At 36.0% G+C, this 144,179-nt stretch overlaps 1 protein-coding gene across 19 annotated transcripts; it reads left to right on the forward strand.

The window, feature by feature from the left end:
* The first annotated feature begins 7,245 nt into the window (after positions 1–7,245).
* On the forward strand, positions 7,246–81,721 carry RBM26 (RNA binding motif protein 26). Of its 19 annotated transcripts, XM_064493035.1 has the most exons (25): positions 7,246–7,457; positions 31,133–31,251; positions 31,875–32,011; positions 34,972–35,060; positions 35,909–36,126; positions 37,849–38,109; positions 38,911–39,150; positions 39,571–39,741; positions 40,094–40,249; positions 43,959–44,070; positions 44,999–45,158; positions 47,518–47,682; positions 48,357–48,488; positions 49,700–49,771; positions 56,887–57,012; positions 57,366–57,440; positions 58,864–59,031; positions 60,453–60,557; positions 63,611–63,811; positions 66,477–66,563; positions 73,966–74,079; positions 75,722–76,886; positions 77,524–77,582; positions 78,612–78,732; positions 81,286–81,721. In XM_064493035.1, the coding sequence occupies exons 1-22, from the start codon at positions 7,387–7,389 to the stop codon at positions 75,809–75,811; spliced, it is 3,069 nt and encodes a 1,022-aa protein (XP_064349105.1). In that variant the 5' UTR covers positions 7,246–7,386; the 3' UTR covers positions 75,812–76,886; positions 77,524–77,582; positions 78,612–78,732; positions 81,286–81,721. The 19 variants fall into 19 exon arrangements, with proteins under 19 accessions (XP_064349105.1, XP_031322028.1, XP_031322031.1 ...); XM_031466168.2 differs by lacking the exon at positions 78,612–78,732; XM_031466171.2 differs by lacking the exon at positions 78,612–78,732 and having other exon boundaries at positions 81,289–81,721.
* The last annotated feature ends 62,458 nt before the right edge of the window (positions 81,722–144,179 follow it).

Here is a 144,179-nt window from a genome sequence, read left to right on the forward strand (position 1 = left end):
ACATTTACAAAGTCTCTATGAACTGCTACAGATGATGGCAGATAGACATAAATCTCAGTTCCGGAGGAATCAAATATGTAGTATTATTAAAATCATCTGAAGGTGAAATGATGTGATATCAATCTGCCAAAATAATTTGAAATGATGTAGGGAGCGAGGACGGAGTGTCAATGAAATAAGATTGACCATGACTCAACTTTTGTTGAGACAGGATAATAGGAAAGATTATACTTTTTTCTGCTTTTGCATACATTAAAATTTTTCCATAACAAAAAACATTTAAAATATATTAAGGCAGGGAGACTCAGAAATCAAAAAGAACCCTGGGAGGGCCTTATAGACTGGCTAGAATTCAAGCTCTGTGAGGGCAGAGGCCTTGCGGGTCTTGTCCACACCTGTACCTCCAGGCTTAGAACAGTTCACAGCCACACAGCAGTCTCTCAGTTTGTGTTCGTTGAAGGAATGAACACTGGGGAACAAAACTCAAAACCTGAGTTAGAGTCTGACAGCTTAGACTGAGAGCCAAGATTCCTGGGCCTCCTTTCATCTTTCATGCTACATATGATATCCCATTCGCTGCGTAAGGAAAAAGACCTCAAGAAAACCACCCTGAGAGAGCAAAGCAGATTCATAAACTTCACTTTGGAAATCCATGAGAAGAAGGTGTTTACATGCTTATATGCACATAATCCCTAGCAAGCCTCTGCAGGGACTCTGTCATATTTCATCTCACTGTTTTTTAAAAAACAAATATTTACTGTGGAGATGTCCTTTTCCTTTAAGCCGAGAATCAGAAGAAAACTATGTACACCCTCTCCCCTCTTCCCTCTTTTATACTATGGCTAAGAGAGGGGAGGAATAAACAGTCTTTTGAAGAAGGCTCACCTCTACATTTTGTTCTCATTTCCTTAGTAGCCTTAGAAAAAAAACTGTCCACTACAGAAGTAATGATGTAGAACCTTCAATTGGGGCTTTTGAAATTCAAGCCCACTTTTATTGGGGGCCAGAATCCGAGCAGGAAAAAAACCACCAATAGCACTGAAACAACAGACATCAGGCACAACTAAATTCCCACGTGAAGCACCCTCTAAAGTTTGAAACCTGCACTGACTGGGACAAGGGCCACCAGCAATGTGTGGCTATTGAGCATTTGTGATGCAGCTTGTTTGAGCTGAGATGTGCTTTTAAGTGTAAAACAAACACGATTTCAAAGACTCAGTAACAGCAACAACATAAAGTAAAATATCTCAATAATTTTTATATTAATTGTGCAATGAAACGATATTTTGGATAAATTGGGCAAAATATATTAATAAAGTTAATTCCATTTTTTTTAACTTAAAAAAATACGTGGCCACCAGGAAATTAAAAATTACATACATGGCTCACATTACATTTTTATTGGGACAGGTTTTTGTTTCTTTTTTTTAATGAAGTGTAAGGACTTTTCCTCTCCTTATGTGGAATGAAAAAAGCAGAAGAGCTCAGTGTATTACTAGCACACTCCCAGTCCACTTACTCCGTAGTTTCAGACCCCTTCTATAAAAGTGCTGCTATATGGAGTGACTGAAACCACTTACAGGTACCGATGGAGTGCCCACTGAAGAACTGCTGATTGTCCCACAAACTCTTTTTCCTTAGAAGTGCTCTGATCTTATTAAGGGGGAAATGATAGAATGTCCTCTGATCCCAGTTTACACTGTTAGAATTGCTGAAGTGTTTCTTCTTCAATTACCTAAGGATAAACCTCACAACAGCAAGCATTATTTTTCTTTTTCAAGTTATCAGTGCCTATTCTCAGATGAGAAAACTATATTCCCTTCATTAATATGCTTCTGATTCACTTCTAGGGAAATAAAAATCCTGGCATTATTATGTTAAGAGCGATTTGCCTCTCTTCTGTGATATTTAAAAATCCCCAATTTAAGCTTTCTCTTTGAGAAGAAGTATCTGTGTATGTGTATTCATGTTTTCAATTCATCCTGCCACAATGGAAAACTTTCAATGGCTGTGCATCATATTTTAAATAAAATCTAGTTCAAAAATTTTAACATGTCCCATGTTTACCTAGTTTAACCGACAGCCATGTTTCCCCCTACCTGGATATCCTCCCACCTTTCTGGCTTTCTTTAAGACCCTGGCTCTTCCTTACCTCAGAACATCCCATAAACTATTACGTCTGCCTTGAATGTTCCTGTCGGTCTTTTGTTTCACATGGCTAACTTCTCCTCATTACTCCCTTTCTTAACTTCTACTCGTTATTCCCTTTCTTAACCATTTAAGTATTACATCTCAGAGAAGCCATGCTTGAGCCTTTCCAGTCCAAATTGTTATAAAGGTTCATAATTCCTTTTATTTTCTTTCATAATACCTAATATAATTTGTAATTAAGTTTTTTCCTATATGATTTCCCATGAAATGTCTCTCCTCTAAATTAGGCTATAAGCTCCACAGGGCAGATATTATGTTTTCTTTGTCCACCACCATATTCTCGGCAAGTAGTAGTAGTATGTTCGAAACAGAGTAGACCTTCAGTAAACATTTGTTGAATGATGAATTGGAAAGACCTAATACAGTGCAGAGTTGAAAACAGGAGATAAGGAAGTAACTGATGAAACGAGGTGCTTAAGGAGGCCATAGGGGATAAAGTGTATGTATATTAAAAAATAAAATGATAGGTGCTAAATTAACAATGGCCAAAGAAAGTCAAAGGTTTGTTAGAATGTACACCTTGGGAGAGATCATATTAAACTGAGGTGGCTAGGGATGGTTCTAAAGAAGTAATTGGGGCAGAAGGCATGGTTAGGTTTTCTTGTTAACTGTGATTTCTAAAAAAATTAATAAGAATAGAATGAATAAGATGACTTGTGTCATAGATTGGATTTTTTGGAAAGCAGATGTTGAGATGGAGTTAGAAGTACAAAAGGTTTACTGGAGAATAACGTTTGTGGAAGGGAAAGGGAGGAATTGGGTAGGGGGAGCTATCAAGATTGCCATGCAGGTCGGACAAAGCCTCTGTCATCCTAACATGGCGAAGGTCCTTATATTATGCCTTATTCAGTCTTTAGCTAAGGATGGGTATGGGAAAGAGGGGTAGCCTTGACAATGGTATAACTTCAGCTTGGAAGCTGAGGTGAACTCAGAAAGAATGAACAACTGGAGGCTGTCAGCTAACTGCATGCCTTGCCGTTGGGCAGTGAGTCCTTTCTTGAAGGTAGCTCTGAGTGCACCTCTGTAACCGCCACACATTGTAGGATGCCAATTCAAGCCGAATTAATTTATAAACTCACTGAAGAATTTTTTTGCCAAGATCAACAATCTTGTTCTAAGAAGTATTTGGAAGACCAAAGGTTCACATTTAGCTGAGTCAAATCTGAAAGAGACGAGCAAAGGAGAGCATTTGCCCTATTATCTATTAAGATAGTCTGTAACACAATGGTAAATAACAACAACACATTTACTGGTGTAGTCACAAAGAGACCAGCTGAAGAGGTCAGAACCAGAGCCACATACAACTGGAAATATGAATAGACATAAAGCTGGTATCAAAAATCAATGGGGAAGGGAAAGACTGCTGAGCAAAATTATAGAGAAAAACTGGCTTGCTGTTTGGAGAAAAAGTAGACTAGATCCTCACCTTACACTAAATAAAGGAATGTGTTCCAGAGAGAATAAAGACCTAAACATGATTCTCTGGAGAGGGTAATGACTATAAAAGAAACAGAAGAAAAATATAGAATATGTTCGTGATGTTGAAATACAGGCTAAGTTTTTAATCAAGACCCCCAAAGCACCACTGAGAGTAATAAGATCGTCTCCATTAACTAGGAGGGAGAACTGGAAGAATCTAAGGAGGAGCTAAATACACCCTAGAGAATATTCCTAGGATCAGGGCAGCAAAGTAAGAAAAGGAGATCTATCGGGAGAGATATCATTATGACTTGCCTAGCGGAAATATTTCCCATGCCTCTACTTTCTTTTTATTTAAAATGAAGCACATATCCTTCAATAAACAAAGACATTTTTGAGTTCCAGACACAGTACTAAGTGCAGGAAGTACAAAAAAGAATATACTTGAGTTCTAATCCTTAAAAAGCTCATAATCTAGTTAGGGAAACAGATGAAAAAACTAAATGTTTTAACGTCTATTCTATAGGCAGGAACCAAGAAGCAACTATCTTTGCCTAGGGCATCTGGTATTTAAGCAACAAAAAGTGATTGCAGGCAAAAGTAACAGCACTAACAAAGCCACAGGGCTTTGAAAGAGTATGGTGTGTTGGAAAATGTTAAGTAGGTAACCTAATACTGGACATTCTGGAATGTTTGTTATTGAATAGAGAAAGTAGTCTATGGGGGTTGTTTTAGTCTTTTCTTAGTTGCCGTGCTTATCACAGTACCTAATCATCACCTTTGAAGACAAAGCCAAAGATGAAGCACTGAAGTGATGAGGGATAAGTGTTAAAGGTTAAGAAGAGAAGCATGCTAGGAAGTTGTGGAGTGATAATAAACACTGTAACCATGGATTTAGAAGAGGAAGAGACTGCTATCAGCTATACTGTTCAGGGAAGATTTCATGGAAGTGTCAGGGCTTCAGCTGATCACTCAAAAAATTGAGAGTTGAAAATTGACTGTATATATCAGGAGCCATGCATGGAGCTGGAGATTCAAAGCCATGAACAGTCTACTACTGAACAGATAATCAGATAATCACAAAAATAAAGCAATTAGCATTATTAGACCCAAGCACAGGCTGATGTGATAGAACCTCAGAGGGACTCTTGCTTTAGAGCAGGGAGGGCAAGGATGGGCACCTTCCCAAAGGTGATGTATGCACTGAATTTTGATGGATGAGTAGGATTCCATCAAGTGCAAGGAGGGAAACAATTTCCAATGGATCAGTTGAGTGAGAGAACACACCTCTTTCAAGGAACATAAAATAGTTCATCACGGCTGGAGCAAAGGTTCAGAGGCAGCGAAAAAAGTTTCTAAGGCAAATATAAATGTTTTGATTATAAAAGGCCTTTCATAGGTGGTAAAGAATTTAGATTTTTATCCAGAAGACAATGTGGAAGTTGCTGAAGATTTTAAGCAGGGAAGTGACGTGATTAGAGTCACGTTTACAATAATTGCTATTACAGGCAATGATGATAAAGGCAACTGAAGATGAACTGATATGGGGGTAGCTAAGAGGCAGAGAAATTAAAAGGCTGTTGCCATTGTTTTGGAAAAATATGAGCAGGCTTCCAAAATACAGTAGCAGTGGTATTGAGAGAGAAAGGTGAGCAAAGTTTTGAGTAGCCAGAGAAAGAAGTGGAAGCCTTCCCTATGGAAATGATGTGCATAAATGTTTGGAGGAGGGGAGGGTGAGCAGATCAGTTTACCTGGAGCATGCAGTATTTGATGGAAGAACGATGATTAGCTACAGTGGAGGACCAGAGTTACCCAACAGCTGGTGATGATATTGAAAACACTGGTGGAGTCCGCCTGTGGCAGGCTATTCAACAGAAAGGCTACACAATTAGGATTTTACATTTTTCCCTAGCAATGTTAAATATATAAATTATTTTTAATTGTGGTAAAATTTTACCATTTTAACCATTTTTAAGTGTACAGTTCACAACACTCACATTGATGCACAACCATCAAAGCCACCTATCTCTAAAACTTTTTCATCATTCCAAACTGAAATTTTTTACTCATTAAAAAAATAACTCCATATTCTCCCCCACCCCTCTGGCCTCCGGCAACTAACATTCTATTTTTCTGTCTCTAGTGGTTTGGCTACTCTAGATACCTCACTTAAGTGGAAATAACAGACTTTTTGCCTTTTTGTGTCCAGCTTATTTCACTTAGCTAAATCACTTTAATCAACACCCTGGTTATTCAGTAGTTGACTTCTAATTTAAGTGCTACTTTATATGCTATATCTTAAAACAAATGTCTAGCTTTTCTTACTTGATCAAATCTTTCCCACTTATTAAGGACACTTTACTCTAGCAAATTATAAACTCAGACAATTTAGTCTACCACTGTGTCTGCCATAAAGAGCTTTTTATTGGTCTATTTACTGTCTTTACACTATGAATTTTTTCATTTCATTATGGTTTATGGGCACTGGACCTTTTGCAAAATTCCACCTAGTACAATGGTAGTAAATAATAGCAAATAGAACAAGGGAAGCAGGAATCAAACTTATCTGACCACCCTGGAGAAAGGAAGTTATTTATTTAGGATGCTGATATGAAGCCTCTCTCTTCTGATACTATGTAATTTCCCTATCTGGGGCTGAATTGGCTGTAAATGGAGAAAATTTCTGGCTGGGGAAAAGTCAGAAAGTTTCAGATGATTGGAGACTACCTGAGAACTGTCAAGGGCTAGGGACATCCCTAGGTCACCAGTGCTCTGCCAATTAATCAATCGAATAATTTTGTACAAGACGCTAATCCGCTGGAGGTCTCAGTGCGTTAGATTCGACCAGCCCGTTCTTCCCTGTTTTGTCCACATCACAGCACAAACGGAACACAGTACTGCAGGACCCTGAGATTAACGGCAGAGGCAGTACAGCACAGCACACCTGTAGCCCCTGGCCGCCTCGCGTCCCGGCAAATCCGAGTGGACGCTCTCCCAGGAGAGCTCCAGTCCGCAGGTTCGTTCCAGCTGATGCGTCACGCCGTCTGTTACAGACGACAAGCTAGGGTTCCCGCTGTTTCTGAAGTCAGCAGCCTTTCGCTCCTTCTGAAAAAAAGAGAGCCTTCATTCCTTAAGAGGACCAAAGCGTGGAAAAGCACAAGGGCCACAAACCACGCAAATACGCAAAAGTCCAACTACCGCACTTCCCAGCGCGCGCTCTCCGCCCGTCTTACGTCTCTTCCCAGCAGGCTCCGGGAGTCACCGCGAGACTTCATCAATTCTCGCGAGGTTTATCGGCAGCCATCTTCTTGGGGGTGCTGGGAGCCGGGAAGACCCCCCGAATCGTTCCCATTCAGCTGTCCTTCGTCTTCGCTTTCTTCACTTTTGCCTCTTCTGCGTTGCCAACAAGCACCTGGTCCCAAGGCTGAGAGAAAGCCCGGGTCTAGGCGCGTGTCGCGCGCTCGGTCCGGGAAGATTCGCTGTGGTGGAGGGAAGGGGGAGGGCCCAGGCAAACCGTTGCTGCCTCAGCCCGGGTCGGGGTCCGGGGAGGGGGAGCGCCTGACACCCTGTGAACTCGCGGCCTGCGGCGGTCCCCGCGGAGCTGTTGCGGATCGGGGCTCGCGGGAACCTGCCACCGGCGCCTCCCACCGCGGCCCACGCGGGCGGCGCGCGGAGGAGGGGGCGGGGGCAGCGGCGGCTGTAGCGGCCGCGACCTGGGCGGGCTGAGGAGTGTGACGGGCCTCGGGGCCGCTGTGGATGGTTTCTAAAATGATCATTGAAAACTTCGAGGCACTCAAGTCCTGGCTCAGCAAGACTCTCGAGCCCATGTGAGTATCCGGGGGCTATTTCCTTGCAGGGATGGAAGTGGGAGATAGGTGGACACAACAGATGTGTGCAGTTTCCCCAGGTGCCTGCGGTGGAGGCCGAAGCGGTGAACGGAGGTCCCAGGGCTCTTGTGTTTTTTCCTCCTCTTCCACCCTCGCTCCAGGTTCAGGATACCCCTGGGAGCCCGAGCTGACCTTTATTTTATCGCTGAATTGGTCCTTAAACCAATGTCTCTTCCTCTTGTTTTACCGTTATATGTAGACCGACCCCAAACTACAACTCGAACTCGTATTTGCCGAGGGCCCTTAAATCTTTTTTTTTTTTTTTTTGAAGTGAATCCGACTGTAATTTCCTGTCCACAGACCATTTTGCTTTGTTTCTTTAAATGAAGTGAATAGCCCTTATTAGGGATTAGGACAGTTCTAGTCTAAGCTACTCACGGTTTACCTAAATAAAATCCCTGAAAGAAAGGCCGTGTCTCCCATGTGCTATCTGGCTCATCAGCACCTCTCTTCACTGATTGAAGATGTAACAGGTGCTACGGTGCCCAGTAAAATACCCTTTTCCCACCTACACGTTTGTTCGCTTCGAGGAAGAAAATACAGTCTGTCCATATGGAATATTTAGCAGTTTTAAGTAGGATTCTATAGGGGTGTGTGGGTGTTTTGATGGAGGGGGGTTCAGAGTGCTGAAATGTAATAGATGGGAAAAATTAAGGAGTGTTTTAAGGATTTATCTTTTAATACATACAAAATATATCATAGGCCAGGGGCTTTATCAAAATTGGTTGATTTACAGTAAACAGCTTAAAATGCAATGGGTAAAAATCCACTCACTTAAATTTATTAAGTGCCTACTATGTACTTCGGGAGGCGTTGGGGCTAGAGCTTTTAAATTTCAAAGCCAGGAAGACATAGTAAGCAAGTAAATAAGATAACTTCAGGTAGTAAGAGTAATGATGGTTGTATAATAGAAGATCATGCAAAAGAGTCGTTAGAATGTCACTCACTTCAGAGGAGGTGACATTTGAGCAACACCTAAGGAGAAGAAGGAACTATCTGTGTGAAAGTCTGGAGAAATAATGTTCCTTTTAGAAGGAACAGCAAGCAAGTGCAAAGGCCATGTAGCAGAAATGATCCTGGTGTGTTCCAGGAAGAGAAAGAAAACAGTTGTGGCTGCAGAGAAACCTTACCATGAGGGAGAGAATGGCAGGATATGAAGTTGGAGAAGTAGGCAGAGGCCTGTCATGCAGGATCTTCTAGGCCATGGTGAAGAGCTAGAATTTTGTTTGAAATATAATGGGAAGACATTAGATGATGTAAAGCAGACAAGGACTGATCTGTGATTTTGTTTTAACCCTGCCTGCTTTGTGGAGTTAAAAGGGGCAAGACTAGAAGTAAGGAGACCCATTTTGAAGGGTGTTATAGGCAGAGATGTAGATAGTTTGCATTAGGGTTATAGTGGAGATGGTACTAAATATGTTTTATAAGTAGATGGGCTGGAACTAGGTGATGGATTGGACATGGGAGATAAGGCTAAGGGAAATCAATGGCGATGACTAAGAAGTTGGCCTAAGCAGCTGGATCGGTGATGGTAGAGAAGGCTTGGAGAGAGCAGGTTGAAGGGAGGAGAGTAGGATGGTTGGTTTTGATGATTAAGGTGTTTTTTATACATCTAAGTGAGATATCAAATAGGTAGGTGGGTTTGAATTTAGAACTGAAGCCAAAACTAGAAATATTTGGAGTCATACAGTTAGCATTTAAAGCCTTGGAACTGGGGGAGATTTCTGAGGAAGAATGTAAATAGGGAAGAGAAGAGGGGTCGAGGTCTGAGGTAGGAAGAAGATTGGGATAGATGTCACTAAAGAAGCAAATGTATGACAAAAAAGGTGGATTGTCAGCTTGATGGGATGCTGTGTAGCGGATGAAACAGGCGGTGGCAGATAAGTGGCCCCTGTTTGGTAAAGTAAAAATCATTGGTGGATTTAGTAAAAAGTTTCACTGGAGAGGGGTGGTGCAGATAGAAGCCGTATTTCAGTGGACTGAAGCAGTGGATTGGGCAGCAGTGTAGTGTAGTGGTTTAGAGGGGGCCTCTGGAGCCAGAATGGCTGGCTTTGGATTCTACCTCTGCCACTTACCAGCTATATACTGGGTAAATTACTTAGCTCAGTGCCTCTGCTTCCTCATGTCTAAACAGGGGAGACAATAAATATGTATTGAGAAAATCTTTGAACACTGCCTGGTTTGTAATTAGCAATCAATAAGTATTAAGTGAACAGAAAACTTAAAAGAATGTTTTAAGTTAAAATAGCATTCCTTTTTTTAAGCCTTCAGTTTACAAATGACTTACCAGCTATATTACCACTTCCTTTTTTTCACTAACCTAAGAGAAAATTATTTATAGCTTCTTGGTGTGTTTGCTTGTAATTTTTCTTTAGTTTTAATGAAGCATACTCAGGTATCCTGTAGCCTACTCAGACGACTGTAGCACTGCAGTCATTATTGCTGGAATAAAGCACTGCTTGCAGAGCCTAGACAGTGTGGTAGGAATTGGTTCTTTTATAATGCACACTGCTGATGTAAAATTGAACCCTTATCCAAGTTTGTCCCTTTAATTGCACTTCAGGTGAATTCTTTTAGATGACTTTTAAAACTAATTCTAATTATTTAAGATCTGTGATTTCTTACCTTGGTTTTGTGAAACTTTAAGATGTGTTTGTTTAATCTAAAGAGTGTTTTTTCCTTTACTTTAAAACTGTAATTGCCCGATAGCACCTATTTGAGGCAGGACCATTTGAAGGACCAAGGGTAAGATGTAACTTGAAACCTGTGTAGAACTTTATAGCTGTTTGTTCTAGTAAAGTATCTCACGGTTTTTGACTTGCACCATAATTTGAATGTATTAATTCAGCAAATATTTATTGAGCACTTAATCTACTCTGTGCTAAACAATTTCTCTTTTTTAAAAACTTTTTTTTGGGGGGAGAGGTAATTAGGTTTATTTATTTTATTTATTTTTAGAGGAGGTACTGGGGATTGAACCCAGAACCTCCTGCATGTTAAGCATGCACTCTACCACTTGAGCTATACCCTCTCCAGCAATGTGTTAGTTGTTGGGGATAGTAGGAAACACAGCATGAGATGACTATCTTCGTATTGTTTACCATTTAGCAGGGAAGACAGATAATGAACAAGTAATTATAAGACTAATGAGTGTTATGAATTCAGAATGCTGTCAGAATATATGTGTAGGAGTTCAGGAAAGGCTTTCCTGGGTTGATAAAATTTCATCGCAGCCGGGAAGGATGAAGAACAGTTTGCTGGGGCAAAGGATGGAAATGGAGAGCTGGGAGAGCGTTATAGGTTTTGGAGAGCAGATGGTATAAAGGCCAATGAAACAAAAGAGGTGTCTTGGAGGAACTGAAAGAAATTGAAAAAAGAGTAAGGAAAGTATAGCAGTGAATAGCTTTAGAGAGAGCAGCCAGATCACACGAGACTGTTGAGTCATGTTAAGGATTCGGGATTTCATTGAAGGATAGTGGGAAGCCAGAGAAGGGCTTTAGAGGTTTTAGGGGAGGAGTTTTCAGATTAATATTAAAAAAAAAAAAAAAAACAAAAACCAGCCTGGTTGCACTTTAGCATGAGTTGATAAGTCTGTATTTCAGTTGCCTATAGTTGTCTATAGGTATATCAGGATTCAGAGTTTTCTTTTTCATAATTTACTGAAAGTATAAGTGTTAAGATTGTCATTTTTGAAATACTTAAGATTGATGTTTTGCTGTATCAAACTTTTGCTTAGTCTTACTTGCTAATAATAAAATAAAATTAGATGTTGATTGTTCTAATATTAGTTTCTTTTTTATAATGTGAAGTCCTGGAAAAAATTAAACTAACTCTTTGATGTCCAATTTTTCTGTTCGTGTTTTTTAAACAAAAGATTTTCTGTTGTATTTTAAAATTTTTTATGGGTTTACCCATCACTAAATGTAGTGGTTTAATAAAATTAGGTGGTTTTTTTTTTTTTGGTTTGTGTGTGTGTGTGTTTTGTTTTTATTTATTTTTTTTTTCTTTTCTTTTCAGTGGTGGTACTGGGGATTGTACCCAGAACCTGGTGCATGTTAATGTGAAGCACACACTTTACCACTGAGCTATTATCAGCCCTCCCCCAACCAATTATGGATTTTTTTTTTTTTTTTTAAGCTAAAGGGAAACCTCAAGATCTAATCAAACCCCTTGATTTTTCAGAAAATAAAATTGAAAGGCAGATAGATTTAATGACATGCTCAGATTTTGTTGAGTTTAGTAGTAAAGAACAGAATGCCTAGTTTTGTGTTCCTGCTGCTATGTAGTGCTGTGGAGGTAGTGTTGTATAGTGGGAAGGAAACATTTTGTGTCAAGGTAGACCGGTGTTCAAATCTTAGCTCTGCCACTTATTAACTGAGTAATCTAGGCAAATGAACTTCCCTTTTCCTTATAATAGGGAGAATTACACTTGTTTCTTTCTGTAGTTGAAAATATTGAATGAAACATACTTTTAAGAGCCTAGCCCTTCTCTCCTTTCTTAAATGCTGGTTGACTAAACACAAATAGATTACTTTACTATTATTGCTATTGTTAATGTTTATATGATTGTTATAAGTTTTTTATTACTTCCAATTCTATAAGGTAAATATTACCTCCATTTTGCAAGTGATGACACTGAGGCAGTGAAGCATGAGGTTAAGACACTTGGCCAGAGTCATAGCTCCTACATGTGACTAAACAGTGATTTAAACTCAGGTTGTTGACTCTGGAGCTATGTTCTTTATTTACTACTACACAATATGGTGTATTCTTTCCTATTACTGTATATACTTTTTTACTATTACATTTTCATGGTAGTAGCTATTGTTATAAAGGAATGAAGTTCTAAAGCATCATGGTCATCAGTGCTTTAGACTTTAAAAAAGAAACTTCAGTTTCTGTAATCTTTTCCATGTCAGTCATACTTGTTACTATACCTTTGTTGCCACATTAAAATTTATTTTTGTCCCTATTCTACTGGAAGAACTGAAAGGTGATCTTTTTATTCCTGAACTTTACTCCTATTTCCCTCCTTTGATCTTTCCTTTTCTATAGACTCCTTTGGCCAGAGAGAGTCAATCTCCCATTCCTTAAGAAAAACTCAGAACAATAGCAAAAAACAAAACAAAAAATGAAATCATACTTCATCACTTTCGTGGTAGCTTTCTTTTCCTGTCACTGTTAAATCTTAAAGTAGTCAGCCTTTAATTTTTCACTCATTTGCCCCCAACTATTTACTTCCTAATGCCTTACAATGTAGTTTCTTCCTATTTATAGTCCACCAGAATTGCTTACCTTAATGTTACCAGTAAATGTTTTTATTAAATATAAAGATTTTATATAAATTTTAATTCTTTGACCTCTGTGTATCACATTAGATAATGTTGATAGCTGCTTTTTTTTTTCTTTTTAAACATGTCATGTCTGGGATCCCTAATATTTTGGGTCTCTTTTCAAATCAGTCCTATCTCTTTAAGTTCTTTTTCTTGCCTTTGAATTGTATTTTTATTAGTTTTATTCCCATGACTTTTTTTCCTCAACCATTTCAACTCTTGACACCTTGTTCACGTTCATTGCTGTGGATAATTTCTGTTGTGATACGTGCCAGTGACTTTAAGTACTTTTTGTGTGTGTATTATAGATGCCTTGAAAGTTTGATTAAAGACTTTTTTTCCCTAGGATACTGCATATATGTATTTGCATTTGAATTTTAGAGCTTTTCCAAGAGCACCTCTATGCATTTATTTTTCACATAAGTTAGTTTAGACTTAACCATGCTTCAGAGCCTTAAGGTCTTAACCCCAATTGCCAGCTAAAATCCACCTGGTCCTTTCATCCAAACTTCAAACTATGTTTCTGAAAATAAAATGTTCCCTGAATTCACTTACTTCCATTTCATTTCTCCAAAAAACCTGGGTTTGAAATTTTATTTTTTGGCTTCTCCTCCCTTCATCTCTCCCCTCCCTCTCCATTCATTTAATCATTGGGTTCTCTCTCTTTCTTTTAATAATTCTTATAATGACAGTGCCCAGTAGGGAACTCTACACTCCTTATCCAAACCATTGCAGGTTGTCTCTTAACAAATCTCCGTATCTCCAGTCCTTTTCTCCCTTCCAGTTCTTCTGACCTATTCTTTTGTTTGATCAAAATCTTCACTCCTGGATAATTAATTGCATACTTTAAAACTTGGCTTTCAAAAGTCTAATGTCTTTCAAATTATCTTCCCAGTTTATATCTTCCTATTTTTTATATGTCTTAATTTCAATGAGGCTGAACTTTTTATTCTAATTCTCTGTCATATTGTTTATACTGTCCCTTTTACCCCAACTTTAAGTAGAAGGTAACATTCATTGAGGGCTCATTACATGCCAATCATTTACTGTATGTACCTTACTGTATGTGAGTTAGGTTCTGTTATCCCAGTTTTAAAGATGAGGAAATTGAGTCTTAGGAAGATTAATACACTTCATTCATAGCTAATAAATAATAGAGACGGGATTCAAGACAGGACATTTTGATTCCAGACTTTGTTGTGCACTATGATGTACTGCCTTTCTCCATTTCCTTTATATATGTTGAAATCAAAGATCAAGCCGATTCCTGTTCTTCCAGAAAGCCATTTATCATCTGTCCAGTTGGAAGCAGTGATTTATTTTTCCATGACTCTTCTCTGTTTGCATTGTTTATGATACTCATCACTTCCAAACTTGTTTACTAACTAATTCTTAAATTTTCCAGCATTATTATTAGAAGTTTAAGGTCCTTGAAAGTAAATTCCAAATAGAGGTTAAATGTCTTCCTGTTCTGTATAGCATCCAGCACAATGTCTTTTGTGTTGTATACACCTGAGTTTCAAGTGCCTTCGTTGAAATCCCTACTTTGTGCACTCATGACCTAAGGAAAGAGAAGCATTTGTGTAGAACTATTTTATTTTATAAAAGCAGGTATGTGAGCATTTTGAAGTTTTACTCATCTCTGGGTCCCTTTCCCTTTATTTTTACCTTATAGCACCTTCAGATTAGTTAAAACTTAAGTATTTTTAAGAGGGTAAAGACACTGAAGAGTATTAACATTTATTCATTAAAGTATTGGTAAATGCTTCTGTGTGCAAGATTGCTGGCTTTCATGGAGCTACACAAAAGAAATGTACTCTAATTCTAGTCTGATGAATTTTACAGTTGGTAGAAGAGTTTTCCTATAATTAATTAATGGCTAAAATATTTTTCATGACCTTCACCCTCTTAACTTAACTTGACCCATTACCGTGTTTTACTGCTGCAACCTTAGTTGGCTTTTCCATCTGAGTGATGGGTAGTTAAAATGATTTAGCATTTCCTACCTGTTTTAGCAGTTCCTTTTGTCTTACAGTACTTCTCAAATAAAATTATTTTATATGCATAGACCAAGATAAAAGAATTGTATTATGAGTAAAATGGAAAATAAGGTATTTCAGTGTTTGGTGTGTACATATGGAGAATGAGTAACTGAAACTTGAGCTAAATGGCTTCTAGTAATTTTCTTTCTTCCTCGTGCTTCATTAGTCCCAGAGAATTGAGAATGAATGAAAGAAATGAGTGGATAGTAAACCCTTCCTACCAGACTTACTCACTACCTCCCACTACCTTTTTTTTCTGTGGAAAAATCCTTTTCAGTTTACAAATAGTAACTTCTGAAATGGTAAAAGTTTATTTTAAACTTGATATTTAGTATTTTGCATGTGTATGAAACAGTGGAGTACACTTGATATGTTACTCATTGGTTCTTCCTGAGATATTTTGCCTTTGTACAAGCAAATATGTTTGTATATTTTTCTTACTCTTTTTTGACATAGTTGATATTATACGTGGAGGTTATTCCATATAATACTTAAGAAGCTTGCCCTCTCCACCTTTTTTTAAAGACTGCATAGTATTTTAATGTAATGGGTGTACTGTAATTTATTTAACCATCCTGTATCGAGTAACTGAACAAATAGTACTATGGTGTGTATATTTATGATGTGTGATTAACATAAACAGATTGGTTGCATAAGTTTTGACAGTTATATACACCAGAGTAATCCCATAAAACAAGCTCTAGAGTGTTCTCTGGAAAATTTTCTTGTGCTTCTTTCTAGGTTTTTCTTTCCTTCCTCAACAAATGCATCTACTTTCTAACTTTGGCATTATGAGTGTGGCTGCTATGAATATTCTTATTCAAGTCTTTGTGGAAAAAAAAATACATATATGTAAATACCTAGGAGGGTGTTTGCTAGGTCATAGGGTAGATTTATGTTTTCCATTATAAGAAACTGCTAAATTGTTTCTGAAGTGGTTGAACCATTTCACATTGTTATCTCCTATGTATGAGAGTTCCAGTTGCTCCATATCCTCAACAATATTTAGTATTGTCAAGGTTTTTATTTATTAATTTTTTTCCTTTTTTTAACCTTTATAGTGAGTATGAAATGGCATCTAACATTTTTTTGGACTAACAGTTTAATTCTCATTATGGTTTTAATTTGCATTTTCTTTATGACTAATGCTATTGAGGACCTTTTCATGTGCTTATTGACTATTAAATCTTTTGTAAAGTGTCTAAGTCTTGCTTATTTTTAAAACTGGGCTATCTTTTATTGTTGGTTTATAGGAGTTCTTTATTCATGTATAATGTACTGTAGATTTTTTTTCCCCACTCTGTAACTTGTATATGGTAGTCCCCCCTTATCTGTGGTTTTGCTTTCTGTGGTTTCAGTTACCCATGATCAGCTGAGGTTTGGAAATACTGAATGGAAAATTTCAGAAATAAGCAATTTAAAAGTTTTAAATTGTGTGCTTTTCTGAGTAGCATGATGAAAGCTCACACTGTCCCACGTGGGATGTGAATTATCCTTTGTCCAACATAGCCTTCCCATTAGTCACTTAGTAGCTGTCCTGGTTATCAGGTCATGGTATTACAGTGCCTGTGTTCAAGTAACGCTTATTTTACCTAATAATGGCCCCGAAGCATGAGAGTAGTAATGGTGGCAATTTGGATATGCCAGAAAGAAGCCATAAAGTGCTTTCTTTAAGTGTAATGGTGTTAGTTCTCAACTTAAGAAAAAATCCTATGCTGAGGTTGCTCAGATTTACAGTAATAAGAATGAAACTTTTACTTGTGAAATTGTGAAGAAGGAAAAAGAAATTCTAATTTTGCTGTTGCACTTTAAGCTGCAAAAGTTACAGCAACTGTGCGTGATAAGTATTTAAGGTGGAAAAGTCATTCAATTTGTACAATGAAGTATTTTGAAAGGAGAGAGAGATTACCTTTTATTCTCTTACCTTTTATTACAGTATATTGTTAGTATTATTTTTTATTATTGTTGTTAATCTCTTACTGTACCTAATTTATATACTAAACTTTGAGGTCTTACACTTCAGTATATGTGCTACCCAAGCGAGCAAGAGGTTTGTACACTTCAAATGAATTTTTAAAAATGCATATGAAATGAGATAGGGTTAATGGCTTCTTTTTTCTTTAATAAGTGTATTATTAATTTTTCCATAAATAATTCCTAAAAAGACTTTTCCTGTTTTCATTAGGTGACTTGCCTGTTGGTTGAAATCAGTTAGCTGTATAGTTGAGTCTATTTGTAGACTCTGTCTTGGTCCAATGATACTGTTCATTCTGATGCTCATACCACACTGTCTAAAGCCAACTAACTTTGTAATAAGTCTTGAAATCAGGTTATGTAAATCTTCCCAGTTTGTCCTTTTAAAGATTGTCTAGGTTATGCTGGATTTTTGTTATTTCCCTAGAAAGGTGAGAATCAACCTGTCAGTTTCTACAGGAAAACCTGTGTGATTATTGATAAGGATTGTGTTGAATGTAGAGATTGGTTTTAGAAGAAAGAGCATATTCATAATATTTAGTCTTCCGTTCATGAATGTGGTGTATCTATCTCTCCATTTATTTAAGTTTAATTTCTCCTAGCAACATTTTGTAGTTTTCTGTGCAGGGGTCATGTAAATCTTTTGTTAGATTTTTTTCCGTGGGTATGTGATGTTTTATAAAAGCTTTCAAAATTTAATTTTCCAATTTTTATTGTTACATATAAAAAAGTGATTGGTGTTTGCATATTGACTTTGTATTCTTCAACTTTCTAAGTGAACTTATTAGTTGTGGTCGCTTTGGAATTTTCTTCTACCTGTTATATCTGTGAATAATGACAGTTTTACTTTCTGATTTTTTTTTTTTTAATGCCTTCATTTTTTATTGTACTGGCTAGGAATGACAGTAAAAGTTAACTTAACATGGTAAGAGTTTCTTGTTCTCGGTCTTAGGAGAAAGAGACTTAATGTTTCAGTATTAACTGATGTTAGTGCTAGGTTTTTAATAACTACCTTTTACCAGATTGAGGAGATTTTCTTGTATTAATTTGCTGAGTGCTTTGCCATGAAAGGATGTTGAACTTGTCAAATTCTTTGTATTTGTTGAGATGATCATGTGGATTTTCTCTCTGTATTTATTGACATGATCATGTGGATTTTTCTCTCTTTTCCTATAAATATTGTGTATTATTATGGGGGTTGGTTTTCAAACATTAAACCAGCCTTGCACTCCTGAGAGAAATTCTACTTGGCCATGATGTTTTATCCTTTTTATACATATTGCTGGATTTGATTTGCTAATATTTTATTAAGAATTTTTGCTTTTGTTTATGAGGGCTATCTGAATTTTACTTTTTTCTCTAAGATGTCTGGTAAACTTCACTGGTGAAGCTATCAGAAACTAAAGTTTTTGTTGTAGGATGGATTTTTTTTAAATTACAAAATTGGTTTCTTTAATAGGTATAGGTCTATTTACATGTTTTTTCTTGTGTCACTTTTGACAGTTTATGTTTTTCAAGGATTTTTCTCTTAAGTTGCCAGATTTATTGACATAGAGTCTATGTGAGTTTATGTTGTTGCCTTACTAGTCATATGATTATAGAATCTATTGTAATGTTCCTCCTCCCCTTTTTAAAATTACACCTGATGTTGGTAATTTTACTCTTATTTTCTTGACTAATTTTTCTAGTAGTACAGTTTTATTCACTTTTCCCAAGAACATTATTAGCTTTATTGATTTTTTATGTTCTCTGTTTTAATATTTTACTTTTATTATCTCCTTTTTTCATACTTTGAGTTTAGTTTGTTGGCCTGTCCCTCTTTTTAAGGTGGAAACTTAGGTCATCAGTTTTACATCTTTCTTTTAGTTTCAAACATTAGAGGGTAAGGCACAGGATCTACTGCTGAGACTCTAGATCCTATGAAAGGGAAAATTCTGATTGTGCCCTCGAAATATTTAGAGCCATGGTGAACTGAATCAAAGTAAAGCTGCTTACAAAGCCCCAAGCTGCATCAGTTACAGAATGATTGACTCCACTCTACAGGCTAACAAAAGAAAAGACATGTCTTTTACTGAGGAGAAATCTGATTTACTTGTTTCCACCTTAGTGTTCTTTTACACAAAATGTTTAGAGTAAGATCAGATAATAAGGAACACAAAATAGTAAGAAAATGAGATCCACATGAGAAGAAATAGTCAATGGAAGCATACCCAGAGATGGCCCAAATAATAGAATTGTTAGATAAGTACTTTAAAATAACTGCTAAAAATGCTACAGAATCGGAACATGTGAATAGCATGCATAAAGATATGGGGAACTTAAGCTAATACACAGAAACTATTAAAAAGAGTCAAATGGAAAAACCTAGAAATGAAAACTATGATAACAGAAATAAAAAATTCTGCTTTAAAACAGAGTGGACACCATAGAGAAAAAATAGCAATGAACTTGAATATAGGAAAGTAGAAAATATCCAAACCAAAAGCAAAAGAATAAAAGTAATTTTAAAAGATATATCTGATATCTGTATAGTATCAAACAGTATAAAATACAAGTAACTGAAGTCTTGGAAAAAGGAAAGAAAAATATGACAGAAAAAACTGAGGCATAATGATCAAGGACTTTCCAAGACTGATGAAAGACATCAAAATACGTATCTAAGATGACAAAACCAAGCAGGATAAAAACACACATACATACACAGAGCCCTAAGCATATCATAGTCAAACTGCTGACCTGAATCTTAAAAGTATTCAAAGAGAGAAAAAACACAGATACATTACATACAGGAGAACAAAGACTCAAATGGTGGCTGACTTCTTGTCAGAATCAGTGGAGGACAGTGGCAATGGAACAATGTCATAAAACAGCTAACCACTCAACACTTACTAACTAAAAACACAGGAGTAGTTCTGGAAGCAGGGAAGGGGAACTAGAAGAGACCTGCCAGTGCACTAGCAAAGTCTGGGAGTGGAGCAGGAGGGCTTTGCAAAACTCTTAGGCTTCCAAGCCTTCACATAGAATTGGGTGGTTCCCCTACAAAAGACAAGGGAAAAAAGCAACACAACAATTGCTGTGCCTACATTCTCTAATTATTGATTTTCCATTGCTTACCGGCAGTTTAAAACAATATGGAAAAAACATTTATAAAAATCTTAAATGAAATCATTGTTGTAAATGAAAAACATTTGGATAATTTCAGATCCTACACATAAGCAATAATAAGCAGTTCAGCAATCATTTTTTGCTCTTTAATATAGTTTCAAATGTAACAAGTACTTTTAGACTTATAACTTAGAACCTTTTTAGGGCATATTTAAAAGAAATTATCAATGTGACCCTTCTTATTTTTATATTATTTTCTTAAAGATATATCCAGTATTTATTTTACTCTTTCAAAAAATTTAATTCTTTATAACAGGCAGACTGTGTGTGTAAGAGAGAGAGAGAGAGAGATCCCATTTTGAAAACTAGTTTATAAACTTGGAGTTACTAGTCTGTGAAGTTTCTCAAGCACTTTCTCAAATTGTAATGTTAAAGTTTTGAAGCTTCTGGTGACAGTGAGTACTCCCAAATTGGAAGAACAGTTGTATTCAGTGAGCAATTATGACTGTTCATTATGGTTAGGAAAAGGTTTTTGACTCCAGTTATCCTTTTTTGGTTTCAAATCAAGAAAAAGTTTTATTGCCATGCTGAAGTGTGTGAACATTTTGGGGACTAAGCTATGGGATAGTGGGGAAGATTAATAAAGCAGTGAAATAACTTGATCATGTCTCTTTTTAAGAATGAAAGTTTAATGTTTAGAGATTTGATTAGGTTATAGCATTTTGGAAACAAGAAAGTCTAAGTAGCAGTTTTTAATTCTGATTTTAAGAGTGGTTTGTAAAATGTCAGAATTTGGACTTTGGCAGGAGGTAGGAAGAGAGGTAATATTCTTAGAACATATGTACTGAATATATGTGAGGGCTGTCTCAGCAGTAAGGATATAGAGAAAAAGGCAACTAGGAAGGACTTGTCAGAATGCTTGGGGACTTTTTATTGAACTTTTTGGGTATCTGTGACAGCTTTTTGAACTTGTTTGTACACCTTTATATTTGTTATTATTGGGTTTGACCTAAACTGAGAGTTATTTTTTGTGAGTTTTGGTTGATTTGCCCCTAATTAAGTATACTGTTACATAGTGTGATAATTAGTAGATACTTCTTAAACATTGTGATTGGTTCTAGGAAAAAGGTAGACACAGTTACCTAGTCTGAAACAGATAAGCACACTAGTAGTAATATTTTAACAGTGGTAGAAATATGTATGCATCTTAAGGTCTGGCAATTGAGGAAGAATATATAAAATGTTTCTCCTTAGTAGAATTTAGTTATTCTTTGTCCTTCCCAGAGGCTCAAAATTTGCTCATGAGTGTTCAGGAAAGGGAATTCTATGGCTCTTGAAAAAGACCTAGAGGAAAAAAATTTAGAATTACATACTGAATGATTTTTAAGTTCAGTTAACTGAAAGTTCCTGGGAATGAGATTAGGGGAGGGAGTGCAATGATGGTGAAAGCTTAGCATCTTATTGTCAGATTTATAGTTCAGTGCCTTTGTTTTAAAACTGAGAAAACTGAAGCCTAGGGGAATAAAATGCTAACCTAGGATTACATAATTTGTGAATAAGGTAAGATAACACTAGACTAGGAATCTGAAAACCCCTGGATTTTTGGAATTCAGTCAGGTTTTTGTTTTTTTTTTTGTTTTTGTTTTTGTTTTTTTTTTTTTTGCAATACTGCACTGCTTCAAGGAAAAGCTGACAGTTTGGCTTAGAAGACAACATAGATTTGATAGGGAATAGTGCTTAAAATACAGTAACTAGATTTTAGCACTTATTCTGAAGATGGGGTGGGTGTAATAGACATCTTATAACTTTAAATTTTATTGTATTTTGTTCCTTAGTAATTTTTTTTTTTTGGTGTTGGTAGGTTAATAGTAATGCTCTCATATTTGTAATCATATTTATTTGTAATTATTTCTAATTTGGCAGAGCATCTGTTCTCTCATATAAGGAAACTGAAGTCTTTGGAAGCTAGAGCCCTTCCCTAGAGAATTCAGCCCTTCCTCAACTGAATTGGAATGTAAAACATATACTAAATGTGGAATTTTGTTGTGGGCTGCCATATCAGTATTTCTTCTGCAGTTCCACTTTTAAGAGAGTTCTGTGACATTGTTCTGTTAACCACACCTCTGTGCTCAGTTTGCTATTTGGGCTACTCCTTTTTGCACTGAACACTATAGAGTTTTGCAGTCTGATTATTGGGTCTTATCTTTGGGAGTATGTTGAATTAGACATTTAATGAACACTTTCTGAGTAACTTCTAAAGCAGTGATTCTCAAATGTAGTGTGAGGACTCCTGGGGTTTCCTGAGACCCTTTCATGGGGTCTTTTGAGGTTTCCTTGGTTTTCCAAGTGTATATCTATGTTGAGGACAGACTTTCTTCATATATTTCAACCCAAACAGCGTATCACAACAGAGTGAATGTGAAAGTAGGCTAAAGAATCAGTCTGTTATTTAGGCCAGATATTACTAGTATTTGCAAAAAAATGTGAAACATTGTCAGTCTTCTCACTACATTTTTATTTCATTGTGGAAATAAAACTTTTTTTTTTTCATAAAAAATATAGGGTACAGGTTTCCATCTGTCCAAAAGTAGAGTGTTCCTTTGAAACCTTTTAGAAGCCAAAATAGTGTTAAGTGAAGAAGCAGTTACCTTAGGACACATCTTGCTAATGGATGCACAAAATAAATCGAGATCAAACACATGCTTACAGATACAGTTCATAGCTATGGTGACTTGAATGCTGAGGATGCCCAATGTAGTTCCTGAGGAAGGAGCTTGGCAGTGCTACTCTTGCTGCTCACGATAGAGGGTACCTCAGTATGGCTCACTGCACAAAAAAAGAAAGAAAAAAAAGCTGGACACTATTTTTGCTTTTTGTCTTTTTATGTAAAAGCAAACATCCTTTTTGGATTTCTCATGGTTAGTGAAAACAGTTACTAATGTAGGTCTTTTGTAGAAGTTTTACAAAGTGGCATAAAGCAAATTTCAAGAAGTAGGAGATACCTGTGTTTAGTTTCAGGTGAGGCTATCAGTCATGGAGCTCTGCCCATCCTGCAGTGGGGATATGGCTCAAACTGGGGAAGATCAGTCATTTTCAAGGATCAATATGATGCTCTGAGAGAGAGGGCAGGCCCCTTTCTCTGGCTTCACTAGCTGTCAGAATAATGTGAGCTCGGAACTGATCAGTGCCATCTTTGTTGCAACTTGGAGAGCACCTGCAAATTCAAAGGAAAGCAAATGGAATGGGAGGATCCTGTTGACATCTTTTGAACTCCTGGATCCAGCTATGCCCTAAGTCAGCCCTACCATTGGATGTCCCGTTTACTTATACCAATAATTACTTCTCCTGCCCCCCCCCCCCACCAAGGTTATTTATGTTAAATTGTAATGGATATGTTGTTATTTTAAACTGAATAATTTAGAATTACATCAATTTTAATTCCTAATGTGGTAAATACTGGTAGATATAATCCATTTAAATGAAAGCTTTTTGTGTTCTCTTATAATTTTTAAAGTGTAAAAGGATTCTGAGACCTTGAGAACCACTGCTCTCAAGGGTAAGAAGAAATTTTTGCCATTATGTAGGGGTAATATAGGAGAATGAAGGAACTAACTGAATAGTTTTCAGTGTTATAATTATATGTTTTGTGGTAAGTTTCTTGCAGTGATAAATGGTTTGTGTGATGCTCATGGAAGATCATATTTAGATATGTTTATTTTGTGGTGGTTTTATTTTATTTTGTAGAATGAGTGGGAATGCAATAATTCTTAATTAGTAACCTTTGCTGTAACTGATTACTATGAAAAAATAATGTTTTTGCCTCTGAATTGAATGAAGCTGTATAAACTATGGCAACTGAATTTTTCAATTATATATTATGTTTGTTGTAATGGAATTTGAGTTTTTAAAAGAGTAATTCTTAGTACAGAGTAATTGTATGACTTTGTTGCAAATTAGGTATTTTTCTTGAATATAAAGTGAAAATTTGGTAGGAACAGATGTGGGTGTATATCCGTGTTCTAAAGTTACTGAGTTAACATATTTAAATTTAATTTTTAATTTCCACTGCCACCTCCAGCTCCTCCTTCTCAAGATTACTGAAAATGGAAGGTTGGGTTAAATTCCATCAGTTATCTTCCACTGAATTTCTAAACCCTCCAAACTTTTTGAAATATTTTTCTGGAATGACTGGAGTGTTAGCTTTTTAAATTTTATTTCCTTTTAATACTTTACAGTTTCATTACTATTTTGAAGCCCCTAAATTAATATGTAAATACTCGTATGATGAGTGTGTTAGGAGGATTAATTACAACCTTTATATCTAGGGATGATTTTTTTAAATTGAAGTATAGTTCATTTACAGTGTTGTGTTAGTTTCTAGTGTACAGCAGAGAGATTCAGATGTATACACACACACACACACATACACATACACATATTCTTTTCCATATTTTCCATTATGGTTTATTATAGGACATTGAATATAGTTCCCTATGCTATACAGTAGGGCCTTGTTGTTTATTTTACATATAGTAGTTTGTGTCTGCTAATCCTAAACTCCTACTTTATCCCTCTCCTGATCCCCATAAATTTGTTTTCTATGTCTATGAGTATGTTTTGTAAATAAGCTCATTTGTATCATATTTTAGGTTCCACATATAAGTGATGTCATGGTATTTGTCTTTCTGACTGACTTCACTTAGTATGGTAATCTCTGGGTCTATCCATGTTGCTGCAAATGGCGTTATTTCATTCTTTTTATGGCTGAATAGTATTCCTTTGTGTATAAATATCACATCTTTATCCATTCATCTGTAAATGGACATTTGGGTTGCTTCCATGTCTTGGCTATTGTAAATAGTGCTGCTATGAATATTGGGGTGCATGTGTCTTTTTGAATTAGAACTTCCTCTGGATATGTGCCCAAGAATGAGATTGCTGGATCATATGCTAACTCTATTTTTAGTTTTCTAAGGAACCTCCATAGTGCTTTCTATAGTGGCTGCACCAGTTTCCATTCCCACCAACAGTGTAGAAGGGTTCCCTTGTTCCACATCCTCTCCAGCATTTGTTACTTACAGACTTTTTAATGATGGACATTCTGACCAGTATGAGACTTTACCTCATAATAGTTTTGATTTGCATTTCGCTAGTAATTAGTGATGTTGAGCATCTTTTTATGTGCCAACTGGCCATCTGTATGTCTTTGGAGAAATGTCTATTTAGGTCTTCTGCCTATTTTTGGATTGAGTTGTTTTTTTTTTGTTGTTATTGAGTTGTATGAACTGTTTGTATAATTAAACCCTTGTTGGTCCCATTGTTTGCAAATATTTTCTCCCAGTTTGTAGGTTGTCTTTTTATGGTTTCCTTTGCTGTGCCAAAGCTTATAAGTTTGATTAGGTCCCATTTGCTTATTTTTGCTTTTATTTCTATTGCCTTGGGAGACTGACCTAAGAAAACGTTGGTATGATTTATGTCAGAATTTTTCATCTGTGGTCTCTTCTAGGAGTGTCATGGTGTCATGTATTATATTGAAGTCTTTAAGCCATTCTGAGTTTATTTTTGTGTATCGTGTGAAGGTGTGTTCTAACCTCATTGATTTACATGTGGCTGTTCAGCTTTCTCTAAGGGTGATTTTTGATTCATGCTATTTGAAATCTTTCTTAAGAAAATTAAGTTCTTTTGGGGGGAGACTTTATTAGAACGTTTGATTTTCTGCATTGCTTTGGCTTCTGTAACATACTTATTGTGTATGCTCCCCTCCGCAGTTGTAGCTGTAAGAGAATGACTCTCTTAGGTGTTCACCCCATGCCTTTTCAAGGGCAATACTGTTATTTGTATCCTTGACACAGTATATTCAGAGATTGATAAAGTTTTATTTTTATGCCTTTAAAATCATTGGTTTGAATGACTTCATAGTGGTTTAGATTTTTAATTTATCAGAAGTCATTGAAGCAGTTAATTTTAAATCCTTGCAGAGGTGAGAGTTTAGAAATTTAAATGTTCAGGAATGCTCACTATGCTCCATCCCACTGGACTCCTCTTCCTCGTGTCAAGTAGATCCTCACCTCAGGCCTTTTCTGTCAGGTTCCTTTGCCTGGGCTTTCCTTTTTCCAGATAGCCAAAAAGCTTGCTTTCATTGCATTCGGTTCCCTGTTTAAATATCACTTCATCAAAAGTCCTTTTCTGATGTTCTTAGCTAGGATCTACTCATTTATTCCTTCACCTCCCTTCCTTTTCTTCCTCTTTTTCTTCCCTTCATTCCTCTTCTTCTGTACTTTACCCCCTTACCTACCTCTTCAGAGCACTTTTCTACATGAAAACACCCTATATGTATGTATTGTCTGTCTCCTCCCTACACAACCAATGTAAACTCTGAAAACAGTGACTTTATTTTTTCTAGATCCTCAGAATCTAGAACAGTGCCTGACATTGTAGATACTTATTAAGTATTTGTCAGAAATGAATATGATATTTGGAAGATAATCAAACTATTTTTAAATTTTATTCTCAGAACCTTATGAAAATGGCAAAGAAAAGGTCCCTGACAAATGAGCTAATGAGAGTGAAATAGATTTGTACATATATTCTCTTTCTTTCTCTTTCAGTCTTCTGTCTCAGAGGCTCAAAGGTTACATATTTGAGTGAAAAATTCTATTTAAAAATTTTCATATATTTTTGATAAAATTATCTCATAATTTATATTTATCTATAGTTTTTGTGTAATTAAAAAATTTTGTTACTAATATTTATAGATCAATAACTGAAAGTACTGTAGCATTTTATATTTTGTATAATATCATAAACAAAATTAAACCTAAGGATTATACTCTTTGAGGTTTGTGAGGGATTTATTATCCAGTCTAGTACTTATCTGCCAGGGGCTGTTCAGTTTATGCTTGACACCATTCTAGTGATGGAGAACTCTTCCAGGCATTTTATTCAGCCTTTGGGAGGCTCTTATTATTAAAAAATTCAATTTCTATTTTAAGCCAAAATCTGTTGCTTCTACTTACTGGTTCTAACTATATCCCATGGAGGATATATTGAGTAAATGTAATCCTTCTTTCTAGTGATAGGCCTTCAATTATTTGAAAACCTACCAAGTTCACTCTGACAGTTCAATTTTCTAGGCCAAGAATCCCTAGCAAGCTGTCTGATAATGATATTCATTTACCATTCTGGCAATCTTCTTCTAAGAATATTTGAGTTTGTTTATTTATAAAAGGTGGCATCTAAAAATGAAAGCAGTGGTACTTCCTATTGCACAGGAGAGCTGCATTGTTTCCTCTCTAGTTCTCTGTTTTCTATTTTATTGCATCTTTATGATTTGTTTACCTTCAACAGCAGCCACACTTTCACACTTTATCTATGTGACTTTTGTTAGTTAAAATACTTAGTTGCTCCCCATTGACCCCATCTTCCACAGTGCTTTGTAAATCATGTGTTTCTTACTTTGTAGCTTCTGGTTTTCTTTGTGTTTTATCTGTCCCCCCCCCCCAAGGGTAATTGGAGTTGGAAAACTCTCTGGTCAGAGTCATAATTTATTGGCATATTTATGCTTTTGCTGGGCTAAGAAGTTCTTATGGAACATAGAATTAGTGCGAATTCAATTAGTGTTTTCTAAGGTAGGAATGAAGTATTCACTCTTTCAGTGTTATTTCTTTGTCCTTAACATTTTCAAAATCTTTTTTTCTCTCTTCATGATCTGAAAGGAGATTTTAGCCCCACTTTTCCTTCACATGTTTCCAAAATGCTAGCAGTATACCAGAGGGTAAAGTCTAGCTCTAACAAGATAATGTGCCATTCAGATCACAAACCTATCAGCAGTAGCAGCTGGTGTAGCACAGTACCTCATGAACAATCTGACTTGTCATGGAGACAGTTTTTTAAAATGACCACTTACTATCAAAATTTAATTTTCTTTTGATTTAGTGATTTGAACATTTTTATTTCATTAATTTTGCATAGCAGGTTATTAACTGCCAGATGTTCAGATGAAGTAGCATTGGTACTTTTAATTAGGACAAATAGAAAAGGGGATGCACATTTTGCCTTCTCTTCCTGATCCATAACATTTTGATATATTATTAAACTTCTGTGGTTCAAATTATTTTGTTTAGCTATAATTTGTAAGTACAGACCTTTTCTTGTTTTCAAAAATTTTGAAATAAAAATGAAATGAGTTCCTATAGGACTTCAGAAAAGTTACCTTCTAAATGCATATTTACCTGTTTTATTATTAAATGTGAAATTATAAACTGTGCTTCTATATAATTTTCAGTCTAACACATTTTAAAAAGTAATCTGCCTTTCAGACTATTTCAGGTATTTAGCATTTTTGTATATGGTAGTTGATTTGTTGTGGCTGCTGTGGCTTTTATTGGTTTTTGATTTGATTTGAATTGCTTCTAACAGAAGATGTTGAACAAAGATTGTTTAGGAATTCTGTATTGCTGTTTCGTTAAACTGCAGTCTGTACCATAATGATTACAAAACCACAAAGTTCTTTCACCACATATTTAGCTGCTAGTATTCGAATTCACTTTTAAAGTGCCCTATTTAAAAAAATACTGGAGGGAATGGAATAGATTTGGTGTTTGGCTAAGAGAGATGCAAAGTGACAGTTACCAGAATGGCCATTGTTAAACTGAAAATTTACCACAACCACCAAACCAATATTCAGTAAAATCATAGCATTTGGATTCAATGTGGAGACTCTGAATTTGCTTGTTAACAGCAGTTGCAATAAAACAGTATAACACATTGATAATATTATGTCTCTCAGTGATTTCCAGTAAACTGAAGTAGGTTTAGCTTGATACCTAGTTAGGTTAATGTTTAGTTGATTATGCTTATTCAGGTTGCCTAACATGAATAAGTATTGTTTCATGTGTCTCTCATGCAGTATTACCAGATTGTCAGTTATAAATGTATCTATAGATACGTCATGAGGTTATTGTCCCATTTCTTCATGCAGATCTAAGTACTTCCATGCTCATGATAAACATGAAAAATTAACCTATCATGAATCATTTTGTCTGCATTAAAAAGGTTGCTATAAGTAAGTATATTGAAATTAAACTTCAAAGAGAAAATGTTTAAAAATCTCATATACCATTGAAATGAATTTTCTTATTTAGGTTATAACTCACTTCAAGTCTTTGTAAAGAAATGAAAATAGGTCTATGAGAAAAGTTAGTTTATGATTACTAACAAATTACCCTGAAACTTAGTAGCACAGCAGACATTTGTCATCTCATGACATTTATCATTCCTGTGGGTCAGAAATTTGGAGTAGGTCAGTAGGTATTTCTGGCTCAGAGTCTGATGAGATTGCAATCAAACTGTTGGTCAGTGCTGCAGTCCTCTCAGGGACCCACTGGGTCTGTAGAATCGGCTTCCGTGCTCACTCACATGTGGCTATTGGCAAGAGACCTTAGTCCTCCCTGGAGCCCTCATTTCATAGCCACATGCTTTCCGTAAGGCTGCTTGAATGTCCTTGAAATGTAACAGCTGATTTCTCTAGAATAAATGATTCCAGAAAGAGAGAAAGGAAGATACCATGGTTTTATTACCTAGATGGTGTTCAGCCTTAGAAGTGAGACACCATCACTTCTGCCATATTCTATTTAGAAGCAAGGCACTAAATTGAGCCAACTCTCAAAGGGTAGAGAATTGGGCTCTACCTTTTGAAGGGAAGATTGAAAAGTTTGAAGACATATTTAGTCACCCCAAAGATGTATACTAAGGAGTGTTAATAGCATATGATAAATGCTATACTGATTCCTTAATAGAGTAATTTCTCAACTCTGGCAGTGTATCAGACTCATCTATGTGGCTTACAAAACAAAGCAAAATGCAGATGATTGAATTAGACCTGTTGATTCACTTAAAGTCACGTTTTCCATATGTGTTTCTGCTGTGCAACCAAAGCTATTCAGTATCTTTAAGATGTACTTTTTGTTTCAGTGGCATTGCATTGCTCTACTTTTGTAAAATTGTTACATTCTGGATATGTATAGGAATTAAGACTTTTTGGTGTTACCTATTACAGTATTTTCTAGCTTTAATGTATATACATTCCTTATTAATATCCTAGCATTTGAACTTTTGTTAGGACATGTGGAATCTCTGTTTTGTTTTTATTATTAAAATAATGTTTATTATCATTAGAGTCAGAATTGCTAACAGTTGTTATAATAAAGAGCAATAAAAATCAATTGAAGGATGTCATATATCGTGTGTATGTTTTTCCATAAATGAACTATTACATTATCCTACCTCCCCCCTCATTTGTAGTCTTCTCTCCCTACTGTAATTCCCTAATATATTTGTCTTTTTTTAAAGCCATGATTGGTAAGCCTTTTTGTGTCATCAGTGTCCTTTGAAAATATAATTTACTAAGCATCATTTATGTTATTAGCATGAAACTAAGCCAAGCTAGGAAAGTAAGTAAAGTGGGGCAGGGAAATGGATTCTAGGTAGGGATTTTACTTGGTGACATAGAAGATTAGTAGAAAGAAAGTGAAGCAAATGTGGCTGAGGAATTTAGAGGCTCTTTGAAATAATGAACTCTGAAAATTAACCTGAAAAGGGGAGAGTCCAGGGAGTAGTAAATTAGAGGGACTGTGCCTTGGATAGCAACTAAGGATATAGGGAGGCATTCTAGGGAGTTTTTTTTGTAGGAGTAATTGGATGGGTAGGGAGTTAGTGGCTGTAACTAGATGTTTATAGGAATAAGTAAATCGGAATTCTGGATTTTGGGCAGATCATTGTAAGAGGCAATCTGGTGTAGTGGTTAAGAGTGTGGACTTTGGAGTAAGAAATTTAGATTTAAATCTTGATTCTGTTAACTAACTACATGTAGTCTTGGGCAGTTGGCTTAGCTTTTTTCTGAACCTCAGTTTCATCAGTTAAATTGAGAACTAAGTACAGTATGTAAAATATGGAACACAGCTCATGGAACAAACTGGGGTTCAGTAGAGTATATTAATATAGGGAAGAAGAACTTACATTTCTTTATTACTTTCTATGAGCCAGATGCTTGTAACATGTATTAACTCACTTAACTATCATACTGACTTAGTTTGTAACTGGAATTTGTAGAATGTGCGATTATTTATGGCTAAATTTCCTTCAATATTGCTTTTTTCTTCAGCTGTGATGCAGATCCATCAGCCCTAGCAAAATACGTTCTCGCTTTGGTAAAGAAAGACAAAAGTGAAAAAGAGTTAAAGGCATTATGTATTGATCAACTGGATGTATTTCTTCAAAAAGGTAAGATCTTTACTTTAAAAGCACTACTTTAATAAGTTATTCGAAATAAGATTCAGAGAGTATTAAAGGAGCTCAGTAAGAGATAGGCTTTAACTGTAACAAAGTTGAACAAATAGTATTGTTACTAATTATATCCGTAGGTTATTTATAACAGAAGTCTTTTCTTTCATTAGCATCGTTATGCTTTTTTTTTTAAAGAATAATGACATTTTTTCTTAAAAGATCAGGACAGTGACTGAAAGATAATACTGCTTGGAAACCTACTTTGAATTTTGTCTAGCACAGCACTTCTCAGCTTTTTTCACTTTGCTAGTATATAGTTAATGATAATATTTCTGTTTGGCACACTGGGTAGGATACTTGGAAACTAGTCATGGCTGGGAACGACTGACCCAGAGGTTCTGTGTATTCTGGCTTTCACCACCCTGAGAACTGAATAGATCAGTATTACCGTGGGACTTGTGCCATGCCACACTGGTCAGGAAGTTACTGGTCTTAGTATAATTTTTAGATTTGTAAAGTGAAGGCATGTTTCATCATATTTAAGTCTGAGGTAGAGAAGTGGAGAATTAATATCTTAGGAAATGTTTTTTAATCTGTGGTATTTTTGGTTTTGTTTCTAGAGACGCAGATATTTGTGGAAAAACTTTTTGATGCTGTGAATACAAAGAGTTACCTACCTCCTCCAGAGCAGCCATCATCAGGAAGCTTGAAGGTAGAATTTTTTCAGCACCAAGAAAAAGATATAAAAAAAGAAGAGGTAAGAATCTGTGTTAAATTTTACATGTTCTTTAAAAACCTATTTGTAATAATTAAACTGAGTTTTATTTTCTGTATCTGTGTTGGGAGTCCTCAAGACCACCCCCAGGTGTGATGATTTCATTAGGAGCACTCACAGGACTCAGTGTATAGTCATACTCATGGCTATGATTTCTTACAGTGAAAGAATACAGAGCAAAATCAGCAAAGAGGGAAAAAGTGTATGGTGAAAAGTCTGGGGGAAAATAGGAACAGACTTCCAGAAGCCTCTCTCAGTGGAGTCAAATAGGGTGTGCTTAATGAGTAGTGACAACACATATGAACCAGGGAAGCTCATTAGAGATACAGTGCCAGGGTTTTTATTTAGGGATGGTAACATAGGCACCTTCAGTGTAGTATGTACCAGAATCCGAGACTCCAAGGAGGAAAGCAGATGTTTAGCATTAACCATATTGTTTATATAGACAGTTCAGGCATGGTGAGCTATGGTTATCAGGGAATGATGGGAACCTTCAGAAGTCAAAGTTTGCAGATGCCAGCCAAGGGCCTACATTGTCAGCATGACTTTCTAAAAATAATAGTCTCAGGCCTGCTTTTAACTCTTCTACACAGTATTTTATAGTTCTGGACTCTTACCTGTTCTGTGAGATTAGTTAGACTGACAGATCTGTTTGCTTCTGCCTACATGCATTTTGTAGGAGACTATTTTTAAGGTAGTCAAATAAAAGGACCTTCACAGGGCAGTGGAAATTACTTCATACTTTAAGAGGTTTTGAAGTTTTTTTATCTTTTTACAAGATTACCATTCCTGTTTAATAATCATATAATAATTCAAATATCCTCAAGTTGATGTTTAAAAATTATAATTTTAGCAAAGATAATTGTTGACAATTAAGTTATTATATTTCTGCAGATAGCCTAGTTTTAGGTCAGACATATCTTGGTTAAAATTTGCCTTTCCCAGCCATTGCTTTGTGACCTTGAAAATAATACTCTTCCAACCTTTAGTTTACACAGCTGTGAAATGGAAATATTTAGAGGGTTGTTGTGAGGAATAGGAAGCTAATACCTGTGATGCACATGGCAGAGTGTGTGGCACAAAGTAGGTTCTCAGTAAATGGCAGTTGCTATTGTTGAAAGACTGTTGTGTGATGGGTGATGTGGTTTTGGTTGTGATCTTTGGTTTTTTCACCTGATACTCTGGTTTTTTTCCACAATATATTTACGTATGTATTATATACCAATTCTCAAGTGTATTTTTATCTCTATATCTGAACATATTTACACATATGTATGTGTATATAGTTACACAGACACACATACACATAAAACACCATCAGCTGGGGAAGACCAGAAATAATTTTATGACTGCATATTTCGTATCTAAACAGTGTAAGGGTTCTGCCAGGAAAGACCAGAAATAATTTTATAACTGCGTGTTTTGTATCTAACAGTATAGGGGTTCTATTAGTAAGGAAGAATGGGATAGTAGATACTGTCTTGACATCTGCTTATGCTACATAGAGATATATAATAATTTATTTAAATTTTGCCCATTGATGGAAGTTTGGGTTTCAGATTTTTTTTCAGATACTTTGCTATTGCAAAGTATATATTAATTCTTAAAAAGTCTCTAGTAAATCATGGGCTATTGGTTTGAGAAGCAGTAAGAAGTTTTCCCACCAAATGAGTTAACGTTGAAGCGTTAGTCGTAACATCTGTTGATATAATATTTGACACCATTGTCTTGACTAGTTGTGAAGGATATTTGTCCTTCATCTTTCAGAATGGAAATGTCAGATGCCAATCTGGATTTAAAATGGCTGTGGATGTAGTAAGAGTTCCCAGTTGTGGAACTCATGGACATGTACTATGGAATATGATGATCTGTCAACATAAATTACTTGCAAGAGTACATGGAAGCAAATAGAAGGGAGGAAAGGCATCAAGAGGGTTTTATTTGCCTCCCCCCCTTTTTTTTTTTTGCAGGGGTGAGGTTTGAAATGGGTAGAAGAGTAGGACAAAAGTACTTACACACACACACACACAAAGGGAAACTGTTAAAAGAAGGCTTTTAAGCATTGTTTCTCAGAGTTTGGTCTGTTGATAGGACTTCCATTTAATTTATCATGCCATGTGGGACACTTGACAGCGAGAGGCTCTTGCCCAAAAGGATGCTGAAATAACTGACACAAACTGGGATGTGTTTGTAGTATCTGTAGACTGTCTGCATTAGAATATCTTAGAGTTTTTATTAAAAATGCAAAGTTTTGAGCCCTATCATATTTACAGAGGGTCATGTTCAGTATTTCCTGAATTTGTTTATTTTCTAAATCCTTTTTTTTTTCTTAATAGCACCTATTCATGTCCTGTGGAACCAGTTTTCTGGGCAGCATGGAAAATTCTGGCCTACAGAAAGTAGCACTGATCAAGGGAACTGATCCAGGACTGCTTTCTATTAGTTATATAATATGAATTGTAGGAAAGAGAAATATATATAGCTGTCATACTACTATAAGAAAACTACAGAACTAGTTTCACCTTATATATTGCTTTCTCAAATGTTTCCTTTTTCTATAACTTGGTTACTTTTAATGCATTCTCCTATATCCCCTATGTATTGTTTGGTGCCAGACGAAATCCATGGATCCAAAACTTGAATGGACTTTTGAAAGAAGAAATAAAATTGGCTTTCCACTAGTTATGTTAAAAACAAAGACATTTGCTTGAAATGTTCTCACTACTGTTACCTAAGATAAACATTTATGAATTTATTATTCACTTTAACTTTGAGCAAGCCTGTTTTTTACTGTTAAGTAATTGTATTTAGAAATTTATTTTGTTTGAATACTTTTGCAAGAGGTATTTTGCTCTTTTATTTTAATAGTTAAGTCATTGAAACAGTAGCATGGCAAGGAATAACTGTTATTAAACTTACACACATTTTTCTTTGTGTATCAGATCACAAAGGAGGAAGAGCGAGAGAAGAAGTTTTCTAGAAGGCTAAATCACAGTCCTCCCCAGTCAAGCTCCCGATACAGAGAAAATAGGTAATTGATTCTTAGAACTATGTTCAATGTTTAGACATTGGTTATCTTTTATATGAATATTTAGACTTGATTTTCTTTTACGTAGGGGAAAGTAATATCTACTGTTTTATTGGTCTAGGAAAGTGTAACTATCTTTTTCTACCAAGAATATCTGGGTGAGATTTGTAGGTCCTAGAGTGAGATTTAGAACAGTGATTGACATATGTTAGTTATTATTTCTATTTCTAACTTTAAATTCTAATGAAGTTTCTTTTTTTAATATTTTACTTATTTATTATTGTATTATTTAATTATTTTATTTTGGTGGTTTGGGGCAGTAATTAGGAAGTACTGGGGATTGAACCCAGGATCTCATGCATGCTAATCATGCACTCTACCACTTGAGCTATACCCACCCTGCTCCCAGTGAAATCTTAATGTGAGATCTTTTTTAGTACAAAGTTTCCCTTTACTGTGAGTAAATTATTTTTCCCATTAAGGCTTCAAAAGCATTTAGAGTGCAATACATGTGATATATACCTTTAAGTATGAGACTGTGTACAAGACAATATATATATATATACACACTATAGGATGTATGTACAGATGCTTTAATGTATAGATACCTTTGTGTATAAAACTAAGAATTAGTACTTCAAAAGAATTTTTTTTCCTTTAAAGAGATTTTAGAGTACTTAAATTGATGATGTTCAGTTTTTCAGTTGTTTGAGTTTCCTTTATTTGTATTCTGATGGTGGGGTAAAGAATCATAATGTTACAAGAATAAATAGGACTTTTGCATTTAATTGGAGTTTTTCTTGTATCCACTTAGAAATTATTTTCATACAAGTGATTGTATATCTTTTTAGAAGTCGTGATGAGAGGAAGAAAGATGATCGTTCTCGAAAAAGAGATTATGATCGAAACCCTCCTCGAAGAGATTCGTACAGAGACCGGTACAATAGAAGACGAGGGCGAAGTCGCAGTTATAGCAGGAGTCGGAGTCGAAGCTGGAGTAAAGAGAGGCTTCGTGACAGGGATAGGGATAGAAGCAGGACTAGAAGCAGAAGCAGGACACGAAGCAGGGGTAAATAATCCATATATACGTATGTTTTGGTTGGCATTTATTGTGAAAAAAATTTTGTATTTGAGAGTTTTAAAAATTTTTTTATATTGTCATTGTTATCTTCATTTTTTTCTGTTTTGATATATTTTGTGGTCCAGGCAAGTGATGATTTTTAAAAATTTCTTTAAAAGATTTTGTGTAAATTAAAACAACGAATTACCACTTCATACCCATCAGCTACCTAGAGTAGGTAAGGATGGAGATAAACTGGAACTTTTTGGAAAATACTTTGACAGTATCTTAAGAATGTTAGGCTACACTTACCAAATGGCCCTGCCATTCCATTCCTAGGTGTTTACCTAAGAGAAATGAAAGTGTATCTCCACAAAAAGACATACACAGATGATTGTGACAGCCTTATTTGTAATAGCCAAGACTAGAAATAACCCAGAGGTCCATCAATAGGTGAATGGAGAAACAAATTGTGGTATACCTGTAGAAAAGATAAAAAGGAGACTTTAATTCTTATTGATATATGCAACAAAATAAATAAACCTCAAAATAGTTATGCTGAGTGGAAGAAGTCACACAAAAGAGTGTGTGTGAGAGAGAGAGAGAAAACTTAGAAAATGCAAACTAGTCTGTGATGACAAAAAACAAATCAGTGGTTGCCTGGGATGGAGTTAAGGAGGGGTGGATCATAAAGGGGCACAAGGATATATTTTTTGGGGTGATGAGTATGCACAGTATGTACATTATTTTAATCATGTTTGGTTTCACAGGTGTATACATAGATCAAAATTCACTAAATTGTATATTTTAAATATGTTCAGTTTATTATATATCAGACCTCAAAACTGAAAACAATTAAAAATTTTCATTTCCAATATGTATAAACAATTAAAAATTTTCATTTTGGATGTGTATGTTTGCAAGAGTATGTCATTTCCAACATGTATAATTTTTCTTCTGATGTATTCCTGAGAGGAATACGTTGCAGGCAGTAAAACAACTAAAACTCCTTAGAGTAAAACACCTTTACTCAAGCTGAGATTTTTACTGCCTCGTGACCTTTATCGTATAGTTATCTTTAGTCTTTAGAAAATTTGTGGCCTTTGTATAAACCTTGTATTTCTCTGTTACTCTTTGCTTAGAGTTTTTTTCCCCTTTGATCTAGATACACTAGGTCTTTCTGCACATTGCTTCACTTACCTGATCTCCTTAATATCTTAGTTCTCTTCCCTTGGTAAATTCTCTTTCATTAGCCCACTTAATTTTTTCGTTCATGTTTATTACGAACTCCTTTTTCTTTCTCTTCCTTACTCATCCATTCTTGTCTTCAGTGAATAGTGTTCACTTAAAAAAGCCATGCTAGGACCTTTAGATGGATGACAGCTAAATGTTTATCACAGAAAAAGTAACCATACTTTACTGCATATTTTATTTTGTTGGCTGAAGTTACGCATACTAAGATTGCAATGAAGAAAATAAAAAGTCCCTTTTCTACAAATAAAACTCTAAGAAAAGTCTCATTAAGTACAGCAACTTTATGTGTGGTCTTTTAGGTCATATTGAAAAGAAATAGCTTGTCTTGGAATATGGTGTATTCATTGAATAATTTTTAAAAGAACAATTGTGTAAAATTTGACCTTTTTCTTTGTTTAGCAAAAATATCTATTTCTTAGATTTGAGACTTTTTAAAAACAGAGTATAGTTTTATAAGTCATTTATATTTTGTTGCAGAAAGGGACCTGGTAAAACCTAAATACGACCTGGATAGAGCAGATCCATTAGAAAACAATTATACTCCAGTCTCTTCGGTACCTAACATTTCATCTGGCCACTACCCTGTACCTACTTTGAGCAGCACTATTACAGTAATTGCTCCTACTCATCATGGTAATAACACTACCGAAAGTTGGTCTGAATTTCATGAAGACCAAGTGGACCATAACTCATATGTAAGACCACCAATGCCAAAGAAACGGTGTAGAGACTATGATGGTAAGCCTCTCAGCTACTTCATGAAGTCTTGAATTAATATTTCCAGCTGACTAAATTCTGTAAATTTAAGTTACACACAGTTACTCAGAGTTAACCTATTGAAAATAGTAGGAAATTAGTTTTAAGCACTTCATAATTCCTCAGTGTATTATTGAAGTCTGCATTGTCCCCACTGACTGTTAAATATCAATTTGAAGGTAGTCTTTCTTTGTGCTTAAGTCTTAATATATTTTTGGAATTTACCAAACAGGAGTAGTATCTACTGAGTTATTTATCAGGCAATTGGCTACTGAAACATTCTTGACAAAACTTACTTCTTTAGAAATCAGTAGTTATTGGCATGTCAGTAGAACATAGAAATGTGAATATCACCTTTGTAATACTTTTATTAATGAATTGAAGACTCTTGAGGTTTGCCTGTAAAAGTTTTGTAAATTGTGTTAAAATTGTAGTTGCAGTATTCTGAATGTTTAAGTGAGAGATTTAAATAAAGGAAATGTTTCTAATGGTAAAAATCTAACAAAAATTTTAGGTTTTATATCACCTTGAGAGCTAAGTATACTCATTTTAATTTGGTGATATGTTTTTTTAGTGTGTATGTTAGCTGTATTACCACTTGATAAGTATTTTATACTACTGGAAGTTAGAAGGTAGCTCTTGTGATATGGTTACTTACACTTGCCTAGTTTTCAAAAATTTTTCAAAAACATTCCTGTTTTTCAAATGTCTTAACTTTTGTTAACTTAGAGAAAATGTATATGTCTAACACTTTTCGTATTTCTTTCTAACTCTTCCTCACAGAAAAGGGCTTCTGTATGAGAGGAGACATGTGCCCCTTTGATCATGGCAGTGACCCGGTAGTTGTAGAAGACGTGAATCTTCCTGGTATGCTGCCTTTCCCCGCACAGCCTCCTGTTGTTGAAGGACCACCTCCTCCCGGACTCCCTCCCCCTCCACCAATTCTTACACCCCCACCTGTGAATCTGAGACCTCCAGTGCCACCACCAGGCCCCTTACCACCCAGTCTACCACCTGTCACAGGTAAGTAAATATGTTTGCCTCTACTTAATGTCTATCCATTCATAGTTTTTTATAGAAGTTAACAGTTTGATGCTTGCTTTTGTTAAAAGTATCTTAAGTTAACCTGTAGATGTCTGCTAGAAACTAAGAGCAAGATGCTCCCATTTGGAATATACCCCTACCTTGCAGGCTACGCCAGACCTATGGTTTACTGTGGTTTGGGGTGACGCTGAATTACACACTTCCCTAATGAATCCCAGCTGCCTGTAGTCCTTTATGGCTTAAAACAGACCTGTTTTGGAATACATTAAAAGAATATATTACCCTAGAAAACCAGTACAGTTGTAAGAGTTTGGTATTTGTAGGTATTACAGTTTGACTGATAAATGAGACTTACCATGTTTGGATATACAGTAACTTATTTTATTTGTTTGCTTTCAGATGATATTTCTTATTCTTTGGTTTTGACAGGACCACCACCTCCACTTCCTCCTTTGCAGCCATCCGGCATGGATGCTCCCCCAAACTCTGCAACCAGTTCTGTTCCTACTGTAGTAACAACTGGCATTCATCACCAGCCTCCTCCTGCTCCACCTTCTCTTTTTACTGCAGGTGCAGTTTTGGCCCTCTCTATATTAATAATGTTATATAATTTTAGAGAAGAGTTTTAGATGAGGAATTAAAAAATGTCTAGAGAATGAATCGCTCTATTAGGTCTTTTCCACTAAAATTATGTGGAATAAAATGTAGACATGGTGAATGTACATTAAATGTAAGTCATCAGTTATGATTTTTAAAAAACTAAGTTTTTACTTTTTAATAACATTTTATTTTTTTAAACTGATTTTTAATGTATATAGTAAAACATTAGTTATGAATTAGTAACATGTTATATGGTATACTTTTTCTCTTATCAATATAAAAAATTACCAAGTGGAGTTTTATAATTGTTTTTTAATTACAGTTTTTGTATTACCAGATACATATGACACAGATGGCTACAATCCTGAAGCCCCAAGCATAACAAATACTTCCAGACCTATGTATAGACACAGAGTGCATGCACAGAGGCCTAACTTGATAGGACTAACATCAGGAGATATGGATTTGCCACCCAGAGGTACTATGATAAATCTTATCTCCTTGTCATTTTCATAATCTCAAGAATGGAAAACATTTATAAAGAACAGTGAGTCCTGTGTTTATTGAAGTTGAATACAGAATAGTGGTATGTTTGTTCCTTGGATCCTGTGGTCTCAGTGAGAGAAGGTAATGTGCGGTACCCTATTTGTGCGCTAGTGACATTTTATTCTACCATCCAAGTGGAGAGGAATCTCCTAAAAGTACTTATTCTGTGGGTATATTCTATTGTTTACAGTCTTAATTGGTTAATTTATTGAACTCTTAAGAGTAATGCTTTAATTCCTAAAGACAGTTTCTTTTGTAGTTTAGATAATGAAATTAGCTCTGCAAGCTTAATGCTTGATACGTATTTTATTTTTGTTTACTTTTGACATGTTAGGATTTGATATTGGTTTGCTTATGTTTTATGCAAAAAAATTGTGTTTTAGAAAGTGACTCATTAGTTTTTAAACTTTTCTTAGAGGAGATAGACATTTTGATACAATTTTGAAATGGGAGAAGACAGAATTTAGACTGACACAAGCCAGGGCAGGAAAATTGCTACACAAAATGTGCAAAGTGGTATGAAGGTTCAGAGGAGGGAAAGTTCATAGTCATTTGAAAGATGGAGCATTTGCTACAGATAATATTTGTTATAGGGAAATGAGAGATTGTCAGACATTATATTGGCCAATAAAAAGAAATCTTTTCCCCTGACTACTTTAGCCAACTTTAAAATCCCATTTTTTCCCAATCTTTCCTTGCTATCTTTTTTTTCTAGTAAAAAATCATGCATTATCAATTGTGAATAAAAGTCCAACTTATTTAAATAACAGGCAATACCTAATGTGGTTTATTTAGTAAGCTTGTATCTACCTACACTTTGAACTTTGTTGTTGTTCATTAGAAACTTTCAGATTCTGAACATCTACCTTGAGTGTTCAGAGAACTTTTTGTGATGGATATGAGGAACATTTAAATTCATACCCAATTTAATTTATATCCTCTGAGACTACAGAACAACATTTCACATAGATGCCCCTTTTCCCCACACCTTTTAAATTCTCCTTGAGTCGTTCTAATAACTATCATTAACAACAACAACAACATCAGATAAAAAGTTTTTTAACAGTTTCTGTGGTAAGAGATAATATGATTGCTTGTAATTGAAAAGTAGCCACTTAAGATTGTGGCTGTTCATGGTGTTTACTTATCTCCTGAGCTCTCGCCTACCTGGCTGGTTCAGAGGAAACCCCTTCTTTCTTTGGGTCACTACTTAGCATTTATTTTCTTTTCATTATACCAGTACTCCTTGCTCTTACTGGAACCGTCAACATCAAATTATATCTCACCTTGCTGCTTTGGGTTGGCATAAATGTATGCCACTATAGATCATTATTTATTAGTCCCATCCCAATTCTAGGCCAGTTTTTTGTTGGTGATTGAGAAAAGGAAGGATCAAACACCTTGCATATGCATGTAGAAGTTGGAGTTATGGTAATTTCAGCTTCACATGCATGTATTTACAAGTTACAGGAAATGGCTTTGTTGAGAGATAAGTGTTTGGTATGCCTGCTTAGAAATTTGAATGCCTTTTCCCATAGAATCATTGTACATAGTGATTATTTTAGTACTGTTCTTTAGACAATGTATGCTGTTTTTGTAAGCTGGTTTAGGAATATATTCTCCATTAATAACATTGTTTTTACGTACCAGACAGCTGATTTAGCAAACCATTTAAATTGAGGATTACCTGTACTTTTATTTCCTTATCTTTTTCAGTTCTCCTCCCCCAAAATGTTCTTATCTTTTGCCCATTTGATTTGAAATTTACTGGTCTGGATTGTGACATATACATAATTAGAGGTTTATGATATTGTTATTATACATTTCTTATAGGCTCTAGATGGCCTAATTTAGATTTGTCATAGGCTACTAGTATGTGATAACTATATTTTTATGCTTCATACTTTAAACTTCATAGGGAATTATTGTTACTAAACAAATGAAAAAACTTTAGGCCTTTTTGTGCTTTGGAATTACTAATATAGAAGTGACCTAGAGGCTCTGATAATTGTTCTTTCTAGATTTCTAAACAGGTAGAGAAGTTGACAGATATTCCCTTGATTGGATTTAGGTAGGAAGAAGGGCTAAGTAGTTTTCCGCTTGCCATCAACAAAACCAGTGCTGAAAATTTTAAGCAGAAAAACAATTTATTAAAAGCATATCAGGGGGAAAAAACCAGTGTATATAACTAATAGACACATTTGTTAGTAGTATACCAAGAGGAACTTACTTCTGTGTGTTTTAACACTTCTGCTTTTAAATAAATAATAATGAAAGAGAATATGAATGAGAGAATATGAGTTGGAGTGAACCCATCACTGCCTGTCTTAGTAACCCTTCAGGTAAAGAACATATTTAAGTAAAAAAGGATACTGAATAGCTCAAAGGCTCTTTAGTGAACCAGACTTGAGATGCAGGAATAAGGTCAAAAATTCTTTTGCAGAACTGGTCCTGTGAAGATACCACTGGGCAGAGAGACTGTAACTGGCACTGTGAATATCTGCATTGCCAAATACTGGATGCTACCACCTGATCTGCTGTGGAGATTTAGCATAAGTCAGAATTAGCCAGAGAAAGAGGGTAGATAAAGCACATACACTCTGTGATACTTTTGAGAAACTGGAAGAACTTTTTGATTGGAACAGAGGGAGTAAGAGATGGTGAGGAGAGATCTGAGGCCAATTAAAGGCATTTGAAAAATTCTGGAAGAGAGATGATAGTAGCTGGTCTAGGTATTAAGAATGGGAAGTAAAAGATTTAAGTTTAGTGGAAAGAACTGACAACACTTGTAAGTTACCGAATTTGGGGACTTAGAATGGGGGTAATGGAGAGGGTAGAATGAATGATACCAGGTTTCTGCTCTGGATAATTGGGCAAATGATAATATCATTCACTGAGAGGAAGAACAGATTTGGTAGGAAAATCTGCGTGGAGGTTATAGTTATAGCCATGAAAGAGAGTGTGCTGAAACAGATCCTAAGTTCTTTTAGTTATGTGTTTAGAAATACTTAGGGTATGATTTATACAATCAATTAATCCATCTTTAAAAAAGGAATTTTAAAATACATTTTTCTGTGTGGACTAAGTTTAGCATGTTTTAAACTTTGGTGTCACTTGGGAATAACAGATAAAATGTAGTTCTATATTTGTGACACTCCATCTAAGTGTATGTAAAATGTTGAAAGGAGCAGATATTTTTTGCACTGCATTTCAGTCTTGAATCTTTACCTTTTTAAATTTAGCATGATTTTATTATATTAATATACTGATGTTTACATAAGCAACTCATTTCAGTCACAACTCTTAAGCTATCAGTTCTTAAAGGTCATTGGAATAGTGTTTAATTTTGAATCTTGTAGATTGTGCATTTGATTTCAAAACTATAAACTCAGCCCCAGGATGATTTATTTGTTATTAATTTGACATGTGAGAATTACTGATTCTTCTTCAATTGGGTGTGAAAGGAATTCAGTCTGAGTTAAAAATTTCTTAGATTACTATATTTAGATGTGTATTTCTCTTTCTTCCAAATTGTGTATTTGGATGGAAAGCCAGAAGTTTATTTTTAATCCAAAGTTAAGGAAGTGGCTATGATTAACAAAATATTAATCTATGCTTTTCTTTCTTTTTTTTTCAAACAGAAAAGCCTCCTAATAAAAGCAGTATGAGGATAGTAGTGGATTCAGAGTCAAGGAAAAGAACCATTGGTTCTGGGGAGCCTGGAGTTCCTACAAAGAAGACATGGTTTGATAAGTAAGCTGGCAGGGAAAATGGAAGAATTTTATTGTGCAGTGATTTTTTTAGGGTAGTTACAGTATTACTGTGACAGTTCTCTTTCAAAATAAAATTTGTTTTGTAGGCAGTCCCCAACTGAAATATATAGTAATTGTTTTCTAAAAATGTGTAAGTTAGTTGTCTGTACTTGGAAGGAGCTTTTTTACAGAAATGATGTGGTGGTTGAGCACACAATTTGTCCTATTTATACCTCCCTCCACCTCCAAAAAAAAAAAAACCGCACCCCTTAACTTAGAGATGTTGTCGAATACTAGCTATATAAAGGATAGTCATGAGCCCACTGTTAGGGAAGGAAGGATGGATCGGTTCTGGGAGGAGACTTTAGCACGTGGGCAATTACTATTTAAGAGTTAGAAAACAATCTTTTAATTCTCTGATTTAAAAGGCAGGCAGTGCAGCCTTCCTGGGCCACAATTGTGCCCCATTTTTCAAGTGTCAAATGTTTGGTCTATAGTTTCAACATTTTTTTTTTCCAAGTTGGAAAGAAGTTTGGACAGTCATTTCTTGCTTTTAATCAATGTTTTAAAATAGGAAGTATTTCAGTACCTAGCTTTTGCAAAAGCGGCCAAAGGTAATATACGCAAATTAACTGAAAAAGGGTGCGAAGACCTTTCCTGCTAAAAATTTTAAGTAGGAGTGGAATGGAAAGTGGAAAGGAACAAAAATGATATGCAAGAACCCTTCTCACATGGCTTCCATGAAAGATGTGAACATTACTAATTTGGAAACTTCATTTTTTGAGGAAAAAATTTAAATTTCCTTTATCAACTAGAAATTTCAGTTTTGAAAAAATATTGAACTTAAGTTGTAAAGCTTTATTCCTTTGTATTTGATAGAGATCAGGATTTATAAACGAATGTATTAATTAACTTGATTTTTGTTACAGACCAAATTTTAATAGAACAAACAGTCCAGGCTTCCAGAAAAAGGTTCAGTTTGGAAACGAAAATACCAAACTTGAACTTAGAAAAGTTCCTCCAGAGTTAAATAATATCAGCAAACTTAATGAGCATTTTAGTCGATTTGGAACCTTGGTTAATTTACAGGTAAGAGCTATGAAGTGGTTTCTGTTGTCTTTGCTTAATTATTTAGGGAGGGAACCTTAAACTGGCAAGAAAAATACTTTTGTAAAAAGAAATATTATGAAAAATTTGGTAATACTCTAAATCTGGAAAATTGGATATGAAATGGAACTTTATATTTTAGAAAAATGTGTGATTTTTGAATAACATTTTACTTTCAGAAGGCAATTTTGATTGGTCATATTATTATATGCTTTTTACCTAATAGAGGTTATCATAAAATTACAATGAAGTTAAATAACCACACTGGTAAAATCTAATCTTACAGTAGTTTTCATTTCCTCAGTTTCTTAAAAGCACTTTTGCAGAATGCTTCAGGCAGGTTTATTTTTGCCACCTTTATGATGGGACACATTTAACAGATACTTTCGGGGCCTGAATAACCATGTAATCCATAGTTTAAACATTTACATTTTCCTTTGCCACTTTTGAACTTCTTTCAAGGTAAATATCAGTGTAATTTGTATTTGATTTCACCTAAAATTAGACCTTGGCTTAAGAGTATGTTACTTGTGAGGTTATTTACTATTGAGTTTACATTATGTGATTTGTTGAAAGTGGCAAAATAATGTTAAGCTTCTTTTCCAGTTTGTATGACATTCTTTTCAATTGAAATAATTATTTCCCATAATCTGATAAAAACAAGAGTAAATGTTAGAGAGTACAGCTTAAGTTGATAGTTTGGAAAATTTTGTTCTTGCCATTTAAAAAATAATATTTTTAAAGTAATAGATGAAAAAATACATGCTTACTTGGGATGGAGTAATAGAGATTTATATAGAATTTAAAGGAAATGTTTTCAGCTTTATATCCCTCCCATTCTTCTCCCCATTTGTCCCCATGATATTATTACATGATTGTTAACAGTTTACCATGTGTTACTTTGGATTTTTTGTTTTTTATTTCTGTGAGCATGTATCTACCTATAAATCAGTATGCAGACGTAAAAATTTATATGTATTTAAAATTATATGGACCCCTAGTATTCATAGTAGTTTACTTTATCTTGAATATCTCTAAATATCCTTTTATGGCAGTTCAGTTTGATCTACCACATTTAGACCTAAACATTAAAAAATTCTCAGAATATTCTTTTCCTTTCACAATTAACTACACTGGTAATATTAATTTTTAAAAAAAATGTAAAGCTGAGAGTCAAAACATGTTATCTCACTATTGTTTCAGTTTGCATTTCTTCAGTTACTAGTGAGGTTGGTATCTTATCTGTTGTTCCTTTTTCCATATCTATATACTACCTGCATTATTATTTATAAAACATGTGTTTTAAAAAATTAGTTTAGAAAACCCTTTAGCTTTATTCTAATTAACCATATTGGTGAAATTGATGTTTTAAATTCCAATAAATGGATAATTATTAAAATGCTACCTAATATATAGTTATATCCTTATAGTTAATATTTATTAAATACTTACTATAAATATACATAAACACACATACACTCCATTTTCCCTGAATTTAATTCTTAACACGTACGGAATGGGTGTTGTTATCCCACTTATGGAAGAAGAAGTGTAGACTCAGAAAGAGTAAGTAATTTGCTCATGCTCCTGTGAGAGTAGCAGTCAGGGTTGGAGCCAGGTAGTTTGATTAGTGTCTATGTGCTTAACCTCTGTTTTGCATTGCTTCACACCACTAGAAGTTCAAATAATACACTTTGGAAAGTACTGCTGTTATTGAAAGAACAGGAAATTAAACACTGAACAGGCTTGTATCCTACAACTTATTCATTGTATGGGTCTACAGAATCACATACTCTTTGAGTCTCAGAGTTTCCTTATGTGTAAAATGTGATTCTTGCTGTTGTTATGTAGGTCTTTTTATCACCCCCTTTAAATTTTGTTGTAGTCTTGGGAATATTTTTGTGAGAATTACCAATTTGGATAATTTTACAGGTGGATTTTTCTGTAATTTTTATTTAGAGATGACCCCCTTTCAAAGTAGTTTACTGCCCTCTCCTGACCCTGGATGTTGGTCACATCACTCATTGACTTAGGGATTATTTCTCATAGTATTAATATTGGGGGTAAAAAGTGCAATATTTTTAATGCTTATATAAAGCATTTGTGCAGTGAGCATTCTCTACTAAGTGTTACATAGAGGAGGCTCCTTTTCCACTTTGAGTAGTCCTCAGTTGCCGTTTCTTCTAGAGTGAAAGTAGACTATGGTAATAATCTAGATATAAAGAAGTGTAAAGATATAATCTTACTTGGAAGGACCAGCATTTCATTTTGGGGGAAATTTTGCTGTGTGAATCAATAGATTTATTTGCAAATTCACTATTCTTAATATTTAAAATTTTAGGTTGCCTATAATGGTGATCCTGAAGGTGCCCTTATCCAATTTGCAACATATGAAGAAGCAAAGAAAGCAATATCAAGTACAGAAGCAGTGCTAAACAATCGCTTTATTAAGGTTTATTGGCACAGAGAAGGAAGCACCCAGCAGTTACAAACTACTTCTCCAAAGGTAAGAGAAATTTGTGTGAAATTAAATGCTTTTCTTAGAAAGCTCTTGGCATAGTGTTTCTTTTAAAAGCAGAGACCCTGCAGTCAGGAAGACTTGAGTTCAGATTCTGGCTCCACACCATTAACTGTATATATTGAGGAAGTCACATAACTTCTCTAACCTGTTCTCTCATTTTGTTATGACAGAAATTCCTAGTTTAGGTAATTGTAGGATGATATGTGTAAAGCACATAGAACAGTCCCTGGTGGGTGGGAGATAGTCCAGTACATGGTAGCTCTGCGTATTCCAGAAACTCAAGACTGTGGGTTCACCTTGGAAATCCTTCCCTCCCTCCCTCCTTCTCTTTTTCTTTCTCTTTCGATCAGTGAGTCAATCAATATGTAAAGTTAGATTGACTGTGTGCAGAGGTGTATTATAGCAATTTGTTTCTCAATTTAACTTTCTCCTGTTAAGTAAAAAAGAGAGAGACAAAAGATAGTGAAGGGTAGATTCTACTATTTCCTTTACTTTATCAGTGAGTATCTATATACGTAAGTGAAGGAATTTGGAAGGCAGTTAGGTTTTGATAATAAGCTGTACTTTTGAAACTTTCTTTGCATGGGCAACTTGGTAACAAAATACTTCCCATGCTCAAGAACTAATCAGCTTGTTTAACATATTTTTCTTGTTCTGAGGTAATGCAGCCTTTAGTCCAGCAGCCCATTTTGCCTGTAGTGAAGCAGTCAGTCAAAGAGCGGTTGGGTCCAGTACCTTCAAGTACTATTGAACCAGCAGAAGCCCAGAGTGCCAGTTCAGACCTTCCTCAGGTGAGTGAGAAAAAAGTCTCATTGTGTCTGGCACGTAGTAGGTTCTCCATAAATTAGTTTCCCTTGGTGATTTGAATTTCAGTTAATTGTGTGTGTGTGTGTGTATATATATATATTTTTTTTTTTTAATACAGAAATATGATGGTCTATATATATTTAAACCCCACCTGTAAATTTTTTTTTTACCATCACCATAATATATTCACAATCTACTTTTTCTGTAATATTTGAATCTTAAGTTCTTTTCTCTAGTTGATACTTATTTATGAGATAAGAGTTTTCTTTCACTTTATAGAAGAGATATTTTCCAGCAAAACTGCCTGAAAAGTATAGTACATTGAATCTTGTTTTTCCCATCATCTTTTACTTAAACTAGAATTCTGTTCCAGAGATAATTATGCGATAGACTGGACTAAAAAGCGTTTGGGAAGGGAAGGCTTAAACCTTCAAGTTACTTATGCAGCTCTCTCAGAAGTTTGCATCACTTATTCCTGACTCTCAAATTCTCTTCTCTATATGTCATTCCCTTCCCACTCCCTTCCACACTTGAGTGGCAATTTCTTGTTTCTACACCCTTAGTCTCTGAAACTTAGCTTTCCTTTGTCTACAGATGTTTCAATATTTGCTGTGTAAAATGGTTAGGATGTAGTATCCTACTTAGCTAATGGATGCCACCTTATTCTTGAAGAGTAAGTTACTGAGATTTTATAAAAACCTGCAGAATGTAAATTGGTAAATGGTTAGGTATTAAAAAAAATCTCCAATCCTACTATCCCAAATCATAACCAAATTCAGTATATTTGCCTAAAATATAAACATTCTTTAGAAAGGAATGGCCTTTAAGCTCAAAAAGCTAGCACATATTGTAACTACTCAAATCTAATATTTAGAATGTACAAATTTTCTGCTTGTCAAAATAGGATTCTAAGAATTTATGATTCTATATCAGTGGAGGGACTTAAGCAATCACCTGATTCAGACCTCTTATTTTACATCGTAATCTTTTGTGATTGAATAATGTTGCATACTGTTTGTTTTTCCAAGCACGTTTTCTTTCTGTCTCTGTCTTTGCAAAAAGGCCCAAGTTGTGTTATTAACATCAGTATACTCATAGAGTCAGTATATGTCAGTAGAATCAGAATGTTCAAAATCCCTACAGACTTAATATATGTTTGGGGAAACACTGAATATGTCCATTTTAATTTTTTTAGAATGTAACTAAGTTATCTGTGAAGGACAGGTTGGGTTTTGTATCAAAGCCATCTGTTTCAGCAACTGAAAAGGTAAGAAGAATAGCATGATGTGTGTGTCTTGGCTTCATAAATGTTTTCAGGTGGCATCTTAATTTTTTAATTTTTTTCATAGTTCCAGACTCTTGCTTCTTAATAGTATCTGTATTTTTTCCTACCTTTTTGCTCTCCATTTGCTGAAAAGAACGATATTTGCCTACTTCTTTTTACTTTTTGCATCAGCATTTTAATACTTGCCGCTCACTGTATTTCCTTGTGCCTCCATTCTTCTTGTTTTTTCTTTTTATTTACTATATTTTCGTTAGCAATATTGCACATTTTAACTTGAAAACTCTGACAGCCTAATAGTAAGGGCTATGATTAGGAATTTTGCCTGGGTTTGAGCTCTGGCTCTTCACTTACTAACCCGCATGACTTTGGGCAGTGCTCTTAGCCTTTCTGAACCCTTTTCTCATCAATAAAATGGTGATGGTAATATTTGTCTTACTCATGGGGTTTTATAAAGATTAAATGAAATTATTTAAGAGTATTTTGTAAAGTGAAAAGAATGATGTACATAAGCTTTTTATTTATTACTAACAGCTATTGTGTATAGCCTGGTAATACAGTTAGTCATTTCTTTTTTTAAATGAGAGGAGCATATTCTGATTAAATTAAGAACATTTATGGACTGATCTTATAGTTCTGTGTAAATGGTTTTTTTTTTTTTTTCTGTTTAAGTATGAGTGAATGCTCTGATCTTTAGTCTTATTTGAGGTATGTGGAATCACAGAATATTTGAACTAGATAATCTTTCTCATTTCTATATTCTTACCTTAAAGGAAAGTAAGGTCCAAATAGTTTTATGGTTGACCTATACACTATGAGTTAGTGAGCTCGGATTTATAGTCCATGGCTCTTTCCATTATAAAGATTACATAGGAAACTGACATTGTAGATAAATAAAGCATTCCATGAACTACCTGACCTACTGTCTTCACTGTTTGTTCAATGTATTAGTTTCCTTCTTTACTGTGTTAGACTTGGGCAGTTCTGGAAATTTGAATATTAATCTCATTCTGTATATCAGATTTTCCTCTTGGGCACCCCAGCATTACTTAAGGCATAACATGCCTAAAATGATACATTATTTCTCATGTAAATTTATTTATCTTCCTAGCCCCCGCATCTGGAAGTGTTGCCACCATTTTCCACATTGTGCAGTCTGGAAGCCTTAGAGTCATTTACTTGTGTTTGTAGTCCACTTCTCTTTTTCTACCGCCTTCAGTTCCTGGCCTCTGGGCTGGCATCCCCTTCCTCTAGTTTATACTGCCACCATCCTACTGTCAGACTTATTTTAATATTAATTCTTTACAGAAACTTTTATTTCTCAGCTAAATGGCTTTGCTTGATTCATAACTTACCATACCTCAGTTCTGGTTCTGTTACCTCTACTTTAGTTCTTCCTTTCTACCCTAAGGAGCCCTTTTCTGCTCATTGTCTCTTGCTGTTTCTGCCTCTTTTTTCTTTTTGGGTTGGGAGTTTTCTTGAAGTGCATGTCCCTCTACCTAACTGAGTTCTAGTCATTCTTTCAAAGATTGAAAGTGTCTCTAACCTCTACCATGAAACCTCCAAATTTTTTCATATATGCCCCCTCTTTCTCTGAATTTGTGTGGCTTAGTCTGTGCTACTAAATTTAACAGTACCTAAATATTTACTTTAATTAGATTTATTCTCCATAATAATAACTAAGGATTTAAAAAAAAACAATATAAGGGCTGTTATACTTAGTGTAGTACTGAGCAGTTCTGGAGAGGTCTAAAACCCTGATTATGTTTAGGATCTGTTTATGTCAAGATTTGGTCTCTGAAATTGAAGTATGCAAATTACAGCTTTTACAAAATTTTTCTAGTGTGTTTATTAGCTACTGGTTTCCTTATTTTTTTTAAAACATGTTTTATATAACTTTAGTTAAAAGGTGTAAGAGTTTGGAATTGACAGTATAAATTTGCTAACATAGTTACCACTAACTGAATTTGTGAAAAACCACTAATGTTAGTGGGCTATTTTTGAAAAAAAAAAAAATTGCTTGGTAAATATTGTAGAGAATCTTTTAAGAAAAGCAATTATTTATAAGTATGAAACTTTGTCATTTTCTCTGAACCTGTTTACAGAATAACATTCTGTTTTTACTTATTCTTGGTTATTTGTGTTCCTCTAATTCATAAAGGTTTTTGCTGCATAATCCTTAGAGGTCAGTGATTTAGAGAAGTCTTATTAGAAAGAATAGAAGAATGCTGCCCATCATTAAATTTTTTTTTTAAGTTGAAGTCAGGAAAAACTCATAACTAGTTTCAAAACAGTATCTTCTGTCATTGTTAAAGGAAATAAGAACACAAGTGTAAACTTTTATCCCCTTCCTCTAAACAACACCCAGTAAATCCTTTAGTGATTCTTCTTTATTCTAAGATTGCATTTTGTGAGAGGGCTGAGAGAGGAAACTTGAAACCTATTTGATACTGCTAAAGATTAAGTTAATGTAATAGCTATTAAATAGGTATTATTGCACTAGTGTGATCAGAGAAATAATGTTTGAGGGCCTCTGTTTACTATAGAGAGATTTATGAAGAATAAAAGTGGCATCTGCATATCCCATCCTGGTAAAAGATTTAGACTGTCCAGATTATCTCCCTAAAGCCCTTCTAAATTCTAAGGCAAACTGGTTAATCAGTTGAGTATTTGATGTGCTTATGTCATATCAGTTTTAGGTATGTCATACTTACAATATAAGATGTTATTGTTCCTTAGCAGTTTTTTTTTTCTTTCTTTCTTTTTTTGGCAATCTAAAAATATGTCTTGTTCCCCTTGCATGGAATTTTTAAAAGGAAAATTGTGTGGCATAATTGAAGGAACATTGCGTGTCATAGAGAATTCAGCTGTTGATATAGCAGCTGACATTTTGGATGATCTTGAACAGGTCTCTCTTCTATTTCATTAACTATAAAATGCAGTCATTTAATCCTTTGATTTTTAAAATTTGTATTTGTTGTGTAATTTTACTTCTTTATTATAAAGATTAAGAACATTTATGATAGTTTTTTTTTCATCACTTATTGACTAATTTTTTTTTTTAATGGATTGCACTCTGTTAGGATTCTTCCATGAATTACTCAGGATTATTATCAGGATTATTTTTCTTACAGAGAAGTATGATTTATATAAAATTATTTTCTATGCTGAATTTTCTGGGAAGCAACCTGTTGTAGCAGAAATTGATTACTGACTTACACCATTTTTCTTTGATACTAAAATATTTCTCTGCAAGATTTTCAATCCCTTTGTCTCTTTTAAGCTACTTGGTATTCTTGAAGGAAATCAAATTGTTAATCCCTGAAAATATTTGATGAGTTCAACTTTAAAGTAAACTCCTATTACTAAAATTCCCAGCTCTGTTTTGCCATAGAAAACACATCTATGTGCAGCTTTAAGAGAATAGCATAACTGAACATTGAGATTTATTGAAAGGCTGATTATTTACTTAATATAAAAATTGGCCATATGGTAATTATATATTAATAAGCTTCCTATACATAACTCCTCAGATTCTGTCTTTTTATTACATTTGAAAGAAAGCATTTCTGCTTTAGAAATCTGTGAGAGTTAGCTTATGTAAGTGTGGCTGTGAAGAATCCTAACTATGTTTCTTTTGTATTTGATTTTAACTTGGGTACTGGTTATTAAAAAGTAATACTTGGGTGACTTAATTTGTAATAACCTTTTATACTAAGTAATTTTTACAAAATACTTTCTTTCCTTCCATTCTTACCCATGAGAAAAATCTGTTTTTCTTTTTGTTTTTCTTTTTTTTTTGCAAGTACTAATAGTCATGGAGGGTAATATTTTATATAGGAAATAAGATAAGGAGGTGTTAATGGATTATAACCTCTGTTTTTTGAGGGTATTACTGGCTTTTACCTTGGGAAGTAAGAGGTATTAGTGATATATATTTTAACAACAAATCATGTGATACTTTTTAACTCATATGAATTCAACAAAATCAGTTTAATTCACCATATTAACAAAATAAAGGGGGGGGGGGGTAGGTGTTGGAGAGAGGTGGGAGGACCCCATATGATTATTTGAGTAGAAAAAAACATGATAAAATTCTTTAGTCACATTATACATTCTGCAAACTAGGAACAGAAAGATCATTCCTTAATTTTGACACAGTATTAGCTGCAAAAAAACCCCTACAGCCAGCATATTCAATGGTAGAATACTGAATAATTTCACCCTGAGATCAGGAAGAAGAAAGGATACCCACACTTGTCATTTTTTTTTCCAGTAGTGTAGGGTTTAATCATTACAATAAGGCAGTAAAATAAAATAACATTGAAAAGGGAGAAATAAAAATATACTTATTCACAGATGATAAGATTGTATATGTAGGGAAGTCCAAAAGAATTCATGAACAATTGGAGTTAATAAGTGAGTGGAGTAAGATCACTGGAAATTAGGTCAGTATGTGAAAACAGAGCACATGCAGAAACCCTTTTGGAAAATAGAGAAGTTGTGGTGGTTTGAAAAGGCCGTTGCCAATGTTTTGATTGTGTGCTTAGAATTGTAGCATCATGTTTTCTGTTTGGTTTGTTACTTCCCTCCACTGGTTTCATTTTTAACAGATTTTCTTCTCTGAACTACTGTATCCTTATCTTTTGAAAATACAGTTATTTCTTGCTATTCATGCTCTTACTGTCTAAACTATGGAACCAAGTAGTGGTGGTGAGCAATATTTGTAATCATAGTTTACTGTTTCTATTTTCACATTTTTACACCTCTGAAATTGGTATAGTTGTTGGTGTTTATGGTTATAATTAACAACCTTTTTCTTTAGTAGGGTTATATTAAATGATCTTTTCTCCTAGTCAGTGACATGTGTTAGATGATGTTCTGTTTTTAGAGAAGGAAATTCCTGAGTAAAACAAGGAAGGTGACATGCTTCTAGGAATAAAGGATTCTTCTCATTGTTGTCAGATACTTCTGTTCACCTTGAAACAGCACTCCTTAGTCTGATATTTGATGTAATAAACAGTACTTTGAAAGAGAGTGTTCCCTACTCACTGAAATTGGAGAAATGCTAAATTAAATAAATTATATGAATGTCTTTACTTCTGGCTTTCTCACAGCTCTTATGATTATATACATTTGTAAACTAGAAAATCGGGTTATAATATTGTTTCCAACTTTGAGTATAGAAGTTCTTTTGGTCACACCTTTTCAACTTGTTATGGAACCCTCATGACGAAAACAGTTACGAAACACTCAAACTCTTCAGAATATCTTGTGTTTCTCTCTTTAATAAAGCTACGCTCTCATCCTTATATTATCATAGAGTTTGACATTATGTGGTGTGATAAGGTAGCCACACGTGGAAACACATGTGAAAGAAATTTTTCTCTAGAATTACAGAGACTTGTGACAGGTTAGACTGTGAACTAAATCTGTGTCTGCTCTGTATTTTACTGAATGCAACCATTTCATATTAGTGATGGCTTGAGTATTTTCATTGTTGAGGAAAATTATCAAATTTTGGTACACATCAACGGTTGTAAAGAACCTTTATTTTTAAACATCAGTTGCACTGTATGGAACTAGTAAAATTGCAGTATTCTAGATTTTTATTTCATTAGAGGCTAAGACATTCTTAAATACTTACAGTAGTGATGAGTTGCCTAAAGTTTTGTGATGTTCCCTAGTCTAACTTTGTGATAAAAGATTAAAAAATAATGTCCAGATTGCTACTTCTCTGTTATGTCCTGTTGTTTACATTTAGTAGCTAGAAAGTAGGACTCTTTTTTGTTTTTTTTCAGTGATACTCTTTTGCTTATGTAGTTCTTTTAAGCTCTTTTAGGTCATGAACTCCTTTAAGACTTTGGAAGCTATGTTTTTTCCTCTGGAAAGTTACACTGTTCAGACACACGGTTTCATGTTTAGATTTTAGAGCATTTATAGTTCTCCCTGAAGGGACCTCTGGACTCCTTTTTAAGAACCAGTAACCAACCACTCTGTAGAATCTACAACTTTTTTGCTTTTTGAGGATGAAAAAGGCAGCCAGTACACTTATTTTCTCAGATTAACCTTTGTACAGAAAATGTTGTCCACTCTAATCTATCGTCATTTCATTCTCATTTAGTACAAAGGTACATTTATTGAGTATTTACTATGGGCCCTGGCCCTGCTCTAGGCATTGAAGATACAGCAGTGAAACCAAGCAAAAAAACCTACCCTCATGCAATGAATTTTTGGGTTTGTATGGACATTAGACACCATCAAGTTGAACTATTCTTATTGTATGAGCAAACTGAAGCCCCGAAAGCTGCCTGAACTTACCCAGGGCCTCATAATTAGTTGGTAGCAAGGTTTAGGTACTGGAAGAAGCAGAAAGAGGAAAAAGACATAGTTTTTGTTTCAAGGCTCTTATGGTATAGACAGAAAGATAAAAATTAATTAATCATCAGATCGTTTTTTACTAAGTATTTTAGTAGGAATAGAATTTCATTGAAAGACCTAGGTAGAAGAAATAAATGATTAGGCCTTTGCAGATGTCTTGAATGGTTGTACTGAACCTGAACTCGGTTTAAGGGAATAAGGTCATTTAAAGTAGAAGGAACAGTGCTAGCGAAGGAGTGGAGAGAGAAAGCAAAAAGGTTAATTTCAGAACTGTAAATTGCTGATAATCACTTTAAATTGTTTGCAGGACAGTGTCTTATTTCCTTCTGTGCCAAGTACCTGTGTTCAGTTTTTGCTTTAGTCACTAGGAATACTAGTAATGTATTCAGGAACTAGTATTTTCTCAGTGATACAGTAATGGCAGTTTCTTTATTGATTTGAAGTTTTTGTATGTTTGTTCTTGCTTTTTTCTATAGGTATATGGTGTTAATTTAAAATTTTTAATTTAAAAGTATTTTTCATTTTATAATTTTTCCCTCATTCGTACTCCTCCTTTCAAATCACTAAATGTGATTTAGTTATTATAAATATATGATACTTTTAGTTCAGTGTGCTAAAATTTGACAGAAGTGCTTTAAAGTGTAGATTTGAAGAAAACAGGACTTAGGAGATCATGAATGTTTGATACATTTTTTGAGAAATTGAATTTGTATTGGTAGGTGTTGTCTACATCTACTGGCCTAACAAAAACGGTGTATAATCCAGCTGCTTTGAAGGCTGCACAAAAAACCTTACTTGTTTCCACCTCTGCAGTTGATAATAATGAAGCACAGAAAAAAAAACAGGTAAGTACAGTGAGTAGTGTACAAAATTTGCATGTAGAAAAGCTTTTCTGCATGTATGTCTTTTCCAATGCTTATAAAATAGAACTAAAAGAAAGATATATGTTGGCTGCCACTAAACTTTCATTTTCCAAAGTATATTAGTAAATATTAATTTTCTTCTTGGAATGAAAAGTTCTCCTGATTGATCTTTGATTTGCATACATATTTAAGTTTTACATAGGGAAACTTTGCATTTAATTTTTATTGCCAGGCTTCTTCAGTTTTAATTATAATTATTTCTGTCTTCTTGAATAATTCTGTTTATCAGAAAAGTAGATCGTAAATATTCTGATATTTTTGTTCCCTTTCTCTAGGAGGCACTGAAACTTCAACAGGATGTAAGGAAAAGGAAACAAGAAATTTTAGAAAAGCACATTGAAACACAGAAGGTAAAATATTAAAGTTAGATTTGGCAAGATATATTTATGTGTCATTATTTTTAGTGAATTTAATCTTACACTATATGGATAGTCCTGAGAAACAAATTTACTATCACTGATAATGGTAAACCCGAAATATTTATCAATAATATATTTATTTATTGATAATATATTGAGGATGAAGTGGACTGGGAATTAGATTAGTTTAAATGGAGCTATGGTTATTAACTTGAAATGAAAATATTTATCCAGATATGTTGCCGCACAGTAGTTAGTTCAGTAGATAGCGAAATGAAACCTTTTTTTTTCAGTGTTGAGATATGTACCTTTCTTTAACTGGCGTGGGATTCCCTAGTCCTTTATTATCCAGTACAATAGCTAAGAGCCACATCTGACTATCGAGTACGTGAAATGTGTCCAGTCCAAATTGAGATGTGCTGTAAGTATAAAACACACACCAGATTTTGAACACATAAAGAAAAAAGATAAAGCATTGCAATAATTTTTATTGAAATGTTACATTTGAAAAATTTCATTAAATAGAATATATTTAGTTAATTTTAATGTATCTCATCTTTTTAAGGTGACTGCTAGAAAATTAAAAAAATTTCTTTTGTTGCTTACAGTATATCTTGTATACGGTGTTGCTCTAGTTTATCACATTTAATTAGTGTCAGTTCTCTATTGTGTCTGGTAATAAAGGTTATGACATTTCAAAATATTGAAAATACACTAACTTTTTACCTTTTGGTTTAAAATGTGTATGTCTTTTCTAATTTAAATTTGTTTATACTTGATAAAGAGACATCACAATGCTTTATACCAAAAACTGCAATCATCTTGACTCAGAGAACCTTAATACTGTATGGTGTCTTCTATTCTGTAGTACCATGTGTATCTTCTTATTTCCTATCCATATTGGGCATATCATTCTAAGGCTAGCCAGCTACTGTTCCCTCTGACAAAGAAAGTAGGTAATTAAACATTCCGTTTTTCCAATATTTCATATGAAGGGAAACTGTAAAGCTTTTTCTCTGATTCTTTCTGGGTCGCAGACTACATTTGGAGTGGGAATACTTAAAAACAGTAATATCAACAAATGGATAAGAAAGTAAAATGGTTGCTATTTCAAATTGACAACTTTTTTCAGGGATCAAATTAAATTTTTTACGGTTGTGTTCTGTGAACTTATAGAAATTCTTAGAGACTTAAATAGTAATATAGTTCTTCACAAAGTAAACCAAGATTAAGACTTCGATTGAGATAGTTAGCATCACTAGTCTGCTCTTCTATTATCTTAGTGGTTGTAAGCCTTGTCATGAATACATAAACAAAAAGTAGTAGTTATTTATATTTTTATTTATTTTGCTGTTTGCTTTTTTAATAATAGTAGGAATAAGTGTCTTAGATTTTTTTCCTAAAAATTTGGCAGATGTTAATTTCAAAACTGGAGAAAAACAAAGCAATGAAGTCTGAAGATAAAGCAGAGATAATGAAAACTTTAGAAGTTTTGACAAAAAATATTACCAAATTGAAAGATGAGGTCAAAGCTGCTTCTCCTGGACGCTGTCTTCCCAAAAGTATAAAAACCAAGACTCAGGTATATTAATTTGTGTTGTTATTCATATTACTACTTAAAAACACTAGAACACTACATTATTTAAAACTCAGTTTTCCTTTTAGCTAATCTTCTTTGCTCAAAATATTATTACATACTACCATTGTCCCCATTCTCCATTGATTAATAAGTAAATAAATACAAACAAACAGTCTCTCCTTATCTTTTGAATCCTGTACATTGTAGTTAGAAAGTCAATAATTGGGAGAATAGTTATGGATAATCTTAAAAAGGTGGCTTGAGGGCAAAATAATACAGGTACTTGAATGCTTGACTGAGGAGTTTGATATAAGTAGTTGGTGATATAAAACGCTAATGAACAGAGAAGTAATATTCTCATATCATTGAAATGAATTGATTAAGCAGGAGAAAATTCAGGTAGATTAACCCATTAGATAAAAATAAGCCAGCAAGTTAATTTCAGATGGCCATAAGTGATTTAAAAAAAACCCCCACAGTTATACAGTACTTAGAGTAGGGGGGGTGTGTGTGTGTATGTGTGTGTATGTGTATAAAATCATGAGTTCGTATTGATATTTCTGTTTCTAATCCAGCACCACAGTATTCTTCCTTTCCTTCTCTTATACCATGTTTTTTCTCCCTGTTCCCATAACAACTTGGTTCCCACTGACATCAATATAGTACTCATTTGCACAGTCCTATAATACATTCCAAATAGTTTCAGAATTGCTACAACAATACCACTTCCAACTAACTAAATATAAAAATCAGAATTTGTTTGCATTCTTTACAACCTCACAATATACTCCACTGAGTATAGAGTTAAAACTGTGGGTGTAGGATTACTTTTTTCCTTTTGTGTGGTTATGTTTTTAATTTGATAAAGTTAGGTCTGCTTCTGTATGTATTCAGTTTTGGATTCCTCACCCTCTCATTCTTGTCGATTTAACTTTATTTTTTGAGTAAGTAAAACATTAACATGATTCAAAAGTTATACTGTATAAAAAAGTATGTAGAGACAGCCTTTCCCCTCTTATTCTTGACACTGTTCCCTACTCTTCCCTCCCTCTTGGTGTGTGTGTATGTATTCTTCCCTACATAATAGTATACTGTGGATTGCTCATTAACACCTTGATGTTTTGTCTTTCTTTTCACGGTCATTTCCTGAAAATTACTCCGTATCAGTCAATAGAAATCTCACTCTGACTTCTGTATGGAAAATGAATTATAGGGAAGTCAGTGGAAGTAGGAACAAGTTAGGAAGCTCTTGCAGTAGTGTAGACCAGAGATGACTGATGGCTTGAACTAGGATGGTAGTACTGGAGATAGAGAAGAAAAGTATGGATTAAATGAAAATGTGTAAAAAATTCTTTGTAAAAAGTTTTGCATAAATGCAGGATATTAATTATTGTCACCTAAAAATATTAATTACTATTTTCTAGATGCAGAAAGAATTGCTTGACACAGAACTAGATTTATATAAGAAGATGCAAGCTGGAGAAGAAGTCACTGAACTTAGGAGAAAGTATACAGAATTACAGCTGGAGGTATATTTCATCACAACTACACAGTACGCTAAAAAGGAGCAGTTTTACTGATAGGAAATAGGAAAAGGGGGAAAGAGGTTAACACATTTTTCAGAACTAATAGAGAAAATCTATGTAGTGAGGGATGGTGGAAGTTCTGCCTTTATATCCAAGTCCCTTTGCTTCCAGTGAATTTTGTTCCTTTTCTGTTTTTGATTTTTCTTCTGGGGACCAAAATCTATTAAAGACTTTTCAGGTATTCTTACGTAAATATTCTGTGCATATATAGACATGTTACATTGAGTTACTCTAAGGATCAGATTGTTAGTGGTAGAAATATATTAAAGAACATGCTTAAGTTTTGCCTATAGGTGGTGCTGTGGATGTTTATAAAAGTGAAAATAAACTAGTTTCTTATAATTTAGTTATATGATTATTTATATTAAAAAACTCCTAGTGAAATTATCTCTATCTATACGAATCTTTAATATTTAGTTAGTGAAAAGGTGTTTAAAAATCAGAATAACATTTTGAAGTACAGAGACATTTATGCCATTAATGTAGTTGGTACTTGTCTATAGTCATCGTTTGATGGCGCGATTTTAATTTTTTGTATCTTAGCTTATCACTTTTGCTTAATTTAAAAATAATGCTTTTCCCCAAATTTGTTAGCAACTTGATTATCTTTTTCCAACATACTACAAATCTATATTGAGTACTGGCATTCAGGTATTAAAGACTTGACATTTAGCAGCCCCTGTGTTTGTCCTGAGGCTCTATCTTGTTTAACTGTTACAGGAAGCCATAGGATGGTTTCCTAAACCTGCATACGTTTTGCATTCTCTGGGAAGTTGATATGGTTGTTTGTGGGTTCTACCCAAGATAACGAGTTTTGGAAAAGATACATTTCTTCTATGTTAATATAGAAATTGTGTTTCACCATTTCATGCTTGTGTTAGTGCAACTTTAAGAAACATTTAAAAAAATTTTGGCCCATAATTTTAGTAAATAAATAATAGCATTACTAATTATATTATAGACTGATAATATAAGGATTACTAATCTTTATTAGTCTATTTTCATTCTTTATCATGATACAGCTAAACACTGAATGACATCTTATTTTTCTTTTATGATGGCCAAACTTGCCAAACTTTAGTTTGCAGTTAATATTAGTATATACAGTAATGCAGTTTCCCAGAGTGTGTTCATTCACTACACCAATTCCATATTGTGTTATTAGATATTAGTGAAAAAAGCTTTAGAGGCCAAATAAATTTGGAAAAGGTTATATTAAGCATGCTTTTTGTATATGGTTTCCTATAGGCTTGTAACTTGTAAATCTCCAAAAATGTATATTAAATACTCAGTATTATTTATCTTACTTGTCCATGAACCTCCTTTTTTAAGGAGCATTTTGAGACATTAAAGTTCCTCAGCATAGTTTTGTATATGCTGCACTATTATTAACATTAATCCTTCACCTTTGAAGTTTATTACTTGGATTTTAGATAACTATTTTAGCTAAGGTTAAAATTAACTCTTGAGATGAAGAAAGTGAAATATTTATACTTGCAGAGATTTTGGCCGTGCCTGCTTGGCATTTCAACTTGGATGTCTCACATCCTCAGATTCAGCACATTCAGAATTGTATTTATTTTGTCCCTAGGCTCATCTACACAATTATCCAAAGTAGAAATTGGGGAGTCTTCATTGATTCCTCCTTTTCCTTCAGTGTTCATACCCATTTAATCGCCAAGTTTTATACATGTTACTCCTCAATATGTCTTAAATATTTTAATTTTACTTCTCTGTATCTCCATTGCCACCACGATAGGCTAAGCTTCTATCTTCAGCTGTTGGAGCTACTGTACTAGCCAAGTGACTGGTTTCCACCTTGTTCTCTTTTTCTTCTTCCAGAATAACATTTTAAACACTGATTTGATTACGTCACTCTTGATTTTTATGGCTCTTGGGATAAAAATCAAAATCCTTAACATGGTCCTTAAAGTTATTCATGATCTGGCTCTGCCTATCTCTCCAGCCTCATATCTCCATCCCATGTGGTCCATCTGCATTGGATTTTATTCCTTCTTTTTGAAGTACTGTGTTCCTTTCAGTCTTGGTTCCTTTGTTCATGCTGTAACCCCCACACCTCACCCTTGCCTTGCTTGTTCTTTGTTCCTTCTTTGATTCATTGAACAAATACTAAATTTCTGCAATCTGCCAGCTACTATTGTAGGTGCTGGGGGTAAAGTAGAGAATAAAACGGAAAAAATTCTTCATAGAACTTTCATTCTAGTTCTAGTTCTATTCTAGCCGTTGCAAGTCTTTAATGTTCTATTCAAATCTTTAAGTAAAGCATTTCCTCATTTTTTTGAGTCACTTCTCATTAATATAATTAAATAACTTGGTTTCTTAATGTCTCTACCCCTCCAGGATTTGAGTTTACGAGGGGAAAAGACTTGCACACAAGAAGTGCTCATTAAATACTGGTGGAATGAGGGAATGGTGTGCTATTCATATAGAGTGATATAGTAGATTATAAGTTACTGTGCTACATTGGTTATATAATGGTGTTACTGTAAGTGATCAAAATGATGAATTTGAAATAACTCTAGCTTCTAGAGTCAACAGGCAAACAAACAGAAATGCTGTATTTGAAAGTCATAACTGGAAAAAATGCCCATATATATAGGTATTTTGTGTCTGTGTATTAAACTGACTTTGTGACATTTAACACTGCACTATTTGGAGATCAAGAATTGCTGGTCTTTCGTGATATAGTCTGATGTCTTGGAGAGGAAGGACTTAGTAGAAAAGGCACATTTAATAATTTCAAAACATTACTTAAATGTTGTTTTGTTGTCTCAATTCGTTAGCTACTTAAATTTTCTTTCACTTCAAAAGCTAAAACCCTAGTTTAAATTATGAGATCCTTTTGTAGGATATTATTTGAATATGATGTCAAATTGTATAACCTATGTCATATTGTGTGACTCATCTGACCAGCTAGAACACTTAGCTTGTGTTAATAATTGTGATGTTCAACCTATGTGTCTAATCTCTTCTAGGCTGCAAAACGAGGGATTCTTTCATCTGGTCGCGGTAGAGGAATTCATTCAAGAGGTCGAGGTGCAGCTCATGGCCGAGGCAGGGGTCGAGGTCGAGGTCGAGGTGTGCCTGGTCATGCTGTGGTGGATCACCGTCCCAGGGCATTGGAGATTTCTGCATTTACAGAGAGTGATAGAGAAGATCTGCTTCCTCATTTTGCGGTACTTTCTTACTGTCCAACAAAACAAATACTAATAATCATTGTTGAGGATAATGAGTATTAAAGGGGAAAGTATGAAAATGGAATGGATAATTTTCAATCTATGAATCTCACCAAAGGATTTGATTAACTTATAATAATCTTTTAATGAATTATTTAAAAAACAATCTAGGGATTTTTTGTTTATTATTTAGAAGAAATGTTGCTATTCTTACACTTAGTAGGCCTTCAGATATTGTGAAATGAATGATATAAACTATCGTTTCAGAGAGGGGAAGTCCTATAGTCTAGTTTTACTTGATACTTTTAGGAAAAATTTAACATTGCATGGGCCACCCATGTATTTTTTAAGTTAAGATGGAATTTTATTTGTTAATATTGTGTTCTTGATGTAGCTGACCTAGAAATGAAACAGGACAAAATTTTGGTATATGAGCTTAAAGTTGCCTTAGTCAGTGCCAGGGTATAGTTAAAGGGAGTCAGTCTAATGGTAATAGACCAATGTATGAGGAAGGAGAATGAGGCTCTCTAGTTCTTGCTAATCCATTATTTAATTTACTTAATTCCTGGGATCTGTTGAGCTCATGTGCAGAATGGAAATTCTGTCTGCCTAAAGGCCTTTCCAACTTCAGTGTTGTGGTTCTTAGTGGTGTCGCAAAGGTTAGTTACTAAGGAGCAGTCTTGCCTTCAGCATTACAGTAATTGCTCTGGAGATATGAAGTAAATAACCACTACTTTACCTTCAAGGATGTTACATACATCAATTTAGCAGAGACTGGTTAAACTACAAAACAATTTATAATCAAGTTAAATTTATTAAAAACTACAAATACTTCAGTAACTTAGAGAAATATCTTTCACACAGGCAAATGATAGTAAAAGAACAGTAGAGGAAAGTTTCATGAGGTAGTAAAACTGGAGCTTAGGTCTTGAAGAGCAGATAAACTTGCAGATAGCTACACAAATAATACAGCCTTTTGAATATTCAGATTTAAATGTTTGACAATTATATTCCAGACTGTGAACAGCAGTTACATAGGTGAAACTATACGTTGTCAGGGCGTAGGGAGGTATTGAAAAAAATGGTACACGTTTAAGAAATAACTAAAATGATTAATATTTAAGGATCATGAGTCTGGAAAGTCTTGAGCTTGATGGCTTCAAAGAGAGAAAGAAAAGAATCAGAAAACTAGAAAGAAGCTTGGAGATAATCTAGCCCAGTTCTTCCCTGCCATATACCCCACTTTCACAGCTTCCCAGAAGGGAGAAGATCCAGATAACTTAGGTGTATTTTCATATAGTTTTATAGCTAATCAGGAAGTTAGCAAAGAAAATGCCAAAATAATCCAAACAAACAAGGTGAGTCTATGAATGTATTTAGGTGAGACTGAGGTGGTTTTGATTTTAGAAATATTCAGAGCCTATAAATGAAGATTCCTGCATGCATTTGGAGATACTCCATTTAAAGTTAGTAATAGTCATGCACATTTAAAAATTATCAGTCTTTAAGGTAGTTTCTCTATCTCAGCCTATGATTTGAACATATGACAGGTATCAAAAACCCATATTGTTAAAGGATCGTTGACTGTTACAAATTGTGATTAATAAAATGCTTTCTTTAATTTATCCACTGGAGCCAACAGTAGAAATGTTACAGCTAAAACTTACAGAGCACTTATTTTGTGGCAGGTATTATTCTGAATACCTTATATAACTCATTTTAGAGTTATTTTGACAACTCTGTGAAGTACTTACCTCTATTATGCCTGTTTCAGAGGTGAGGAAAATGAAGCATGAAGAGATTAAGTAACTTGTTCAGGTATACTCACAGAGCTGGGATCTGACTGATTCTACAGTCCATTTTCTTTACTATGCCCTGCAGAATTTTTCTTTGGAGTGTGTGTATTTAATGAGATGATGGTTATAATTATATTTGGGGATAAGAAAGAAGGAAGGTATTAGCAATGACATATAAAGGACTAGAGTTTTACGTGATAAAATTTGCTATTGGCAGAAAAATTCTCCTACATGTGGAAAAAATAAAATGCAGCACACCCAAAACAAGCATAATTGAATATGTTTAGCTTCTAAATGTCCTAAAAGAGTATGATCTAGAGGAGTAAATAGTAATAGTAAAAGCAGGGTCAGTTAGTGTTAAACATTTGAATTGAAAGACTTGGGACTCTCATCCTGGTAATTAACTTAGTTACTTTAGAAATATTATTTAAATTCTCTGAATCTTTTGCCCTTTGTCTTTAAATTGAAAGTGATACCAAAAACTCATAGAATATACTGAGGATTAAATATTCTGCTTTAGAAATAATTAAGCATATTCTGAGATTAGAATGACGAATGTAAAAAGAATGAGAATAAGGAAGCTCAGTCTTTGACCATTGTTTTCTTTATTTAAAGAATAGTTCAGTCAAGTATAAGATTCCCTAATTCTAGAAACTGTAGAATTATAAATAATATTGGAAGATAGGACTACCCTTTATCTTACAATATCAAGTATTAAAATGAACTATTCCTAATTTTTTTCTGCTAATCACCCTGAATTGTTATGTATTCTGGGTTATATTTATTAGTATTTTAATATTTTAAAAACCATTAGGATTTTGGATGTTGCAAAATATTTATTTGGAGGAAATACTTTTTTTAATTTAAAGCAATATGGTGAAATTGAAGATTGTCAGATTGATGACTCTTCACTTCATGCGGTAATTACATTCAAGACGCGAGCAGAAGCTGAAGCAGTAAGTATTATAAGTCTAATTTATTGAAATTCAGATTTAAATGTCTTATAAATATTGCCTCTTAAGTTTTAATAGGAATGAATCTTTTTAAACTTACTAAATAACTAAACTTTGACAGTAGATAAAACATATGAAGTGGAATTCATGGCCACTAAGAATGTCTTAGAGGCAGTTTTATATATAACATGAATATTTAGAATATATAGTTAGTCACCAAGTTGAATGTCAAGTTTATTGTCTTGAGACATCAGGAATTCTCCTTCTGTTCTCTTTAACAGGAGATAGGGCCACTCCACTTTTCCATTTTTCTCTTTTCTCAGCTGGCCCAGAACAAGTCTACTTTGGCAGAATGAGTGGTGAAGGATAAGGTAGAAGCTGAGATACAATCCTGATGGCTGCTCTTCTTAACCATCCCTCATCTGCTGCTTCCTAGTCCCAGTTGGCTGAACCCTAAAGAAGTGTCCCTGGCTCAGCATACCCTCAGCTGGGCCTCTACAGTTTTTTGTCCAAGACATGATATATTGTGCTAGCTTTTAGAGTTCTTTTCATATAGTTGTCTTAATATGTGTATCTTGAATTGTCTTTCCAAAGAACGACCAGAAGTATTTGCAGTCTTGTCTGTCTTCTGGGTTTAAAGGATTGAAAGAAGGGAAACTGTGTGTAAGGTATAGGGGATTCATAGGAACCTTTTTAGCCCTTTGTGTTCTTTCTTTGGGATTGTAGAGAAATAGAGGTACCATCTGACCTCGGGAAAATGTATTAAGTGTTCTAAACAGTTAACCTAATGTGAATAGAAGAGTTGAATGTTTTTCAGAAATTTTAAGTTGAGTGTGGTCTAAATAAGTTTCGAAAATCTTCAGAATTGATTTATCCTCTTTGTAGCAAATACTCCCTGCCAACACACGATACATTGCTTGTGCTTACCTGGTAGGAGTTGCTTTTGGAGCATTGTAACCTGTGAAAGACTCGGGGTCTGATAAGTCTCAGAGAAGTGTTGAGCTGGGCCCTGGAATAACACGGTTTCTAGGTCAGGCGGGTGGGTAGTGGATAGTTTTATAGAATAGGATTTCCTCATCCCAGAGTTTTATTTTATTAAATCTAGTTTGTAGTAATCTTTTATTCAAAGTTCTTTTGTGAAAATAAAAGGTAATTTATAATTGATGAGAGTTTAAAACTTTCTTATAAATTTTTGTATGTATATATGTTATTGAAAGAATAGATCTTTGATCAAATTTTCTCTCGGAGGTGTTGTTGAGTACAAGTTAACAATAAACTTCCCTTAACCGATGGCTTCAGTGTCAGTTTTCAGTGTAATGTTGGATAGGTAGTTTGAGTACCATCTTTTTATGTTGTGTATTTTCTAGGAAGTAGTCGTATTATAAAACAATGGCAGTTGTTATGTTCAAATGGTTACAATATTACCAAGTTGTGAATTTAGTAAATACTTTAAAAATGTATAAACTACTTCTCCCTGCCTACATAAATGGGTGAGAGGGGAAAAAAAAAAGAAAAAAAAATCTTTGCCTCTTACATAATTTTTGGATGTTTTGCTTTTGGTAAGTAAGACCTATTGACATATGCCTTCCTTCTGGGGTTTTGCTTTTTCTACCTCATTGTAAATTTTTTAATATATGTTTTTATACTGTGCATATATTTTCCAAAGGAATAGTAATCTCTTTTGAGACCAGGATTAATGTATAAAAAATACTTTAACAATGAATTATATGAAGGTTGAATAAGTGGCAAAATAACTTAGGTTAAATTAAATCTGATGAGAGTTAGCTTTTCAAGGTAAATACCATTTTAGTTGGATTACTTAACAGACTAAAAGGAACAACTACCATTGCTATGATAAACACTTGGAATTCAGTTATAGAAGTTGTTAAAACATGAACATTTCCTTAAGCCTAAAAATTTTCTTAAAATTTTGTTAACACTCTGCTTTAGAACAGAAAATTAACTTGAAGCTTATACTTTACAAGCAGAATATAGGCTAAAGCAGTGGTTTTCACACTTCCAGATTTCAAGGAACATTAAGGTTTAGGAATTTAAAAATTAGTATGTTTGACATTGGGGTGCCAGTTGTTAATTTTGTCAAGGAAGAATGCTCAAAAAGTACAAAAAAAGGGTTGCTTGTATCATCATCATTATATAAAACAAAGAAAAATGTAATACCAAAATGTAGGAGGATATAAACTCCAAGAAAAAGAATAGGCCTTCCCAAGAAAAGAAAATTATCAACCTTTGCTAATGTTTATTTCCAAATATGTCATTGTTCATAGTTTCTGAACCATTGTATTAGATGGTTGAATGTGTGTATCAGTATTTTCTAAAGTCAGTAGATGCATAATATTTCAAAGTGAAAGTATTGGAATAAGATAATTGAGACATTTGAATATGACTGAAAAGAGAGAAATTTTCCCCAGGAAAGAGGTTGAAATATTTTAAGGAGTAATGATATAACAGAACCATTTTCGCTTTAGATTAAGATGATTAAGGTTTGACTCTGGTTAGTTAAAAGATGGATCCTACTGCTTTATTTTCTAATTTCCGGTTTGTCTGTCACCACCCCAATGTCCTAAAGTTGAATAAGTACCCAAACAGGACAGGAAAAAATAACCTCTTCCCATGACTGGTTAGAATGTTATTTTTCCCACCCTGAATTATTCCTATACTTTTATAAGAAACCAGGATCCAGTTTTAGAATAGGAATAAAGTTCTTATTTTATAAGAATCAGTTCCAAAGATAAAACTACAGACCCAAAGTCAAAGAGGTGTATAACTTTTTGTATTGAAAGGAATCTTGTTCTATTTGTGCATTTTTGACACTCATGCCTCAGCTCCTAGTAGTTATGAGGATTCATTGATTAAAAACTTGTAAGGTATACTTAGAACAGTGCCTGGAACATAATAAACCCTGTTAACATTAGCTAATATTAATATTATTGTTTGTGTTGTGTGTGTGTGTGTGTGTGTGTGTGTGTGTGTGTGTGTGTAAGTGTAAGTGTAAGAATGAGGATTGACTGGTAAATCAGTGAAACCAAAAAGAAACAAGATGGAGTAAATGATTTCAAGACTCTGATTTTGACCTGAAGTTAGAAGTGCAAAATTGGATTCATAAGGAATAGTGCAGCATCAGCAGTTGAAGGTGATGGGGCTGACTGAGTCAATACTAAATTTATAGCAAGCACAAAATGTGTAAGTGGATTCAATCAAACAAATCAAATCATGTGTAAAACAGACACTTTATGTGTGTGTTCTTACTGACTGACAATAGTTGCAAAGAACTGCTATGTGATGGGCACTGTGCTATGAGAATTAGTAAATCTAAATCTGAAGCTTGTGAGAAAGTGGCTAGGCAGCTTGAACTCAAGAGCTAAAGGAATAGAAATCTTTCCCTATAAAAGTTCTAAAATTTAGATTTTACATTTTTTTTTTGGTGGCTGTTTAATGTAACTCCTGCTAAACATCATACACTGTGGTTATTACAAACATTAGTAAACTTGGTTTTAACCTACTTTTATAGATTAGATTTATCATTATGGTTACTAAAACTGTAAGGTACACTAGGATTGCAGCTTTAGCTCTTCTGACCTTGTTCAGTTTTCCCCACAGTGTTTTTATAGGACACTGGTTCTGTAAGAGCTCCCCTAACAAAGGATTCTCTTGTCAGATAAGTTTGTGAAGAGCTACATTTTGTATATTCAATTTAGATTTATCATCTAAATGACTTGAAAAGGCAAAAGACAAACATTCCTGTTTAATTTTGTTTAATTCAACTTTTTCCAAATGTTAATTGTTTCCAGAATTATTTTCCTTGTAAGATTTGGAATCTGCCTCATAACTGCTTTTTATACTTTTCCCCACTTTCTTCATTTGTCTGATCTTCAACTTTTTTTCCTTCTGTTGTGTGTATTCATGCTTTTTTTCCTTCCTAATTTGCCTCAAACTTTGAATGACTGTGCAAAAAAAATTAGGAAAAGTTCTAGAGTGAGCCTATGAATAAAATACTTCAGCTTTTAAACAGACTTTTTGTTTACACTTCATAACACAGAAATTAGAATTGTAAAATGAACCTCCACATGCTCATCATCAAGCTTCAGCAATTATCTACTTATGATCAGTCTTATTTTGTCATATCCCACCCACTGCAACCCTCTACCTCTTTATTTTGGAGCCATTCCCAGTCATCGTGTCATTTTATCTGTAAGCATTTCAGTATGTCTTTCTCAATATTAGAGTCTTTAAAAAAAAATATAATTACCACACCTAAATATTTCCTCAGTGTTATCAAATACCCAGAGTTTACACTTCCCCAGTTTTTTTTAAAAATATATTTCTTAGTTTATTTAAGGATCCAGAGTAAGTTTCATATTTTAAGTGATTGGTATACACAATTATGAATTCATGAATTTAAACATTTCATGGGTATTGATCCGTTGTTCTCAGTTACTGATGTATTGTTCCATCTTTGGCTAGTGGCCAGATACAGGTTTGTTCCTGAGTTCTTTTGACAGGACTCTAGTGGGTTATGATACTTTCTTTGCTTTCTGATATAAAAAGGTGTTCTGAGTTCATCTTATACATTTTCTCTTCCAGACCAGGAACTGGCCATTTCTCTAAGGAGCTCTGATTCTTTTTACTGGGAAAGGTATTTAGAGACCACAATCTGAGTCCTAGGGGTGCTCACTACTACTAAGTATGTTACTGTAACTAATATTTTTCAGTGGTCAGAGCTTAGAGTGAAAAAAATTACATTCATACATATAAATATATACATACATGGTTATATTCACATGTATAAAGAAAATTGAAAGCACCTACTGGTATTTCCCATTTAATTCTGGGCTCTGGTTTTATACACACATGTATCCAGGCATACCTTGTTTTATTGTGCTTTGCTTTATTTCAATTTGCAGGGGTTTTTTGTTTTTTGTTTTTGTTTTTTTTAACAAATTGAAGGCTTGTGGCAGCCCTGCTTCTAGCAAATCTGTCAGTGCCCTTTTTCCAGCAGCATTTGCTCACTATATGGCTCTGTCACATTTTGGTGATATTCACAATATTCCGAACTTTTTCATTATTATTACATTTATTATGATGATCTGTGGTGATTTGGGGGAACCATGAACCATGCCCAAATACAACGGTAAACTTAATTGATAAATGTATGTGTTCTGACTGCTCCATTGACCAGTTATTCCCCATCTTTCTCCCTCTCCTCAGGCCTCCCTGTTCCCTGAGATACAACAATATTGAAATTAGGCCAGTTGATAACCCTCCAGTGGCCTCTAAGTTTTCAAATGAAGGGAAGAATTGTACATCTCTCACTTTAATAAATCAAAAGCTGGAAATGATTATACTTAGTGGGAAATGCACATCAAAAGCTGAGATAGGATGAAAGCTAGGCCTCTTTCTCCCAATAGTCAGCCAGGTTGTGAGTGCAAAGGAGAAGTTCTTGAAGGGAACTGAAAGTGCTACTCCAGTGAGCACATGAACGATGAGAAAGTGAAACAGCCTTGTTGCTGTTATGGGGAAGGTTAGTGATCTGGATAAAAGATCAAGCCAGTCACAACATCCCCTTAAACCACGGCCTAATCCAGAGCAAGGCTCTAACTAATTCTGTGAAGGCTGAGAGAGGTAAAGGAACTGCAGAAGAAAAATTTGAAGCTAGCCAAGGTTGGTTCATGAGGTTTAAGGAAAAACGCCATCTCCATAATACGAAAATGCAAATTGAAACAGCAAGTGCCGATGTAGAAGCTGCAACGAGTTATTCAGAAGATCTAGCTCAGATAATTAATGAAGATGTCTACCCTAAACAGATTTTCAGTGTAGGTGAAACAGCCTTATATTGGAAGAAGATGCCATCCAGCTTTTTCATAGGTAGAGTGGAAAAGTCGGTGTCTGGCTTCAAAGGTCAGGTTGACTCTCCTATTAGGTCAGTGCAACTGTTGACTTGAAATTGAAGCCATTTGTCATTTACCATGCCGAAAATCCCAGGGCCCTTAGATTTATGCTAAATCTACTCTGCCTATGCTTTATAAATGGAACAGCAAAGCCTGGATGATGGCATCCAGTAAATAATTTTTAAGTTAAAACTTCAGAGAGTTGTAGGTTCACCTTATAAATTTGAAGAAGTGTGTGCTGAATATAGAGATTTACAAAATTAAGTCATAAGAAATTTTTGAAGAACTTACTATGGAAAATCTCTAACACTTTTTGCTTTTTTGGTTGGATAAAACATGAGTTTAAAGTGTAGACATTTTGCATGAGACAATTGGAATTCCTTACAGGAATATATTTTTATGTAATAGTTATAGCTTGAAAAAATTACAGTTTGTTTCTGAACTTATGTATAAGTACTTAAAATTTTTTTTAGTTATATGACATGAGGGGGCCATGGACTTAAAACTCTTGAGCTGCATTTTAATAGGCACGAAATCTTTTAAATTTATTATAAATTTCTATGTGCAGATTTAAAATTTATACCTGGGGACTTTAATATCACACAACTCATGGTCAAATGTCATTGAACATGTAATTGTTTCTACATTTCACATTATGCTGTATTTTGAGATTGTGCAATAAATCTTTTGTGACTATGAGTTATTTCGGTATGTTGCTAACATTGATTTATGTTAGTTCACATTGCTTGAATTTGAAAGAACTGTTTCCAAAGCAGCCACTAAATGTGGCAAGTACTTAGACTCAGTTTTATTATACGCAGTTCTGAAAGCTAAGTTCAGAGTTTTTTTTTCTTCATTGAGATAGTCGTATTTTGTAAAAAAGTGATGCAGCAAACATTTTATGGTATTTGTGATTATTTGATGTAATTTAAAAATAAGTACTTCACACATGCAAAATTATTCTTGTATTTATTAAAGATTTCTAGTTTATAGTTACTTCATGAGCCATTTGTAAATTAATAAGAATTAAAATGCAATAAGATACATTTAGCCTATTGATTCTAATTTAGACTTTTTTTTTTTTTTCGAATTTAGACTTTGATTCAGAATCTACAGCCAGGATCTTGGAAGTTCTTCGAGATTATTGCTTTGAATAGCAATTCTCATTGTACTATAATAGAAATGTAGACATAGTTCTTCTAATGAGATATTGGCCAGTAGTGAAATAGCTGTACTCAATTTGAGAAATTATTCTTGTTTTCTTTTTAAAGGAATTTACAGTCACTAGCCTGATTTTAGAAGTAAATAACCATAAAAAGTAAGTTGTAAATTGCAGTAATAAATAGTAAATAGAGAAGTAAATAACCACAAAGCAAAAATAGACAACTGTCTTCACTTGTGCTTAGCTAGTTTAATTTAAATATTAGGTGCTGTAACATTTCCTTTTTTCCTTCAGAAATTATTAATGGTTTATATTCCAATGTTCTTAATTGTTTTAGGCTGCAGTTCATGGAGCTCGTTTCAAAGGGCAGGATCTAAAACTGGCCTGGAATAAACCAATAGCTAATATTTCAGCTGTTGAAACAGAAGAAGTTGAACCTGATGAAGAGGAAGTATGTTTTCCACTTGTTTTTACCCTTAAATGTTAATGTTTTTATATAAAATGTGATTTTTATGACTGTGATTTTAACATAAAGCTTTTATTCCTGAGCCATTTTCCAGGCAGGGGATATCATATAAATGCAGACAACTTTAAATTTTCTGTATTAATGAGAACTGTGGATTGCTAATCCAAAGAGAATATATGAAAATCATATATATATATAATCAGTTTCATTTACTCTAAGAAGACAATAATTATTCATTAGATTTTTATCCACAGGAAATCTTGTAATATTTTGAGTTTTAGAGTATATATCCTACTCAATTGCCTTATTAACATTTCAGGTTTCATTTTAATTCATATCATTTTAGTTCATTAGAATGAATGCCTGCTACATGATAGATATTGTGATAGGCACAAAAATGAATAAGACACGGTCCCTCTCATCAAGGAGCTTATAATCTGGAAAAGAGGGGTGGTGACAGACACATAAGAAACTAATTATTAATAAAAGGCAGACTGATAATGCTGAATAAAGATTTGAACAATATGCTGTGGGAACCCAGAGGAAGGAGTGATTGTTTCTTTCCAGAAGAATCTTGAAGGAGGTGGTGACAGTGAAACTGAACCCTGAGTGATAAAAAAGCTTTTTATAACCCAAGAGCTGGGTCTGGGAATATTGTTGAGAGAGGCATTTTAGACAGAGGTATAGGTGTGGAAGAGTACATTTTTCTTGGGTAACAGCAGTTAGTCTGATGGCTTGAGAGGTGGGAGCATAAAGAACAGTGAAGTGGGAGAGCCCTTTGAAACCAAAAACCTAAAAATAACTGTTTTGTTTAGTCATGAAATAAGCTGTAGGGAAAAGTTGAGTAAGCTAAGAAATTAAGGTAAGGTGGAGAAGCTAAATGATTCCGTGTTTTACCTTGGTTAGGTTTTCATAATGGCACTTCATTTTGTTTGAAGAGCATTCAAGGCTGTTATACATATCCATAGTCAAATGCAAGAATAAAAATGTGTATTTTGAAACTCATATACATGATTTGTCATTTTATATTTTAGATTATACCTTTGTCCTTCCATGAGTTTGAATTCAATGGGGAGAAAAGCAGGAGAGCTCCTGGTATTAGGTATTTTGAAAAGTTTGAAAAGTAGTCTGAGAAGCTTTCATGAAGGGAATGGGGAAAAGAATATACTGCTGCAAAAGAAAATGTTTGTTCCATACAGTAGAAAAGAAATACAAATATTGATAGGCTTTTATTCAAGTTATTGGTTGATTTAGTGTCCATGGTAGACAGAGTAAGTTAGAGAAGACTTCATGATGTATTCTTTAAAAAAAAAAAAAGGTATTGAGTAGTGTTTCGTAGGTATAGAAGATGGCATACTTGGATAAACAGAAGCAGAAGAAACGGCATGTACAGAGGCTAACTTTGGTATTTCTTTAGGCCTATTTGATGCAAGCAATAGAATAGATAGTACTGAGAAGCCATTGAGTGGATGAGGTTGCTTTTCTCTGTTTCTTAAATGTTCTAGCTATAGAAATACCTTTTGTATTCGACTCTGTTGAGAGTAATCAGTATTTAAAAGTGTCACCTTTTTTCTTTTCTTTTTTCTTTTTTTTTTGGGTAAATTCCTAAATGCATTTTAACCTAAAGTTTCAGGAAGAGTCTTTGGTGGATGACTCATTACTTCAAGATGATGATGAAGAAGAAGAGGACAATGAATCTCGTTCTTGGAGAAGATGATTTGACTGATCATTGATCTGCATATGCTAGAACTCTACCTGTGTTTCATTAGTATTATCTAATGTACTTTTACATATTTGTAAAAACAATTTTTGGTAAAATGTGATGAAGATGGATTTCACAAATAGACAAAAGAGAAGAAAACTACCTTCTGATCCTGTATTTTGAAAGATTGATGTTTGCATTTTATTTCAGTAAACAATTGCTAAAGACATCACACTAGAAACATATGCAATGTTTTTATTACATACTTCTACTGAACATTACAGAATTCTTTGGGTTCTTTGTAATTTAATGAATAGGTCTGAAGACTTAATGACCAATACTTGTTATAACTTAAAGGATTTTGTTTTACTCCAAATAAGGAATGAATTTGCATTTAAAATCTTAATGAATGTTTTCAAAAATGAATAGATAACATAGTACTCTAACTAAAGTCTCCAAGTTATGTATTCATAATATTACATAGTAGTATGCTTAGGCTTTACTATGTATTAGCCTTTTGTTGGACTTGTGTATGTATTTTACCATATGGGTTTTAATGATAACGGTGTATGACTGCTTTGCATTTGAGTCCTTATGCATTCAGATGTTAAAAATAAAGTGGAATGGTCTCTTGAAAAGAAAAGAAAAGAAAAAGCAATGACAAAAAAAAAAAACAAACAAACAAGACAATGTTCCTTGATTTAAAAAAAAAAAAAAAGAGAAAAAAAAAGTTAAAATAAATAGACCATTCCAGATGGTGATCTGCCCTTCCCCCAATTATCACAAAAGGAGCTATAATCACTAATTTATTCTTAATGATAATGATTACTGGTACCTTTACAATAATGTACAATCCATTGTTTAAAATTTATACCACTTCAATTTGATTTGATCCTATAAGCTTTCAACAGATGTCTTAAAATTTAAAAGCAGGCTGATTAGTTTGGAACCAGACTTCAAGTAGAGCTAACATTTGGTGAATAAGAAAACATCACATTACATTTTGGATGTATGAAAGAAAACTTGACCAATTGAAGATGTATGAATAAAGAAATGTACTATAGATACTACTTTAGGAAAACACTGTTTGGTAAGTGTTCCAGTCTGATATTTTAAGTGTGCATTTCCTATACTTGTATAAAAATCTTTGACATTTGCAACAATATTGTGATTTTTAAGTGGATTTCTCTGGCAAATGAACACGATCATTGAAAGTTGATACAGCAGTTTCCAGGAAATAAATGCATTCTTTGTAGAATGGAGGGTGGAAGATTACATATTTATCTTTTAAGATTCATCCTTTTGGTTGCCAGTGTTTCTACCCCTCCTGAGATTATAGTAATTATATTAAAAGTCATATGAAAAAATCACTTTCTTCCCATACTGGGGTCCTCACAATCACAAACTGTAATTCCACCGTCACAGTCTTCTGCCAGTGGAGCAACTAGCGGATGCTGTTCTTCTTTTTCTTTTCTTCCCACACTTAGGGTTAAAGTTGTATATATGTTTTGATAGTAATACTGTTTCATAGGAATGTTTTGATTTGAAGTTGGTACATAGTTCTATTTTAAAAATATAGAATCAGCTTTCAAAGTCAAAATAGTGGCTTTACTCAAAATTTCTTTACTTAGATTTATGAAATATTTTTATGTAATCTTGTAATCTCTTGTATGTTGACTGTGTGCTATTCTGATTCATTAGGTAAGTTTGTTTTCTTTTCTTTTTAGTAGTCGTGAAAGATGCCAAATTGGCAGAGGCTCACGTTTCTTCTCTTTACACCAAACAGGTATTATAAAGAAAGAAAATCTTTCAAAGGCCAGTTAAATCTCCATGCTGATTCTTGGCTTTATAATTTGTTTAGTAAATTTTAGCATGATATTTTACAATTATTGTAAAATTTCTTTATAATGTTACTGAAATCACATACTATTTGTTTAAATTCGTAAATAACTAATCACTTTCCCTAGTCTTAAATTCTGTAGTAACCTAAAATTAAAATGTTTTACACCATGTTGCTTTGAATGAATCAGAAGACAAGTATGTTTTGATCAGGTCCTGAAGTATAGGGATTAAATATTAGCAACATTTATTAGATCATAATTATGTTTTTATTATCATTAATATGATTTTAACCATAAATATTACTTAGTATTAAATTGCTATTAGATTTTTTGAATTAATGAGTATGTTTATAAATACTAGTACTCTACATGTACTTTCATGTGTTCTCATTTAAAACTTAAGGTATCCCTTTGAAATACTTGTTAATTCCATTTTACAGATAAGGAAACTTAGGCTAATAAAGATGGAATGACTTGCCCAAAATGACAGCTAGTAAGTGGAAGAACTAGACTTGAATGCAGGCATTTTGATTTCAGTGCCAACTTAAAAAAAAAAAATCCTACATTGCTACCTTCTTCCTAATTACTGATTGGGCATGAGATTGTGTTTGCAGTAAATGTGGTAGTTGTTACACAAAATTAGTAGACTTCTTGGTTATTAGTCAGTTCATACCTTTACCCTCCCTTTTAATACAGCACTTTGTTCATCTCTGTTACAGTACTTATGTTGTAATATAATTTATCTGGTTTATATGTCTGTCTTCCCCACTAGATTACAAGCTCCTCTAGGAAGGGGACCATGTCTTATTCATCTTTTTATCTCTAGTGATTATCACAAAGCCTGGCTCATAGTGGGCATTCAGATGTTTGTTGAATGAATTAATGAATGATTGCAATTTAAATCTCCAATAATGGAGTGACAATTACCTCCCTTGTTAATTCTTATCAATTTTCCAAAAAAATCTCTCTTGAAGGTCTTCTCAGTCACTGGGACCGTCTTACTAAACAGTTGATAACAGTTAAGTATTGCACCAGTGGGGTTACAAATACTGATGGAGGAATGCACGTGTAGTTCTAGTGGAATTTCCATATAAAGTAAGCTACTAAAATTTTGGAGTATTAAATGTTGTAGTCCATTTCAGAAGTAAAATAGCCTTTTGGTTTCTATCAGTGTGTAAGAATAGAAATATCAAGAGCCACTAATCTAGTCCATCCCACTAATGTTTTATATCCAAAGATGAGCTAGTGTAGAATACTGGACAAAGGTTAAGAGATTTAGCTTTCGGTCCCCAGCTCTGTAACTAACTCTCTGGCCTTAGACAAGTCTCTTAACTTATCCAGGGTTGTTTCCTTGTCTGTAAAATGAAAGGGGTTGGACTAGATAATCTCTAAGGTCCCTTTCCCATCTTGATTTTCCCTGGTGTTAGTGTTTGATCTAAAATAATTTAATGTATCTATGCCAGTTTTCCCTACCTGTTGTTGCTGTTGTTTCTATCATCTTATTGGTGGAAACAACTTAAATTTGGTTATGATAATTTGTATAATGTGTCTTGGTACAATTTTGTATATAGAGTTCCTGAATGTTTGCCTTTGCTACACAAATTCCATTTAACCTATAAAGTATAAATTAACTTCTGTACTCACTAGCACTTTCCCTTAGTACTCATAACTTTTCTTTCACTTCTAAATTCAAAGTGTAAAACTCTTATTACAATATGCTACCTAAAACTTGAAACACATTTTTCAAATTCTGCAGTTCTCCTAGCAAGTTCTTTACTTTAGTGCAGATCTGGGCTGCAGTGGGATTTAAAAAAAAAAAGGAATTAAGATGTAGGTAGCTACTTTTTACAGGAAAAATTGAAAGGCAATCATTATTATTGGTTAAAAGATTGATTAGGATTACCTCAAGGGATGGTTGTCATTTTACATATTTCACTCAATATTTTATGTCTCTACTTAAGCAGTGTTGTTTTAAATGTTATTGGATAATTGTAACATTTAAAAAATTAATTTTAGTATTTAACCAGTACCCAAGCATTTAATGAAATCACTTTGCATGAATGGGAGAATTTTTCATAGCTCTTGTTTTATTTTGTTATATGATTGAATGTATCAAACAGTAGTTTACTATGAGGATAAGACTTCACTGTTTTAGCTGATTACCTGCAGAAAGTATGGCTGAGCTTAATTGAAGGAAATTTCTTGTTATTAGGACTTTTATTGGGACTATTTCCAGTCTTATTTGGAACACTAATCATTGGCTGTAAGGGTTACAAAAAGAAAGCAAACAGTTGCTTGTTTGGTATGTTAAAAATATCATTGGATACTTTAGAGTATTATACAAACTTTATCGATCTATATTTTCTTTCTTTTTTCCCGTTACCTATAATGTGAACTAATTATAGAAAATTAGTTTTAGTCCTTCTAGACTTAGAATTTATATAAATATTTATAAGCTTTTTTCCCCTCCCCCTTTAAGAAAATCTTCTAGCCTTTTAAAACAAAAATGCCCTGTGTAAAGTTCTAGCTAGATAGGTTATTTCACTTTTTGGTCTCAGGGCTTTTCTCATTCTTCTGAAACCTTGTACTTAAAAGTACACAGTATTTGTAAGGCAGAAAGAAAACTTCCTTTTCCCAGATGTCAGGAACTGCTTTGTTCTTGTTAACTTCTTGAACTGGCTAGTTGCTCTAAGGTATGTATACAGGCTTTTAGAGGAGAGTAGTTTTGGGGTTTTTTTCTCTCTGTTCATTGTATAGCTATGAAATGACAACAGATAATCTTCCAAAATAGCTACCTAAAAGTCCTAAGAAAGAAGAAACCTTGGTGAACATGACTGCCATGCTCAGAAATTTTTAATGAAAACATCATACTAGTTTAGTAGAAAAATTCCTAATTTGGTAAATAACTTTCTTGTAATTTATCTATATTATGTAGTCATTACTTAGTGTAATTGAAAGCACTTTTTTTTATTTTGTATTTTTGTACCAATTTACTATACTTGCTTCTTCTAATCCCTCCCTCCCTCTTACTTTATTTCATCTATTCTCTTATCTTCCAATCATGCAAGTTAGTCTTCCTTTGTATACCAAATACCGTCTCATTTTGATGTGTTCCTTTTTATTTATCTTTGTGGTTAATCATTGTGCTTAGTATTTTATGTCATTTAGTGTGATTAAAAAATGAAATGGTTTTCATATGGAATTTAAGGAGATTATATATACTTCACAATTATTTTGAAATCCTTGGGAAACTTAAGACAATTGTTCTTGGTTTTATTTTTATATATATAGTACCTTGGAATTTGTTCATGATTTCTTAAAATTACTACTTTGCCAACCCACACCTCTATAAAAATTTACTATGTGATCAGTTATGACATTTCCTAACCTAACATTTAGATCATAGCCGTGTTGTGGAGCTGTGATCTTTGTAGCTTAATGTTTCAGTAAAGCATGATGCAGAGGGGTTTCGTTAAATCGTTTTAACCCAAAGGTAATCTTTTGTGAAATTTGTCTGCAACTTTTAATTTAATTCCCATCTCAGATTATAATATAATGTTTAAAAAAGTAGAATCGTTGTATGTACAATTCAAGTTTTAGATTTATTTACTACTTTCAGTTTTTTTTAATAGTCTTCTCTTTTTCCAGCAGAGAGAGATCATCATTGCCTGAATTTAGCTTTGTGACTACAGCAGCAAGACCTGTTCCTGTCCGGAGACGACTGTTAAAATAATATCATCCTATCATTTTATGTTTGCCCTTTATCAGTTTGAGTAGATGTTTACATGTACTATAATTAGCATTTTATCTTTACAGTTCTTCTAGGGTACATCTGAGTCCAGAAGTAAATCTGAGTGTGTGCTTTGTCTGACCTTATTCTTGAATATTTTCTCCCCTTTATAGCCGTTTATTTTTAAACACCTTAAGAAGGAAAAAAACCCCCCAAACTTCTTGGTTTCCTAACATGAGATAAGTTTTCAGTCTCAGCCAAGTTGACATTGTGTCTAGGAAATACATAAAGCCATGATACTGTGTTCATTAGCATGAACAATTTAAAATGATGAAAAATGATTAAAAAGTTAAACCTGGGTTTGGCTTTAATTTTTCTGGGTTTTAGGATACATTTCTGGGGTTAGGATAGTCACTTAAAATAATTTTGAACAAATGGTAAAATACTTCTTTCACATGGTGATAACTTGTTTCTTCTAAATATATTTTCTGAAGTCATTGCCAAGGCCACTTACCCAAATAATTTTTTTTTAAAATTCTGAACACTTCAGAACCAACAAGGAGAATAATTTTCTTTCTTTTCAAGTTGTACAGGATGATCTGTGGATTATAAATATTGAGAAATATCTATTAAATGTCTAATTTACTCAGTTTTTCCTTATTTTCCTCACTTGCAACCAGGACATCAAAGACAATCTTAAAAGCAAGGGAAATAGTGTTGTGTGTCTAACTTGTTAAAGACCATACTTTTCCTGTCTTAAAAGGTTTATGCCCATACTTATAAGCAATATGGCTTGGAATTATTTATGAAGAATGTGATTAAATCTTACTCTTAAGTATTATTCATCCAAAATGCCCTCTTTATAATGGGCACCATAAAGTTTTCAGAAAATTAATTTCTTGGTATTCCTTTGTAGGTTATGTTAATGTTAATGAACATTTGTGAAATCAGAAGTTACACTTGATAGCAACTCTTTATTTTAAAAAGTCCAAATTATACCTGATTCTATTCACCCTTGTTGCTTTTTTTTTTTAGTTCCATTCAGCCATGCTCATATTGTCACCTTTTTGTGCAAAGTTGACTATTCTGGAAGCACTTTTTCTTAAGTATGCATTGCATTTGTCTTCATGAAGAAAAGAATGAACACATCAAACATAATGTAAACTATTTTGATCCACATTAGTTGGAGACAATATGGTTAATGTAGGCTTGGTTTAAAGGAAAAGTACAAATTTTGGAAGATCTTAACATAAATATGACCTACAAGGCATTCTAAAATTAGACTTTTGTTTTAGTTCACATTTACGGATTAATGTATAGTTGAAGGAAGATCATAAATATTTTCCCAGATTAGTTCAGGGGATTTTGGGGGGGGGGGTTGTTTATTTTTCCAAGGAAAGAATCTCTGCTCATGTAATAGAATAGTTCTAACCTACTAGGTTAAAAACCCAAAGAACATTGTCTGAAGAGACCATACTAGCTGTTGACAGTTTTGGTTGGTTAATAGATGTGGATCACATACCACTACTTTTAAGTTTACTCTGTCATCTTCCACCCCACACACACTTTTAAATTCAAAACAAAATAGAGCAAAACAAAATTGAAGGTGCCATTGGGAATCAGAAGTTGATTGAGATGATTTGATTCTCATTAAGATCATTGCACTTTTTGAAAATTGCTGAGAGATCTAGTAGGTCAGTTACCTATTTAAATTCTCATGTTGATTAAGAATTTTCATTATTTCGTTTTCCTAAAGAGGATTCTCATAGAACTATGTGTAGATTAGTGTACAGAATCACTTGTGTAATTGAATGGAGCAGCTTACCTCTGCATGATTGCATTATGGAAGTCTTTTTTTATATCTTTATATTTTTCAATATATTTAGATTTTACACTATTAGCTGCCCTGGTCATGCTATATTTGGTTTTTTAATAGAGTTTATAAATATTTGTGCTCAAAATACAGATCAATTGAATATTTTTGGTCTTGTTTACAAGATTAATAATACTTTAAAGTGATGCAGCCCCTCAAGTGTCTTCGGAAAAAGTCATTGGTGCTACACAACCTTTCAATATCATTTTGGAACCTGTTACCTAACTTTGCTAGGCTTCAATCTATGATTGCTTGTGATTTATTCTAATCTAGCAGCATAATTATAAAAGTGAGGCAGGTAAAGAGCCCAGCCCGTTAGAAACACCCCATAATTTAAAGATACGATGCAGAATGACAGTATACTAATTTGTGCCCAGACTCCCAAAAAAGAAAATGGTTTCTTCAGATTGTCATTAGGTCTTTTGAGAAGAGGAATGGTGTTAATCTGGCTAGAATGAAAAAATGATACATTCAGCATGGCTCAGTTTCCCCACATTTCAAATGGAAAACTTCCCTATTCCTAAAATATGGTGTAATCCTGCTTTGCTTTAAATTCGCATCTGTCTTTTACTCAACAGGAGGCAGGGTAATTCTTAAATATTTATAGAGCATTTGATGAGTTGTAAAGAGATGTATTATTTACATTGTACTAGTTTTGTGTTGATGTGCAGATTGTTTTCTACATCTGCAGGAGTTCATTCCAGCACCTTAGTGAATGTTCTTAAGATACAGTTTTTAAGTATCAGCAAAGCATTCATAGATGTTTACTTTTGATTCTCAGAGTCCTGAACCTGTTTTGGGTATAATATTACTTCAGAACATGTCTGGCACAAGATTTCCTTTAATAAGTGATTTAGTTTCACTCAATTTCTGTGGATTGTTGAACCTAAAAACACCAAAGGAGTCCTTTCTTTGTCTGGAGACTGGATTGTTCCAGTTTTTAATACCTGTGCCCATAAGTATCCCATTTCACGAATGTGTGTTGGCATGGGGGAAAAATTCCCTGCTCTTTGAGTGGAGCAAAAGTAATTGGTTAAGCTGTAGCAGCTTTTTTTGTTTATTTTTTAAAGTGATAATAAAACTTGAACTGAAAATGGTAAAACTTGAACCAGAAAACTACTCTTGTATGCTTAGAATGTTTATAGTATTACGTGTTTATGTGGGGTTGTCAACATTTTTATTATTTATAGTTGAATTATGTTTTGTTTGTTAAATATCCATAATGTTTATTATTTTTATATTTAAAAAATTTTTTAAATAAAGTAGTCTTACTAAAAGCAGTTGTTAACTTTTTAAAATTGTCCTGCATTTTGCATCAATTATATTAATATAGAATAGAAAGGAAAATTTGCAGCCCTCGAGCATTACACAATTGAAAATTCTGAAAATGTTTATATGAAGAAATGGCTCCATGTTGCCTCTTCCCCTCTTTACCTCTATTCTCACTTTAAATTGTTCTAAGTCACCTTTGATACCAAAGTTTTCTTGGCCTAATGATTCCTTTTCCCACACATAAACAAATTCCTGCATATCCTTTTTCTCCCTAATTCCTGCCTCTTTACTGCTGGGAATTTTGTCTTTGTTTCCTTTGGGGACCAAAAAATTTCTCCTTATCATGAGGGATAAGTATAAAAATATTACTGTGCTGTCAAAGAAGGACTGCCATAGATTCTGAAGTGAAATTAGAGACATATAGCACTTACTCCTGTCAACCTCCAGAGCCACTGAAAATTTTCAGAACGTCTACGTAATTTTCAGTTTTCATCTGAACATTTCTTCTGATCTAATTTGATATGCTTTTCCAGCATTCAGCATGTTCATTTCATATTTTATTTTATTGAATGATAAATATTGCAGTATTTGTTCTTTTGTTCTTTTATTGCAGATATTCCTTCTGTCATCTGTAACATGGGTTAAATAAGCTTGGTAATAGCCTGTCTTCCACTTGTGATACTGCTGCTACAAGAAGATACATTATCATCTCAAAGTGTATAAATCTTGATGAAAATCTAGTTAAAGAGATTTGGTTAGGAAATAGTAGAAGACTGGCTTGAAATAATAGAGGACTTTGGTTAATAAATAATGATACCCTCGGTAAAACTATGAAAAATAATTACATATTTTTTATCTGTATATAGCCAGTCCCTGTGGAGTATTTGCAGAATGAGCATGTTGTCAACCTTCACTTAACCCAGAAAATATTTCTGTATGAAGTATGAGTGGATTTGGTCTTCTTTAATCCTTTAGAAAATCCCATATAATCTATGTTATTGTCAAAAAACTAGAAATTCAAAATAAAAAGACGAGGTAGGATGATAGAAAGCCTGACATCTACAAATGATGAATAGGCATTTTTAAATAGGATTACATGATGTATACTGTTTTGTAGTCTTCATTTATGATAGCAGGTTTACACCATTTTTAGAGACCCTGCACTTGTAGATGAATCATGGTGTATTGATTCTTCTCATTTGGGGCACTTAGAATTTTTCCATTTTTATTTTCATATAAATGATACCATACCCTTGAGCATCTTTGATCATTTCTTCAAGATACAGTCTCAGAACTGCTGGGTCAAAGTACGCTTATTAAAATGATACATTTTGAGTTTGATCTTTTATAAAGCATATATGTATTAATACCTAGGTACTTTGGTAATTTAGCTGTTGAAGAACAGCATACGTTCACTTTTCTTTGCAAATGTGTTAGAATTTATTCTATGTTCATTTTATAACAAACCAAGTTATGCCTAACACAGTAGTCAAGCTCCGATGCAGTAGTGGCACTTACTATTTTGCATTGTGTTTCGCTGCCAGGACTTTGTATACATACCACAGCAAGTTCTCTCCTTGGAGCTGCAGACTTTTATACTTTTGTTAATGGCATTTTATAAATTTCCAAGAACTTCTGTAGTCTTGCAACTAATCTGTATTGAATGGTAGGGCAAGTAATCTTTACCTTTATTAAATAAGAAAATAAATGACAGAATAAGGACTGGAATTCCCATGTCTTAATACCATATCCACTATAAGAACAAAGAGGTACCAAATAATTTACAGCAACAAAAAAAAACTCCCCATATTTTTCATCTCAACTCTCCAAACTGCTTTTTTTCCAGAAAAATGTTATTTATTTTCCCCATGAAGTTTATGAACATTTGTTACTGAAGTACACAAAGCATGAAATAGACTATGAAAGAAGAAAATTACATAGAAATAGAAGATAGTGGTCCAGTAAATTTTCCTTATATGTCATGAACAGAAAAGGGCACTTTTGAAGTGAGACTTCATTTTACTGGGAAGAATAAGATTCCTTGCAAACCATGAACATTTTCCTGAGCTATCAATGGTTGTGTTTTATCTAATATTTAATACATAATATTCTATGACAATTACAGTATTTAAGGACTGACGGTATTATGGCAAAGTTGTGAGAGTTTTTCACTTTTTGTAAATCTAAAATGTGTATTATTGAAGTATTATGCAAGAATACGCTTTGTATTCAGTTCTGTGAGAATCATTCTGATTATCTGAAATACAACATGCAGTGCATTTGTGTTGAAAATTTTGAATTTAGGACATGGAGTTAGTGAAAAGACCAAATTTCATAATTCTTAATTCAAGGAGGGTAAAGTACAGATTACACACACAAAAAGTAAGCCTTTAAAGTCTTTCACGTTTTGAAACATTTTCAACGTTAGAATGTTACTTGTCCAAAGCATCTCGTTTAAATTAAAAGTTTTAGGGACATTACCAACCTACTTTTTAAAAAAGTAGCATCTATGATTTAAGACTTCATGGACATCCTGTGTGTTTTATTAGAAGTCAGGGTTAGGAAGAAATACTCAGAAATTATAGATGTCTGCAGGTTAGGAGTTAGAAGTGGATATCTTTCATGTTTGTACCAGATTTACTACAGTATTTGTTTAGTTTTTTTTTGTGATAAGTAACTCATGGATAATATGATGCCAGTTTTACATTTTTTTTCTTATCAAGTTAATATTCAGAGTTAACAGATTAAAGAATGATAAAGAGGAAGATCTCTGACACTTAGCAGTTGTGGTGTCTGAATGAGGTAAGAAATAAATATCAAACAGGTAACTCCTGAACAAAGTACTGTGTACTGAGCTGATTTTAGTCGTAACAGCCCTCATACATGTCATATTTATAATACTAAATGGATGAAAACTGCATATTAAAAATTAATACATGTCCTAGCCATTTTTTGACCAACCTAAAGGAGTAGGTTTTTAAAGTTTTGTCAAGGTCTCCAGTGGAAAAGCGAGAACCCCCAGATTGGGAGTGCTCACGAAAGAATAGAGCCATCTAAGGTGCTGAGGATGGGAACAGGAGGATGGGTTACGTATCTAGTCCTGCATTTGTGAAACTTCGGATTGAAAGCCTGGAAGGAAGTAGTCCATTTTTTAATTTTTATTTTTGTTTTTTTCTCTTCAACTGATAAGCTTTGTGGAGCAAAATTTCGTAGAAAAACATGCATCCAAGAGCACAGCACATCTCTGCAAGGTCCCTCTTGTGTTCCTCATGCGGAAGCACTCAAGGTAGACACAATGATAGCAACCTGAGTGAGTTCCAGTGTCCCTGCCAAAAAAGAACCTGTTTATCTGCCACAAGAGCGCCTCAGCGTAACTTACCACATAAAGCCATAAGCCACACCATTCAGACCTAATGTCCAGATTCAGTGTCCCAGGATTTTTGCTGTACTATGTATGCAGCCTACCAGTGATTGCTCTTGTCCACTTGGACCTGGAAACTTTCCAAATGTGAACACTTAGGAATTCCTGTGTGCAATTCTAACTATGACTTACCACAAACCACATACATACAAATATCAATTGCATTTCTATATACCAGCTTTGAACAGTTGGAAGCTGAGATTAAACATACAATGCCAAATATAGTCACAGAAAAAAATGATATACTTAGGTGTAAATCTCACAGTCTACAGGACTTGTATGCTGGAAAGTGCAAAATGCTGATTAAAAAAATCAGATCTAAGTAACTAGACACATTCATGGGTCAGAAAACCCAGTGTTATAAATGTGTCAATTCTCCCCAGATTGATATACAGGTTTGACATAATACCAAAATCAGTTAAGATTTTTTTTTTTGTGGATACTTGTATCATCCTAAAATTTATATGGAAAGGCGAAAGAACTAGAATAAGAATTTTTTTTAAAGAATAAAGACAAATCAGTCTATCCAATGTCAAAATTTACTTCATAGCTACAGTAATCAAGACTGTTGATGGGAAGGACAGACACAGATCATTGGAACAGCATAGGGATCTCAGACGTAGACCACATGAGTATGCCCAACTGATTTTTAACAAAGTGCAAAAGTAATCGAATGGAGGAAATACAGACTTTTCAACAAATTATCCTGGAGCAATTGGAGGCCCATTGGCAAAAATTTTTTAAATGAACCCTGACTTAAATGTCACACCTTAATTCAAAATGGATCATGGGCTTAAATGTGACTTTCAGGAAAGGCGGGGGGGGGGGGTGTGTGTGTGGAATCTTTGGGACCTAGGGCTAGGCAAAAAAATTCTTAAGGCTTGATACCCAAAGTTTAACCCATAAAAGCATGATAGATTGGACTTCATCAAAATTTAAAACTTTTACTCTGTGAAAGAATCTGTTAAAAGGACATAAAGGAACACTGCAAAGTGGAAGGAGATACTTGCAAACCACATTTCTAGTATGTGCCAGGACTGGTGTCAAGATTATATAAATAACTCAGCTCAACAATAAAAAAGCAAACAATCTGATTAGAACGTAGGCAAAAGACTCAGAGACATTTCCCTGAAGAGGACTTTCAGGTGGCAAATAAGCACATAAGAAAATATTCAGCATTCTTTGCCATAAGGGCAATGGAAATTAAAACCACAATGTGGTATCACTACATACTTCTCAGAATGGCCAAAGGAAAACGTGACAACACTAAATGCTGTCAAGTGTGCAGAGAAACTGGATCACAAATACGTTGCTGGTGGCAATTATACAGCCACTCTGGAAAACTGTGGCAGTTTATTATTAAATAGCTAAACATGCAACTATCATATGAACAAGCAGTTATAGTCCTGGGCATTTACCTCATTTTCACACAAATACCTGAACACACATTTTCCTAAAAGCTTTATTCATAATTGTAAAAAAAACTGGCAGCAATCATATTATGGATGAATCATTGATGATATACCCATTCCATGAAAATACTGCTCAGCAGTGTAAAAAGGAACTACTGATACATGCCACTCCTGGATGAATCCCCAGAGAGTATGCAGAGTGAAATAAGCTGCCCCAAGAGACAACTATGTGATCCCATTTATATAACATTCTTGAAAAGACCAAATTATAGAGACGCGGAACAGATCAAAGTTGCCAGAGGTTACAGAGATGGTGGAGGTGGGAAGGAAATGGGTGTGATTATAAATGGGCAACATGAGGGGTCCTTATGGTGATAGAAATGTTCTGTATCTTGACTGTCAATGTTAGTATGCCAGTTGAGATAACTGTACTATGGTTTTGCATGATGTTACCATTGGTTTAGGGGAAGTTTGGTAAAGAGTAATGGGATCTTTCTCCATTATTTCTCACAACTGCATATGAATTTTAATTATCTCAAAAGTTTAATTTGAAAAAAGTAAAGGCAGAGTAACACCTAGTCCCATTTTAGGGTGCAATCGGGAGAAATGTCTTGGCTGTATTCTCCTCATAAAGAAAGAGGTCTTGAGAGCACATATTTGAGATATATAAAAGGAGTAAATTGAGTTCGCACACATGAGAATTTTTGGAATTACTACAGACTTATTTCTCCCATTGGTTACACTACAACCAGTGTCGGAAAATGAAGTAGCCCTATATGTATGTTGACTCTTTTAATTCTTCCCATCAGCATTGCTGCCTGAAAGGGACTTCAGCCTGGGAAATGGCAGAGCTCACCTACCTATGAAAGGGTGGGTGAGGATTAAAATGACCGATGCTTACCTCGTTCTTCCTGCTCTTTACCATAGCTCAGGAGTGCTGAATCATCCAAAAGGGGAAGGAAACAGAGAACAAAAGCAAAATTATAAATTAAATGCCCTAAAGGAAAGGAACAGAGTTTTATGAAACTATAAAGCAAATGGACCTGACTTAGGATGTCAGGAGAGTCTTCCCCAAAAAAGTGGTCTTTCATTTGAGATCTGAGAGATGAGCAGGAGTTTACTGTGGGGGAGTATATATCCTCAAGGGAATGAACAGTTTTGTGCAAAAGTACTATAAAGGGATCAAATATGGTGCATTAAAAAAAAAATCAGAGAAGCCCAGAGTGGCTATAACGCAGAGATACACAACTTGAGAATTTAAATAATACAGAAATCTGAATTTAATCTATGGGTGAAGATGAAATTCCTAGAGATCAAGTACAGAGTGAGGAACTCTACTTTTAACCCAGATAATGTAGCTAGATTCTGCAAACGGAGAATTAGCAGGGGCAGCCACTGAGATAGAAAGAAAACTAGGAAGGGGAGATATAGAGGACAAATGAAAACAAACAAAAACCCCCAAACTTTGTTTTAGGAATAAGGAAGTGATAAACAGTTTCAGACATTGCAAAGTAAAGTAAGATGAAATGTGAAAATGTCCATTGGATTTTAGGAAAAGGAAGTCATTGATAACCCTGGAACGTCTTTTTGTCTTTTGTGTGTGTGTGTGTGTGTGTGCTTATTTGTCTTTTATTGACAGATATTGGAGACAAAATGGCTAGGCTAAGGAGTAAAAGGAGGGTAGGGCTATGGAGACAAAGTATAGACAGGTTTTTTGAGGATATTTTTAAGGATGGAAGAGATAGGTTAGTAGTTTGCAAGGCACATGGGGTAAAGGGATGCCAGAGACTTAAAAAGTTTAGGTCTCTACAGAAAGGAGTCCCAGTAAGAAGAGCAGACAATGACGATAGTTTCAGGTGCCCCAAAAGATGGGATGAGAAAAGGTCCAGAGCACAGTTAGAAGGACTGCCCTTAGGTAGTAATAGAGACAACTGGAGGCAAGGAGAGAAAGAAAATTTCAAATTTGATTTTAGATTTGGTACTGAAACTAAGAGTTCCCATCAAATGACTTCAGGTTTCTTTGCAACCAGTAGGAATGTCATTTTCTGCAAAGCTCCCACCTGTGTAACTGCAGAATACCATCCTCCTTTTACCATCTTTCCCAGTCATACCTGAGACTCTCATCTGAAGTATCTAGTCTTGACTATTCCCTTCACATTCTTCCTTACCATAATCATCTTGCCCCTTCACCACAGCCTCTACTGCCAGTGGCCGCTGTTAAAATGCTGGAAACCCTGACAGTGTTCCTCTCCCCTTCCCAGGACGACAAAGCTGCGCTGTGCTATGAGAAAGTCAGTGACCCTTCTCCAACTCTGTTGATCTTTGTTCCTGGGATCCACTGCATAGCCTCTGCTCAGAGCCTGTCTTTTTTGAACACAGCTCCTTTTATATCCTGCCCCAAACCTCTCAAGCCAGTGGGTAAACAAACATCTTACTATCCCACCATCCTTTTCTGCTCTATCTACTCTCTTTCTTGATATTTAGGGGAAAAAAATCATTTCCATAAGTATTAATTAATGAAAATAACTACTCGGAGGAATGACAAAGGGCATGAAATTAGCATTATTATTAGAATGTAAAGGGTTTTTAAGGAGATTAGAAGCTGGGATATAAGGATTCTGAAAAGAAACAAAGTTCAGAGCATGGTAAGAACTTTGGACATCATCCTGAGGTGCTGGGGAGGCCACTGAGGGCTTTGGAAGTTTCGAAGAAAGAAGGGAATGGAATGGAAGGAAGACAGGGATGCAGGTAGGGGAGTGTTAAATGATTATATTTGCAGCTTTGAAATATCATTTTTGCAATGATGAGGAGGATGGAAGCATAACTGAGCATAACATGGGCAGAGATTGCAGGTTTCTGGGCTAAGCAGCAAACCTGATGATTGTGTCATACCCTGAGATAGGGCATGTGGGGTTGGGAGCAAATTTATAAAACAAGAAAAGGAGTTGAATTCATTTCTGACATGTTGAGCCTCAGGGCCTTGTGAGATATCAAAATGGAAATATCCTGTGGGCAGATGTCTGCTCTCTGAAGCCCAGGAGAGAAGAATGGGATGTAGATCCAGGTCTGGAAATCATAGATATGAATGAGATTCCCCAGTGAGGATATGTAGCATGCAAACAGGGATGATGAAGGATGGTGAACTCCAACATTTGCAAGGACCAGAGGAGGTGGTAACCATGAAGTAGATGAAACACTTGCTAGAAGAAAACAAGACCTAACTGAGGTGGTGTCACAAAAACCAATGAAGGAGACAAGTTCACAAATGGGGGCTTGATTAAATAAGAAGTCAAGTGAGGTCAAGATGGATTTGCCAGCTCATAAGTTCACATGTAAGTTAATGGAAGGAAAAGACATACTGATGTGAAATGAAGAGGAGCTGGGATGTTAGATGGAGACAATGTAGAAAACTCAAAGTGGAAGGCAAAATTTAGTGTGGTAGCTTGAAGACTGCTGGATAAAGACAGGTGGTGATTTTGTTTGTTTGTTTGTTTTTAAGAATAGTAGACATGTGAGGATGTTTTATAGAGTGAGGGAAAAGAATCAGTGGGAAGGAGGAGATTAAGAATGTAAGGAAATTTTAAAACTATTGTTAAGACAATTATTTGTTAAGACTAAAAAGTCTCAGATTACACCATGGACAGGAATGACAGAGGAGCTGTGAGAACAGTGGTGAGAGTATGTGAAAACGTGGTCACCACAGCCCAAGTGCGATATGGCAGATGGAAATGCATGAAGATAGCAAAATTCTGTATTTCAAAGCAGGTTTGACAGTTATTTTGGTTATTAGTGAGGCTGGTGTCAGATGCTAGGGGATGCTGATTGTCATTTGCAGCCAATCCCTACAAATTTTAACATAACTAGAATGTTAATGATTGCCTCATTACAAAGTCTAAGTATCTGGCTCCTAATAAGCATTTGAAATATTTGTAAAAATAAATGGATCAGGCTGCTCTGAATTTTTCTGGGAAAAGGGAGAAGGGAAATTATGAACAATAAAGGTGTAGGAAGGGGTATTGAGGAGAGGGAGACTCTTAGGGAAGAAAGATGAAATAGCAAAGCCTGGCACCAGAATGAAAAACACCCTGTGCAAGAAAAAAATGTTTGTCTATGCTTGCCATGAATAAAAGACAGAAAATTTGGGTTTTTTCTTTTCTTGTGGTTTTGTTGTTGTTGTTGGGATTTTTTGTTGTTGTTGTTTTGTTTCTTTGTTCTGAACTATTCATTTCTTTCAAACTATATCCTGATGCCTGAAGTACTGAAAGTCTTCCCAGGGCGGGAGTTGGTGCTTTTTGGTCCTGACACTGCTTCCTGAAAACAAGCAGCATAAGGTAGCTAGAACAGAGACGAAAAAACTGGGTTTAGTCATTGTGCGACCTCGAGCTAACGGCTTAGAGTGTAAATCTGTCTCATCATATGTAAAGTGGAGCTAAAAATAGCACCTTTCCCACTGAACTATTGAGAAAATCAGACGAAACTACATAAATATTTATCTGGGACATGATAATGACTCGATGGATTAGTAATGATTTATAAAGTCTCAGGGCATGGAAAACACCACCTATGAGCTCCTTGTGTTGAGGAAAGGGGAAAACCCAGAGGGTCACAGTGAGACTGGATGCAGCGTGGTTCTACCGTTCTCTCCCAGGGCCTCCTCGTCTGGGAAGGTGAATGGCATTTATCCTCTGATCTGGTTCAGTTTCGTTGCAGGAAATGCTGTGAGAAGTCTCAGTATTTCCCCTGTTTCACTCCAATGGCTTCTAAATACTTTGGAGCCCTAACCTAAAAAGGCACGGAGCCTGTGGAATAGTGATCGCTGAGCTTTTTGTCTTGCAAAGGGCTCAGGCCGCTTCCAGACCCCTCTGTGAGCGAGCTCTGTTTCTTGGGAGAAGGCTGGCTTGAGAGGTGTATGTGGCTAGGAATTCCAAAATTATTCAAGGTTGAAGCCACTCTGTGCCTCTTTTTCCATAGCGAATCAGCCTTCTCTGTTTCTTCTCCATTCTGCTCTGTGTTCTAAAGCATACATTTTTTTTTTGGAGGAGGGGGGATTCTAATTGGCTAAATGCATACTGTTGTTCTGTATTAATCAGCTATTGCCAGAGTGAGAGAGAAAGACTGAGAGACAGGTGTGTAATGAAACATCCTCCAATCCAGTGGCTTAGACTAAGCCTTCATTCTCCTGCATGTCTGCGGGTTGATGGTGATTCAGCTGATCTGGAACTGGGGTCCACTGGGAAGATTTGCTCCAGGCTGTGGGTTGGCTTCAGGTCAGTTCCGCTGGGGCCTAGGCTGAAGGAGGAGCAGCTTTCTGGGCATTTTCTTCTCATGGCAAATAATCAAACAAGTCATGTCTCTTGAGACTTCAGTCTGACAGTTGCCACGTCCATCTGTATTTCATTAGCTCAAACCAGTCGCTTGGCCAAGCCACCAGTATGGCAGTAAGTATCCTCTTCTTGTTCTAATGAAACAATGTCCATGGGTAAGGGCATGGATTTGGAATTCTAAAACAGGGAGCTGTGAAGAATTAACACTGATTCAACCTCTGTGCCAGGCAACTATGATCTATGTGTGCATCAGGTGCCCACTCTCATCTCGTCATCGGCTGCACTTATGCAAAAGTTGCTGAGTAGAGCAGCCCATGGTGAGAAATGGGTCAATGGGCCCAACTCACCATGACTCACCTACCTAGTGTGTGAATGCCAGGGAAGGTGTAAACAGCATGAGGAAATAGAAAATAGAAGGGCCCCTCATTGTTCGTAACATTTTACCATGAATTTTTTTTTTTTAAAGTCAAGTCTGTTTGGAGGTACATTTGTTGAAACAGATGACGAGTTATGATTCAAAAGGAATGAAGTTTTGAACCCCCAAATAGTTGAGTCATCACAAATAACTATTAGCAGTCCTTGCTTTAGACCATTTGGATGTGCAAGAATTTCAGTTACAAGTTAAATAACACCGGTCTCCAAACGGCATGCTTCAAAATCAGTCACCACCGTATATTAACTCCGATTCATTGCATAAAGTACAAACCTCACCGTTAGCTCTTCCATCTACACATCACTGTGTAGAGAAGATGTGCGTCACGACCAGAGGACAATCAGGTTGCTTCTTTCAAAATCTGTCGCTTATCCAGTTCACGCACATATAGCAAAACATAGTTGTGTTGCCTTCTTGTCTCCCAGTGATAGACTCGGGTAACAGTTTACAAAGATGGATAATGAAGTGTTTAGATACAACAGCTTTAAAGTGATGGAGAGGGTTGTTGCTCTCTCAAGAGCAAAGACTAGAGGGAACAGAGAGCTGCCATGCAAGAGGACTTGGACTTCTGAGGGGATCACACACAGCTGACTCTGAAAGTGATAAAAGATGCTGGAAGGAGACACAAAAGAACTGGATGTGGGAGCATCTTTTCTTCCTTTCTTCTCTTTGGTAATCTCCCAGCAGTGCTTCCCACTGGCAGTTAGTCTGGGAACTGTAGTTTGCAGTTACAGAGTCAAATATAGAGGGTCAGGTGGGGTCTGAGAGGCAGTAGGTAGATGACAGTAAGAGCTGCCATCACCATTTCTCCCAGGGATTGTCGGGAAAATAAGATTGCCGACGCCTTGCTTTGATACCCCAGGTCTTTGAAGAGGCGTGTCCGCAAGGCCACTGTCGTAAGTTTGCTGCACTTGTAAGTCATGCATTGGAATAACTGGACACATGTTGCACAAATATCAATGAGAGGTCAGTGAAGATGACTTTTTCTAGGTCCACACAGATCAGACTTTTTTTCCCCAAAGGCTATCCCTGTTGTTTGGTAATGGTTGATTTCATTTCTTATCCCCATATGGCTAACCTTTGTGTGATTCCATGCCCAAGGATTTCACTTGCCTGCTTTTATCTACTCTCAGGCTCTGGGGTTGCTTTTTCTTTACTGCCTTTCTCATTTGCCTCTCTATTTCTGGTAATGAGGTATCCTGGGTGTTGACTCTTTGAGAGGATTTTTCAGTATGCAACTCAAAGAAAAAGATGCTAAAGAACCTGAGATTTTAACTTATTTCAACTTTCTTTGTTTCTTTCTTATACCCCTCCTGATCCACTGGGAAGAAATAAGTCTATCCCTTTAGAGAATTTTGAGCTTATGCTCTGGAAAAGAAAACAGAAGCTTGCACATACTTCTTAATATGTTTTTTGTTTTTGTTTTACATACATTCATTTACACATAAGCATTTGTGTCTGATAAAGATAGATACCTACAACATTTGAGCAGTTTAAAAAAATCCTATTAAGACAGTTCTGGGATCCTACCTGATACCCACTTGTCCTGGTGGCAGCGACGCCAGGATGAAAGAGCATGATGTACATACACCGAGAAAGTTACTGAAAATTACTAAATGAACAATCAGTGGCAACAATAATGTAGACGACAAGTCTTGCTTATATTCTAATTTCCATAGCTCTTTTTTTCAAATACATCTGTGATATGCTAAGAAGCTGTAAGAAGGTTACCAAACAGTTAAACTAATCAGCACTTTTTTTCATTGTATTCTTTTATGTTTTACTACTTTTTATGGCAAATTTTAGAGGCACCTCATTTTTGACTTAAAAAAAAAACGGTATATTTGTCCTAGAGGACTAGGCCAAGCTGCAATCAGTTTTTGGAAAATTGTATCTCCCTGGCTTAAAGGGAGGACTACCTTGATAGGACACACCAAGGAGGTCTTTACGACATGTTGGCTTGCTAATAACATCATTGGTTGAGAAGTGGTAAGTGAAGGTTCTAAACTAGTATGTATCATATATAATATGCCCATATATGTGTGTGTGCATATATATATAAATAAAACAAAACTAACATGTTCTATGAAGTATTCATTCTTATTAACCAGCTGTAGAAATAGAAAGTGCATTCTAGTGGAAAGAGCCTTAGGTGACCAGGATTTCAGTTCAGGCTCTACTACTAATTAGCTCTGTGACCTAGGCAAAGTCACTTAACCTCTCTGGACCTGACTTTGCCTATCTGTAATAAAAGAAACTGAACTACACCAGGAATGACAAGAAGGATACATCTTGACTACTAACTCCAGAAAGTAGCCTGCTAAAGGGCTGAGTTGAAAATTCTAAGACTGAGTCTGGGCTTAATGAGAAGGAGTGCCGTGATCGATTAGTGCTGTCTGCTATGGGTGCAGGAGGTGAAGAGCAGCACTGTGGGTGCCATATATTAGCTGTCTCCCTAGACTAGATTACCTCCAAGGTCACTTGTGCTATGCCATTTAATTCAAGTTATTCATCACTTAAATTTAAATTTATAAACATTTAAAACAAACTGGAAAAACAAACCTTGAGGTTCCTTGACCTAAGTATGGATTTTGGAAAGACACATTTTCCTTTGGAAGTTGGAATGAAAAAAAAGTTTCTGCCAGAACTTTTTTGAAAGAGTTTTAAAAATAATGTAAATTTATCTCCTTTCACTCTTTTTTTCTCACATGAAATATTTATTAAGTACCAACTTTGAAATTGACAGAGTGCTACGTGTTGAATATTTGCTGAATTGAATTGAATTGGGGGAAAAAAAGATGAATAGACACAGCCTTTGCTCTTGTAGAGTTCATGACCCAGTGGGGAAAACAGACGTCCTAGCAGGTAATTCCAATACAATATGTTAAAAGCTATAATGATTTTGTGAAGCTGAAAAAATGAAATGATTAACTTTGTCTCAAGGAGTTGCTACAGGTTCCACACAGGAGATGACATCCAAGCTGAGTGTTAAAATGTGAATAAAAATCTGGTTGATGGAGAAGGATCGCTTAGGTATTTTGGCACTATTGAAAAAGAATTTCTTCTCACAAGTTATTTGTATCTTGGCGGTTGTTTTGGTTAAGGTAGAGCCTAGAAAACTGAAGTATAATTGTTAATGATTATTCTGATGTTTGTTTAAGAAACTATGATCAAATGATGTAGGCCTAGAAATGCAATTTGAACTACCTGGGAGAGGAGGAATGAAGCATTTGAGATGAAAGTTTAAATACCTCTGGATGACAACACCAGGGAACAGCTTGGAAGGAGAGATGACCGAATTGTGCTGATGAAAACTGGAGACTCAAAGAGAAAGGAAGAGAGCACACTGGCTGAGAAGGGGCTGGGGGTTGACAGGGAATTTGCATAAGGATTTGTAAAGGAATGGCCCTGCACCAAGAGCCTGCCAGGAAAGGACCTAACTTCTCCAGGAATATAGAGATGGAAACAGTAGTTCATCCTGGAGTATGACAGTGAAATATAGCATTAAGTTATGAGAATGACTATTTAGAGTCAGGTGAACAGCAGCAGTCAGGCAAGAGAGAGAAATAAAAGGGATCCAAATTGGAAAAGAAGAGGTAAAAGTGTCACTATATGCAGATGACATGATACTATACATAGAAAACCCTAAAAGGTCCACACAAAAACTACTAGAAATAATCAAAGAATTCAGTAAGATAGCAGGTTACAAGATTGACGTTCAAAAATCAGTTGCATTTCTCTACACTAACGATGAATCAACAGAAAAAGAAAATAAAGAAACAATCCCCTTTAAAATAGCACCCAAAGTAATAAAATACCTAGGAGTAAATCTAACCAAGGAGGTGAAAGACTTACACACGAATAACTATAAAACACTGATTAAGGAAATTAAAGAAGACTTAAAAAAAATGGAAAGATATCCTATACTCCTGGATTGGAAGAGTCAATATTGTTAAAATGGTCATACTGCCCAAGGCAATCTACAGATTTAATGCAATCCCTATCAAATTACCCAGGACATATTTCACAGAACTAGAACAAATCATAATAAAATTTATATGGAACCACAAAAGACCTAGAATTGCCAAAGCATTACTGAAGAAAAAGAAAAAGGCTGGAGGAATAATTCTCCCAGACTTCAGACAATACTACAGAGCTACAGTGATCAAAACAGCATGGTATTGGTACAAAAACAGACATATGGACCAATGGAACAGAATAGAGAGCCCAGAAGTGAACCAACAAACGTTTGGTCAACTAATCTTCAACAAAGGAGGCAAGAATATACAATGGAATAGAGACAGTCTCTTCAGCAAATGGTGCTGGGAAAACTGGACAGCAGCATGTAAATCAATAAAGCTAGAACACTCCCTTACACCATACACAAAAATAAACTCAAAATGGATCAAAGACTTAAACATAAGACAAGAGACAATAAACCTCCTAGAAGAAACTATACGCAAAACATTATCTGACATACATCTCAAAAATGCTCTCCTAGGGCAGCCTACCCACACAATAGGAATAAAAGCAAGAATAAACAAATGGGACCTAATGAAACTTACAAGCTTCTGCACAGCAAAGGAAACCAGAAGTAAAACAAAACGACAACCTACGGAATGAGAGAAAATTTTTGCAAGTGAAACCGACAAAGGCTTGATCTCCAGAATATATAAGCAGCTCATACAACTTAGTAAGAAAAAAGCAAACATCCCAATCCAAAAATGGGCAGAAGACTTAAACAAGCAATTCTCCAAGGAAGACATACAAATGATCAATAGGCACATGAAAAAATGCTCAATATCACTAACTATCAGAGAAATGAAAGTCAGAACTATGGATGAGGTATCACCTCACACCAGTCAGAATGGCCATCATTCAAAAGTCCACAAATGACAAATGCTGGAGAGGCTGTGGGGAAAAGGGAACCCTCCTACACTGCTGGGGGAATGCAGTTTGGTGCAGCCACTGTGGAAAACAGTACGGAGATTCCTCAAAAGACTAGGAATAGACTTACCATAGGACCCAGGAATCCCGCTCCTGGGCATACATCCAGAAGGAACCCTACTTCAAAATGACACCTGCACCCTAATGTTCATAGCAGCACTATTTACAATAGCCAAGACATGGAAACAGCCTAAATGTCCATCAACAGATGACTGGATAAAGAAGTAGTGGTATATTTATACAATGGAATACTATTCAGCCATAAAAACCGACAACATAACACCATTTGCAGCAACATGAATATTCCTGGAGAATGTCATTCTAAGTGAAGTAATCCAGAAAAAAAAGAAAGAAAAATACTATATGAGATCGCTCATATGTGGAATCTAAAAAAAAAAGTACAAAAGAGAAACAGACTCATAGACATAGAATACAAACTTGTGGTAGCCAGGGGAACAGGGTGGGGAAAGGTACTGGGATTTCAAAATGTAGAATAGATAAACAAGATTGTACTGTGTAGCATGGGGAAATATATGCAGGATCTTGTGGTGGCTCACGGCGAAAGAGAATGTGACAATGAATGTATGTATGTTCATGTATAAATGAAAAATTGTGCTCTACACTGGAATTTTACACAACATTGTAAAATGACTATAACTCAATAAAAAAAAAAAAAAGAGTTTAAAAAAATAAGAGTCAGGTGAACCAGAGGAGTCAGTCACTGGAAAAAAAATTATGTAGCACCCATGGAGGGACGAGCTGATTTTGTACTAGTGGGTGAAGACTTCATTAAAAAAAATTTTTTTTAATTGAAGTATAGTTGATTTACAATGTGTTTGTTTCTGTTGTATAGTAAAGTGATTCAGTTATACACATATATATTCTTTTTCAGGTAATTTTACATAATAGGTTATTATAAGATATTGAATATAATTCCCTGTGCTATGCAGTAGGATCATGTTGTTTTATCTATTTTATATATAGTACTTTGTATCTGTTAATCCCAAGCTCCTAATTTATCCCCTTCCTTCCCGCCCAGTAACCATAAATTTGTTTTCTGTCTGTGAGTCTGTTTCTGTTTTGTAAATAAGTTCATTTGTATAATTTTAAAAAATTCCACACATAAGTGATATCATATGATATTTGTCTTTCTCTTTCTGAGTTACTTCACTTAGTATGGCAACCTCTAGGTCCCTCCATGTTGCTGCAACTGGCATTATTTCATTCCTTTTTATGGCTGAGTAGTATTCCTTTGTACTTATATCACATCTTTTTTATACATTCATCTGTCAGTGGACACTTAGGTTTCTTCCATGTCTTGGCTATTGTAAATAGTGTGAACACTGGGGTACATGTATCTTTTTGAAGTGGAGTTTTCTCTGGATATATGTCCAGGAGTGGGATTGCTGGATCATATAGTAACTCTACTTTTAATTTTTTGAGGAATCTCCAAACTGTTATCCATAGTGGATGCACCAATTTACACTCCCACCAACAGTGTAGGAGGACTTCTTTTTCCCCACACCCTCTCCAGCATTTGTTATTTGTAGAATTTTTGATGACAGCCATTCTGACTGGTGTGAGGTTGTACCTCACTGTAGTTTGGATTAGCATTTCTCTAATAATTAGCAGTGTTGAGCATCTTTTCATGTGCCTGTTGGTTATCTATATGAAAGACTTCATTTTGAATATATGCAAGAAACAATAGAAAAAACTAACTCTGTAGATTGTGATGGTTTCTGGGGTAAAATGGTGGAAATTCTTAGACCAGAGGCCGCCTTAGCAGGAAGAGGTCCAGTTCTCAGCTCCCTCACCCTTAGAGCAACTGAAAACTGTTGGGAAAAAGTGAGAGTAGACCAGACAGTAAATTTACCTGAAATAAACTTACATGTTGCTCAGAGGGTTTGGTTGCTGATGTTTTGAGTCGGGACTGTGTGTTGGCATGCCTGGTAGGTACAGTTAGTGCTTGGATTTGCTTCTTAAGCTCTGTGTACCCATGTGGACAGCAGAGGAGCTTATTAGCACAATGCTTGGCTAATACCATCATCTAGGCCCTCTTCTGTGTAAGGCTAGCTGTGAGGCTGGGCAGCAAGGACTCTGTCCATTTATCCACTGAAAAAGCACATTTATAGATTGAAAGTGCAACAGGACTTTTGTTGCTCTAAAAGAATAAAATCATATGTGTTAGATGAATAAAAATATGGCTTATATTCTGAACGACATAGAGTGGGTCCTTGTGTCTGCCACACAGAACTGAAATTTGTGGGCAGATATATCTAACTTAAGTCACATAGTACACTTTTGGGAAGTCACTCAACAAACTGATCCTTTTCCAGTTCATTTATTTTATTTTATTATTATTTTATTTATTTATTATTAAATTTTTTTTTTTTTTGGCAGGGATGGGGAGGTAATTAGGTTTTATTTATTTTTGGAGGAGGTACTAAGGATTGAACCCAGGACCTTGTGCATGCTAGGCATGTACTGAACTACTTGAGCTATACTCTCCCCCCTTTTCCAGTTCATTTAATGAACTCAAGCAGACTGCATTAGTCATCAGCTATGATGGCAACTCCTTTCTTTTCACAGCAAGGCCTATACAACAGAGGCAGGGCTCTGTGTTTCAATTTAGGCATGTTATTTTCTGGCTGAGAATTGTGTGTGTGGCATGTGTAATTAATTTTAGCTGATTTTTTTCTTGCCTTTTTTTTTTTTTTTTTTGATAACCTAAGAGAAAATTTCACAGGGCACAGTGAGATACACTTACTAAACAAAAAGTGCTTTTTCCCACTTTAAAAAACTGTTAGACAGGATTTACTAAAGCTATAGGGTCTATTAAAATATATGTGTCCATCCAATAACCCAGCAATCCCACTCATAGGTATAAAGTCCATAGACATGATGTACATAGATACACACCAAAGTAAATGTACAAAAATGTTCCTAGCAGCAGATTAAACGTTCATCATGTTAAGAACCTGCTGGGCATACAATGGAATATTATACAACGAGAAAGTATAACATGTTACACAGCAACACAGATAAGTGTCACAAATACAATACTGAGTAAGGACGTCAGACACTCCCATCTGCCCTCCAAAGAAGTCAGACAACAAACAGTAAACTTTGTAAGATTCAGTTTATATGAATTTCAAAAGCAGGTAAAACCAAGCTGTGCTGACGGAATTTGGAAGACTGGTTGTACTTGAAGGGGTTGATGACTGAGAAGAGACACAGCCCGGGCTTCTGCGGCATTGGTAATGCAGCATTTCTTGATCTGAATGGTGGTTACTTTATTAAATGCCAGTGATATATACACTTATGATTTGTGCCCCTTTCTGCGTATATATTTTTACTTCTATAAAAAATTTAAAAAGCAGTTTTATTGACAAACACTTTATTTGTAATATTCTAGTCTTGTAAAGATAGACAATTATTTCTTTCTTATTAGCATAGTAGGGTCAAGTCTTTTGCACAGGAATCAGTACGTTTATATATTTTGATCTTTTGTTAAGTACATATGTGTACCAATTAGTATTTTCTAAATTGTGTGACATTCTCTATAGTAGTTAATCCTGTGGTAGATAATGATGAATTTTAAGAGATGGACTAAGGTAACAAATTATATCAAACTTTCTTGTACAGCAAAAGATTTCTATTAGCTAGTAATATCAATTGACTGTGACAAATTGTATTTTAACATTTGTGTATTTATTTTCTTGTATATAAGGACTATGTAGCTCATTTAAACATGGCTTGCCTCTGTTACCACCTTTACTTTCTATATTTCTTCATAATGTATTATGTCATTTGCTATCTTCCCTTTTAATAAAAAGAATTTAAAATTACATTATATATATATATATATATATATAATCTCCATAGAGTAAGTATGTGTAGGCTTTTTCTGCATTTCTGTCTAAAATCATTGGTGTCTTCCCAGAAAGGGGTGTGTGTATGTGTGTGTGTGTGTGTATGTGTGTGTAGAGATGATAGAGAAATTGTAAAGTCAGATGTTGAAAGGAACCAAGGACAATAGTTCATATCGCCATTTTCAGACAAGAGATCCTACCCTCTGAGAAATTTGGTATTGTAAGACATTCTGTTCAGGGCTTGTAAGTAACATATAATGGAAAAGAATCTGAAAAGAAAAAATACACATGTATGTATATGTATAACTGATTCACTTTGAGGTACACCTGAAACTAACATTGTAAATCAACTATACTTCAATGAAAATTTTAAAAAGAAAAGAACTTGTAGAGACAATAGAATCATAAGACCTTGGAGAAGCAAACTAGACAACAAGCTCTAGTGTTTTTCAAGCCTTCTGGCTTCATAGAATCCTAAACTGTTGGTGCTGATTGGAATGGAGTGTAGACACCCTACAAACTTGCGGAAATGGTCCCTTAGAGTCTCCCAGGTGCTGGCGATTATGCACCAAGGCCCCAGGCACAAAGGAAATGCTACCCTAAACCTGAACCTTTTTGCAGAGACACACTGGAAGGTGAACTGACTGTGCTAACTTTGCAGAGAGATCCTCTGCCTTGTGGGAGATGGAAGCCCCTTAAGAGGAAAGCTGCAATGCCTTGGATTTCTTTCCCTCGTGCTTCACTTTAAAATTTTTAAACTTTGCTTCTATCCTAAGGTATAAGGACACAGCTTTCTGATCTTATCCATTTTCCCATGTCAGATAAACACATTGGGTTTAGTTAAATTATGAATGTTGGTAATATTCATTTGGTACAATTTATATTCTTCTTTTATCTTTTTATTTCTGACAGTTTAGGCTGGGGCATAAAGCATAATTATATTCTTGGCATCCTCCCTTAGAAGTTTTAAATCAGTTCATGAGGCTTTCAGCACGGTCCCTGTCACTCATCCATCAGCATCCAGTCCATTTAATCCCGGCCTCTCAGCCGAGCTGCCCTAGCCCCTGTTGTGAGTGATTGGCCTGTTCCAGCGCTCCCAGCTTCTCCTGTCACATCGCATTTGCATAAAAGAGGACAGATAACCAAATTTGAGCACACAAATGAAAATGCTACGCGCTAAACCTGTCACAGTTGTTGTTCAGCTAATTGTGAAAAATTTGATTTGCTCGCCTTTCGCTGTTTGTCATGCGGACCCCCTTCTCAAATGTGCCTTGGCTCCTGCCTCTGTATGTGCAGCTTTTAAACTCTTGAGTGCAAGCAGCCCACTCTGGGGATTACTTACCTCTCCTACCAGCTTTTAATGTTGGCTCATCTTCTTGACTAAATTAGGCCACCATGGCAAACAAACACATAATTAAAAACCCAGGAAAGCCAACTTCAGTTGCACTTCTTAAATTGATTTTCACAATGCTGGTGTGGGCCTCTGTGTGCTCTTCCATTTGATGATTTTATTTCTTTATATAACCTTTTGGTAGGAGAAAATTAAGGACGGGCGCTGTAGCAAGCTTTATGTTAGTTTGAAACCTACATGTTATTTTGCTTTTTTCTGTTCCTCATATAACAAAAATTGTATAATGGGTCTTAAAACGCACACTTCAGTTCCCTAATACTTTACCTGACATACCAGTATACATTTTTAATCAAGGTTTCGAATGATTCCATTTGAAGCAGTATTAGGAACAATGGATAAAATTCCTTTTCTCACCACACTCCGTCACATGAGCTCTGTTTAAATGGTATGTAGTATGAGTGTTTTGAAAATTTGTATGAGTACTATGTACAGTAGTAAAGAGGTTTTAACTATTCTGTTTTTACTGGCATTAGGTTGGTAATTTCTTGATGCCCATTAAAACAATACATATGGTGTCTCTGTAAAGTCAAGAAACTTGTTTTCCAGGAGTCACACAAGAAAATCTCTCTTTCGTATATAACAGTACTTCTGATTGCTTTACTGCGTTAATTTGTTTCTAATACTTTAGGTACAAAGTGTTCTAGCAACAATGAAGGTGGCATTAACTAAAGTTGAAACCTCTTAAGGTTGAATACAGCTTAAATTACCTTTGAGAATTGGAGGGTTATATTTTTGAAAAATTGGGTTAAAATGAAATGTGACATTACAGTGACGGTTTGTGGTTTGCAAAAGTTGGATGTAACATCATTTATTGCAGGATTCCTCTGGGATTTATTTTTAGTATGTCATATAAAATGGATTAATTGAAGAAATATTTGAACATGTATAATTTTATACTGTCTCACCCTAGAGAAAAGAATGTATTTCTCTTTGTCACAACCCTCCAAAATGCTGAGGGCAATATAATGTGAAAATTTGACCGTATGCTAATCTCTTTATAATGTTTAATCCCATTTTTGTTTAAAGAAACTAGATTATGGTGTGAATGCTTACCACTTTAGCATATATATAATAAATTTAAAGTTGAACTCTTTTTGGACAGAGCTAGGGGAATAATTTCATTCCTATTACATTTTGCATATACTTATACACTTTATGTCATCACAATTTCTTACTTTGTGGGCAAAAGTCTCTATGACCCTGATCTTTAAATTTCAACTAGACATGTTTAGTCACATATGAAGAGTATTGGTTGTAAGATATTTTAATGTCTCTAATCCAAAAATCTGGAAAGGACCACAAAAATTAGCTTAACACTCCAAAGTGTTGAATGAAGCTATTGCCAGAAAAATCTCCTATTACAGCACTTTGCACAGGGCCTTATACAGAGTAGGCACAAAATGAATTAATAAGTCTACTCCATTTTCTGCTTGCATTCTGCTTGCACGTTGTGCTGATTCCTTTCCAGTAATATTTCTTATTCTTTATCCACATGTATTTCATTTTTGCATTGGTTTAATTATGAATCATATAATCACGGAGGCAAGCATTAACACTATGTTTAATAGTTTGGGTTTTAGACCAGATGTGGGTGGGAGTCCTGCCTCCTGCTCTCAGTAGCTGTGCGACCTTGGGCAAAACTCACTGTTATCTTCAGATTTCTCTTTGACGTACTGGAGGTGACAGTAACACCTTCCTCATAGATTAGTTATTAGGTTTAAATGAGTGTGATGTTTTTAGATCAGAGGTTGACACATAGTAAGTGCTCAAAAATAGTAGCTCTTGTTACAGTGCCTACAAGATTAATGCTTTACTTTTGCCTTTGACCTATTTTAAATACATTTTAAAGGTTTCTAAGCAACCATACATGAATTTTCATGGCTTTATATAACATTCCATGGTGCACCCATTATTTCCCCAACTACTGAATGTCCGTATTATTACTAGTTCTTTCTTCTTTTAATAAATAAACACAGCTATCTGCATATCTGTTCATTCAGGCTCCTATCCCACCATCCCCACCTTTTGTGTTATTCCTCCGAGTTAAGTTTCCAAGGTGAGATCCCTGTTTCATACGGCATGAACTGTCTGCGGGTATTGAACTTATGTATTTACTGCAAATACACTGCAAATTGTCATCCAAGAGGTTGAGCCACTTTACGTCAGCTGCAGTGCCCGCCCTCACCAGGGTTGGTCTTGCTTGCATTTCCAGCCTCAGTGTGCTCATCACCTCCAAGTCACATCCCAGGTAGAGGACGCCCTAAACTCCTGCCGTGCTCTTTTCTTGCTGTTCTATACCTGGTACCCGCTTTGTATTCACATTAACATAATTCTTAACCATTTTTTATCTTATGACTCTATTAGAATTAGTCTTCTATGACGTCTACATTTTGAATAAAGTTAAAGGTTTTTATTAGTTAAGATCAACTGTTGAACCAACTGTTACCTACTAAGTCTACTATTTCTTTCTTTCTCTCTCTCTTTTTTTTTTTTCTTTTAGGAAACTGCACAGCCTAGGTCCAGGAATGCAGGCATCAAGTTAGACAGATCCAGGCTTGAATTCTGAAGCTATTACTTGCCCAGTTGTGTAACCTCAGGTAAAATCTGTGAACTTCAGTTTGTCACTTAGGAAAAGAACAACCATACCAGCCCTGTGTGGTTACTGTGATTTGAGGCATGTGAAATCTTGTCTGGCATTAGGCACGCAATAACTACTAGCTAATTTACTCTCTCAATTACTACTCCATTTCTACTCTTGTGTTTTTCTCAAAATATTTCCTGCAAATATTTTTTCTTTTCCATTTCCAAATCATTGTAAACACTGAGATGATTTTTTTTCTTTCTGCTGAATTTTGATTTTTTTAAGTTTGAAATCATCTCTCCTTATTTCTCCATATTGGACTCACCTGCTTCAATGGCTACTTCTCTTAGTCTCTTATTTGAAGCATCCCAAATGGATACTTGTGCATACAGGATTTTTTGTTTGATGATTAAGCTTACGTTGGGATAAAACACTGAAGGAATCCATAAATTAATATGAAAATGAAAGTCGTCATTTGGGTGGGGAAAGGAGAAAAGAGGAGAGAAGAAGTTTATGGAATCATTTCTATTTGCCAGTAAATAAAAACCATTTTGCTTCCTGAGTGGCTCTAAGATATCCTCCAGGTCTTGGCGCTGGCAGAACTTGGGATGTAAGAGACGCCACAGCTATTTGGCTAATTATGTTTACAAAGTGCTTCCACTCATCTTGCCCTGTTTAAATTTTTAATTGTATAAAAACATTTCCCTGACCTTAGGAAACTTACAAGTGAGTTGGAAATATAAACAAAGCATATTTTTTAAAAATCACAGAAAAAGATTAGAAGCAAACAATGCCACCAGCGTGGCATTGCACAGACCCTGGATTGTCCAGCTCCGGCAGTAAGGGAGCTGAAGAACGTACATGGTCCCTAAAAATATTAAAATTTAGTTTAAACAGTAGCATCCACAACACCATGTTGACCAAACGAAACACATCTGCGTGGCGTTCTGTGGAATGCTGCTTTGTGACTACTTGTATGCAAATTATGTTATGTTTACAGAACCAACCGTGGTTCAGGAAGAGTTTATGAAGACATTGGTTCTAGGCTCTAAACCACAGGTGGGATTTGAAGGTGGAAGGCCATATGCTAGATAGAGGTGATGGATGAGGAAAGGCAGAGAAAGAGAAAGTAAGTTATCTTTCCTAAGATCAGTGAGTGCTTTGATTTTATTTGAAAGGAAATTCATGGCCAAGACAAAAGCTCCAATGGTGAAAAGGAGTTGGTGTTTATACTGTATGCACAAGTTACAGAAGGGGCCAAGCTCCCCTGCCCTCCTGGCCCCCTTTCCCCGCTGCCCCGCGATTAACCTAATAAAAGCAATGTTTGCTTTAGGGTGATTGTGCAGGTGGTGTGCTGAAATTAGGAGACAGAGAAAAGCCTGGGGGAAAGGAGACCAGTTAGATGATTTTAATAGGTCCAGGTATGAGATACTAAGTATCATCGTGGTGAAACATGGAAAGGGAAGAGCACACAAAACAAAAATTTCATAAAAAAAGTTAATAGGCCTTGAGACCAGATAAAATCTGGAACTAAGAAAGATAAAGAAATCAAAAGTTCATTGACATTTCAAACTTGGGCAGAATATTAACTAAAATAATGAAGCAGAGCTGGCTTTGGGGGGAAGTTCTGAGTGTGAATCTAGATTTGCAAAGTAAGATAGTCGAGTGATGTTAGTATGTAGGTAGCTGGGGTGACTGGGATTGGAAGTGCAAGTGTGGAGATCAAATAGGAAAGTTACATGGAAGGAGGAAATGAAAAGTGATAAACTAGAGTCGGGGATGTAACTTGTTTCAGTAGTTTAACAGTGAAAGAAAAGAGTAAGCTAAGGAGATCGCTTGGGCAAGTAGGAGAATTACAAGAAAGTTACTATTTTTCAAGAAAAGGGAGGGACGTTGGGAGGGGCCGGTAAAGTAGGGACACCTCTTTCCTATGAACAGGCGATTTCCTGTTGGTTGTTCCTCTGCCCAAAGCAAATCACATGATCATATTGTAAAACATCAATAAACAGAAACTTCAATTAAAACAGAGTGGGGAGACCAGAGGAAAGCTGTGGGATAGGGGACCTCATGTTCTGTGATGATAGCAGAGCCCAACAGGAAGAAGATACGCCTCTTCTTTCCTGGCAACAACTCAGCCAATGACAAACCATGGGTTCTCTGTTTACTAGAGCCCTCCCAACTTCCTTCTGCCACCGTGAAAGAGTTTTCCTTCCCTTGCCAAGTAGGGACTTGAATGTGGCTCGCCAGGGTTGTAGACCACGAATTGCAATTCTTTGCTGATTCTGAATAAACCCACTTGTGCTGAAGAAAAAGCTGGCAGTCTATTTGCTTTAGGTCAACAATATCAGTTAAAGTCCAAATCCCACATTGGATTGGATCCAAGAATTAGGTTTCTCATTTGCTGCTCTGGGGACAGCAAAGAAAGGGAACTCCCTTCTCTGTAACATGAGGTAGGATCAGAGTTCAGAGTGGGAAAAGAGGCTGCCGTAAATTCCTGAAATTGTGTGTGAATTAAAAATGCTTTAGTAGGATTCTCTTTTCATGAGATCTGCTTTGGAATTTTAAGTGTTTTTATTGGATTTTAATATAATAATAGCATTTTATTAAAAGCTTTGAGAAATGATTACTGCCAAGACCCAGGCAGTGAAGTGAGGGACTACCCAGTGAGGGACTACCATGATCACTCACAGCCATGGCAGGCGTTACCTCTTCCTTAATGTCTGGTTCTCCTTTACCTTCAGACAGACAGTTGGGCAGCTTTTCCCCACCTGCCGTCCTGAAGACAGGTGCGCATGCCATTTGCGTTGGCCAGGGCACGAGTGGAAGTGCTATGTGTTAGTAATGATTCAACTCTCCAGCCTGCTTGTCCCTCCCATTGTGATTGGTCGTGGACATGCATGATGATGTGGAGATGCCATAAGACTCAAGCAGGTGAGAATGATGCCATCATGTGGGGACGAGCTGCCCCAGAGTGCTGTCGTCTGTTGTCTGTTGTCTAGGAGAGTGAGAGAAACTTCTGTTGAACTTTTTTTCTTAACCACAGATTAACCTAATTTATTCTGGTAAATAAAACAACTGAATTGAAAAATTAAATATAAAAAAAGGCAAGTTGTAGGATGCTGATTTTCAGTTACCTGAAATGTTTATAGTGGTTCAAAGTATAAATCCTTATACATGGTCAGAATGTAAAATTTTATAACAATAATCAGGTATAAACAGGGCGGTAATAGGAGCTAACATTTAATAAGCTCTCTCTATGCTCTATGTTCTAAACCCATCTAAGCTCTGTACATTCTCTCCTTTAACCCTCATGACAATCCTTGTTCATGGTAAATTCAAGGTTCAAGCCCACATATCTCTGATTTTAGGGTCTGTTTTCTTCCCGATGTGTCCCTGAAAGATGCATAGTAATTGACACTCTGACGTCTTGACTCTCTAGAATCCTGTGCTTTTCTGAATGTAAAATCCAGATTTTCCATCTATTATAATTACATGCATCAAAATTTCAAACCTGAGATCTTTTCTGCTGCTAATTAGTAATTCAGTCTTTGAACTGAAAGACACGATACAGGTTATTTTGAAGAACTGTAGCAGTTTGTAAAGCTGAGAACTCTTGATTAACCTATGGGCAGAAATCAGGCAATGCCTAGCCAAAATGATTTCCATTCAAACCTTGAGAAGCAATGTAACTGATTAATTGATTTTACACATACAGGCAGGTAAAACAAACTCCATAGATAAGGTGAGAAATCTTTGATTATGCAGATCGGTTCATTTATTTAGCACCTCTGATGTGCAAAGAAGAGTACTAGATGTGATGAAGACTCAGAGATGAATAAGCATAGCTTAGGGAGCTCACAAACTAGGGATTACGTGATATCAATGATAATAATAATAACAACATGTAATATCTCTAAGCATTAAAAATTTGCCAGTGTACTAAAACCCATTGAATTTGCACTTAAAAATATGTGCAAAAATATTTCACATACATTTCTTTTTTAATTTTCAAATTAATCTTATTTGATAGTTGTCCACATTATAAAATATCCATGGCTCAGAGAGGTCCGGTAACTTACCTGAGGACACACAGTACGTGATAAAGCTGGGATTCACAAGGAATTTTGTTGGACATCAAGGCCTATGCCTTTCTTTTCTTTACTAGTATTTATAAAGATGTATTAGACCTAAACTGATGGTACATCAAAGATTTTAATGGGGTACATCAGTAAACACTTTATTTGAAGAGTTGTAGGTTTTATAATTACTTTCTACTTATTAAAAATAGGAATACTTAGTTTTATTTTAAAGGAAATGCTTCTAGGTAGGTACAATTAAATTGATTTAAATGCAAAATAGTACTTAAGTATGCAAAACATTGAGAAGACAGTACTGGAGTGCTTAAGTGTTGCGAATACTGCTTCAGGCCACACTGCAGTATGACTGTAGGAGGGCTGGGGGTCAGGCAAGGTTATGCTGCTGTAACAAACAACCCCTGAAGAAAAACGGCTTATCTCTTCATGGCTCCCATGTACCCAATATGGCAGGAAGGGGCAGTCGAGGTTGTGGAGGTGTCTCTGTTCCACGTAGTCACTCAAGAACCCGCGCTGACATTGGTCCACTATCTTATGTCACTCAGTGGGTGTGTGGAGGATTAAGCAGGGACCCATCCATGAAAGGTTAAAGAGTTTGGACTTTATCCTGAGGGCAAGAGGGATTAGTGCTTTCAACGCCTTTTGTTCTATTCATTGCAAGCACAGGCAGGGTCATGGTGTAAGAAGATAATACAATATGTTGCCCGGGGACCTATCACCAAGATTTTTGTGATTCAAACCTAATATATGAAAATCCAGGCTTATAGTGCAAATAAATATGGGGATTGCTCAAACTGCAAAAGGGTTCTTTGCTTAAATAAAGGATTAATTGCAGGGTGCTCTTTAAGAGTAAATATTCCTTAGATGGGCTGTTTGTAATGAATATTTATTTAATTCCGTGTAAAACCCAACTTTTTAGAAGCTCTTTTGTGATGTGAAGTTTTACCTGTTTTACAGTGACGGTAACAATGTACCTATTTAAAATGTGAATATTGTTTCCAGTAACATTAACAGCAAAATGGAGTTTCTTTCCTTATGTGAATGCAAGGAAAGCAAGTGTAATTTAGATTCTAAGCATTGTAATTTTGAGAGGCAGGAACGTTTCTTTAGTAATTACTTGAGCTCCCAGACTCTTCGTTTATGTTTCTATATTAGCCCTTATCCTGTAGAATTGCCTGATTACAGGGCTGTCTTCTTTACTAGCTCTGTCACTGAGGACAGGAGATGTTAGTTAACTTTGTCTTTCCAACACCTCACACAGGTCGTGGCTCCTAGTAGGTGGTCAATAGATATTTGCTGAGTGACTAAATAAATACCTTGCATTTTTCAAACCAAATTCTAACACGAAAGGCTTTTCCAGTCAGCATCACCTCTGCCAACTGTGACTTTTTAATTCATCAGTCCTTACCTCTGTTTGGATTGCAGCTTTACTAAAGATAATAGGTAACTCTTTCCCCTAAGTAATCCAAGATAAATAAGAAACACACTTCAGGAGAGCCAGTGTATTCCTAAATTGTTGATTCCTGTGACTAAGTGAGAAAAATGAATGTATCTGTTTAGTCAGGAAATAAATTCTAGGCTACCTTAGCATTGTTGTCTAGTTTTGAAACATTAAGGCCGATTTATCAGCCATTACACTCCAGTTAAGTACTAATCAAGTTTATGTTTCCCCTCCGAGCTAAGTAATAGAGAACAACTCTGATTACGGGGAACACTAAAACCATCTATTACACAGCCTTAAAATGCTTGTGACTTTAATGTCTATGAAGAGCATATGCTTATTGTGTTTAAATGTCGGTTTCACAAAAGCCATACATCTCAAGTGGGACAGTCAAGTCACTGGGAAATAATTTGCAAAAAATTGAATTCTTGCTTTGTCACCTCCCACTTTGCAACCATTTTTCCCCCCTTCTTTTAGGTAAATTTCTGTTATATCTCTTTATGTCCTAACGTGTATGTATTGATGCAGTTTCCAAATTCATACCACTTGTGCCGTTGAGAGCTCTGATTCCCAGATGATCTCCATTGCCCCCGTTCAAGCTGAAGCATCATTTGTTATCCTTGAAATTTATGTGACAAGCCAGAACTGTGGCCATGTATGCATTTGCTCCTGAGAGCGCAAAACTTACAAAGCAAAGAGGTAGAAAGCAGATGCACTCGGGGCTCAGATTAGCACTTGAGCTCAGTACTAAAGGACCTGCCAGTAATTAAACCACCTCAGAATAATGAAATGAGTGTACACAGTACGGAGGGAGGCCCACCACTAGACTGCTCATCAGAGCTAAAGGAATGGAGGACCTGAGCTCTGAGGGAAGAAGTGTTGACCGGCCAAAGGTTTGCTTTTGATATTTGTGAAACATGACGTTGTTCAGCAGCATTAAATCAGTACATCTTTGTTTAGGTGAAATATAATGCTGGGCCGTTAATATATGTATATTTTCTCCGTATTTTAGAGCATCCAGATCAAGAGACCGAATTTTTTGGGGTCCTTTGTTAATCAGAGAGGCAGTAGGACAGATCTCCCTGGGGGTGGGGACCAGCCATTGTCTACAAGCAGGCAGAGTGGTTCTTCCTTCTCCTGGTATTGCAGTTTCAGTTCAGAAAGCAACACTTAAAGCTATTTAGATGGAGGGGAGTGAACAGGGATGAAGAGACCAATTAACCAATTTTTCTTGGCCTTTCCTCACACATAGACACATTCCATACAACACCCCGGTTTTGATGTATTATTTTAATTAATCCCAGTCTTTTGACTCCTGCAGAAAGAAGGTTAGCAAATGTAACAATGCTCGGGAGTTCCTTTATCGTAAAAGACACATAATTTCAAGCATTTAATAAGGTAGATTTATTCTGGGTAGTTTAGCTTGCACATTCACTCAAACAGCCCTCCCCAAAGACAACATTAAAAATGTGATTAGTTAGCTGCCATCAATAACACAAAATAGGAAAATGCTCTCTGAAGGGACAGCTTTGTGGAGGGCACTGCACAGTGTGTAGTAAAAATATATGGCCTAATAAGTTTACATTTGCAGGCTCATTTGTTAAAACTCTTGAATTTCTAATTTGTGTCGGAAAGATAAATGGATGGAGCCACAGTAAAGTGTGAGATTAATACTGATGGATGGGGATTCAGTTTTTTGCTAGCCTCTTAGTTCCACACAACCCAGTAGGCAGTTTATAGGAAAACCAAATGTAAATAAAAGGAAGGACATTATTTACTCTGTTTGAGACCAATTACCAGTTATTTTGTTCCTTTCAACTTTACCGTTTAAGGAAATTTCTATGTAATTTAATTATTATATTCAGTAATCAAAAGGCCTGCAATTTATAATTTGTTGTTTCGAAGACTGGCCCCCAGAAGTTCTATTAGGTAAGGAGCGGTTAGGGATTGTCTTTCTCACTGTATTTCACAAAATATTTCCCCAGTCAGATTGTCCCTAAAAAAAAACTTCTCGACACAACATGAGAAGAAGACATGAGTCCTGAGGAAAGGCAGAAGAATGGTAAGCTTTTCCGTAGCCAAGGATTTAGGAACACAAAATGTGATTTCTGTAGCAAAAAATAAATTTAATGCCTCTTTTTGTTGTCTTAAGCCAGTCCCCCTTCCCCTCCCAATGCTCCCCACCAGGACAAAACACTCAAGACCTTAAGCAGCTCCCCAGCATCGAGTTCCCTAATGCCTGAGGACCTTCCTGCCTCTGTGTCACTGATGGCCATCAGATCAGAAATGGCAGCGATGGTCAAAGGCAGAGAGGGAGGGAAATCAACACCCAAAGTAATTAATTTGGCAAAAATCACTCTAAAATCATGAAATGAATTCTTGACACATTTGTATGCTCTAGCGCCTATGACTGAAGCTAGACACACATTTCTACATTTTGTGCCAACGTATCATGGGGTCTACTTGGAGGGGTGGAAATCAGAGAGTTAAATTCCCCTCCCCTCCTCTTCCCTCTGCCCCTTCTCTGTCTTCCTCCCTCCACCCCTCCTCTCTATCAGGGCATCATCACACACCAGAAAGCGGTCTGCAGGAGGACCTCTTCAACTGTCCCTGAATTCCTCACCGGTTCCACTTGTCTCAGCGAGCCCCAAGAGGTAGTGTAGCACAGAAGAAAGAGCTTTGGCCAAGGGAGCAGAACGATCTGAGAGGTGGTTCTGGTTCCACTGTCTAAATGCTGTGTGATGGGCAAGCCCCTTACCTTCTCAGAGTCTCATTTTCCTCATCCCTAGAATGGGACCAGTACTCACCATATGGACTATGTATGGTACATGAAAGGGATAAACATACAACAGTGCTTTATAAAGTAGTTTAATTCTCTATATGTCTTTAATTAGGCTGGAAAATAACCTTTAAAATGTTAAAAAGTGTAAAGAGGAATTAAAAAAAAATCAAGATAGAGTAATTGTGTGGCCATGTCTGCAGGTAATGTTCCCCAGGGAGCCCCTCCACCAAGAGGATGCTGAGGGCGTTGTTAACAGGTGTTGATTGACTCAGAGGGGCTTCAGGGGGGATCTGGTGGGGAGTCAGAGGCAGACTCTACTCCCGCTGCTTCTCTGCAACATGAGAAGCCCGAGCTGTAACTGTGATGTGCACTGGCCTCAGGCCAGTGGCCTCCAGGCCTGGGCTGACCTCTCCTGAGCCCCAATGGCAATTTTTAGCCTGGAGCTCTCTGGAGAGATTTCTGAATAAACTACATCTGTCCATCTGGCACTGTCCAGCTTAGCTCTTCAAAGAACTGTCTCTAGCCGGCCATTCAGCTAAGGCTGATTTTAGTGCTGATTGTTTCTGTGTGCTTTGGTTAGATCAGTCCTGGGAACGTGGCCTTGGCCGGAGACCTATGCTCCTCTCATCTGCTGAGAAGTGAGCGGGAGGGGCTCACAAGTCCAGCAGTTAGCATTTGTTGAGCACTTACTGAGTTTTTAAAAAGGATGTCTTTTCACAGGAATGCAAGAAAATGACTTTCGCCTGTGTTTAGCGTGGGAGTCGAGCGTTTCTGTCTGAGGCATTGTCATGACACACAGCCACAAACTGGATTGATGAAAGAGTGAAAAATCCAAATGTACTGAATTTTTTTTATTAGGAGACATCAGTCCTAAGAAAAGAAGCAAAACATAGACTGAAGATGAGAGGGTCCTGAAAGTTTTTTTGGTGAAAGTTATTTGCAGATGATTCGAAGCTGCAGATTACTTTAGGAGATTCTAGCATAGATTTAGCATGCACTTAAGGCCCCCTTGCTCAGGGCTAAGGGGAATTAGCGGGGATATAAAGCATGTAGGAGAGATGCATTCTCTCCTTTTATGAGCCCTAGATCTGAGGCCACGAGAGGAACTTGTGTTGGTGAGTGAATTCTCCTATCAACTCTAAAATGGTTAAGAGCCTTTTCAGAGTTTTCTTAAAACATGAAGAAGCAGATTAATTTTAAAACTTCTAGAACTATATTTTCTTACTTAAACATTCTGAATGGCTCCCTATTGCTTATAAGATAAAAATCCAAGCTCCTTAGTTCTGCACAGGAGACCCTTTGTCATTTAATTCCTAAAACTTCACAGCCTCACCTCTTACATTCTCTACCAATACATTCTGGCCTCAGTTACATGGAACCCATTTATAGGTTCTTGAAAACATCATGCATGCAGGCAGTGCTGTTCTGTTCAGATGCTGTTCCCTGGGCTGGAATGTGGCCCTTGGCCTCTACTGGCCCCACTCTGGCCCCCAACCTTCAAGGCTGCTCCCAAATGCTGCCTCAGCCGGAGCCAGAGTGAGTACTTCCCTTTGCTCTGCTCTTCCCTCCTGCTTCTTCTCCTCTAGTACTCAGCCATCATCCCGCCATTGTCTGTTGGGCTGTTGTTCCTGCACGTAAACAACAAGCCCTTTAAAAAGGGAAACCTGTGCCACTGTCCCCACACGAAGGTAGTGTAAGGACAAAGGCACAAGGAGGCTGAAGGACAGCCATTGTTCCCAGTTAGCGCCTTGTGTTTTGTGACTCGGGGCAAGAACGATGGATTGAGGAGTGTGATTGCTGGGAGAAGTCCGTCACTCGTGCCATGGTTAAACACACGCACAGACACTTTTTAAAGTGTATGTATTTGGGGTAGGTTGGGGAGGCAGGGAGGGGGTTGGCTGAGCTGGAAAGCAAAGGCAAATTTAAGTGCTTGGACTGACTAACCGGCATGGAGGTGTGGGATAACGTTTCCCATCATCACTCTAAAAGATTGATATGTTTTCAGTGGATTTTTAGACTCGTTAATGAGTATGTTGGTGGCCTTTTCTCTTTAAGGTGATACAAAGAAACACAACTCTTCAGGTGACAGCTCTCCGTCTGCTACAGGTAGGAGGGGCTACATAACGTTCGTTTGAATAAAGCACGCCCTAAATGAATGTCCTTTGTCTGGAGGACACAGGCTTTCCGATCTGAAGTTCCATTCCGTCAGACAGTAGGGAGCTCCAGTTCCTATGCAGTAATCAATAAGCCGAATCCCCCAGAATCCAGCAGCCTGTCAGTCCCTTGTTTAATCAGGATTTTAGGAAGGATTAGCTCTGTAATGAATTCTCGTGAACTTGCTTTCTGTCTTCTCCACACTGATGACATCCCTGTGTATGTAGATCCACATCTGCCTCTCCGTGGGAATGCGTATTTGACATTTCAAAGGCTACAAAATATGATCCAGAAAATAAACACTGCTGTAGTAATTTTGATGGTTGATCATCTGTTTAATGTAATGTCAGTTAACTTTGAGACTGTAAATTAGACTGGCTTGATTTGTTATCAATTTTCAGTGCTGTTCAGCATCTTGAACAAAAAACCCCATAAGATCTAAAGAGAATGAAGGGTAAAGATGGATTCTAATCTTTATGGGAAGAACTGTCAGGTATTTTCCAGCATCTAAATGTAGGTTACTTAGATGAATTCTAAGACATGAAAGGCATTTTATGTTTTGAGATTTAAGGAAATGATATTCTGGATGATGAAACTATTGGTTTATTCTCGATTTTATTTCATGGTTTTGATGAGCTTCCCTGCAGGGAGAAAACCAACGTGTCTCTTTTCGCTTGTATCGATTCATAAAAATAACCTCCCATGGAATTCTGTAAATTAGGGTTTGTTGAGTTTTGTGCTTATGTGACATTATTCTTTTTGTTAAAATGTTTAGTTTTTTTCTTTTTTTTTTTTAAATAACTGAAAGCTTTAATGTCAGACAGACCTAGTTTTAGAATTGAAATTGTTATCCTATTTCAGATCGTGATCATGTGGAAAAGTTACTTGGAACATAGAAACTTTTATGACTACCAAATTCCATGCTTTGAAACTAAAGTTATGAATTTAAGAATCTCAAATGTGGCAAGATGATAGCATTAATCAAGCTAGAAAGAGTCCTGGATTGGAGTAGGTGGATGGAGGGCTGCAGGAATGTTGATGGGAGTAAGGCAAGAAGAAGAAAGATTTGCTAGATGGTTAGATCTATTTGATCACTTCAAAAATTGAGAGGATGTTGATAGGATTTGGAAGAATTAATTAAAATATCACAGAAAGATTAGGAAGAGAAAAAACTAGCAATTATTAATAACAGGAACATGACTTTTATTGGAAAAGAAATTTAATCACAGTACACTATTTTGCTCAGCAATATGAAGTATTTACTTTGTCAGAATAATGTTTACTAAAGTTTTTTAATAAAAATTATGATATAAGTATATTGAGGGAAGGTAATATCATTATATTGCAGGGTAGAGTGAAGAGAAAACCAAGTCCTCATCTACCACAACAGCAAGTCAATAGTCAATCTAAAGTTGATCAAATCAATTTAAGAAAATAGCAATGTACGGATATTATCTAGAAATACAGAGGTAAAGACCATAAGACAGCCCAGAGTCTTGAAGGCTGCCTTTGGGGAGCAGGACAGAGAGATTGGGAAGAACAGGGTAGATGGCTGTGGTTTTCATTAAAGCTTTGATATTTTAAAATATGTGTGTTATTCTGATAAAACGGAAAATAATGTTTTGAAATTAATTTTATTTTCCAACCATTCCACTCCTTCATCTGTTCCTTTCCTTAAATTCTAAATACACACAAACACATAGCTTTATAATGAACAACACAGGGCAGGAAGGCAACAGTCATGTTGGTTATTTCAGTAGGGTACACCTAAATCATTGCTGAGCTGGACTGGGGGTTTTGCACTTCTTAGATTTACGTCACATAGGAGATTCTTAAATTCATCTTTATTTTCAAAGATGGAACTTTGTGCATGTGAAAGTTTCTATGTTCTAAGTAAGATTTCCACATGATCAGGATCTTAAATAGAATAACAACAATTCTAAAACTAGGTCATATGACATTAAAACATTCAGTTTTTTTTTTAAATGGACATTTAAATGAAAGCAATAATGTCATCTAAGTGCAAAATTCACCAAACACCTGTTTGTAGAGTAGAAACTTGATTATCAAAGATCTAGAGACTGAAGGAAGGGCAGGGATCTTTCTGTTTTCAATCTCATGTCTCACCTCTACCTGTCCCTGATGACTGTAGCTTCTCTGATTCAGTTTACCCAGATCTCAAATTCTTTAATTGTCTTGAAAGGTTGAGGAGGATTGTTCATTTGGTGCCACGTAGTAGAGATGGGTTGTTTGGGCATTTTATCCGTTGCATCTTTATTCAATCCCATGTCTAACCTCCACTTGATATACACTTAATATCACCAATTATTGAGACTCTCTGGGGCTCTGTGAATGGAAACAGCTTGCTTCTTGTTGGAAGATATGCAGGTTTCAACTTTTACAGGTCAGACAGAACACCTTCAAGAGTGTTCTATTTTCTGTTCTCTTTGTCCCTATGGATTTATGATTTTCTTTTTGTTCTCTGTTGTTGTTCTTGTGATTTTCTGAGAGAGTGAAAACAAAATACATGTCTAAATTCACATGTTTAAAGAGAAGTCCAGACATTTAACTTATTTAATGCACGAGCAGTCCCACTTGTACTCCTTAGGATAATTTATTGGTACCTTTCTTATCATTGCCACAATCTTGAAAAGGAGATACAAGCATCTTTGCTTTGTAAATGAGGACTCTTGAGTTTCAGAAGAAGTGAGTAACAGGTCCTATGTCATATAATGGGGAAGTTGCTCAGATCTTGTTTGAGCCTCATCATCTTCTGCGGTGCCGTAGTACCTCTTCTTCATGTGAAAGCTCTTACGTGAAGTCTTCGTTTTAGCACATTCACGGGGCTCAACATCGCTCTGATATTTTTACTGCTTTGCTCGTAAGAAGCAGAGCTAAAGTTCCCTTCTCAGACAGCAGCCTCTCTGTGGACCCGAGTATTTAGGTCACCCCCCTTTTCTTTCTGTTTTTAAGGTAACCTCCTGTGCCTTAGTCATCTTCCCTGTTGGGCTCTCTCTTTGGGGAAGCTCAGTCTGCATGCCGCTCCCGGTTTTGATCACCGCTGTACTAAGATGTCACTCTATTTCCTGGCTCCCACTCTCCCAGATGAATGTTTAACATTTACCCTTCTCTTCTTCAAATTGAGCACTCTGTTTTTCCTACTCATGCTCCACTAATGCCTTTGTTTCTTTTATCCCTGAGAAAATGGAAGCTATCAGAAAAGAACCTCCACATCTTTCTACCAAATCTGTTAAACAGTATCCATACCAAGTACCCTATATTCCCTCCCATTGTACTGGATCAACTGTCCCTTTTCCTACGTTAGTCCAGCTCCACCAGCCAGGGGCGCTGGCTCTCAGCCCTCCTTGCCTGCCTGAAGCCTCTTGCATCATCATTTCCCCCTTCTCTGTTAGAGAACTTCCATAAACGTGCATCATGGGGTAGTGTTCTCCATTAAAGAAGAAAAATTCTTTTCTTGACTCCTGAGCTGTCATCTAGCTACCCTTCCACCTCTCTCCTCTTTTGTGTTGTATCTGTTTGTTTTCCTCACTTTTCCTCTCACATTATTTCTTGAATCCTCTCAAATCGGGCTTTTGCACTTGGCATTCCATTGAAATTACTTTCCTCGAGAACGCTGAGCACAGCCCGCTGCCTAGTCCGCAGGGCGATTCTCAGTGCTCGTTTACTCAGTCTTGCAGTAGAATTTCCCTCTGTTGGTTTCTTCCTTCTAGAAACACTGCACCCTCCTGATTTTTTTCCTTCTTTTATAGGCTATTCATTATACATTTCTCTTCCAGGTCGTTCTCTTCCTGACCTCTACATCCTGGAATGCTCCAGAGCTCAGTCCCTGGACCTCTTTTCCTTTTTGAGTTTTTATTTCTTAGAGGATACAGCCATTTCTGGGAATTTAATACCATCTGTATACTGATGATGCCAACATTTGTTCTGTACTGAACCTCTGACTTGTATATGCAACTACCTGCTCAATATCTTTACCCAACGGTTTAACAGGCTTCTGAAATTTCATATGCCCAGGAGAACTCTTGATTTTTCCCATTCACACCCATTCTTCCCTCAGTATCCCTGATTTTTGTAAATGGTTCCTCTTACATCCAATACTCTATCTCCAGACTTTGAAATCATCCTTGGCACCTCTCTTTTTCTCACACACGACATCCAATACATTAGCAAATCTTGTTGCCTCTGCCTTTAAGATGGATTCCACACATGACCCCTTCTTATCACTTTCATCAGTCACACTCTAATTCAGGCTGTTCTTTTCTCTTGCCCTAACACAGTAGCATCCTAACTAGTCCAATAGCATCCTAACTAGTCCCCCTGCTTCCGTAGTTGCCCTACTGTAGTTTATTCTTTATGCAGTAAACAAAATATTTTAAGAATGTAAATGCGATAATGCTGTACTCTGCTCAAAAGCATCACGTTGCTGTTTCACTTTCTTCATAGCACTCACCATCGCACCACAATGGGACGTTATATAACTATTTGCTAATCTGATTAGTTCCTTTCTTTACCTCCAGAATGTAAGCTCCATGAAGGCAGAGGCATTGCCAGTCTTGTTCACCTCTACCATTCAGACTACTAAAATAAAACTACATTATAGACTGGGTGGCTTAAACAACAGAAATTTATTCCTCACTGTTCTGGAGGCTGGGAAGGCCAAGATCAAGGTGTAGGCAGATCCAGAGTCTGGTGAGAGCTCTGCCTCCTGGTTTACAGACAGCTGTTTTCTCGCTATGCCCTCATGCAGCAGAAGGGCTGCGGGAGATCTGGAGGGTCTCTTTCATAAGGGCCCTAATCCCATTCATGAGGGATCCACTCCCATGACCTAATCACTGGCCCCACCTTCTAATGCCATCACATTGGGGGTTAGTTTTCAACATATAAATTTTGGAGGGACACATTCAGCCTATACCAACCTCCATGTCACCAGTGTTTAAAGGGGGACTTGGTACTTAGGACGTGCTAGTAAACATTTAATGAATGAATGATGAATGATCTTGAAATCAGTCCACTCCTGGGATCATGTAATTGTTTATTCAAATACCACTGCTTACTTCATCCTCCTGCCTTATCCTAACTAGCCACTCTCCCATGGATCTCTTAAATACATGAAAATTTAATGTTATGCAATTTGTTCTATTACCCTATTCAATTTATTTAAATATAGTTTAGAATGCTGGAAAATGGAATAAAGTATATACTTAATAGGTGATTAAATTGCTTAAAATATGGCTATTGTGGGTTTTTCTATAAAACAGTCTTTGTCTATGAAGAGAACTTAATCATGGCATTTTGTGGGGGGATAAATTTGAGTTAAATTATTTCATCTTACAGAAAATGTTCTTTGAACGTGAGCTGCGGTAAAGATGTAGGTAACTTTCTGTGCCTTGCACTGTGTGTGCATGTGTGCATGTGTTTTAGGAGCAGGGGCAGTTACACAGGGAAAGGGACAGTCTTTGCCTCACCCATGTAGCATGTGTTTACATTTTCTGATAAAGAAAAATATTTCATTACCTAATGCCCTTCATTTAAAACAGAGCATGGTCATTGTTAGAACATAAACAGAGGCAAACACAAAATGTTATTCATGACCCAGTTGAATTAGGCACAGAGTTTGTTTGCTACTTTTAAATGACACCCTGTCCTTTTTCCTTGCAATTGTTTGTGCAATGAGTTTTTATACATATTTATAACAAAATGACGAGTCCTCCGCAGACAGAAGTCTATCAGTTTTACTTAAGAGCATATGGCAATTTACATACAAACTGCTTTATGTTTGCAATAATAAAAATGTCAGTACAAACAGGAAGTGTTAAACATGGTGATATTTTTATACCATGTAAATTTATTGTCCCATTTAAAATTAAAGTTATAACGGAATGTGATTGATGCTGCACGATGTAGTTGCCAAAAAGACCAGGCAACACCGCTTCACTTTCAGGCTGAGCGCTGTGTTTTATTTGGCAAATCTTCTGACGGTCACGATGCTCTCTTTTACCTTGTAATCCCATATGAAGCCTACCCAGAAAGCATAAAGAATGTTCTGGATGTATTGACTTGTGTGTAAACAAGTTTCCTTTGCTGTCTTCCTCATACGACTGGGAGTGAAATACTGGTTGGTTTCCCCATTCTAGTTGCTTCCCTCTGTGGAGTTTATTACAGTTTGGTGCTTCTGAGGTCCTGAAAGAGAGCTGGTTTTCAGATCACTTTCCCAGGTTATACAAGAGTACAAGGTCCTTAGTGAGTGAAAACTGAAGAGACTTACACTGGCCTCTTCAAAGGGAATAAAATAGACCAGGCAAGGAAGGAAACACAGAAAGGAGACGTGTCTGAACAAAAGATGTGCCAGACAGACAGCAGATCTTGTATGATTTACTCAAGGCTCGTGTGTTTTTATTCCCTCTAAATTTTGAAGAAGGTGAAAGGTATGTGTGAACGCCTAGGAGTATATATAAAAACAAATGTGTGCGTAAAGTTTTGTATCTAAACCAACTGAAATAACTCAGACCTGTCAGCCTGATTCCCTTGAAAAAAGAATTGGCGGAGAGAAATTCTTTAAAGTAGTTATAGGCTCTTTGGGGATCAGAGAATAAATTTTGACTTGTGTTTAGAGACTACATTAATGTGAGCAGTACAAAGATCTAGATAACATATCCCAGCCATTAAAAAAAAAAAAAAAGACAAAACCAGGAAAATGGAAATTTTGCATCAACTCAAAACTTGGACAGGGATCAACAGGGAGTCGTTCTGCTGAGCTTTTCAAGCACAGAGGTGTCTGCTACTCTTTCTTGATGAAACGCTGGGATGAGAGGTGAATCGTGGGCGTTTCGTGCCTTTGGAGCAGACTGATAGGTGGCGAGTCCTACCGGCACTATATACAAAACAATGCTCTCCGGGAGTGGCCCGGTACTTAGGTCTCGGCAATTACTCACACGTATGCTGGCCCTCAGCCCAGCTATGGGATTTCAGAGTCTGCACCTCATTGCTGGGAGAGTCTTCAGGAGACATTCAAGTAGTGAATTCCTTCCAGCAGCCCTGATTCTTGTTTATAGTCTTTTTGTCAAAATAAGGTAAAAGAGGTAGTAAGAGGGACGGGCCAATCCAAACCAAGAGTCCTTCCTGGTTACGACGTTTTCTGAAAGTGTCTTCTAAAACCTTCTTTAAGGAAGCATTCAAAACTCATCAGAACTTCTCTTGCCTCATTAGAGTCAAAACAGCTAGTTTTGCTCTCCCTGATTATTGTACAAAGTAGTGTTGTTGTGTTGTTACCGTTTGAAAAAAGGAGAAAAGAAAACTGAGGCTGAAACATGCTGAGTCATTAGTCCATGTCACATAGGACAGGGTGGAGCCGGAAATTAACTTGTTCCCAAACAGAAGTGTTAACATCAACATTGTGCTCAATAAATATTTGTGAAATAAATAATAAGTAAGTGGATAATTTCAAATCCACTGGTGTTAGCATGCAAGTAATATTTTGCTTTTGCCCAGTATTAGAAGCATCTTCAAGAATCACGGAAATCATTTATTACTCCCAAGCATACTGCTGATAATAAATCACACTCCTTCATAACAAAATGGCACTTTAAAATTAGAGAGACTCTTTACAAATGGAGAAGTTTTGTCTATATTACATATTTAGTTCTTTCAAGAATCTTGTGAGGTACAGAAACATTATTGTCTCTACTTTATAAAGCTATCATGACTTGCCAACATCTGCCCACTGCCGGTGGTTTTTTGAACTGTCAGAAGTCAGGATCTTCTAATTTAGACCTCCTCCTCCTCCTCTTCTCTTTTTCTCCTTCTTTTCCACTGTTATAGGCAGCTGGTTGCTTAATCCCACATTAAGGATATAGCTGAAAGGCTGTATAAAATGCATTTCATGACTGACTTTCAAAACAACATAACACAACAGGGAAGCATTTACCCACTGGTGCCTTGTCCCTGTCCTTCCTACAATGTACAGATTATGCCTGCATGTGTGGCATCCATAAAATCTGCAGGGCAGGTAGTGAGCCACATGTACCACGGAGCTGAGGCAAAGTGCTGTCAGGTTGCTTCTGTGTGAGGCTGAAATAAAAGACAGGTAGGGCAAAAAGAGACAGGTACAGACAAAGTCACAAACAAGCAAACAAAAATAAACAAATTAAACATCCAAAAAAAGTCAAGAAGCATTCAAAATGAGACAAGCAGAAAATAAAAGATGGTAACAAGTCCAATTATATCAATAATACAATAAAGAAAAATAGATTAAACATACTAATTAAAGATAGGGATGATCAGATTAGATTAAAATATTCAGGCTTATATCTAAAATATGAAGTCATAGAAAGGTTCAAAGGATAGAAGGACAACATGCCATGCAAATGTTGACCCAAACTAGGGTGGTATGGATATATTATCAAGCAAAAGAGGCTTTCAGACAAAAAGCATTATTAGAAATAGAGAGGGTCACTAAATAATGATAAAATACTGAAATTATCAGGAAGATACAGGAACTCTAAATTTGTATGTCTTTAATAAAATATCTCAAACGTACAATACAAGAACTGATAGACCCAGTGGAAGGTAAGTCTACCATTAATGGTGAAAAATTTATTACACCTGCCTCACAGTCATATCCTAGAGAAAAATATTTAATCATAAAGATAAAGAAATTTGCACAACACAGTAAACAAGTTTGAGCTAACAGAACTCTGCACCAAACTCTTAAAGAATACACATTCTTCTTAAGCACACATGAAACATTTACACAAAAATGATTATGAACTGGATTAAAAAGCAAGACTGACCAAATTTCAAAAACATCAGCAATCTATACACTGACCTATAACCTACATCTCCTAGATCCTTCGAAGTTCTGGAGCTTTCTGTCAAATGCGTGAACAGAAATAAACGTGTGGGGTTACTCCACACGGAGAGGGTCTGGTAAGTGCCCACAGGGTCTACAGTGGGGAAAGGGGATGAATAGGCTTTGTTTCAAGCTGAATTATCAGCTGACACACTGCTTCCAATGATGCCTCCATAGAAAGATAGACACTTGTTTTGCAGAAAATGCAAAGAAACCAGCAGCTGGAGAAGAGCTGCAAAGAATTCAGTTAATCAGCAGCTTCCAGTAAGGGGAGTTCCTGGAAATCTAGCTGAACCAAGGGGAAGAGATGTTTCGTTTATTAGAGAGGAATGACAAATTTTTAGGTGTTGAACTATGTCAGAGGAGGTCAGATTATATGAGTTAATGGGAAACTAACCAACTCTGCAATGGCTGTTTCATGCTGTGTCTACAATTTAGGACCATTTCTTCCAGGTGGTATATGCTACATGTACAGCCACATACAATTTTAATTTTCTGGATAATGCCCTCATTTTGGTTCTTTTCCTACCTTTTCTTGTTGCCCAATCTGTATAGTTGATGGCAGCCCTTTACTTCCAACTCCTTTACATTTGAATTACTAACCTGGATGATACGAAATTGGATGGACACATGTGTATATTACCAGCCTCCTTTGATTTTTCTTCCTTTAAGGATGGTTGATAATTCTGGAGGCAAGGAATATATTAAGTGCTGGTTGGGCACTAAACTTTACTACTGACATTACCTATTAAGTATCTCTAAAGGAAATAATAAAATAGCAGCTTTTTAGAGCCCATTTGTGACTCATAAAATATGGGTTAAAACCTCCCATTTTATTGCACTTTTACTTCTGTAATTATTACTGTAAGTGATGGAACAGTGCAGGGCAATCAAGAAAGCAACTCTCTCAACTCCTACACTTGAAGACAATCTATGAAAGTCTAAAGAACAGCCTGATGAAGTAAAAAATAAACAGGTCAAATGAAAAGGAGACAAAAACAAAAACCAAACTCCAAATGAAGTAAAGCAATCAAAACAATGTTAAAATTGTAGATCTGCAGAATCCCAGAGCCTCCACAAACCTGCTCATTCCCTGCCTCAATCCTCAGGGATGACCCCGGGAGAACTGAATGTCTCCACACCTTAATTTGGTCATTTGGTAAATGGGGCATAATAATTGTTCACAATGAATTTTGTGTCTTTTTTCCGGCGGGCGGTGGGGGGGTGGAACTAAGTGAGCTGGTGTATGTAAATACATTATCACCAGTTCTGACACATAGCAAATGGTCAATAAATGTTAGTTAATATTAGCTAACATTATTAGTATTATAATTAATAATGACAATTGTTTTCTTACACACAGCCCATTAGATTGTATTGTGGTATGTCTGATGTAACGTTTATGAAGCCCATACCCTGTCTATTTTAATTTCCACCCTGATGTGTGCTTGAAATAGTAATTGCAATTGACTTATAGTAAAAGTCTATTCTCACTCACTTCCGTTGAGAAAGGATGGGAAAGCTGTAAATCTAGCTATTAGTTTTTACAAATGCTATGTGAATTCCCACAATCTTCAAAGCATTGCTCTTTGGTTGCAGGAATAAGCCATAGTCCCTGTTTTCAAGAATTTATGGTATAACATAGGAGCCAGACATAGATACAAATACTGTCTGTCATACAATGGAGAGAACCAGAAAAAAGTTGCGTGGGGGAAGGAAAGTGCTGGGCATGGACTAAAATTCAGATTTAAATTAAACTAATATTTAACCTATAAGCTACTGGATTTCAGGCACTTTTCTCAGAATTCACTGTTGTTTGGTATTGAACCAATCACCCACAGCTCTAAATTGGAACATTAGTTATTGTGAAATGCAGTAATCACTTAAAAATACCATTGCAACAGTGTTATTTAAGGTAGTACTTTCTGTGTTTGAAGCCAGGAGAAAAGATAAAAGGTTCTTTTATTCTTTTATCACCCTACATTCTCTGGATTCAAGAATTTCACTGTCTAGTGAAAACAGACAATGTATCAATAGATATATTACTATATGATAAATTCTTAAGTGAGGAATGAAGCAGTGATGTAGGTATGGTTTTCCCTGGATTAGTTCTAGCTTGTCTTGGGGAAAGGTGAAAAGTTTGTGAAACACGTGTTTCTGTCCCTCAGGGCCCTGGGCGTTTCTGTAATTCTTGATTTTCTCTTCTACACATTCCAGGCCCCTACCCTAAACACATGCCCACCGCACAGGTTCTGTTTTTATTTCTCATCTAGTGCACCCCAAAGAAGTATTGCGATTTCCTCTCTTTCAGGGTTAGAATTTCAGTAGGGACATCTTGAAGAAACAACCACTTATATGCGAATCGAGGAGTGAGTGTTTATGATGGAGGCCTCTGGCTAGGGTGCCTGCCTGCGGGCTCTGCCGGGTTTCACCATAAAGAGTCTGTGTCAGATGGTGAATACGAATGGACCCTGCACAGGACAGACCTGAGCTGTAACTCGTGCTCCAGCAAATACCGGCCGTCTTGGGCAAGTTACTCAGCCTCCTAGGGTTTTTCCCTTATTATTAAGAGAAGAAGGGGGAGGGTATAGCTCAATGGTAGAGTGCATGCTTAGCACGCACAGGGTCCTAGGTTCAAATCCTAGTACCTCCACCAAAAAAAAAAAAAAATTAATTAATAGAGGATAAGAATCTCTATTTCAGAGAGCCACTGTGCAAGTTGAATGAAGTCAACCTATACCTAATGTAACGTTCTGTATGCTGCAAAAATTAAGAAATTATAATGGGGAGAGACAAATAAGAGATGAGACTCATAGTTAAAATCTGGAGTGTCATGGTAATAAGGCTTCTGAGGAACTGAAAAGCAGGGAAAGGAGGAAGGTAATGTCAGGGGTGCCGAGCAACTAACTAGAGTGGGCAGGGAACTTTCTGTAATACGATGTGTTAATAAAGCTGTGAAAGAAGTGAGGGAATGACATAGAAGTTTGTAGAAATAGAACTCCAGGCAGAGGGAATAGGCAGTGGAAAGCTTGGTGCATCCTAATGTAAACAGGGATCCCAGCGTGGCGGCAAAGGGACGAGCTGGGTGTGTGGGTGTTGGAGGCGGAGGCAGGAAGCAGTAAGCTCGGAAGACAGAGCGGGTGGGATGGTGCAGATCATCTGGGCCCAGGCTGGTCATTCCGAGGGTTTGGCTCTTACTCTGAAGCAGGCAGGAAGCTTTTAGAGGTTCTCGTGGAGAAGAGCAACATAACCTGACTTGCGTTTTAAAAAGGACGGGTAAAGTGGTAAAGCAAATATAGTCAAACATTAATGGTAGAGTCGAGGTTGTGGATATACGGGTTCACTGTGAACATTTTTCCTCTTTGCTGTATGTTTGAAAATTTTCATAATAAAATGTTGGGGAGGAAAGATTCATTCTGGTTGGTGGTCTGAGAAGAGACTGAGGTGTCAAAGGCAGAGAAGGGGGACCAGTGCGAGGCTATTACAATAACCAGGGGGAAAGGCGGGGGCTTAGAGAGGGCGGCGGTACAAGGTTTTGAGTCTGGATATAGTTTGGAGGGAGAGCCATGAGAATTTAGTAGCAGATTGGCTGCAAGGGATAAGGAAGAGGGGACTCAAGAGTGATGCCAAGTTCTCTGGCCTGAGCACGTAACCGCATGTCATTACCTACCGCAGACAGCGGCCAGGCTGCTGCATCCCATGCTTTGATTCCAGAAGGGCCCCTACCCCTCTGTAAAGCAGGTGAGTATGTCTTTGTGTCATCCTTTCTCAAGGACCTTTTTTGTCTTCCTGGGTCAGTCACCCTGTGTGGCCTCTGCCAGCCTGAAATGCTCCTGTTGCTCAGTGCCTGCTACCATCCAAGCCTTCGTGTTGCTATGGAACAGAAACAGCACTGAACTTGAGTCAGACGACCACGATCCTCTGCCTCAATACGTTGCTTAACTTTTCTGAACTTCAGTCTACTTATGAGGCTAAAAATATACAGATATAGGGATCCTGTGGGAACTGGGAAAACAGGTGAGGGGACAGATAGCATGAAAGTCCTGTCGCAGTAGCTTTTGGTCTTTCCTCACGTACCCCACTGAAATTTGTCCATTTTGTATCTCCTTACCCCGAAGGACTTTGATCCACTGTGAAGTTCCCTGGGATTCCTGGAGTTCTGCGGTGATATTCTCAAGTGCAGAGCGCTGACCTCAGAGCTGGGATGTGTGAGTTCCAACCTGCTTCTTCTCTCATGAGCTGAGTGACTTTCACAAGTTGCTTTAACTTTCTGTGATTCAGTTTTATTGCCTCAATATTCTCGAAGGTTCTTCCTTTGTAGATGTTGCCTATTAGAGGTACTTAGCCACAGAAATCGCATTTCATTCTCACAGTGACCCTATGAAATAGGTATTCTCTGATTCCGGAGACAATAGTCTAATCTCTTTGGTCTAAACCACTTTAGATGCTAAACATAAGATTTTCAGTCCAGTTTGTTTATGTATAAATATACCTTAGACATAAACAGTCAAGATAAGTGAAGGTATCTACAGCCCTAAAAGTTCCTTTGTGCCTTTTTGTTATCTCTCCCTTACTCCCTTCCCTAGCTTCCTTCCAATCCCTTGGAAACTACTGATCTACTTTGTATCACCATAGTTTCATTTGCATGTTATAGAATACTATATAAATAGAATAATGTGATGTGTATTCTTTTTTGCCTGCCGTCTTTCACCCAGCATAATTATTTTGAGTTCACCTATGTTGTTCTATGTAGCAATAGCTTACTCTTTTTATTTCTGAGAAAATTCACTTCTTTTTATTACTGAGTAGTAATCTATCATGTGGATACAGCACAATTTATTTTTCCATTCATCAGTTGATGGACAATAAGGTTGTTTCCCATTTTGGCTAGTATAGATAAAGCTGCTATGAACATTTCTATACCAGTTTTTGTATAGACATATGCTTTTATTTCTCTTAGGTAATTGCCTAAGAACAGAATAGCTGAGTTGCATGGTAGGTGTATGTTTAATTTTTAAAATTGTCAAACTGGTTTCCAAATTAATTGTGCAATTTTATATTCCCTCCATCAGTATATGAAAGTAGCCAAAACAATTTAAAAAAGAACACATTTGGATGACTTACACTACCTTATATCAAAGACTTACAAAGCTACAGTAATCAAGAAAATGTGGAATTGGTATATAGATAAGCAAATACATTAATGGAACAGACTGTAGAATACAGAAATAAAACCACATGTATGTGGTCAACTGGTTTTCAACAAGTGTGCCAATGCAATTTAAAGGAAGAAAAAGATAATGTTTTCAACAAATGGTGCTGGAATAGTTGGATATCTTTATGCAGTGAAATGAACCTTGATATTGTAGACATTTTAATGAATCATTATCAAAAACCTAAGAAAACACCATGGTTTGAATAGGTTTTTTGGATAATAGGTAAATGATTAGAAAAAATGATTCAATTTAAAAAGTTTAAAAATTTGAATTATCACCATCCAACTGAGGAAAATTCATACAATCATATAAACTGTAGTCAATATTGACAAGTACAATTTATCAATCTCTGATTTGCCTTCTATAAATATATTAAAAAATATTCAATACAATTCTAATGTATGGAAAATGAAAATAGCCAAATAAAGTTACATTCTTTATCATTCTGTCTATATAGGCAAACTAATTTATCAATACATTCTTTAAAAGATTGAATAAGAAACAAGATTAGGCTGTTTTGAAAACAGCTTGCTGGATCAGTAAACCAAAACCTTTTTTGTGTCACTGTATTTACCTCTTTTGTGTCCAGATGGAGCCTGTAGTAGCAAATACAAAATTGAGAAATGAAGGTGAAAGTTTACCAGTTGAGAAAAAAATTGTATATTTGTGATCAACTCTCTCAATACTATTTAAATTTAACCCTTCCTTCTCTGGCTGTTACCAGAGTTTTCTAACAAAGTAATAAAAACCTACTTTCCTTCTGTATCTTTTTCTGATTTAAACCACATGCAGATTTGTTAGCACCCTTGCTGGTTTCTAGCTTTCTATGCCAGTAGATGGCATTCTTATTCTTGTTTTTATTTTAGTAGTCTTAGATTCATGATGAATGTAATGCTATGTGCTAGACTGACATTGATTCTGGTTCCTACAATCCATGTCATCAGGGTGAGCAATTTCTGATGCACACAGAAAGGAGAGAAACACACTCGAGAGAAGGATAAACCTGCAGTACTTGGAAAACTGAGATGTGTCCAAAAAATTGTAGTTTCTTTATTTTTTCCTTTGCTGAGTAGTGTCAGGTCTAGCGATGGTAGGAGTTTTGGGGGAGGGAAAGACTGAAACTTGGCCATTCAGACTATCCCCATCTCTGCAGGGCAGCTCAGTTTCTTGTAGGTTAACTCCACCGATGGCTCAGGCTTTCAGGCTGTTTCTGCACCTTGTTCCCCTGTGTGGAGTCGCTTCTGGACGTCAGGGAACATTGACCTTGTGGCAACAGGATCGGGTCTTGGGTCTGCATGCTGGCTATTTTGAATGTTCCCTGCTCACCTGGTGGCTTGGTCCTGATGACTCTGCAGGCGTGATAGATTCCCTTAGCACAGGCAGGGTTTCCTCCCCCAGCTCTGCAGGTGCTGCGATCTGCTCGTCTCGGCCATGGCCTCCGACTGGCCTTGGCTATGACCATTCTCCCCACGGCCTCTGCTTCAGGGTCCCTTTACCCTCAGTCGGGCGATCTGTGGCTAACTGTCTCACTTGCTACTCTGGGCTGTGATACAGCTCCCTGTCTGAGAGGACCTTTGAGATGTCTGGTCCCCATCCATACCCTCCAAATGGGGCCACCGGAAGCTTAGGGCCACCATTTCTGGCCTGCTGCCTACATGTGCCCTACTGCCATTTCTAGTCTTCTGTGACTACCAGGTTCTGGGTAAGGGCATAGAGCCAAGTGTCATCTCCCCTGGGTTCCAAAGAGGAAATAGATCCAGGCGCCCCTGCCTTTAGCTTAATTTACCGTCTCTCATTGCAAGACACAGTACCCCTGCTTCCTGCTAACTAAATGCCAGTAGTGCTCAAAGGGACAACTAACCTCCTCCCCAATTTCCAAATCCTACCCTAGGGGGCAGTAGCCTTCCCACTGAAAACCATTGCTTTAGACAGTACCTTCCCATAACATGTTTATAATCTCTCCTGAGTCTGCAGGTCACAAATTTAGCAATATTCAGCAAAATGAGCCTTTTTTTTCGTATACTTTCAGATAATTCTGGCATCTATGCTGTGGGACTTCTTTTTTTCCTTTTTGAATTTTTATTTTATTTTATTAAACTTTTTTTTATTGAGTTATAGTCATTTTACAATGTTGTGTCAAATTCCAGTGTATTTTTCACTTATCATGAACATACATACATTCATTGTCACATTGTTTTTTCATTGTGAGCTACCACAAGATCTTGTATATATTTCCCTGTGCTGTACCATATAATCTTGTTTATCTATTCTACATATGCCTGTCAGTATCTACAAATTTCGAACTCACAATCTATCCCTTCCCACTGTCCCCCTCCGCGGCAACCACAGTTTGTATTCTATGTCTATGATTCTATGTCTGTTTCTGTTTTGTATTTATGTTTCTCTCTTTTTTTTTTTTTTTTTTTAGATTCCACATATGAGCGATCTCATATGGTATTTTTCTTTCTCTTTCTGGCTTACTTCACTTAGAATGACATTCTCCAGGAACATCCATGTTGCTGCAAATAGTGTTATTTTGTTGGTTTTTATGGCTGAATAGTATTCCATTGTATAAATATACCACTACTTCTTTATCCAGTCATCTGTTGATGGACATTTAGGCTGTTTCCATTCTTGGCTATTGTAAATAGTGCTGCTGTGAACATTGGGGTGCAGGTGTCATCCTGAAGTAGGGTTTCTTCTGGATATATGCCCAGGAGCAGGATTCTTGGGTCCTATGGTAAGTCTATTCCTAGTCTTTTGAGGAATCTTCATACCGTTTTCCACAGTGGCTGCACTAGACTGCATTCCCACTAGCAGTGTAGGAGAATTCCCTTTCCTCCACTATGCTGTGGGACTTCTTGATACAAGTGTCCCCATTATTAATAGATCTGGGGACTCCTAAGTTATCCAGGCATTTTTTTGAGAACAGCAGCCCCACACTATACTGTCTTCCATTCCTGTCTTTTGCCCATTTATCTATTGAACTATTTTCTCATGGATTTGAATTAACCCTTAATACCTCTCTGCTATGATTAGGAAAATTAGCATCCAGAGACACCAACAGATTCACAGAGTCTCAGGGGTGGGAACTAGGTTTATCAGGACGAAAGCTCTAATCTTCTGTCCAGAACTTTCCTATGTTGTAAGATTATTGCCTCATAAATTAATCCATTGGTTTTTTATTTGGAAATCAGTGTCCTAATGATAATAATAATAATAATAATAATAATAATAATAATAATAATAATAATAAATTTATTATTATTGATGTAAATCAGTTCAGGAGGGCCTGATTGTACCTGGGTAAAGTGACACACTGAATTTCTAAACCTGCAGACTACAAGGCAAGGACCCCACTAAAGCTACAGCCACCTTAAGAGACCCAGCCTATGGAAGCCTTTCAACTAACTTAGTTCTTCTTCAGACACAAGGAGCCATGATTTTTCTTGGTTTCTTATTCTATATTTATCCATTTTTATAGTCAGACTTTGTTTACTGTATTGTCTGGATTTTTTTTTTTTAATGCAAAAGTCTACATTTCCTAGATCTCAAAATCCATCCTGGAACAGTCCATCTTGTCTGGAACCAGATAATAAAGTGAATCAAACATATAAAGCCAAAACAGAAACAGTCTTATCTTCTTCTTTTGATGTAGCAAGTCTTATTTAAGGGGGAGAAAATTAGCATGTTCTATACAACATTAGAAAAAAACCTTCTCTTTCAGGAGCAATTTTTATGATCCAATTCCCCAATTTGAGTCCTTCTGATCTACCTGTTATTCTTTCTAAGTCAAGAAAAGAACATTAGGGGTAATGGTTGAGTTGTGAATGATAAACTCTATGTGTGTATTAGAGAGAGAATGCATATGTAGCAATTGACTTAACTAGGAGTGCAACCCTGTGCACATTTATGTCTGAGGTCCAAATCAAGCCCTTAACAGGCAAGATTCTTTAATATAAATGAGAAATAGGCTCTATCCTGCCATAATGACCTGCAGCCTCTCAGACATGACTCTCTACAGACCGATCAGTCCACAAAAAGGTTGGCCAGCTCACTGAAGCCATTATCTTTTATTTATGCAGATCAGATTGTGACAATCCTTGGAATTTTTTGTTTAATCTTTTTTTTTTTTTTAAAATCCTCTTGATACGATCTTTTCTTTCTGCTTCTGTATAGGCAACTCCCCAAACAAGCATTTTCATGACTTTCCAAGTCGTTGAATGAAAATATTAGAGTATAATTTGGTTAGCTTGTATTATTCCACAAAGAAAACGGTTTTAATTTTGGAGACTACTAGATAAAGGAAGAGGAAAAAATTCCTTAATTTTTTAAACCACACAGGGACTTATGTGCTGTGCCAACATACTAACCAGCACTGAATCCCAATAGCTTACACTTTCATTATTTGATATGCCCTCTAGAGTTTTGGATGTGGCTCAGAAAAAAAAATTAAACAAATTTCTTACATAGGGCCCTAATTTTCAATGGATGTGCTTTAAAAAAAACCTTAGCTTTCTTCTTTTTATATTTCCCATTAGTCAATGTTAGCTGCATGTTCATGAATGAGAATTTAAATAGCATACATCTTGTAAAAAAAAACATACCAGGGTGGCCGTTCTTAATGCGTGTGCTTCTAGTAATCATCCCCTCTTGGGGAGTGAGGGGGATGTTCAAAAGTGGAAGTTGAAAGAAAAAGAGAATATTACTTCTGAGTGTGGCAGTTTGGTCTCCATTGCATATTACTTTTTTTTTTTTTTTCCTATAGTGTTGTTCTTTCTTGCTTTTATCTGAGCCGAGAAGCAAGGCAAGAAGCCCACTGAGAGATCAGGCAACCACCATTGTAGGAAGGATTTTCCCACTTGATTAGGGGTAGTGCTGAGTTCAGCTGACATCCTCAGGGTTTTTATTCCTGCGTTTAATCCACGAGCATTTTATTGAATGTTAATTATTATGTTTCAGTTACTCTGCTAGATGTTATGGCAGATAAAAGAAAGAATTAAAGACAATGCTTGCCTTTTTTCACTCATTTGATAAACATTTGCTATCCACTGGCAAAACAACAATGAATACAGAATGGCATGGAAGACAACCTGAGTTAGTGATGGTGTTGCTACAGAAACAGGATCCGTTGTACTGGCTGTCATCAAAGTAAAGGTACAGGGTGTTAAGGGAGCATAACACACAGGGATGCTAAGTTAGTGTGTATGTCCAAAAGTTAGCAAAGTTCTCCCTGAAGTAATAAAGTTTACGTTGAGACCAGAAGTATGAGACCAAGTTAGATATTGGGGATGGTAGGGGTTGAGTGTGTCCTGGGAAGATGGGAGACAGCTGTGTGAAGGTTAAGTTGAGTGGTGCATTGTGAGGAACTAAAACAAAACTCAAAGCGAGGTAAGACTCAGTTCTTTTTTCTCATTGAGATCATGAGTTTTGAGGGCTGCTGTTAAGTGGCCACGAGTGGCTGTCTTCAGTGACTGGAAGAGATGGGCTGCATTTGGAGCAACTTGCTGTCTGCAACTCACATCTCACCGGGAGGAGCGGGCAAGCCCCTGGGAAGCCAAGGATGGGGGAGGGGAAAGAGAATTCAGAAAGTAAATTGTTTGAGATGGAGGTAATATAAAGAACCAGCAACCCATAAAGTATTAATTGATGATAAGAGGAAAATGTCTCTCCACAACAAAGGAATAATTGAGGTCCTGAGAGTGGACATGGATTGTATTTCAGGCTTCTTATCAGTATTATTAACAGCTTGCTAGGGGTGCAGTTTTAGCTGTTGGTTGAAGGCAGGGAGTTAAGATAGTGGGATGTGAGGCAGGAAAGTTTCCTTAGAGAATTGGAGAAGAGATGGGACTAAGTTGTTGCGTCAGGGAGGGAGGGTGTGTTACAAGTCCTGGGGAGTCAGGGGCTCTGTGAGTATAAGGGGGGTGAGAAGGCTTTAACTGCAGCACGTAGTCATCATGTGACTGTCCCATACGCCACCTGCAACTCAGGGTGGAGGCCACCTAACTTCCTATATAGGAAGTTGGTCACAGTCCCCTCCTCTCTGGTCATCAGGAAGATGCATGTAGCCATTTCCTACTGTGAGAAAGGAAATTGCAGCATTGGTAGGAAGAGATGTGTTCGGGGTCAGTGACAGAATAGTTCTGTAAGGATATTACCTGAGTATCCTCAGGAAAGAAGGACAATGGTTGTCTTACAACTGAAACGGAATATTACCCTCAATTGCATTGCATTCATGATGAGTTTCTTGTCATTATAGTTAGGGCATTTCTTTCTCTATACTTAAAAAATATATACACATTAAAAATATAGAATTTCTCCAGAAAAACTGTTTGTTCTTAAAGAAAAACCTTCATAGCTTTTATTTATGATGGATCAGGAATTTTATTTAAGTTTTGAGATGAAGAAACAATAGAAACTGATATAGTGACTCAGAGGGACCTGTTAGCTAATAGAGAGCATTTGGAACTATAAACTTATGCTAATGATCCTTGGCAGTACCAGAGCACTTGGCAGCACTCAGCAAAGGAACAGGGGATGGGACAGGGATGACAAAGTCATCAAAAGGACCCAGAATCTATACACACACAGGAAAACCTGCAGGCTGAATGCATACCATGTCTCACACACTCATATGACAACTATTTTCAAATATCTGGACCTGCTGTTTTGATGAATAAATTCAAATTGATATTAAAAAAGAAACAACCAGAAAGAACATATTTGACTACGTTCATGTAAAAAAACCAGTGGTGACGTCTGCCATGTAAAGTAGAGATCCTTGGAAGTCAGAAATAAAGTTAGATCATAACAGAAAGAGAGGGCAAAATATACCTTAAAATAACAACAATAAAAAACTCCCCAATTCATCTAACCAAGGCTGCTTGGACCCCCTCCAGTAGAGCATGTCATCTGGGCTGACGCCATCTTTGCATGTTGGCGTTGACGAATCCATGTTGAGTTTAAGGCGGATACTCATCATATTGATACTACTCATGGAAAATGACCATCCAGTTTGATGTTTCTATGTTCCAGCACGAGCACTCCCTTTACAGGGCACATTTGTGAGAATTCAGTCCTTATTTGTTGCCTTCTGGGTGTGGCAAGCTATCTTGTTCACTTGTAAGAAACTATAATGCATCTTTCACATTTAAAGTGCCCTCTGAAGCTTTCTGCTTCACAGCCTCTCTCCTTCTTTCCCCATTACTCTAAATTTTTCATACTGTCTTGAGCATCTCTCAAAGAATTGCAGATTCTAGCTGGAACATGATTAATTTAGCATGTGGCCTCCTCCGATGGAGTGCTCTGCTGTCCATCCTCCTTACACAAGGCGACTTCTCCTCTCGGCTCTTAGCAGGAAAAGTGAATTAAGGCAGAGGCCCTGGTTGTTCTGATGTGCTGCTTGAAAATGAATTTTTACTGGCAATGCCACAAAGTCAAAAGTGTGGTGTTGCAAACGTGAAATTACAATGTATAGTTGATGTTATTTTAGTTGCAAAGCTCAGTCACCCCATTTCCCTCTCCCAGTTTGCCAAGGGAATATCTATTATTCTTTATTTGGAGGTGAAAGGCAAAACACAGGCGTTTCGCCTCCTTAAAGACTCCCTGCCTTTATTTTGTTCACGTCTCTAACGCTGTCTTTATTTATTTCATCCGCTAATGTTTTCTGTGAGAAGGTCACCTCCCTTTGCTATTGAGAAGAGAGGTACTTTTATTTCCAGTGTTGTAATTCTTTTAATAGAACTCATCAAGTTAAACCATGAAGGCTGATCCTCTGCAGTCACAGATGGCTTCCAGAGGCATTCACCATGGAAATCTGCTCCAGAATATCTCCTAGACCTGGGCCCATTTGGCTTCCATAATTTTTATGAAGAAGGACAGTGAACAGTGTAAACCTCTTTTTTGAATGGTATTTTGAAATCACATTTGTGTGTATCTCCTACAAGTTAATTACTTGCCCGTTTTAAAAGACTCTTTTTGTGTAAGAGATGTGACTATCAGGAATATAACCTATTTAGCAAGATGCCTGATTGACTCAATCAATCCATGCTCATATTAATGATGAGGAAGAGGAGGAGGAGGAGAGGAAGAATGAGGAAGATGGAATGCTGCATCTTGGAAAATGTCACTAAAATAACCTGTTGATAAGACAAAGCTGAGATCCTCTGTATTTCAGAGTCCTAATAATGAATGGAAATTTGGCTTAAAGCAGGTCTTTTAAAGTTGGGGAGTAGTGGAGTTTGGAGGAGTTGAGGGATAAGTGTACAGGAAGTATGGGAGGGAAATGTTCATTGAGTTTGCGTGACGATCATGCTATAAGAGCTTAAGATTGGTGAAATCGAGAATTTTGAAGGGTCTTGGAAAGTAATCAGTCATTGGATTGAAGAGCTGAACCTTTTGATGTTCGTGTAAGTGGGATTTTCATCAAGTTCCTGGGACCAACAATAAAATTATATATTTGCAATTTTTCTCTTCTTGGGCAAGTTTTCTGAAGCACTACAGTAATGTCAAGGAAGACAGTGAAACAGTAAAGTTCTGTTAGTGAAGAGCGAAGACAGCCGCTAGGAAAGCCACGCCAGCATCGTGGTAAATTGTGTGGGTGTAGCTGGCTTCCATCCTCCTTCCTTCTCTTCCTTATCCTCTTCATCCTTCTCCTTATTGTGGCATTTTGAAGCTGAAGTCATTTACCTTCAGGGAATTAGTTATTTGATGTGTGTGTGTGTGTGTGTGTGTGTGTGTGTGTGTGTGTGTGTTTTATAGTATGGTAAATATTCTGTGCTGCCATGAAAAGAACCTGTCCCAGGGAAAACTTTTCTTCAAGGCCATTTCAAACATTGACTCTTTACGAACTCTGACCACGGTGCTGGAGAACTACATGCCCTTCCCCTGTGACGTATTAGGATTTACTGCTTTCCTGACTCCTCCTCCCCACAATGTGAGCTCCTCAAAGTAGGAGTTGCATTATTTTTCTGTCATCAAATACTTTTCTCCTTAATTCCAGGGACTGTACTTTGTGTTAAAGAAACCATGAGGAATAAAAAGCAGTGCCTGCCATCCTTGAGTTCTTGTTCCACTACAGAAAGTAAATGAAATAACTGTCATTAATTTACCTTTTTAATGATTCCATGTGCTTAGTAGAGCATTGCACTCAGTAGTGTAGCAACAATTCTGAGATGAGTGATTGTACAACCATGAGGTGAGTGTGAAATGGTATTTTATTGTGGTTTTAGTTTCCTGAGAAAGTTCACATATACCCCACTTCTAAATAAATTAACTTTTTATATCACTTACTCATGTTTTGTTACTAGATCGTTGTCATTTTAAAAAAATGAATATACAGGATTTTATTGTATATTCTGAGCTAAAATTTCCTACTGGTTTTATGGATTGTGAATATCTTCTCCCTGTGTCTGGCTTGCATCAGTGTCATTTTTTAATATACTGCCTTTTGTGGTCCAGAAGTTTTAATTTTAATGTATTAATCTTTTCCTTCATGGCGAGTGCTTTTTGTGTCTTGCTTGAGAAAATTCCCTACTTTAATGTAATAGATGTGTTCTCTATTTTCTTCTAAAAGTTTTAAAGTTTTGCTTCTTGAGTTTATTGAATTTACTGTAATTAATTTTTGTGTATGGCGTAAGGTAGACATTTGACTTTTAGTTTCCTCACGTGATTCACTGATCAGCTGAATACTTAAGGGAGAACCTCTGCAAATCTCTGAAGGTTCTTTCTTTGTGCTGCTCACTCCTGTCTTTTACTTTGTCTTTCTAATTCTAGCCTCCTTGTTGTCCCTGAATTCTCAGCTCCATCTCTTCAACTCGGTTTGTTTACTAGGCTATGCCTGAGTTCCTCCTCCCTGTTCTGTGGCTTGGAAATGCTCTCAAGGCAGTAAGCTGAGCAGTCATGGGGCTCACCTCATTTGTTTCCATTTCTTAGGGATTACTGTCTTTAGATGCCTGATGCTGAGTGTCTTGAAAACCTTGTTTTATGTATTTTGTCCATTTTGGGTTGTTTTAGACAAGAGGGTAAATCTGGTCTCTGTTGTTCCATCTTGACTGGAAGCAGCAGTCTGAAGGCAGTGAGAATTGAACTAGTTAAGATCTGAAGCTGGAGAAGTCAACATGGAAGAGCTAATTTTATGGATCCATAATCTGAAAGAGAGCTCACATTGATTCAACACGATGAACAGGGGAAATGGAGGCTTCGAGAGGTGAAGTGACTTTCTAGGTGTGAGCTGTGTACCAAACAATGATTACTGTCCAGGAAATCAGGTGGTGGCTTGGTGCATTTTCTCTGAGCTCTGGCACTGTATTTGGAAAGACAAGATAAAAAGGGCATATTTTCCCTTTCAGTGTTCAGGGGACCTAGGAGAGAAGGCAATGGTTTGGGCTAGGATAAAATCAGAGTGGTCCTAGGAAAGGAAGCAGATCTCCTGACGATGGTGGCCTGAGAGTTCTTGTGACCTAGCTTCCAAAGTCCTGTGGCAAGACTTCCACCACTGTCCATTGATAAAATGCGAGTCACATGGCCAGCCAAAGGCAAATGAGGGGACACAAGGATGTGAATATCAGTGTGGTTACTGAGGTGAAGATCTTTGGTGCCAGTAACCATAGTAACCCACTAAACGTTTTGAGTGGAGAAATGGGAAATAAAGTGAGAAACAGAATATGGCCAAATCGTAGCCTCTTGAATGCCAGGGTGTAGTCAAAGGGAACCTAAAGGCTCTTGTGCATTGGATTAATAAAGCAAAACCAGTGTTTTAGGAAGAACAGTCTAGTATTGACATGTGTTCTGCTTAGAACAGGGAGGACTGGATGTAGATTGAGATGTTAGGAGGCTGCACCATAATAATTCAGGTGTGAACAGGTAGAACCATAACAAAGGTGGATGCAGCGGGGATAGAAAAAAAGGGAGACTTCTAGGATATTTTGATTCTAATTTGATGTTAAGAATCCTGCCTGGTAGAGAGATGTGTTTCCATTGGCACATGATAGCTATGAAAACCTAGTGAAGAAATATGCTAAGTCAAGAAATACATTGTCAAAAATTTTTCAGGAATTCATAAGATGATAAAGAAGACCAGAGACATATTAAGCAAAATGGGGGGCAGGAAGGAAGTAGAGGATAGAAACAGTGAGTGTGAAAGTGAGAACAGGGACAATGATTATACCTAAAGTACACAGGAAAAAATATTCATAGGGGAGGAGGAAAAAAATACACTGAATAGAAATGCATACCATCTGTGTAAACTCAGCAGAGAAACAAGTAAGACATAAATCTCAGTGACATCACCACTTAAATATAATGGCACAATAATTGATTTTTATTAGTGATAACACATTCATTCATTTAACACACACTTCTAAATATTTACCATGTACCCAGCCCTGACTCATCCCTGACACTGTTATGTACACAGAGAGAAAAAAGACCCTCAAATCTTACCATTATGAAATTTGCAAAGTGTTGATGACAGATGTGTACAGAAAAATTTGTAACATTATAAATGCTAAGTGCTAAAGAAGTCGTAGGAAAAATTACTTAAAACACAGAGGAGGGAGTGAATAACTTTTCTGAGGGTGTCAGAGATGACTTCACAGAAGATTGAGGCAATCAAGAAGAATGGGAGTTCGGCAGCTGGAGAAAGTGGATCGTTTCATTCCAGATAGTGGAGACTCCCGACACATGCAAAGGTGGAAGCTTTAGAAAGCAT

The sequence above is a fragment of the Camelus dromedarius genome, chromosome 13 (genome assembly GCF_036321535.1).
Source record: "Camelus dromedarius isolate mCamDro1 chromosome 13, mCamDro1.pat, whole genome shotgun sequence".
NCBI lineage: Eukaryota > Metazoa > Chordata > Mammalia > Artiodactyla > Camelidae > Camelus > Camelus dromedarius.

What these genes read in the sequence shown, in the direction of transcription:
- RBM26 (XM_064493035.1), top strand. Translation starts at nt 7,387, where the DNA reads ATGGTTTCTAAAATGATCATTGAAAACTTCGAGGCACTCAAGTCCTGG. An exon ending in AAGCAGGACACGAAGCAGGG is followed by an intron (nt 36,127 to 37,848) that starts GTAAATAATCCA and finishes ATTTTGTTGCAG; the next exon opens with AAAGGGACCTGGTAAAACCT. An exon ending in GAACCTTGGTTAATTTACAG is followed by an intron (nt 45,159 to 47,517) that starts GTAAGAGCTATG and finishes TTAAAATTTTAG; the next exon opens with GTTGCCTATAATGGTGATCC.